Genomic DNA, 137,338 nt, shown 5'->3' on the forward strand with positions numbered 1-137,338 from the left:
GTAAGCGAACGACATAGCCTCAAGAGTGAAGAACTGTTCCTGGGCCATGAAAAAATAGAAGTAAATCGTTTAGTAGCAAACAGCAAGCATTCGTTAAGTTAACACATTACTAGGTGTTTTTCTGAATAGGTTCTTTAAATGAAAAACGAAAAAACATTTACATTTGCTTTCATATTTTAATGCCATTATAATATATCTTATTAATATAGTTATTTCACAATATGAACACGAACAGCTATAGTATTTCCTTCAGCGTGTGTTTTATGAAACATGTTAATAATATAATACTCGAGAATAGATTATTGGAATAATATAAAACCTGTTAGAAAGAAACACAAGTACTCATTATATTCCTCTAGATTAGATGAAGTGCTCCAAGATCCGATTAAAGCTTCAGCATCTCTCTTACATTTTCACTTCACTGAGTGAAGTGTAAAAAGTATTAAAACACTGAATAGTTTCATTGTTTTTAACACTGTATTATTTGCGTGTATTATTAATTAATTTATAAATACTTTATACTAGAATGACGTCTTACAATTTTAAATATTTATAAACAATCTCCCACATGACTCCTTTCTGTATTAACAAAGTTAACTACGGGTATATTGTACTTAGTAACTACAGAACTGAGCAGACATTTATATCTATAAATTATTAGATTATTCCATTAAATACTGTTGGTAAATTCTTCAGGATACATAACTACGTAGTTGTAGGATAACTATGGATCATCAACGAATTGAGAAAATCTGAAGCTTGGCATGTAGTGGTTAAGGTATTAAAGATTTTAGTATTTCGAACCTACACTATGGTAATACCTTAGTTTTAGGAGAAAATTTCATTGGAAAGCACAAACAGTTATTAATACGATGAATTTATTTATAAAGTGGGTATCATACTGAAATTTTCTGCTACAGCAGTCTGGAGAATAACTAATGGAAAAAAAGAGAACAAATACTTTATAGATCAAAACACTTTTATTATTACTATTAACATCTTCTACCAATCTGCTACAGTTAAAAATGTATGTAACAAAATATTTTTGTATGTAATTAATGTTTCCTACTTATTACTTCTTGGCTTTTTTCACTTTTATCTCCCATATCAGAAGGTGTGTAAGAACTAATTGTATTCTAAACGGTAAAACAGTGAGTGAGATTTTATGTGGTCAGCTATGTACTCATAAAGTATTGAATTATAATAATAATAAAAAATATTTGTTACCTAAGATACATATACATGGATCAATACACCCCCAAAAGAACAATTCAATATATTTACTTAATTCCATCTTATGTGAATAAATGGATCCCCCTAAGAAAATTCACGAGAGGATTTCCTACAAGTTTTGATTATTATTAAGACAAAAAAAACAAAATAATTTTTAAAATTATAATAAAATAATGACAATAAATATAGATAATAACAATAAGTTGTATAACAGACAAAGTATAAACAACAAATTTTTTTTTAATGCTAGTATCAGATTATTTTCTAAAGTTAACGCTTAACAATAAAAATACTTTTAACACATATTGTAAAAATTTAGCCTGATGAATATTAGTACGACAATGAAATACAAAATGTAACAGATGAAAATAAATATTCTGTGGTACTTTCCAAACCAATTTAGACATTAATCGCACATACACACAAATAGTATAGACAAATACACATGACATGTGTATATTTAATGTCTAGGCATATTAAAGTAAGAGTTTAAAATGAAAATAAATCCTTAATATTCTCAATTTCAAATAAAGTACCCATTTTTAGGTAATAAGTTTTTCGTTACACATCACACATTTATTTACAATTATTATAAAGACGTGGTGCATTGTTTACATTGCATTGTGCAAGTGTATAATTGTTTACTCATTGTTAAATGTGGTCTTCGAGCAGGACTATAAAAAGTATTGCGTAATTTAAATGGTTCGCAACACTTCTGAGAATAATATTTTTAACACTTTATAAACATCAAGGTTTTGAATGCCCGAGATTTCATAATTAGCGGAGTAAAAGGCTCCAATCTAGGGTTTTTCATAATACTGTAATTCTCATGACAAATGGCATAAGCCTCTCATAAATTGATATAAGCATCTTTTTAAGTCTAATTTCACGAATAAATCAAACTTTTGACTACAGATATGTATTTAATTATATTGTTCGAACTTGCCCTTTCCATGATAAATTGGATTATAGTATATTAAGACTTAACTATTGATCTATTTATCAATTCCCATGCATTTATTAGGTAGTGATTGTGTTGTACACCCACACCGGTGGTAAAAAGCTTTTCGTATAAGTTTGCTTCCCTTTATAAATAAGATCTCATATATTTGGTTTTTTTCACTTAAGGTGAAAAATCATGTTTTAATATTAATATATTATTGAGGTCTTCTTGTATTTTACAGATTTAACTAATGTTAAACACGAATAGCTAAGAGTGGTATCGCCTGCAAAAGCCGTGACTGAAACCTTTACCCTCACATAAGTCATTAATTTAAATAAAAAAATATTGGTCCTAAGGACAGATTCTTGTGATATATCATGCGTGATTGATTACCTTCTTCACTGAAACACTCACCAACTTTGACTTTTTGGACTCTATGTCCGACAGTAACTATAAAGCCAGGACAGTATAATTCTATCCAAAATCTTTTCTAATAACAATTTGTGATAAACAGAATCAAATGCTTTCGTTATATCATTCGATATGCTCCGAATACCCTACTTTCATTTACACCTTCGTGTACTTTTCCTATAAAGGCAAGTTATGCGTTTTCCGTAGATAAATGTTCTGTGACCCCAAATTACTTATTGCTTACAAAATTATTTAGTTTATGAAACACGCTAAATGCATTTTAATTACCTTTTTCAAAATCTTTATAGTAAAAAATAATAATAAATAAAAATATAAATCAGACAAGATACAGATTTGTAATTTCTATATTCTTGTTTAGACAAAGGCCGTCTTGAACACAGAGGAAGGGTGCGCTGATAAAGACTAGAATTATTGAAATAGGTCAGGGTATCTAATATATGGTCTAAAATATTTTTATGTGCAAATTTTGTCGCGCTGTCGCAGCCAGGAGCCTTTAAATTTGTTAAGGTTATCACCATACTTCTTACTTCATTAAGCGTTACAAGTATTATAAAAATAACCTACATATATATCATTTGGTATATACATGTTCATAATCAGTGGTTTTAAAACTTTAATTTACTAATGCATCAAGACACCACACAATCAACTAAGCGCATATCAGTAATGTTAAGACCACAATCGATTTTTCAGTGGACCGATAACAGTGGCGTGCATACACTGCTACTCCACCTGACCGGTAACTATTGTTACAATTACTATATTGAACCAGAAATTGGAATCAGAAAATATTTTTAATTTGTAAGAATTGATGCAATATTAATCATAGAGATCTATTGCACATAATGCAATTCCGTTTGCATGCAACTAAACCAATACTTCTGCCAACACATTCGCTCTCGACCCAAGTAGCTAAGTTTCAACCACAAAAGACTTAAAATTACATTTAAATATTAAAATTAAATCACTTATGAAAATGTTTCAATATAAATTCATACATTCCTAATTTTAAATCATACAATAACTATATTAAATGTCCTAAGGAACATACCAATTCATACACATACAATATGCTTATACACGAGATAAATATAATGAAACTCACAATACACACGTGTGTGTGTGTGAGTGTGCATAGTAGTATAACTTTGTTTATATTCTTATTATATGGAAAATCCATATATGTTACCAAATCAACGTAGCCACTTCAACATTCAATATGAAACATTAAATGACTATCCATTGAGTCAATAACAATGACTGTTACGATCATTTTTACGACCTATAATTCTTCCACCTCGAAGCCAAATGTACTTGTATCCTTTCGAACGTCTTTCCACTCGAGCGGTATCGAAGTCACCCCCTGGTGACAAACTCTCCTTCACTTACTCTGCAGTATCCGATTCCATGCCTAGGTGTCTCGTTGACAGGTCTTTCTTTTTACTTCTCTTTTGTAAATTTTATGGGTGTCCAGTCTACTAACTAACTTAACTATAAGCTCCTGGAACCTTCTCCACAATGGATTTGGTTTGAATCAATGACATGCATCTATAATTGTAACCTCAATCGGTACCCCAATGATGTATCGACAGTTTTTACAATGCTGAGCACGTTTTCATTGTTGTGATTGGGAACTCCATTGAATTTCTGTGAGTAGTTTCTAAATCTTCAATATAATTTTCCAGCTTCTTAGCTACTGTACACACATAATATAAAACACAGTATTCTCCAAAAAAGATTTTCAATGGCGGTATTTCATTACTTTGCTTATAGAATGTTTCATTAGCCTCGTACAACTGCATATGATGTCAAGTAATTTGCCCAAATTCCTTTTGTCCTCTTTAAAACCTGTTAAGCTCATCGAACAATTTAAGTTCGAGTGTGTCAAAGTTAACATTTCGAGCCGATTCTAGCTTCATGCTATTTTTTCGAGTAGATTGACACGGCGTGTATCGCCTGACTCGATCCAGGTCGCCCAGAGTTTGGATATCCTCAGTATTCATATTAACACACATTTACTGTGAAGAGATACATTCATTCACTACATACATGCTATTTTTGTTTTATTTTAAATATATTTTAGGAATTTACCATCCCCTCAGGGCATTATTCCAACAAAGTTAATAATGAAAGTAAGGTTATGTTGAGGTTAGGTTTACTATTATATAGCACTTATGGACGTATATTTGTTTTTTTAGAACGAATGATTTCTTGATGGAATGATATGACTTTAAACTAATATAACTTTAAAAATTAACAACTTACTGTTATAACACAAGTATTTAACACACAATTAAACACAAGGAGAGTAGCCTGAGCACATCTGTCTTATCCGGTGTCACCCCCATTACTCTACCTTATTTCAGTATTCGTCTTTTAATATCTCTTTAATATTTAATTTTATCTCTACACTTACAAAATAATCTATTCGTGTTAGTTAATTTCTTATCAGTGAGAAGAAGTCACTAGTACACGTCCTACATATGATAACTATTACAACCAGTCTTATCCTTTGATAATAGTTCTTTAACTATTATGTAACAATAAGATAACAGAATACTTGGTAGTAAATAAGTAAGAAGTATCTCTAAGAAACCATCCAGGACAAAATCACTGACTGGATTTGTGAATGGTAATATTGCGTTGTACAAGTAATTTAATCTTTATATAAAATTTGTTAACATTTATAGTGTGTAAGTCCTCCAAAGAGTAACCTATAGTTTTCACGCCATTTTTGTATTTCAGCTATTAGGTAAGTAATCATTTACCTTAGAAAATGACGTACGACATAAGATAGTAAGAATTTTTTTCGAAGAAAACCTTTGAAACATTCGGCAGGAACTATGTTAGATGGAAGTTCACTGGACTGCTTTTTTGAACTTATTAAAAATTCCAGCACAAAATGTATGAAAAATATTAATCAGTTTATAAAGAAATAAACATTTAAAATAGTTTCATTTTTAATATTTTTCACTGTACATGTTAAGCATATATAAATTATTTTTCATTTTGTTATAATACTCGTAGTTAAAAAAAATTGCATTTCTTAACCTAAGTGGTGAGCAGAAAAGTATATTTATAGTGTATTAATACTTCCATTTACATACTAATATATTTTAGATGATATATATTCTATGTGAACTTAAAGTGTTAAATGTTAAGTTAAAGTACAATTAAAATACCAATACTCTAGAGTACGGTCAGCTTTGCATTTATTAAACCCATAAATTAATTTTATTCCGTTCTTAATGGTCATGAGAACAATGGAGCAATTGAAAATTAAAAAGGTTAAAATATTTCCATCGTTAATTGTTACAATAAGTTATTCATTTTTATAACATAACATAATTAAGCATGCCCAAAGTTTTATTGTACATTTACATTCTAGTTAATTGTTTATCCTTTCAAATTCACTTGGATACTTGTAAGGTTAAAAGAAAAACTATACTAGTAAGATGGCTTTACTCTTTAGAGTAACCAATGAATAGTCGAGGGTATTCGATATTAATATACGTTTCATATCGCTCTAAATAACGTAGTAGTTGTAAGACAAAGGAACTATTACAGCCTTATATCGTCTTTTGCAAGACAAAAATATGATTTTAAACAACACGAAACTCATGAATAAAACAGTTTTAGCAGAATACACGCTTGAGAAAATAATATTCACTCCATCGTTCTACCGAAGTAAATTAATCCATCTGCAGATTACCTTCCTCCGCTTGATGCTTGGATAATTAAAAGAATTTGACACTGGTAATGAAACTCTTCTTTCTGTAAATAAAATGGATTATTAATATCTACCCCGGGCTTGCTTTATATAGGCGATTTGACATAGTTAATTATGTATCTTCCTAAAAGTTTTAAAATTGAAACAAATAAACTAAACAGTACTCAATTTTCTTTATATTGTTTAAAATACTACTGGACATTTAACTTTCTGATTAGTAATAAATAATACTGGAATTTAAAGAAAATTATGTTTTCGACACGCAAAATAATGAAACCTAAAGGAGTAAAAATGCGCTTAAAAAGACTCAAATTATTATATATATATAATTATATATATATATATATATATAGATTTAACAGTGTGTTATTAACTTATAGTACTTAAATAACTGATCTGTGTAAATTAATTATATATAGTTATATCAATATAACCTAATGAAATTATGTAAGAAACGTAAACATGTTGCATGAAAAAAACCTAAAATAAGGTCTGTTACGCAACAGTGTGGCGCACTCCTACCATTTCATTTTTGGTTGAATTACCGTGACCTGTGTTTGTTTATACTCGGTTGTGTCATTATTTGTTTGATAAAATACTTATTTTTCCTTAAACAAAGTTTTACAGACCTCTAAACAACTTTTCATGTAACTCCTGGACAGGAAAAAAATTGCAATATCGTATTCAAACATTCAAAAACTAAATTGATAAGATTGTATAACACCTTCTATTGTGTTTTTATTTTATATTTTAAAATTGATAACAGGTTGTTCTAATAATTTTTAATTCGGTACATAGCTTTATAACCCAAAGATCCAAGGTGAGAAAAAAAATATAATTTCTTACAAGCTTTAAAAATGGCCGTTTCTTAAAACATTTAAGCATAAATATCTTAAAAAGGACACCTCTTGAGTAAGATTCATTTTGAGATTTTATTTAAAAAAAAATTACAATTCCAACGATACGTATTAGTACTAAACAATACATATATACGAGTACTAACAAATATGAACTGTAGTTATATGACAACACTGCCTGTAAACCACATTCCTTAGCTTTTATAAATTATAGCTTCTATTTTAGCTGATATTAAATTATTATATTGCATTAAAAATACAAAATGCCCTTAACAATTGCAGGATTTAGGTTTCTTTTCATCGCAACTGGTTGACAGTCTACAAAAAATACAACTTTATTTACGTAGGTTTCCGAATAAGTTTGCTTGAGTTTCTTTATTAAAACAGTGTACAAAATCTAACTATGAAATGCTCGTGTAACAGGAGCATGGTTAACATCACTGCACTGCACAGTCAACATCTCTTGGTCAGTTCCTAATTGCATTTTGCATCGGACATTTCTATATAAAATGATGCCACCGCTGTTGATCTTCCCAATATATGTCTGATTTATTTCAATTCTGTAGTACCAAACGATTTCAATGTGTACTTGAATAGTGATAAATCACTAGGCAATTACTAAGGTAATTACGTTATTGGAAGTATTATCGTTTTTACTCCATATCCCATCTCTCATAATAGATACCGAAAACTCGGGATCTCCAATCAAGGCATAATAAGATACTGTTACTTGAAAGGGTAAAATGTATCATTGTTTCCATAAGGTAAGTATCGAAAGGTTTATTTCACGGACCCACCTCTTTTAATTACAATACGTATGTAATTTATAACTGGATTTCCTTTCGGAATTTTGAAATCACAAAAGGTGTTTCAAGGAAAGCTATACTTTGGATAAATAGCACAGCTCTTGTTTCAGTGTCAATATATAATAGTTCTCTGAGCGTTAGTAAAAACTTTAACTCGAGGAGCTGACAAAGCTCATTTCTTATTGTGTGCCTGTTTCTCTGTCTGTATGCTGTCCGTCCATATGATATCTTGAACACGAATAGAGATATAGACGTAAAGTTTCCATGCAATCTTAATGATGCCTGTTGCGCGATACTTGATACTAACTTCCCCTACCATGTTTTATTTAGGAGTGTATGCTAAGTTTTTCAGTTATATCTATTCAGTATAAGTCACTAAGACTAACACAACAAACACAAACAATATAACAAAATACACACGCAAACCCACGAATATCATGGGCGTTACATGTTATTTGCATGAAACATATTTTAAACTCTCGCCTTTTATTATGCATAATTTCTAAATAAAAGTAATAATCTGATATGATAACGTGATACTTTAATTTTATTTGTTTTTTTTACAATAATTAGTTTTGCATCTATTCAGTACAATTTAAAAGGACATCGCATAGACAATGTTGTGCATAACATCCCTTGGTTAGACGCCAGCAACAGCCAAACATTACATCACTCCCAAATCGATTCTCGCCATAAACGTTTGTTCTGAATAGCACGTTTTAGCTTCAATTCCGAGAGTCAACCTCAAAAACCGTTGTGAAATAACACAAGTTTATGTTTCATAAATGACTAAGTAACATGTGCTGTACTCGATTGCCATTGTGTATTTATGTGTTTTGGTTTCGTGACGATGTAGATTGAGAACATGAATAACATAAAATTTGTGAACATAATATTTTCATTGATTTATCATAGTTAAATGAAGCAATGAACAATGAAACTTCCTTTTTAGAGAAATTATATTTTCCAAAAAGCATTGTTCTAAATCTGTAATACGATATCTACTTCAGGTGGGTAATCCTACCATATAAAATACAAAGCAATAATTATAATTGAGTCCATTTTAATTTGAAATTAGACATTGAAAGATATTATATTAGCATCATCGAGTTCGATAGTGGTATATAGTAGCCCTTGGGATTTGGCTGAGCGATAGTGAACATTTTTAATTTGTCTTAGGAGTAACCATGACAACAATTAAAGTCCTGAGTAAATAAATTTGTAAGGAAACTGAGTATAGTAATACGGAATTTAAACATAGTAACGCATGTAGCCTAATGAAACTATGTAGGAAAAGTAAAAATGTTACATGAAGCCTCAGATAAATCTTTTACGCAACAGTGTGGCGCACTCCTACTATTTCATGTTCGGTTGAAGTCCCGTGAACTGTGAATAGTTTTATAGTATGATAAAATCCGTGTTTGTTTAGTTTCAAAGTGTGTTATCTTCCTATATAGAATTTGGTAAGAACATTTATTTATCCTTATAGCTTATAATAAATTCAATATGGTTTATCGAATAAATGCTGAAGGACAAGAATGTAACTAAAAGACACATGGTTTAAGTTGCTTCTTAAACACAATATTCATTAAGTAGGTTCGTAGCTCATGAACTCAACACAATTGTTTATTACTTAGTAGAAGATTTGTTTCAACATGGTTTCAATTCAACATTTGAGCTTATATATTTAGATTTTCTATTTAAACACTAAAATAAGTCATAATTAAATTTTCATTTAAATGGACTTCATTTTAATGAAGATTACTGTAAAAGTCAATAGAAGTAGCGATCAAAGAATAAAACCACTGATTTTTAAAATAACTAAGATATGTTTTGTGAAATCGGAAAATATCTTACACAATAACTCAGATCTTTTTATTTCCGATTCTTTCTTGATGACAGACAAGTTTCAAAGTTAGGCCACATAATTATTCATCGCTAGCTTTTCTCCTTACTCTATTACTTTACTTTAGACTACACTGCTCAGGCTCAGCTAGCAAAGAAAATGCAAGACTAAATCAGTTTGTAAGTTATATCTGGTCAAAGTTCTAGATTCCAGTAATCTTGATATATTTATTTTTCTACAATAATACATAAGTATTATGTATGTGTGTATGCGTATAGCAATTGTTATTTATATTTAGTTTATTTTGAGGACATTAATAAGCTTTATTTAAAAAATTCACTCTAGTTAGTCTATTGGTACCACAGGGTAAAACTCAACTAGCTGAAGCTGTTTATACTCCAAAGTGTGAAAATCTGACTAAGTTGTCTTCTTAATATGGAATCACTGCATATTGTCTTTAGGATCCTTGTTATTTTTATTTTATTTTTATTTTATTTTATTTACATGCTATAAAGCAGGATTTACCCTAATAACATTATAGCAGTTCAAGAAAAATTACAAAACAGACATCAGTGGTTTGAGTTATAGCTCAGTCCATAGCACAATTCTTCACGTTTGGCTTTACTTTACTTTTCTTACAGTAACTAGTGTAATATCATAAATATACTATAATAACAATGTAATAAATATAATATAATAACAGTGCAATAAATATAATATAATAACAATGTAATAAATATAATGTAATAACAATGCAATAAATATAATATAATAACAATGCAATAAATATAATATAATAGTAATAAATAAATAACTAAACACCAACCGACATAGAGAACAAAACAGCCCGGGGAGAAACCTATGGAGAACGTTGACCTACGGATCTCATGACAACAATGGCTTAATCTTTTTTTTGAAAACATTCAAGCTGTCATGGTGAATGTCAATGTCGGACCCACCCAAGAGTATTGTATTATAAGACCTCATCATCCTCAACAGAGGAAAGAATGCACGCGTCGCAGTGCGTGAATAGGGCAAATGAAACAAACATTTGTTCCTGCTGTTGAAGTTTGGCACTCGACAACTGAGGACTCCCAAACAATTCGCGTCGTCCACCCGACCCCGGACCAGGCCCCAGAGATACACCTGCGCCAGGACCCGTCTCCTCCGACTCAGACTCTCCAGCCCAAACATTTCTAATAACTCAATGTATGGCACTAAATATGTATATATATTAAAGCATTTAAAATATAAATATCTCAAAAATCTTTTTTGAACTTGTTCAATCAGTTCTTCGTGAATTAAATGCATTGGATTCCATACAATGACGGCGTTCTCAAGTCTTGACCTGACTAAAGATGTGTAAAATGTGATAAAAGACCCGATGTTTTTAAAATTGACCCCCTGTCTTATTATAAACCCCAACATACGACTAGCTGAATTGACACAATTTTCTATGTGACTGGAAAATGATAAATCACTACTAATTACAACACCTAAATCTTTTATTGAATCAACTCTTGCAATTACTTCGCCATTTAAGTTATAATTTTTTATTATACAGTTTTTTGACCTGGTAAATGACATCACATGACATTTAGAGACATTAAATCTCAATTTATTAAGAACGCTCCAGTTATTAACATTATCTAGGTCAGATTGTAATATTTCCGTATCATTTACTGAGGATATATGATAAAACAGTTTCAAATCGTCCGCAAATAACAGAGCATTTACAGATTTTACAAAGTCACACAGATCATTGATCATTATTGTAAATAAACATGGGCCTAAATTTGACCCTTGTGGTACCCCAGATTGTACTAGAAAAGTGGAAGACAAATAACCTTTATAATAGACAAACTGTTTTCGATTTATTAAATAGGTATGAAAAAACTTAATTAGATTATTCGATAAACCATAAAAATGCAATTTTTTTAATAAAATCAAATGATCCACCTTATCAAAAGCCTTAGCCAGGTCAAGATATATTGCATCAGTCTGAACCGATGAGTCCAACCGTGAAGAGACATAGTTTGTAAAATTTAATAAGTTAGTGTTAATAGAGCGGCCAGGCAAAAACCCATATTGACCAGGTGATAATATTGATTTAAAATAGTTATACAAATATTTGTGAACTATACTTTCAAATATCTTAGCTGGTGCCGATAACACTGCTACTGGTCGGTGGTTCACAATCTGTGATTCCTTCCCGCTCTTAAAAATTGGAGTTATTTTTGTCAACTTCCATTGATCAGGAAATGTATTAGATTTCAAAACTAAATTGTATAAATAAATCAGTGGTTGAGTAAAAACATCTGCACACCCTTTAAATATATACTGAGGCAACAGATCAGGACCCGCAGTGCTCTTAGATTTCAACTTTTCAATAGCTAAAGTGACATCTTGCTCTGTAACCCGGTCCAGAGCTAAATGGCCCGCACCCACCATGGTCGCCCCTTCCATTGCCAACTCTACTGTAGGCTCTACTGTATATTTATTATAAACAGAACTAAAATAATCTTTAAAGCCATTAGATATCAAATTACCATTATTAAGTTGCAAACCATTATACTCCATTACTAGCAAATTTTTTCTTGCCGATTTTTTATTGTTTACAAACTTCCAAAATTGTTTATTGTCCGCAACTATGTTATTTTCAGCCTCCATAGCGAAATTTTAGTAGGCAACTTTAATATCTTTTTTAATTTTTGACCTTAAATTTGAAAATCTAACATAATAATCCTGCCTACCAGAGCGTTTATACTTTTTTCGAAACTTTTCTTTTAATTTTAGATCTAAAATAATTTCCTTAGTAAACCAAACAGGAAACTTACACACTTTTGATTTTTTACGAGGACAAGTGTTATTAATAACCTTATATACTTCTTTGTAAAAATAATCTAGAGCAACATTAACATCATATAACAGATACAACTGAGACCAGTCAATTGTTGCCAAACCACGATACAACTCAAGGAAATCTGCCCGGCGATAACAATAGCCTGGCTCGTCAATCGACCTTGACCCACACGTTTGTTGTACCGCGATAACACACTCCACCTCTATCGCAGGATGATAAGGATCCTCCACCACCAGCGGGTCCAAACATCGACTCACCTCGGTATTCTCTATGTTTGAAATAACTAAATCTAAGGTTTTATTTTGAAAGTTCAAAATGTTATTTTTCAATTGTAAATTATGAGTATTTAGAAATATTAATAGTTCTCTACATAATCTATCCCCCATTGTTAAGTTATAATGTCTTCCAAATATCGGTAAATTAAAATCTCCTAATATTTTTACACACGAATTATTAATGATATTGTTATTCTGTAATCTATCATAAAAAGTTTGGTATGTTAGTACAGACGCTCTAGGCCTTATATAAACAACACATAAATATATTGATTTTCCTGCAATACTTGACAACTTTATCCATATATTTTCACAGTCTGGTAAGTCGACTTCAAGGCTATAAATTCTTTTACAAATGAAATTAGCTTTTACTGCTATTAAAACACCCCCTCCACTTGACATATAATTGATATAATTGTTATATAATTGTGATATATAATGTGATATAATTGTTATAATTGATATGTAATTCCTCTTTCGTGTTTCATTGTTCTCCTTTTCTTTCGATGTCCATAATTTCCATGTTCTTTCCATTATTTGTACAGTTATGCAAATAAATCTTCAGCGAAATTTTATATTATTGTAGACATGTTATTTGTTTCCTAAACTTTTATATGTTCTTTATTTACCTTTTACCTTTTATCAAAATGTCTGCCAGTTTGTCCAGTATAATAGCTGTTACAGTCACTAAATTTAATTTTGAGTACTCGAGATTGTTTGTATAGTTCTTGTTTGTCATCTTTTTGGTTTAGTTTTTTTTTTTGAAAGGTTTTTCCAACAGCTTTGTTTATATTAGTATTGAAATTTAAACGTATATATTTCTGAATTTAATTATTATTAGGATTTGGTTGTGTTACGCTTGTTTTATTGACTTTTCTTATTTTATTCTTAATCTTTTTGTCTACAATATGGTTGACATCCACTTTTGACAGTTAGATATTTTATGAGTCTCATTTACTCATTATACGAGTATTCTCATCACTCATGGGTATATTTATCATTCTGTTAATCGTTGAGTGAAATGATGTTAATTTGTGTTTCCATGGATGGTTAGAGGATGATGGTATTTGAAGATATTGTTCTAGCATTATCTACTTTATAAAAAAACTTAGTTTCTTAAATGTTATCGTACCAATGAGATAGATCATTCATATACTTTGTTTACGTTATATTAACTTATTCGGGAATATAAGCTATATAATCTTTTAAGTGGTGCATCTCTAGGGATCTTCCATTATTTATGCAAGCTTAAGGGAAACTCCTTGTAAACCGATTACGTTCATGAGGTGGCAGAGATTGCTTTTGTTTAGTTTCCCTGAAATTTCAATGTATAACACACGTGTTGTCTATTATATAACTTTTCATTTGCCCTTACAATTAACTTTACAGAACAAGGTATTTTAAATGGATGTTTTATAGTATGCAAAAAAAAAAATACTGTTGAAAGAAAACATTATAAATGTTATTTAATGATAAATTTAATGTTATTTTGAATGCTTAAAAATGAAAAAGTCTTATTTATCTTTTGGAAAAAAATATTTGAACGCTACTTTTTCATTTAATTTTACAATATGGATATATAATACAATTTAATCAGCGTAGTCATTATATATGTGTGTATGAAATGAAACTAGTCACATATTTACAGAGTTTATGTCAGAAAAAGTACCTTTAGATTTAAGAATAAATATTAAAACAATGTCAATAAAAATTGATTTAATATTTTAATGCTGAAATTTACAATCATTTATGTTTATTTTCGGCTGTTGTGATAGGTTGTGGAATTCGTATTTTATTGTTCCCAGGCGCTTTAGAGTTTCCATAAAATATGGGCAGCTCTCGACCCAAGGGAATGTCGGTAAATGTGTAAGCATTTGTCTGCTCATGCCCAGGTGGGGTGGATATTATATTAGGTTCACGACGATGGATTAGTTCGCACATTTCTCTCCGAGCCTTCAGTTTCGTTACCCGTTTATTAAACCTTGGGACATTTTTCTTATCTAATTAAACTCACATTTCATTGAAATAAATATAACATTTCCTTGTATAACACAAGCGAACAAAATTTTATATTACAAATTACGATTAACATAAATAAATTTGAGGTATATTTTTCACGAGAAAAAAAATATTTCTAAAAATAAATAAACTAATTCAAGTTAATGAAAGAAACTTGGACATAAAAAAAAATGTTTTTGAGGAGAGCCAGACCATAAAAAAGAATCTGTAAAAGATACACAAGGGATGTTGGTATGGCATTAAAATTACTAGGAAAAGGTACTAAATAAGTATGCTTAAGAGTAGAAACTCCATAAAACTGTACTGATTCTAAAATATGATTACGATTTTCTAATATCGAGGATCCCCACAAAAATTCAGAATCATTTAAGAATCATTAATCAATCCAGAATTGTCCAAAAGGCTATATAGAAATGTATGAATTGTTATATGGAATTGAATTATATGTGATATGACTGCATAATCATCCTTTGACAAAATGGGATTGATTGCCAGTAAACAGACCTAGATCCTCCACCATAACCCCTATATAAGTATTTTGCCTTTCTCATAACTCACCACCTGGTTACCTCTTTCACAATTCTGCGTGTTTTCTACACATCTCCTTGAAACCATGCCTATTCCATATGGCATTGTGCTACAAGATTTAGTCAACAAACCATGAAAACCAATGAACATCAGTATTTAGCCACCTGCAGTCTATTCCTATTATCCCATTTACCCTTAAAAATTATTATAAATTGTACATATATCGGATACATTCAAGGATGGCACAGTTAATTCATCGAATTATCACTTTTTTAAACGAAGTTGTGTTACTTTTGTGAATGAAAATCTTATTTAAATTCATTAAAAAATAATTATACAAAATGATAAAAAGTTTTATTTAACAATTTTTATATCCAAGGTGAGCTTAAATAAATAAATTACGTACACTAAAGTAAAAAATACAAATTCTGGTGTTAGAGCACAAATTTCATAGAATTTAATTTAAATATTGTAAACTTCCATTCTCAAACCAGTATTGATAAATTAAATATCAAAGCTGTGTGCAATTAAGCAAAATAGATTTACTTAATAAATGGATGTTGTTTATCAAATATCCATTATAAACAAACTACATATACAGAGATAAATACGTGGATTTAGTCAATCGGCAATCATCAACATATCTCTGATTGATTCCAAAGCTTATTAGCGACTCTATTGCTCAGTTAACAGTCATGAATTTTATCATTTAGAAGACACACTTGAAGAATAGAAATTTCAAAAATAAAAGAACTCTTCATAGCTATAACTTCCCATCACACCAATCATAGCTGCAACACGTGTAAACATATCTAATTCTGTCAAAAGTATCATCATTATATTTATTACTTCACTTGTACGCGGCCCTGTTCGTGATTTCGCACTGACAAAGATATAAATTACAAACATGTAATTTTTTAACTTGCTTATACCATATATCCTGAATTATTTTAAGCTAGAGTAGATGAGTAAAATTCCAGGAGCAGTATCTTACTGAAAGGACTTATTGTGTAATATGATTCAGCCCAATAACAATTTTTAACAAGCATTTCTCATTTGAATGAATCATATTTGGCCTAGAGTTTACCTTGTTGCCAATATATATAGTATATATATACGTACTCGGCCTAAGAAGCCTACTTCAGTAAAAAAATTTATGAACCCATATAATAATATTTTCTTGTGTTGTCGCACTGTAGTGGTACATAAAATTTAATTTAATTATTTATAATAGCTTAAAACAATTAATACTCAGTTTGTAACTATACCCATGAAGACTTTGCCAGATTTTCAAGATCTGATAACGTCCAGATTGTTTATAAAAACTTGTACCATTATTTATATTATTGTATGGTTGGTATGATATTTTACCATACTTAATGAATCGGACTTTCTTTGATTTAGCTGAAAAAATTTCTACTAACTAATTTCCATGACATTTTGGCAATATTTATTATTTCACATTTAGTATGATGTTGAAAGATAATACCGCTTACACGAAACGTGCCAAACTATTTTTTTTTTAAATTTTACACAAGAATATATTTTTCACATGATTGTTTAGTAATTTTCTGTTACTAAATATATAAATTGGGAACTACCTTTTTGTTGTTTTTGTTGTATAAGGAGTTTTAGGACCATTAATAATCCCTGAATAATGTCATAGGCCTATAAGGCGACAATTAGTTATGTACGTCACTGCTTGCTTGACTTACGTGGTGTTCTACCAGACTGCGAATATCGATTGTTAGGGGAATTGCTGCATTTCTTTATTTCAGTACCAATGTTTCAGTATCAAATTTTTTCCCTAATACTTCACGCAAAGTAAAATATTGTAATGGCCCATAGATTAAAATATTTAAGCTAACTATATCAGAAAGTTCAATTTCAGACTGTTATTGAGAAAATCAATTCCACTAATTTCTCATGAATAAAGCTAAATTGCCTATTACGTATGTATATATATATATATATATATACATGACATAATATAATATAAGGTAAGGGGGAATATATATATATATATATGTGTGTGTGTGTGTGTGTGTGTGTGTTTTTCGCTTTCTGAATTTTAAGACTTCTTATTGTCACTGAACATTTTATAAAAAAACACTATATCGATTTTATATAAATGCTCGCCCAGTTACATACAAAATATTGTATAGTGTGCATTCATTAGTCAATAACAACTTTCATATAAAATTTACTCTTTTACTTATGATTAACATAATAATTATAAACTTAAGAGATATATTACTGTTCTTAATATTTTCACAAGGTTTTTATTTATTTTCACATTAAATTTTTGAATGTATAGAAGTAAATATTTTTATATTTCATGAAAATTTAAAACATGAAAACCTGGAATCCATAAAATTTTATGAGAGAATCAAGTGACAAAGCCGAGATTTAGAGAGGACCTAGGGATATATTCTCTTGACCTACCCTATCCCTACTCGCTGTGTATTGTGTATACTTGTAGTCTAAACATAATGAAGTTATCTACATGATTGATAGAGAACACTAAAGATTCTCTAGACTTGCTATAATCTTAAACGCTGTTTCAATACTTTTTATACTTACATACATTCACTAAAGATAACACTAAAGGGAGCACTAAAGATAAATTCTCTGAATTTTGCCTACCTTTAATCGCTGCATCTATACTGTATAAACTTGTTCAAACATACTGGATTGAATACACGATTGAGAGGGAACACTATGTACAGATCCTCTGGGACTATCCAACCTTTAATTGCTGCATCAATACTGTGTAAACTTGTTTAAACATACTGGATTGAATACAAGATTGAGAGGGAACACTATGTACAGATCCTCTGGGACTATCCAACCTTTAATTGCTGTGTCTATAGAGTGTACACATGTAGTCTAAACATACTGAGACTGATTGCATGATGAAAAGCTAGACACATTTAATATATACAATTTTAATTCAGTTTTTTCGCTTGTCTGAACGCCAGCAAACACTATAACACGAGTTATTACAGTGATTTTATGTATTTGTATGTGAAGAACAAACTTACGTATAGAATTGTTCACAGGACTTAAATTTATTACACGAAGTATTGAGTTCGATAGTGACGCTGTCACTCCATAGGATTTGGCAAGCGTTAACGTAATAAAAAAATATTCTTATGGTAACCATGATAGCAACCACAAAATCTCTAAATAAATAAATTTACAGAATAAAAACTAAATATCATCAAATTTGTAACACATAACCGAGTAATCTATCTCCATCTTCTATAAAGATTTTATCTGCAGACTTTAGCACGAAACTACATACACTACATACATACAACTACATACACAAGAATCTGTTGAAAATAGTGCATGTCCTTACTTGGGATTTGGCTGAGCGTCATTGAGACGCTCGTAACTCAATATATAGTTATAGTTCTGTAACTCAATACTCAGGGTAAATTTTCTCTTTTCTCTGGCGATGATTTTATGTCCTTCTTGTATGTATGGTCTTGGGTTACAGATCTATAATGAAAAGATCTTAAGGCATTTTGGCGTGTGATATGGCGTAGTCTACTATGAAATAACATAACAAAACTGTATTTGTAATCTCTTAACACGATGCGTGTTCCTTTCAAAATTCATCCTTGCAAAGTACTTCTCATATTGGAAACTAGCAGTTACACGCAGCTTAACACACAATTTCATAGATTTCCACATACATGAGCAAGTCTGGTTCGAGTGAATTATGTTTCCGATGCCAATGCTGAGTCTATTGCTACGACCAAGAAAATGTGTCAAAAAGTGTAGATTTATGACCTTTGTAATTTTCTTCGGTCTTTTATAGTTAATTTGATCTAACTTCTCCGATCATGAACCGTATATTTATACATACACAGGTCTGAGAAGGCTATTTCAATGAAAATACAACTAAGAAGGTTTTATAACAGTCTTCACAACTATAGTAACAATTAGATATCAACTTTTTCTGTTATATCTGAATTACAGTACCGACCAAACAGTATAATAGCTGCTCAGATGTAAAGTTAAAAGTATGTTTTTTCTAAAACTTTCGATTTCCTTTTCTGGATATTTTTTTCCAACAGCGGTTGCAAACAATGTTGCAACAAGAAGCGTTCCTACTACCAAGCTTAGTCTATGCAGTACTATACATGTAAACAGATTTTAAATAGTGGTTACATTATTTAAACATAAGGTTTTACTGCCATAAAATTATGTTTAGGCAGAAGATTTGATTACATTATTTGCTATAAGGCCGTGACCCACTAAAAATTAAATTTCCATATAAATGTTTAGAAAGTTGATACTTATTGTAACAACTTTTGTAATAATGTCTATGGTAGTATCCTTGAACAGCGAGCTAGACGGGCAGGCAGGACAAGATTCAATCTTACGTATTTGCAAGTATTTACCAGCACGGGTATTAGCAAATTACTGAATTTACGAAACAAACAACAGTATTCCCCTATTTACTCCGTATATAGCTCCATAGAAATAGTCCCTAACCTGCTATGGTCAGTTTGTAATAAGGTTTCTCCTGTCTATATAGGATTATTATTTTTTGGTACTTAATCTTCCAAAAACTTTCTAAAATTGGTAGTTTTGTTTATTTCTTTCATCCCGTACAGATTATCATTAACTATTAATAAATTCATAAGCATAAATAATACATTATTAGAGGAAGCACCAACATAGGAGGAAGAGTTTTGGTAAGTAAATTCAGTTTTGATTACAAATATAATCTACTTCAAATTTGGTTTGGTTTAATCTTAAAATAATGCTACAACTTCAGTATAATCTAATTTTAAAATGTCAAACCTCTGCGTTTTATTTCACCAGAACACAAATCTGTTTATTTCTCGTATTTGTTTTCTTGATATTCCACGGGATTTTGCGTAGGAAGTATACCATTCTTATATTACTGTTCTATAAATTATCATCACTTTTAAAGAGATATATATCTATAAAGAGATTAGAGATTCTATTAAAGAGCAAGAAAACAAAACTATAACTAGACTAGTTTGTCTACGTGTAGCTGAAACATGATAAACTCTAAAGTTTATTGAGCATATATAAAGGGTCGCTGTGAGCATAGTGTACAATTTTGTACTTGCTTAAGAAGGGTTTCCAAAATATTTGTTCATATTCCTCAGTCGTACTTTACAATACGAGATCAACTGTTTGAACAAAATGTGTTAAATTTATAAACGTTTATTTGTAAAGTGAATAAAATCAATTGTTCAACTTAAAATCTGTTAAATAAAATTAAATACTAACGTTTTTCGAATTAATTTGAGGCTAAAACCCACAACTAGCTAATTCCATAAAATATAATTTTAATGTTTTACTATAAAGTTATGTTTAAGGAAAAATACGTAGTATAACTCAAATGCTGTATTTTACATAGCTTAATTCATTTACGAGAAAAGTACTTATCAGATTTCAGCTTAAAAAAGCAATTTATTTAGTTTGTTATCACGAGGCAATAACTAGAGTGGTTGGTTATTCAATAGCCAAATCTGGCAAACAATCCTTTTGAATACAACAACGTTCAAAATCTCTCAGACCGGAATTACAATTACCACAATAACCTTATGGGTTTAATAATGACTCTCTTACACTTGTTGGTCTGTATTATATTGAAGTTTCCGGTTAGTGGTATTTCTAATATACATTTCTTTCTCATTGGCTAAGCGTGTGCAAGCCTTTACTTGAAGGGATTAGAAATATCTGTTATAAATTCATCTCCGTATACCCGAGTCTATATATGAAAACTTTTTTCTACTTTCATTGCGAGGTGGATGAAAGGAGAAATGCTATTAATCCAAAATGATTAAATAATTACAATCCAATCAAAGTAATCGGTCAATTTTGTGTCGCCATGACGATAAACAACAAAGGTATCCACATGAGCTAAAGCCAATTACTCATGTTGTTTAAACTCCTTCAAAACATATTGGCAAAAATAGGAGACGGTGAATAAAGCATTACCATTAAGTCGCCTAGACGGCAAATTTGGTACTCTAACTTAAAATCATTACATAAAATCATATAGTTCTACAGAAAAAGGATATAGGAATTACACTTAGCTGAAATTTAAGAACATTTCTGGGTGTGGATGTGAAAATTGGTAACGGCTGTTAAAATAATAATAACTGTAATCATAATCCTAAAATAAATATATAACGTAATTACTTGCGAGTGTTTGGTCTTTCCATTCAAGGTAATCTGTAGACTTTCAGTTTTGCAAGAAGCTTCATTTATATAATACAATATACATATTAATCGTCGTGTATGTCACTGTACGAGATTTAGTAGGCCATTAGCGAACATTTCTACATTCGTGTTATGTGTATCCATGCTGGAAACGAGATAATGGCTAAATATATTAATTTATAAACAAACTAAGAACAATTCTGTCATTTTAATATGTGACATAATAATACAAGTATTCTACATAAAAGAGCAAAAGTTTTGAAATTAATCATGGGTACCTTAGCGATGCCTTTTAGTGCTACCATACTCATATCTTTTGTATAGTATAGAAAGTTTGGACTATTTAAATTCGCTTGGTCCAATACAAAAAATAATGTATAACATTACAATCAATATAATATATTATACTCTGTATTCCAGATCTAATTTTCAAGTTATTAACCATTATATGCAGTGTTATTGTGTTTATTATTTTTCATATTATATAGCCCTGGACTGTGGTTTGACTTATAACAATAACACGTACCTTCTTTAAATAGTTAAAACAGTAGTCATAACACTACTATGGTTTTTAATTCCATTAATTCATCTTATGGAGTCTGTGTTAATAAATACTTAAAGCGAGTATTATCCTTCTGTAGATGTCATAGTCAAAGATTCACGAACACAGCAAAATAAAACACCGAACATGAATTAATGATGAACAACACAACATTAGATAGAACTATCACTCACCAATACTAAAATGATATAACATTGCGGCCAGCAGAAGACATGAAAACTGACACTAAGTGTTTCCAGTTCCGGGTGCATCGACGATAAATATGGGAGCTGAATTGTAGCTCCTCAATTTAACATGAGTTCTTTTAATGGATTCCTTTTAAAGAGTTTTGAATTTCGTGTTCTTCAAGCGTGTTTAGTTTGTTGTCGTTGCATCATTAATGTAAAACTTCCATGTTGTCTTTAACTCTATTTCTTGTGTGGTTCTCATCCATCAAATTTAAGCGAACGATGAAGTCGGTTTTTTTAATTTACGTTTCGGGCTATACTCTTTAAAACTTCGGCTAAACGACCTGATTGCACATCCGATGGAAAAACTATGACATTCGAAAAAAGTTGTGTATAAATACCGGTTTGAGCTTTTTTTCAGTTCCAATATTTACATCCAAGGGTAGATCTACTCCAAGGGATGTAAGGCCTTTTTAGTCCAACGCTGTTCTGTTGGGCTATACTAAACGCATATGTACTTCTTTTTCACTTTCCATTTCATTACAAAGTAATATTTTGATCTCCTTTTTCTTTAAGATTTTTCCACCATAATGCTGTTATAACTATTAGCTTTGGCAATGTATTTTCATGGCATAAGATGACTTACTAGAAGACAAAACTATGTTAATGTTATGACTACAGTTTAAACTTTTTGACGAAGGTCGTATTATTGTTATTAGATACAATTAAGTGAACCAGGTAGAATTTAAAAGTAGTTTTCAAAAACTTTTTAAACTAGAATTTAAAAAGTTCTAATATTTACAACAATTAAAAAAACCCGTTTTTCTCAAGCATTAAAACTGTATTCTAAGTATAAACTCTGGTAATTTAAATACATAAATATTTATAATTGCCTACACACTTACAAGAAATAAGAATTTTGGTTAACCAAAACTTTATTTTCTTTATAAATGTTTTGTGACCACTTTCTTTGAGGTTTTACGGCAAAAGATTGTGTCCGTAGGGTGCACAATAGGAAAAAGTCTTACCAACTCAAGCCTCACTTGTAGCAACTGAAGCAAGCTATCCTGTCGTAACCTGCGCTCTCTTACATGCTTTCTATGAATTAGCTTACTATTTAAATAATATGGCCTTTGCGTCAAGAATACTGTCTGCAATCGAAACAGACTAAATAAGGCAACATTCCTTCATGGACAGAACTTGAACAATTGCGTGATATTTAGTGATGAGGTCAAATTTTTAAAGAGTATAAACGAATATTATAGCACTTTTATTCAGTCGTGTAAGAGTATTTCTATTTTATAGACTTAAATCTTACAAAAAAACATGTAGAACAATGGATTGATAGAAAAATAACGTATCAGAATAATTCCAATTTACCACCTTCAGGTAAGGCCTGTTTTCAACTTCTAGGCCTAAATAGATTTCAACTTGATAACAAAGCCTCGCCACATGTGTCCCATTTAAGATGAAAAATCAAGTTTACAATCAAAATCGACTAATAACATTCTAACACTAAAGCACCTTAAGAGGTTAACTGCCTAGTAACACTGAATTATCAGCATCAATGATTTCTACTTCCGTACAAGAAACCGAATTGCTAAGTGTTAAAACAGAGTATTAGCTGGGCCATTATAATCTGACTATCTTTCAACAGCCTCCAAAATCAGTGTTTATTTGTTAATTGCTGATGGAAAAAATTTGCAAGTAGATAAGATAACACCAGTTGCGAGTCCCAGCATATGAATGGAGAGAGCAATGCTTCTACCGCTCTCAGATATCAGCGGTGTATATAATACATAGCACCTGTCCCAGACAACTGGCTTCAGGGATTCTAACAAATCTAGAGAGGACGAAGGAACAAATTATCAGACTCCAAGATAAAAGTCGTTTGCTCAACTACAACCTTTGCCGTGAGAATGGATATTGGACGACACTGGAATAATTTAATAGAAGAGAGGATTCAGGTAGTCGTATGTTACCACAGACCGGTAACATTTACTAGGGACACAGCCCAGAAATCAATGATGTATTGACAAGGTGGGTGATAGCATCCACACAGTAGGGCCTAGAAACTTTACCATCTGAATAGACAAATCTTCTACACCCATATTAGTGGTAGATATACCATTCATCAGCTCCATAATCTTCCTTTCATTGACAAGTGGTTTATAAATTTTTATTGGTGATAAGCATCCATCTAGATACCATAGACCATAGATGCATTACCAGACAGGGTAGGCAATCAGCAATGCGGGGAAAACATGTATTATTATATTGACGTTTTTATAATATACTTAAAAATATAAAGCTGTTACAAGACAGGATTTATTTATTTTCTTCATTTAAAATTTATTTTTAAAACCCCAGATATTAAATTACAGAACGCACACCAATCCTGTATTATGAATTTTATACTTGAATGTTAGCACAATATAATTTAACACTATAAATAAAAAGAAAACTTAATAATACTTTAAATAACTAGGTAAAATAAACCGAGTTGGGAACCAGAAAGTTACACAATAGTTAACTAACCACTAGTGAAATTTTAGAGGACCTTCACATTCTTGGCATAGTAGGGTGTATATAATAGTATTAGTGTTAATATAATACTAGAAATTAGTACTATATTCTTTATTACATTTAATTACAGTCATTTTATGAAACATTGCATAGATTTTATCAAAATAAATAATGAAACGTAACGTTTTTATTTAATGTTGTATTTTTAACTATCATACGATTTGTTTCAATAATCAATAAGAGACTTACTGTTAGTGCTAATCTGCAGAAATTCTAGATTACTGTGAGAATACTAGATTAAATTTTCTTTTTGTATATAATTCAAGCTAAAACTAACAGTCTGTCTCACAGTCTTTTCACTTAAAAACGAAACAAGCTGAATAAATCATGATTTTTAATACGAAATTGCTAATGAGGGATTGTATAATTCACGTAGTAAGTAAAATTAATTTGTTTTCTGTGACAGGAAATACATTTTATTATATATTTCCTTGTCTGTTTTGTAAAAGGGTCGACTTTAATTTTTCACAAATGATAATATTTCAACATCTCTGAAATCAAAATAAAAAGTTAGAGTAACAATGTTCTTCAATATAATTTTCAAAAACCACATTTGATAATAGAAGGATCAAGATTTTTTTAAACATTTACAATTCTTTAGTGCTACAAGAAATCAATTGTCAGTAGTTAGTTATTAAGTTCTGACCTATTGTGACCTGCATTTTTTATTTTATTTTATTTCTTTAAATTTAAATAATTAGTATTTGTTTCTATTTGATATTGTTTTAGATATAGCGCACGTGGATTTGACACATAACATTTTTATTGTGAGTCTTGACTTTCGCGTGTAAAAATAATATGGTATAATTCATTTATTTGTTGACTTTGCACGCCTTAGTGAGTAGTATACTTCGTATGACTTTAAGTAGGGATCCGCAGTAAATGTATTAAATTAATTGTCTGGACTAAATGCTCAAAACACATTAGGATAACATAGTGAGTCACCGTCTTCGGACCTATGAAATACACGTAATAAAGTAAGGCGAGCAGTGTAGGCCCGTGGTGAGATAAGGTTATTTTAAATATAATAAAATACGAGTATATCAGCTTTTAAACATCATAATAATATTATAAACATGAAAGTGCCTATGTTTCTTTTTTTGTTTTTACGTATACACTATTCAACCAATTGCCCTGAAATTTTAAATAGGCGTTCCCAGGGACCTTAGGAAGAACTATTTGTATTTCGTAAACCATTCTGGACTGTTTTAAAGCAGAAGAAAATCCTATCTTGAGCTCTAACATTGTGTAATGTGAATTCAAAGAGCCAGTTAAATGTATTTAACTGTTATGTGTAAAGATTGTATTATTACAGTATGATCATATGTTTAATTATTTTAACCCATATTTTCAATTTGTTTACATTTATAGAGTTAAAATATAACAAAATTAACAACACTACCAATTACAACAATGTGGTAAAAATTAAAACCAATTTATTTATTCTAGGCCACGAAGCAAAACACGAGACACTGCAATTTATATGGCAGAAAATCCTTAAGGTCACATCGCATCCATTTCTCATTGACATGGTATACGATACTGATTAAGTATATAAATATTGATATCATGCCTATAATAGACTAAGGGAATACTGATATAGCGAAAATGAATTAGGAAGCAAGTACTTTAATATATATATTATTTATTATGTTTAATAGGGATGGCAACTTTAATAATATAAGTATTGAAATGTGTTAGTATTATTAATGTTGATTTTAGTTTTTAAGTTTGAATAACAAGGCATATATAACAACATTGTGTGTGTTTATATACATGTGTAATGTTTATATATATATATATATATATATATATATATATATATATATATATATATAGGTTCTACTATATATAGGTTTGATTGATAAAAATATAGTTGGTGAATCATAACTATACTGTTATGAGTCAAACTTCATTGAAAATTATGTATAGGCTATTGAAATGGATACCTGATGCATGAATATAACTAATTCTACTTTGGAAATATTATAAGGCCCTATCCTATTACATCACAAGTTCTTTCACTACGAAAACTATGAACTTCCACTATGCAGTTCCTATACATTTTATCTAAAATAGTTCAAGTATTACTGAAATCGTGGGAGCTATTATACACGAAATTTTGCATACAAATTTTGGCAAAGCCGCGGGGTTATGAGCTATTACTATGATGAATAAAATGTAAGGAAAGAAAGATGTTCATATCAAAAGTTAAAATACTTTTGTATGCCATAATATAAGCAATATTTTACGTTACTAGCGTTGGATTCTCTTAGAAACCCTCTCTTTAAAATATAAATTTGTTAGTAGAAAGGATATCAGTATTTAGTGTGGCAACAGGATGAGGCTTACCTTATCAAAACCTGCCGAGCCTCTAATCCGCAATCTTGTGCAGGATCAGTTTACAGGGTGTGATGAAAGTAAGCTCACAAGACATTCGGAGTTACTGTGTCAACCAAATTTTAATGGGTACATACATTGCTTTTTATTTGTTTCCTGTTTGGCTTTTTATAGGTTAACGGGTCAAACACGTGTTTCCATGGCTTTTTAAATCGCAATGTTGAAGTTCGACTCGGTGATCGGTAGCTCTGTATTCAACTCCACTTTTGTATTTAAGTTTCCTCGAGCCGTAAGCGTCAGTTCGAAAGACTGCTTTCAAAGTTGGGGAAGGGTGACTCGGCTAATCTATCACCGAACAGTGAAATACTTTTAACGGCATTTTGGAATACTTTTGTATTTCATAACCTCAACCACCACGTGCGCTATTCCGATAATACTCCCTCAAACTGTCGTAAGCCGTAGCAAACAAGATTTAGGTAACATTATACACTCGCGCTATACGGAGTGATCACGACCTATATACGGTAATTAACATAAATTAATATAACGTCAATACATTATAAATATTGGACCAAATATGAATTGAAGCCATACAAATTTTAACATTTTAACTTCCTGTGTATTTTGTACTATTTAACACAGATCAAAAAAAGTATTGGTTAGAGCATTCTTATGCAAGGGCTATTACGTATTGGAACTCGAACTACACCTCCTTATTGGTGATAAGGCTAGACCAATGTGCAAAACTGTCGCAAAGATATAATTAGTCGTACTTCATAATCACTATTGTAAAGAATAGCTACAGATGTAATAAAATTCGTAAATTGTGTACTTGAGTACAGAAAGAGAATTATAATTATGATACCCTTGTAGAAAATATAGTATGATTTTCTTTTTTATTGGAATGAATGGAAAATTCGTTGAAAAATCAGTAACAAGCATATTCTTAACTACATAGTTTTTGTATATTTGATCCGGTTATTTTTCGCGAAACTTTTAATCTAAATGATTGGAAAAGGATAGCCGCTATTCGTAAGTCGGCTTTTCAAGCCATTTTTTGTTTGGTGTGTGTTATTTAAGCCGTAACTCTAATATGTATATTTCTTGGATTCATAGAGCTATTTGATATATTCATATCTAAGATAATTTACTATAAATTTAAAACTTGGGAGCTTTAGGGTAAAATGATTCTCAGAACAATTTTCAGTATACTACGTAATATTATGTATTTATTTTACTATATGTAAATAAGAGTAAGGTTTATTTGTTTTCTCGAATCATAGAAACTAAGGATATTGCATTACGCCCCCTAATTTTCATATTCAGATAAGAGGATATTCATCAAAGATTTAAAAAATGTAAACATTTGATAATTTTTAAAGTGCCTGATGATGGAATCTTTGATTCAGAAAGGCCTTGTACAAAATAAAAAATTATATTGGAAAATGTTGTATTCCTTTATACTAGTGATACTACAATAAACCTCTTTCCAATGCTCCAAGATTCTACAAGAGGGTAACAGTTTAAAAAATAAGATGTATTACCTTATGAAGTTATTAAGTATCACAACTAGTTGTATCTACGAAATTGTTACAAGCAAAAGAAACACGTGGACGGCCTAGTTTAGAGAAGGTAAATGTATTTAAAAGTTACAAGAAGAAATAACAGTGTGAATGCGAGAATTCTCCAGAAAAGGGATTTCGGTCCCAGCACTTTTATTTAACAAGTTTCCATAGTCCTCCATTACTAAGTAACTAAATGAAATATAAAATTGACGAAGAATAAGCTGATGTGATTGTTAATTTGTGTTGACAATGTAATTAGAACTCACTGTATCTTACTGATTTATTTTATGTGCTGTTTTAAACTATTTGTAGTTACTAATTATAATTGTAATTTGCATTACATGGAAATGGTATAAACATGTGTTTTAATATTTTCAAACGAGTAAATAGCAATAATTTTTTAGTTTAGGTTTAATATCATAATAATTATTAAAAAATAAAATGTTACAAGACACTGTATTATTTTCCGGATTTTTAATACTATAATTAACACAAACTAAAACCGTAAATCGAACAAATGAACGACAAATTTTATCTTGAGCAAACGTATAATGAATATCAAAATAATATACTGTGCATTATATATAACTATGCAGAATTTTACATACATCACACACTTTAATGTGATGGGCTGTAGTATGAATAGTGTGGGGAAATGTACATGAAATTTCATTCGTAACCGTCCTCAGCTTTTTATTTTAAAGTGCTGGTTTATTTGGATATCAAATAGTAGCAGTAAACCGATACAACGAGATAATTGACAAGCTACAGTTTGACAGACTTAGGGAGCAAAGTTTAGGCCCGATACAACTCCCCTAAAGCTCCCTTAGGCTCCCTAGCAGACATGAGTTACGTGATCTGTGAGCGAAACATCGCTGTGTAGCAACAATCCAAAGAGTTTCACTAAATCAGTGATTATAAAGTACTCGCTCACATGTCTCCTCTATGCCTGATATTTTGAATATTTGAGGTGTTGCTACATGCACCTTAAACCTCAGCTAAAATTAAATCTTAACTGTTAAACATATTTGTTAAGTATTATTTTGTTAGGTAATAATAATCTTTTATTAACCATAAAATATTTTATGGTTAATAAACATATAATGGACATAGGAACTCACGTAGACTATAGACTTAAACTTAATGCGTACAACATTATGATGGACTTAACTGATAATTATTGTTATCTAAATATAATTCCAATGGTACAGTACATATTTGAAATCTCTCTCTCTCTCTCTCTCTCTCTCTCTCTCTCTCTCTCTCTCTCTCTCTCTCTCTCCTCTCTCTCTCTCTCTCTCTCTCTCTCTCTCTCTCTCTCTCTCCTCTCTCTCTCTCTTCTCTCTCTCTCTCTCTCTCTCCTCTCTCTCTCTCTCTCTCTCTCTCTCTCTCTCTCTCTCTCTCTCTCTCTCTCTCTCTCTCTCTCTCTCTCTCTCTCTCTCTCTCTCTCTGTTCCCGCTACAGGACGGCAGCGGGTGCAGATGGGAGGCCGGGAGGCATCGTGGTCCGTTTCGTCCGTAAGCTGGACCTTGAACAATTTATACAGAAGAGGAAAGATAAGAGAAATCTCAATACCAGGGACATCGGGTTCATGGAGGGACAGTCAAATCCGATTTATGTCAACAACAGTCTCACCCAGGCGAACAGGAAGCTACTCAACAAAGCGCGAGAGGTCAAGCGGGAGAAACAGTACACGTATCTTTGGGTCAGAAATGGAAGGATCTTTTTTGTGATTGAGCTTTGTGGTGATTGAATCAATGGAAGTGTTAAGTAAGTTGTGAAAATTATTACGCTACAATGTATTGATTTGTTACTTGATAAAAATGTGTATTTGCTATAGTTTGTTTACAATGCTATCTGATCTATTTGAGGATCTTTCAGTTGGTATTAACAGTTTCAAATGTGTTTGTTTTAATGTGTTTATTTTTCTTGGGTTTTTTTATTTAGGATTTTACAAAGGGATCTATATTTTAATGTATTCTCAATTACAAATAAATTTTAATGAGCGTTAGTGTAAATAATCAGGGACCATTTGTTTCATTAAAAGATAAATTTATAAAGTCTAAAAATTGCTTAAAGATAGGTTATACCAATGTAGAGAATTTGATGGTCAGAAGAGAAACTGTCTTTAGTCTGTTTAACGAAAATGTTTTTGATGTTATTGTGTTATCTGAAACATTTTTAAAGCCTATTATACCTTCTACTCCATATCTTGTGGATAACTATGAATTGATACGTCATGATAGGGAGGGGAAGGAGGGAGGGGGTTTAGCCGTCTATTTGAGGAAGTGTTTCAGTTATCGGGTGATAGCATCTTCACAGGCAATGTATTGTATGAAACCTGAATTCTTACTCATAGAACTATCGCATTGTAATTGGAAGTTATTGTTGTGTGCAGTATATCGACCTCCTAAACTAGGGTATATTTCAGAATTTTTAGATGTTTTAGCCAATTTACTTCCAGTGTATAAATATGTCTTAGTAATAGGAGACTTTAACATAAATTTAAGTACTGATCGTGTGTTTTTCGAAAAAACGTATTTATTGGATACTGTTAAAAATTTGAATATGTCTATATTACCATTAAACCCAACATACCACAGACCAGAATCTGAAACTTGGCTAGATATCATGTTTACAAACGATTTGAGTAGAGTGAACGATTATGGGCAGATTTCTATATCTGGGCTTTCTTATCATGATTTCATTTATACAGAGATAAATTTAAAAACTAAATTGTATGTAAATAAAAATATAAGTGTAGTCAGAGATTTTAAGAATGTCCATGTTGATGAACTTAAACAGGAGTGTGTTGGGTTATTATGGGATAATTTGTATACCTGTAATACTATTGATGATAAGGTAAAAGTTCTGTCAGAGACATTGTCAAGTCTGTATAACAAATATATTCATCTAAGAAATGTAAGTAATAAAAGAAATGTATGTCCGTGGGTCAATGAAGATATCAAAAAATTAATTGTAAATAGAGATAAGTTGTATAAATGTTACGTTAGATCCAAAGATAGAGAAATATGGGAAGAATATATATTAATAAGAAATAGAGTTAAGAGAATTATTAGGGACGAGAGGAATAAATATTTTAAAAATTATTTAAGTGAGGAGAGATTAAGTCGAGATATGTGGAAACTCATTAGAGATCAGGGAGCTGGTAAACAATCGAAACAGCTAGGTGATCCGGTTGTTCAGTTGGATTGTCTCAATGATTATTTCTGTGGCATAAATAATGAAATAGACAGGGATTTGATTGAATATTATAAAAATAAGAGATGTTTGGAAGCAAATAATTTTAACTTCACTCAAATAACTGTTGAAGCTGTTTACAATGCAATTATGGATATATCATCTAACGCTGTGGGTAATGACGATATACATATAAAGTTTATTAGATTGATTTTTCAAGAAATACGAGATGTGTTGTTACACGTTTTTAATTTTTCTTTGTTATATAGTAGCTATCCAAGTCAATGGAAAAAATGCATTAATTCTTCCGTTACCTAAAGTTAAGAGTCCTATAGAAACTAAAGATTATAGACCTATTAATATATTGTGTGTTTTGGGTAAAATAATGGATAAGTTGGTGTATCAACAATTATCTATATATGTTAATGAGTGTAATATTTTATGTAAATACCAATCTGGATATATACCAATGTATAGTACTCAGACGGCTCTGATTAGGATTACGGACGATATAAGGTTGTCAATGGATAAAAGGGAAATAGTAGTCTTAACACTTCTAGATTTCAGTCGTGCTTACGACTGTGTAAATCATGAGTTGTTATTAGCAGTTTTGGAGTCTTATAATATTAGTGACAATGTAGTTCAATGGTTCAGATCATATCTATTGAATAGAAATCAACGAGTAAAAAACTAGTGGTGGAATGTTATCCAATTGGAAGATTAATCCAGTAGGAGTTCCCCTGGGATCAACATTGTCTGCCTTACTTTTCTCACTTTATATAAATAGAATATACGAAATTATTATGTTTAGCAAATTTATGTGTTATGCTGATGATATGCAGCTGTACATAAGTTGTAATATAAATAAGGTAAATGAAGCTGTTGATGCAATGAACGCCGATTTATGTAATATTTCTAGCTGGTGTAAAAGTCATGGGTTAAATTTGAATGCTTTAAAATGTAAGTCTATGATATTGGGAACCTCCCGAACCTTAGCAAATATAGATTATGAAAATGTATTACCGATCGTGATTGAAGGAACAGTACTGAAATATGAAAATAGTTTTGTAAATTTAGGTCTTAGTATGTCAAACACTTTATCTTGGGCCGAGCAGGTGGATAGTATAGTTAAGAAAGTTTATCAATGTTTATACCAGTTTAAAAGACTTAGTTTTAATCCATCAGTACATGTAAAGAAACTAATGATTCAGACATTGGTGTTCCCATTTTTTGATTACGCTCAAGCAGCATATTGTGATTTAAATAACTTACTAATGAATAAATTACAGGTAGCACAGAATGCGTGTATAAGATATATTTATAACCTAAAACTTGATGATCATGTAACTATTTATTATTGGAATTTAAGATGGTTACAAATTAGAGAAAGATTAGAATATTCTGTGTTAACAATGTTGTTTAAGATATTGAAATATGAAAAACCAGATTATCTGTTTGAGCGTTACGTTAGTATGTATAATGTTCATCAAAGAAACACTCGTTTTGGAAGCACAACTTTGCGTTTTCCTATTCACAGAACGGTGATTTATACAAATTCTTTTAATGTAAAATCTATTAGACTAATGAGTGTTTTAGACAATAATATAAAAAAATGTTCCCTCAGAACAAACTTTTAAAAAATTATTGAAGGACAAGTTAGTAAAAAGATATGAGTAATGTGTTAATGTACGTCATCCGTAAGCAGGAAAAATTAATTCTTATCTTGTGATGTATGATTTTATTGTAATACACGTTTTATTTGAGAATCGATTTGTTAGCTTTAAAAGATAGTCTAAAGTTGAAAATTTAAGCATTGTAGGATAAACTGATTAAAATCATATAGATTTATATTAATTGTCTAGAGTAACTCCACTTATGTTTGTTGTTGTTAATTTGATTAAGTAATAGTTTATTATATTTAAAACAGTAAAAATGTGTTTTTATGTGTGCAATATAAAAAGTAGAAACATTTGCGCATTTAAGTTTAAGTAAATAAATTAAATAGATTAATATAAATTGTGTAAACTTTTTCCGTAGAAAATAATTGTAGCTAGTGTTTTCTAAATCTACCAAAATTAGAAAGTAAAATAATTTTAGTCAAATAATATATTATAATTAAAAATGCAATTTAAAGTTTAGATAAAGTAAAGTAAGATTATTATGATTTAAATAATAGTCAATGTTTCATGTGTGTTAGTATAAAATTGTGTGCCACCACTCTGTAAAAAAAAAACAATTGTAATTGTACAAATTTGAGCCTGTCTCGGTGTAAGAGTGGACCTCTGGTCCAAACCGGGGCAGGGTAAATAAAGAAAGTATCAAAGTATCTCTCTCTCTCTCTCTCTCTCTCTCTCTCTCTCTCTCTCTCTCTCTCTCTCTCTCTCTCTCTCTCATTCTCAAATAGAATAATTATACATACAATAGTAAACAATATTACTATATTATATTACTTATGAAACTCCATACATTTTTATTTAATTCTTTTACTTAGGAGGATACTTGGTTATCATAGTAAATAACCCAGTGATTTATAAAGACACGTTAATAGGATTAGAATGTTAACTAGGACAGTGTAACCAGGACTGGAGTATTCGGCCCGGGTATTAGTGGCCACTGTGGAAAGAGAGCCGGCCCACTCGTGTACTAGGCAAATTGTCCGGCCACCGGTAAACAAGATTAACAACAAGTAGGTCTACCCAAACAAATTAAACAACACGGTTTGTACATAGAGTTAGTTTGTTTTAGTTTAAACACATAATCTTATTGCATCCTGATACAATCAGGTTTTTATGTTGGTCAAACTAAAACTTGATTATAATTAAAAACACAAAATTTATGTTTACATGTTTATATCACAAATAGAGCTCTAGAGGCCCTCATTGACGCACTGATTTTGCCACATAAATTGTCACTCACACCTTAAAAAAATTTAAAAACGGGAGTGTTTATTATCCGATGAAAATTAAAATGTATCCTTTATGTGAACTAGCAAAGCAAGGGCCATATACCCTATAAAATTAACTTGCACTGAAAATCATGATCTTAAACCACTAGACAAATTTTCTAAAACCAACGTTTTATAATAACTACAATTGAAGAAAATGTTATTTTGTCTGTTTGTAAGACTATTACCACAAAGGAAGTGCAAAATATCTATATATTTCTCAATAAAACCGTATCTTCTAATTTAAAATTTTAATTAACATCTTTCAGGCATTGAGGTTAAAATAGGCCATGTATGATACTAACCTATTTAAGCCAATATTTTAATGTGTTATTAAATTATATATGTTTCGTGAATATAATATGGCAGGGAAATCCAAAATATGTAATTACCACAGCTATAAATACATAAATTCCATAACAGAAATATCTACATGCATTAAAGCTTATTCATATTATGTATCCCATGAATACCTGTAATTTATTTGCATCGGGGAGATCAGGCTTATATTTAAAAAAATATGGCCTGATGCTGAACCAATAAACAGGAAATTAAGAAATTAATCATTTCGTATTAATCAAATATAATTTTATTAGCATTTCCCTTCATTTTGCTTCGTTTTCTTGTACTCCAAGGCATAAGAAGGTTTTCAATGAAAACATGAGACATAGTTTTTAATTTTCTATACACTTCACTATTATTAATTTCAAATTTTACATAATCTACATCCAGATGTGCTGTAAAATCTACATTTAATTAAAATGAAGAAGAGAATAAAATATATACTATGAAAATTAAGATTCTACAGCACTATACTCTGTCGTATGATAATTCGAGAACGAACTGATTTTTGGAAATGTTTATTATTTTCTATATAGCCAACATCGCTTTTTACATTGGTTGTTAATACTGCATGGGATGTTTCTGAGTGTTAGTCATATGATGGCAAAGAAAAAATCTCACTATAAATGAAATTGTAAAAAAGCCTGTGTACAATCATGTGGTATTTTAACATATGACATAGTTACACGTGTAGCCTAAATATCCGAAAGGGTCTTGAGGAAGATTTGATCCTTAGACATTAAATGTTGCATTGAACTATGATGAGCATGTCCATTCAGGGGATTTGCCTGATCTTCTATGAAACTTATGGAGGTTACTCAACTTCTCTTTTGCCTGTCTGGTGGTTGTAAAAACTTTTTTGCTGTATGATTTGCTGTTTGCCGCCGAACAAGTCAAGAATTACATTAGCTATAACTTGAAATTTTAATTCTAATCTCAGGGAATATTTCTATACGAACGTTGACAAGGCATAACAAGTCTTTAAGTTATTAATATCTCAAGAATAATCTTAAAGTAGAATTTTTATATCTTTTAAAACATTGTTAAGGATACGTATTTATCAGTAAAAACCAAATGTGTGAACAATACTAAATCATAGTTATAATTCATGAGAAAATATCTTTTCTAAATCCCCATAATTAGTCCTTACTAAATTGAAGAACTGTAGTAATGTTTCTGTCAGTTCAATAATATTAAATAAATGGGAACATAAAGTTTACGTCGATGGATATGTAACATATCGTCGAGACAAATATTATTCAATTTGTTCTCCATTCAAATGCTCCTCATACACAGACGTTCTTGAGAACAACGAGTGATCTTGTTAAAATTGTTTGTGAAAGCAGCGTGGAGGTTTGGCGTATATCCATCAAAAGTCAAGGGGTTGTTTATTTTTCTCTGTATTACATGGTCAAAGTAAACGCTCTATCTGCTGGTGGCTAGTTTCTTTTACGGCGATAATTCAGTTGTTTTCGCTATTTAATATTTACTATAGATTACTTTCATTCACCTTAGAAATAGGTTAAGTCTTTGTTTATTTAAATTGGTTATAACTTATCGAACCGATTCTGTATAGAAAGCTATTGCATAGAATATATAATCATAAACATATTTTTGGACATTATTAAAAATGTTGTTCAGCCAATTCAAAAAAATCTAATTAATATATTTTCCTTTATAATACCAATAACTGATATAAATGATTTGGTTTTGGCAATCTGACTGTTGTATATGACCTGACTCTTATATAGGAAGGGGGGTTGTCAAATTTACTGAATATACTGTGTTCAACTGTCATCAACACTAATATACCTTTTATTCGTTGTAGATCTCATTTCGAAATCTCTTTTATTAATGAAAATAATCTGTATTTAGAGCATTGAATCAAAATATTACAAATCACAATTTAAGGTACGTACAGAATACAATATGTTATGTTTAGTAGTACCGTAGAATAATATAACGTATTCTCTAGTTGTACTCACAAAAAACAGTCAAACACTTTTAGGAGTAAACATACTGAATTGTGGTGTCTAATGAATAGAATCAACTATCACATTTTTTTTAATAAATATTCTGAAGAGTATTATAATCTTAAGATGACTGTTACAAATCTCAACACACTATTTCAAAATCATTAGATTTAATAATGATAAAATGGCAAAATTCTAAGTAAAAACAGCATTAATATTGTTTTTTTGAAATGCTTCTTTAGTTCTTCGGGTAACTTAATGGGAGTTATTACTACTATATTGCAACAAGGAATGTTACCACAAGAGTGAAGAACTGATCCTGTGTGATGCAACCCTTGGCACTTGATTAATAATTTGTGATGTTAGAAACGAATAGATGTTTTGTAATAATCTAACTGGATATGTGTTATTATAGGTTTACAGCTAAAGCAGTGAATTTACGTGCAATAATTGATATAGTCTGTAAAATATAACTCTCATATCAAGTATGTGGTTAAAAAGGCATTTTGTTTGGCTCGTTAGTTAAGGACTTAAGTTTTTAGTCTTATTTTAACCAAGAATAAATTGCTCTTTCAGTTGTATAATTTTAAGAAATTTCACGTTTGGTATGAATGTAAATTTTTACGGGTCTATTTAACTAAAACTATATAGTTTTACGCCCATTTTTCAATACCAGGAGTGATTAAAGATCATATAAACGACATTGACATAGATAATCATGGGAGGTCTGGCTATCCTAGCATTACTTTACATCTAGATGTATTTGCTACATTAAAATGAAATATTCCATAGATTTACCTTATTGCTACTTATAATTTTTTTTAATATGGACTCTTTTCGTTACGTAAATAACAACTTGGTTAACGAAAAATGTTTAATTTTCTGGAAAAAACTTCACAATTTTAATTATCGGCAAAAGTCTGCACTCGGAAATCGTAAAAAAGTCGGAAATCGTTTGAATATAAAAAAAATGTTTCTGTAATAAGGTAAATACAGACAAACCGACTGAAAACAAATAAATTGTAATCGTCCATTCTTTGATACTCAAAATACCGTTCACAGACGAATTTTTAAATTTGTTTACTTATCTTTTGATTTTGGTTCTCTAGACCAATTTATATATATATATATATATATATATATATATATATATATATTTAATGATATATATATCATTTGTTATGGGACACTTATGATAAAGACACAAAAAACATTTTATGTGTAAGTTATTGACTTTACGGTTTAGTCAACATGATATATATTTTTCGGATCACAATGTTTCAAAACATTGCTCACATAGTTAAAATCTCAAATATTTAGCACTATATATTATATTATTTTCTGTGAATATAGAGAGCTATTTTCACCGAAAATTTCTGTATTAGGCATCTATCTCTACAGAAGAGTTGAACTGTATGCTTGTTGGTTTTTTAAGTGTTCTATTTAAATAAAATAATTATTTTGGTTTAGAATACGTAAGAAGCTATGTTAAAAAGGTATGCAAGAAAGAGAAGAAATTTCATTAAAGAAACTCCCGCTGTGACAAAATAAAGCTAAATCGTCCAGTATCAAACAGCGGGCCTTCATTAAATTATCACATTAGGAACTTTTTTGCTGAACATGTTCTTCACTTTGAAATACGATAGAATACCTACATTTTATTTCTTCCAATAACTTCCAATAGTGTCATAATTGTATAATTGTCATAACGTATAATTTATAAATAAAATTATTTCACAATATGAACCCGAATTCGTATAGTATTTCCCTATGTTGATAGTATAAGACATGAGAATATAATATATTTTGGAAAGTAAGTAGTTTTTACATGGAAGGTTTATAAGTATTATATCAGATATTTTTAATACAGTATCTTTCTTTCCGAATGATATCTTGCTTTTCACCTTCTTTAGAATTACATGATATACATCTAATGGTATTGGTTGTTATTCCAACTTTTTTTTAATTTACAACCACGCAAAACAATAAGCTTAAAAGACTATTGTGCAGTCTATCTCCATATTTGCCTCATTTATCGCAAGCCTTTGTTTCCATTCATCGAATACAGGGCACACACGTGTCGGTTTCCATGACGTTTTACAAATTGCATATGTTCTTAATGGTTTTATAATTAGATTGTCGACTTGTATAATTCATAAATCAAAACACTTTCCCGTTATTATTTTAAAATTATTTTTCCATTCCCTTACAATTTTAATTAAAAATTTATGAAAAAAATATTTTCTCATGCAACTTAAGTTTCGTACTTTATTATTTGTTTAGTTTATATCTCTCTCCCTCATCAGTGTGCGTTGAATAACTAGTTTATATTCTTAACGTTAAAATAGTGAGGGAGAAGTTTAATTTATACAGTTGTCATCTACGTAAGGTACTTAATTATTATACCTCATTTAAGTATTCGTCTTTTTAGTGTTTCTTAAGTATTTAATTTTAATTTCCCACTTAAAAAAGTTTACTTATGTTGGTACTCTTCTTATTAGTTAACAAGAACTCGTTCTAGCACATCCACCTATCATAAACCTCTAATAACTGTTATAACCGTTCTTATCAAGGGAATATTAAGAAAGATTAATAGCAGGAAACTTGGTATTGAATACTTATGGAGACTCTCAAAACAACCAGCCAGGGATACCAAGGACCAAACGCCGACTGGATGTGTGAATGGTGCAGCCTCCAGCCGATGTGGGCTCGGTGTCTGTAAAGCCGAGAACCGAATGCTGTTCTGCAAGGCTTCCTGGAATGTCAGTTAAGAAACAGGGGAGTTACTAGATATTATCCCTGAATAGATACAAAACCATCCAACGTTGGCTTAATAACATTCTCAACCCAATGTTTGTCACCCATTCTGTTAAAGTCCATCCTAGATTCCATCCGGTAGAAACGGATATTCCACTATCTTACAATCAATACGAATTCTTAAAATTTATCTTATGTGCTTTAATTTTTTACTTAAATATATAGTACGTTTTTACCATTCAAATTATTATAATCAGTATATTCCTGTGGGAATATGTACATTCCTATTTCTTATCAGCCTTGAAGTTTGGTAGGCAGATATTGTGTAAATCATGAATTAATGATATGCTAGTTTGAAAAATATGCAGTTTTTAAGATTCTACTGAAAGAATTTCCAATAATTAAGTGCCTTTTCTCCACGATTTTATCTCAAGCATTTGTAAAACAAGCAATTCCACCGCATCTCGTACTATAAAATGTTTGGAATGTGTATGTTTTATAACAATCGACCGGATATTCATACAAATTAAAGTTTCATAGGCATTATGCTACTTCATTTGACCCTCAATATACATTGCTATCATGCAATATAAAGTAATGTCCTTATTATCATACTTATTCCATCATCATACTTATTAACTTCGTTTTATAGAACATAATATTTATTTTAATAAATGGGCAATTTAGTTTAGGTTCCCATTCCTAATTTATTAATTTAACCTGCAAAGTATATTTATATTACAATACACTTCATGTCTACTAACCATAGCCACTTAGCAGACTGGTGCAAAAGTAACAAAACGTGGTTGTAAAACTATATTGACTTTTGTTTCATTTTGTCTCTAGATGTTATACAGGAAAAATAATAAATTAAGAACACGAAGAATTAAATAACGTAAGAAACTTACCATTAAGTTATAATTCCCAGAAGCATTACTACAGAAATATGTAAGCACACTATATCCTTGATAGTTAAATAATTTTGCTCTCTATAAATTGTTTCTGTAAGGGATGTTGCTTCAATTTGATGAGGTATATTCTTTATAAATCCATAGTTGAGCAGTGTTTTACAACCTGCTTCGTTGAGATACGTGGTTTATAGGTCCGTATATTTTGTGCCAATATTGTACAGGGTTATAAACCACCGGATCCTCATTCCATAATTTTACATCAAATAATTTATTGCTGATTCATGTCGCGTTGGCAATAGTGTTGTTATAGTTATGTAAATCTTTATACCTTGCTCTCGTGTCGTGCTTTCTATTGTACTAAATGTTGTAAAGTGAATTAAAACCAAAAGTCATATAATATACATGTAATGGGGTTCACCAATACATTGCAATATTTTAATACAATCTTGATTCCAATAATTTATAAAAATATTAAAAGTACATACAATATTTATAGGTTTTCAGAAAGAATGCTTAAAAATGGTTCCATAGAAAAGTTTCAGATACTATATACAGGTATATTAAAAGACATACATGTCAAAGACACCATAGAATAACTCAATTTTTTGTCATTATCACTCCACCATTTATGTAAATGTTATATGATGTATAAATTTATATTTTAGTTTCATAGGTTGTATCTCTTTTTTTAACATGTCCAATTAATTTTAATTTAATTAACTCTATGTGTTTTTTAAATTAAAATCAGCACAAATATTCACAGTTGCGGAGAATAACAAAATACCGAACTCGATGGCAATATTTCCTATTGTTCTCTTTAGAGCAACGCCAGTACAATATTTGCGTCATTTATCACTGTTTCGGATATAGAAATTTATACACAATTGTTATACACATAGTTGTAATGATAACTGATATTTCACTGTCCTTTATTTAACTTTATAATTCTTTAAATCTTAATCATCAATCATATTTTTACTACCATTGCTAATTCACCCATAAAGGCATTGTTCTCGGACTCAACTGTTTCACTCCCAATGTAATAGGCATTTCCTTGTTATATAAATTGCAATTATGCGTAAAGTAACTTTCACACAAACTTTTGGTTATTTAGGAAAATGATTTCTCTTACATCGCACAATAAAAGTATACCTATCTATAAACAAGGTAAGAATACACCTCACTACGTGTCGTGTAATAGGTTCGTTCAGTTTCAATGCAAAATTGCAGGTATATAACTAATTTCATATTTGTCAGATGGAACAAAACACAATCATATGGAAAAGACATTTTTACATCCGCTGGCAAACTAAGAGAGATTTCTTCAGGCTACCGAGTCTTTAATAACTCTCAGCCATATTCAGTGATTGATCAAGAAACTACGTACGCTTATAGTTTCTTGATCAATCCAAAAGCTACTACGGCACTTAAATGACCTTAACCCTTAACCTTAAGATCATACTAGTGTTTATTCTGAAGTATACGAAAATTTTAAATTTCATTGATTCAACCGTCAAATGTTTTCATTATGTTATGTTTTGAGGCTATATGCTGATTTTTGTAACAGGGGTACGGTTTCTAGGTCATGGAACTGCGTTCAGGGTTATTTCATTATATATCTGGTTAAAAGTGTGTGTACGTATATTCTTTGAATGTTGTTCTTATATCTGTAACTTAATTTCTAAAATACGTGTTATTTATCCCAAGGTATGATGTTTTAGTCTCACTTGACATTAAGGATTGTATTAAATTTCAACTTCTTTTTGAAGGATTCGTAATCTGTGATATTGTTTTTAATAGTTTTAAGGTAAACAAAGTTGGTTCCTGTGGCAGCTCAAATCTTTAGCTTCTGCGCGAAATCCTAGCTGAAGAGGTGAATTGAAGACGAAACAGGGTGTATCGCATCAAGATTAAAATAAAAAATTATCCAACAACATACATGTTCAGAACACGTTTTTGTTTCTTACCAAAATTTTTGTATTTGTTTTCTGGGACGTTTTTGCTGATCAAACACAACATATTTGTAGATAACATTTATTTCAATATTGTGTTTTGACCAGCAATGTACATTCCTTAGGATAGGATGTGAATGAGAGAACACCTTTACCTAAAACCAAGTACCATATGGTAAAGGTGGGTAAAACCACCTTTACCATATTATCCAAGTATCTTTAGACTTTTTCTTTTGAGTGCATTGCAATATTTAAACTTCATTTCCCTGGTAGTCATATAGGCTATAACCATCTTTTATTTTGTGGGCATTCAGTACCCTTTGAGAATCCAGGTATATTGTAGGGTAAATTAATAAGACCAGGATAATGAATCTCTGATTCCTCAGAATTAAAGCATTGTAATTGGAAAAAAATCAAATAGTCAAAGCTTACTCGAATAGTTCTACACTACAGTGTAGTGGAATGCTTTTTCTTCACATTCTTCACTCCTCACATTCTCTTCCATTTTTTTATGAATTACAAAGTCCCAAATAGATTAAAATTATATTTTAGAATTATTAAATATACAAAGAAAGAAACAATCACTCGCATTATGTACTTTCTACCTTTTACAATGAACCACCTTTAGTAAGTTGATTTAAAAGTTTTATACTCAGCTGAAAATATCTTATAAACAGTAGTGTAAGCGTACAAGAAGCTAACCTAAATTTCAGTTCGCTTAGTTTATGTTTTTGGACGATAACACAATGTAGCTACTACTATTGTATTCAACGCTGACATAGATGTATTCAACATGCGGCGATGTATGGTACTGCTTTATAACAAATGGCCATACAGTCCCTCGGTGTTGTTAAGAGCATAGCAACTATAACTTAACCCTTAACCCTCCTTCTTCGAGATACTAGCTCAACTACGATTTATATGTTGATGCAGTGCAGCTCCTCATTGTAGTCGGAGACAAAGGAGCACAGTACTTGTTCTAGAGAGCTGTTAAAATTATAGCATTGTTTACGGTTTCATGGTAAACAAACCCCTTGCAGCTGATTTAGTATGATTTAAGTACAGTATATCATACTAAATCATGGTTTGAGTTACGACTAAACTTTTTTCATAAGTTTAAAATAAACAATTAATTAAAAATACATTAAAATTAAGTAATAATTTCTACGGGCTTCTGATATAATTTGTTATACTTTACTCTAGTGTAATCTAACAATTTTATATTAATATGAATGATCATACTATACGTTTTATATACATACATGTGTGTGTGTGTGTGTGTGTGTGCGCGCGCGCGCGCGCAAAGTTGTAGCGTGAATACTGAATTTTAATATGAATATAAGCTATATTAATCATAAATAATCAATTAGTAATAATAAGTTCTACATTTAAAATTTTTAATTATCAAATTTTGTGTAAATAATGACCTTTTAGAGTATAAATAACCAATTCTATTTAACTACGAATATAAGAGTATGATTTCATCATTCGATATCAAGTCTTATTATTTGAAAAATGATAAAAGATGTTTTTTATTCATACATTTAAAAATAGGAAAAACATGCTCAACACAAAGACTTACTAAAATAACGAAAATACCTTACATTTACTCTAGTTAAATAACACTGTTTGCCATTTGCAATTAAGCTATTATACCTTTATTTCATATTTCTTTGCTAAAAGTTTGTTATTGATGATAGATTATTTGCAATAATAGGATGCCATATAGCACCATGCCATTCAGGTCCAAGACTAAACATAAGACTGAAGGCGGCTCCCCTTTATCACTTCCCTCCTGATCATTACCTTATGATTCTCCTTGTTCCAAATGATGCGCCACGATACCACAGTAAATAACGACATAGCTTTCCTAGTCAGTATTCATCATCGCTGGTGCGTTTAACTCGTCCTTGAACTGATTCTCTCCAGATTGGTCTTCATGATTGGTCTTGGTTGCGGTGTATCATGCTGGTATTACATCATGTTAGAGTGTCATTCAGCTGTCAGACTTTTTAGCTTTTACAATTTTGTAGATTTGTAAATATTAAAGTTTTCTTGCTTCTGAAGAAAATTTTTTATTTTAATCCTTTCAACATACTAGTAACGATAGTTCAAAATTTTTGATCAACCGATTACAATGTTTAAATATTAAAGGTACATTAAAGGTGAATAAGACATAAAACGACGTACAAATTAAATACTTTACTAAACAAATTTACAATGCACCTAAATATACTTTACAACAAATGTAACAGCTAACTTATCGAGTGGTAAAAATTTGGTTACATTCCTGTGGCAGTGCTTTTTCCCCTCACTTTAAATTCTATTCACGAATATTTTATAAATCCTTAATCTAAGCTGAAACTAATTTACCTAAACTCTATCATAATTATCACTCAAATAATAACATCTTAACCAATTATAAAATACTACATATTTATAATTCAATTCTTAATCTAAAACTTACGATTAACTAACAGAGGTAATAAAACATTAAATGTTGTGTCTTTGTAAAAATTGTTTTTGTTATTATCGATAAATAACAAGTTAAACAATAAAAACGTGAAATTTAAAACTCTGTAAAGGTATTTAATATAATGTCAGTTCAGGTAATATAAATTTAATATTACAAACACATCTCGTATGTATTTTATGTTATAGTGTAGTTATTTTTATGTTTTAAATTTAAGTTCATGCTTATTTTAGTCAATAATTAGGCCAGAACAAAGTATAACTTATATATATTTCCATTACATCAAAAGGAAAAATAGTTCATATATGTGTGATATTTTATGAAATATACTAGCATATCGTTAAAAATTGCCATTTACAAAAAGTTCCATTACTTTCACTACTTAATCCACAAAGAAAATATTGTTTTAAGCTGATTTAAACATTAGGCTGTGGTCTAAAATTCATTGTATGAATATAAATCCAATATTTTCTTTTTGTTTGTATTAAATAATTTTGTTTCCTAATAGTTTGAAATGTTAGTAATTATGAACAGTGCAATAACAATATTATAAGAATTAGTATGTCATTTAAAATAAAGAACGTACAGTGTAAATAATTGACAATCTCATTTAATTACACTTGAGTCCTCTTAAAACTACTCAGAGAATGTTTAGGTAATAAACACAAATTGAAACCGAAAGTAATAAAATATTAATTAATATAAAATATATGATGGTAAATATCATTCCACTTACCTCTATTTTATGTGTTACTTATGCCATTCTTTAAGATATGTCTCTTCATATTGCTTGCTAGGCACTTTGTCTTACAATACAGCTAAGCCTAAGGAATGTACTCTATACTTAGCTCAACAATTAATAACAAAATAACAATCGTGTAAGCAACATATTGAAATGTATAGCAACATAACAAAATACTTATAACACCATAGCATAAAGCTTATATGTAAAACATTTTCTAATCCCTACAAACTATTAAACCTACACACAGTAATATGCTACCCGTGACAATAAAGAATTCACAAAATATATTAATAGCAATTATTAATAAATAAATATTAGCAACATTTTTCTAGTAACTCTTAACAGACAACCTTATTTTAGGCCAATTGCAAAGGTCATCAATGTAGGTCGCAATTTTCCATATCTATAATAACATACTAAAGTGTACCATTTATACTAGCGCTATATATCCCACAGTTCGATGCATGGTAGGTAAGTGATTACTTTGTGAGTAACCTTTGAGTGTGCACCATGAGGAAGTCTGTAAAATGGAACTGTTCATTTTGATAGATGCACACTAAGGAAATTAATATAATTTATAAGATATTATTTTCTACATCCAATGATAATATCAAACGTAATCTACTTCTTGAAATGTGTGCTGTGATCTATATATATATATATAATATATATATATATACACACACTCTAGTTATATTCCATACTGTTAGAGTGTTTGTGTGTTTTATCAAGCTGGTTTTAATAAACGTGTTTTAAAAGTGTTTTATTGTATATTTTTTTAAAGAGACCAAAATTAAAAGGGTGTTTACTAATTCAGTTAATATTTTGTATTAGATTAATAAATAATATGGCATAATTATAATCCATACTTGAAAAGTTGTAGTATGTCAAGGTGCTTGTCTCAACACCACTACATTTATTTCTCTTCAAATATTTAAGTACGGTGGCTTTTTGCATTCGACTCAAATCATCTCATCAGCTGCACAGCATACGCGAAAGGTATAACGTCAATAGAAACTGAGAGGAATTTTAAACAGCTTTAAGGCTTGCATATTTTCTCATATGTATTAGTACACCGGCCATCCTAAGTAGCGAAAGGGAATTGTAATATTTTAATTATTTTAGAAATTCAAAGCCGTTTTTAAATGTTCTGCAATCATCATTTGCAGCTTTTTCATATGCCTTTTTGATCTTGAAAGGTTACAAGAAAGAATTCGTATATAACAAACATCAAATAGTATAATGGCCATACGATTCAATGCGATAACTTACCCAAATATCAATCTGATGCAATAACCGTAGCATAAAAATACCCTCATTCAAAAACGTTGTAGGATGAGGATGTCAAATAAATGTTAAAAATAACATATCACTTGCATGTCATCACAGACTCAACATACCGTCAACTTTAATAAATTAATCTTTAAAATATTAATACGTATTTAATATGGAAAGTTCCAAATGTTCACCACACATGACGTATTCTTTGTCGCCACTATGCAAAAGGTGTTATTTGTCTTTCATCACTCTTTTGACTTTATACAGTAAACCGTGAATTATTTATCACGTAAACTTTTATTGAAAAACTTTTTATTCTGGTTATCAATCTGACTTCTTTAAAAATGGGACTTGATTTTATTTTCATTGATGACTACACAAGTACAAGTAACAATGTATGTGCATAATAATCTGTTAAGAGGCAACATTAATGCTGCACAAAAATTAACTGCCAATACTATTACAATTATCATTCGTCTCATGAATAGACACTGGTTGTGTGTATGTTGCAACCCTCAATTAAACAACTATTTGCCATTCGAATAATAGTATTACAATCAAAAGGTACACTAATACTTAAATTGAGAAATCAATCATGAGATTACAGCTACATACAGAACTTTAAGAGAGATAATAATCAGTACAAAATAATGTATTGGGTTATTCTATAAGCCCTGTATACCCATTGTCAATAAATGATAGTTACATGATCTAAAACACAGACGCACTCTGAATAAAAGAAAAGTTTTCCCTACTGAATTCGTACACTGCTTGCTATTGTATGTAAATCTATATACAATATGTAAAAAGTCATAGATACTTATTGTAAAATTCCGAAAAGCGGTACCTGAGTATAGGCAGTAAAGTTATGCAACCATGTTATTGTTATTGGTTTTCTATGGAACAACGAGACTGCAAGTAGAACAGGGTATAGCAATGTAACTAGTGAGGCTAAAAACGTTATATTTTTTACAATTACTACAATTATTGTAGCCTGAGTTTAAATTTTAACTTGATAGTATTGAAAAAATTAATAACTACTTAATGAAAATTCTCCAAAGGTATACAGATTTTCTGACTCTATATTGTATTTCTTAGACAAGTATTATTATTACGGCTCAAGTTATTATTTTTTAAGTATTTCAGCTTTTTGGAACTTATATATTTAACTTGGATTATAACAATTTCGTATTAAACTATTTGTCAACCAAATTGTAATAATATTAACCTAAATATGAAATTTGTATTCTTTTATAAATTTTCTAATAATTGACTGTTGTGACTTTTTATGCTAGCAATATTAAATGTAACAATTTTGTTCTAATTAAAAGTGGAAGTAATTTTTTAAAAAAATATAGCCTTAATGTAGGATTTATTAACGTGTTGTATACATATGTGTTTAAGTAAGCTAATTATAAAGTTAAAAATAATGAATTCTTGACTACTAATTAATACAAACATTATTTATTGATTGTTAAGACTGGAATGTTATAGATGAGTCATCAAAAAATGTAACCAAAACTTATCTTTAAACTATATGAAATATAATTTTTATTATCTTAACTACATTTTTAAATTGTGGTTATGCTATACAATCTAAACAATTTGACGTTGAAATACCTTAATAATAAATTATTATCAAAAAAGTCTTTTACTTTGCTATATTTTCTTCCTTCCAAATTGATGAAACCCTTATGAAAAATAAGTAATAGAAAACAGTATACTATTTCTATATTCCATTATTCAAACCAGAGAATAACGTATTACTATGCTTAACATGTTATAAAACGGTAAAAGACTCTAAGGTTACAAAACACGAATGAGCACCTTTAAATCACATTAAGACATTATACTATGTATATCTAGGATTAACATTAACATTTACCTTCCAATTATGTATTTATTTTAAATACTCTTTACATTACACGTACTTATAACACATAATGTTGTGGTATGTCATTGTTAAGAAACAATAATTTACATCGAAAAGATTGCAACAAAAACATGATTATACAATAAAATTGACCAATTACGACAGCATTTCCAAAATCATGGGTCTAATAAAAGAATCTCTATTTTTTATTACTTTACAAATATTGACGCAAACAGAATTTTTAGATCCACAGTAGATCTAATATGGATTGGTTAACTGATAAGATTAAAAAATATAAATAATTTTGGAACAACACGATAAAAATATACTTAACAAATCGGAACCACACGATCGGCGACAGTATGTCCAATATTACATCATATGTAGTCGCTGCTATACGACAATACGCTTCCAATAATTGAGTATTTCAGTACATTAGCTGCATATCAGCTCGGTAAAGCAGACTTTTGGTACAAATGGTAGAAAACTTAGACGAAAATTGTTCTGCCACAATGGCCTTAGGGCTTACCATGAGTGGCGCCACTATGGTCATTGTGTCTCCGACGTCATGCCCTCTGGGAAGTGCTTCTGGGGTTCACCGGAGGCTGGTTTTGGGACTCCCCGCTTCGACACATCAGTAAGTTCTTGTAGGCTTGACGATATTCAGAGCTCATCACCACGTAGATTATCGGATTGATGCATGTAGTCAGATAGATCAAGATGTACCCGGAGATATTCAACTCGCGGAAGTCAAAACAGTCCCTGAATGTCTTTGAAACTGTTATCGGAAGATAACATGTCACGAACGCGGCGAAAATCACAAGAATCATTTTCAAAAGCTTTTTGTCTTTTGGGGTCATTTTCCCAGGAACTGCTGGGATCATTGAGCTAATGCGTCGAGGACTTATGTTATGTTTGATGTGACTTCCTTTCCGAAACACCGAGGCGACTTGGGCTAGAACAGCAGAGGGCAGTCTTTCTTTCCGTTTTTTCCGCTTGACATTACGGAAGTTATGGGGAGAATGAGGCATTGAGCTACAGACCGATGTGGGGGTCACACTTCTAGAGGTCGCCTCTTCCTCCTCGTCAAATGCATTCCCCTCGACTCCTGATGAGGAAGAAGGTTCTGCAGATATTTTCAGGAAGCGCACAGGTGACGATGCAGGTGGAGATAGAAGATTATGCGGAGTCTGAAGCGTTACCATTTTAACTGTCATGTTATCGGACATTTCTGAAGACATCCCGTTGTCCAAAATTGACGAGGACTTCTCCGTAGAGTATGACGGACCTGTACTAACAGACCCAACTGCCGAGTCATCAGTTGAGGAAAGATTAGACTTCTTCAGTATTCGAACTCGGCCAGAAGAGTAATAGGAGGATGTTTTGGATATGCCGGCAGTAGTCGCGCTGGTTGTAGTTGTTATCGTACTGTTTCGAGCTGTAAGCCTTGATTTCATAGCAGTCTTTCTGACAATGTAGAATATCCTGGCGTAGCACACAACGATAGCAATACAGGGAATGACGAAAGCTACAAGAAAGAGGAAGACTTTGGGAGAATGGCCGTGGTGGTCAGGTAAGATGGAACAGGAGCCAATTTCAGGATCCAGACCAAATCTTCCCCACTTCCCGAACCACGTAGCCACGAGTGCCCCAATCCCACCTAGCCAGGTGCTTGCAACCATCAACCCCAGATATTGTCTCCGATATAATCTGGAACACAAAAAAGTCATGTCTTTAAGTAAATTCAATGTAATACCAAACTAGTTGTTATTTAGTGCTGTTTTAAAACATAACAGCTTTAGAAGTACTGATAGTTTGAAAATACAATGAAGGGAAAATAACAATAGCTGTCACTCTTATATTATATCATAACAGTCAGAGATTATAAGAACTCATTTACAATGTGAAGTTAATCGATGAACGAGTTTTCACTAAGAAAGAATCGATCGTCAGTTGCACTAGTTTTAGTTGGTGGCAGAAATAGAAGAGTATTGGAAGATTTAAATATATCATACGAATTTTTTTTGTTTTTCATATTTTATGTTTAGTTATAACGTGTGTAAAGCGTATAACTCAGAGGAGTTAGGAAATATTTCACTTCTGTCTGCATGTCTGTCCGGACGATTTCTTGAGAACGAATTGATGTGCAGACTTGAAATTCTACTAACCATTAGAGGAATTCTAATACATACATTATGGCTTTCAATGAAGGTTCATGTTCCTCAATGGAATTCTTTAGCACAATTGAAACCTAACTTTAAGGGATATCTCGAGAACAGATTGACCAAAATACTAACAAAGATAAAGTTGGTGCATGTGATTTGACTGAGTGTTTGTGAAGCGTGTAACTCACGGAGCAGTTATTTAACATAACTCACAGAATAATAAATTAATTACATTATTGAATTTTTGCGTATATCTGAATTTGTATATGTGTAACACTGAGTTTGATGATACTGCATGTCCCTCCGTGTGATTTGAATGGACGTCGTTGATGACTATCAGTTATGAAACATTCCTTTCGGTCTGTCTCTGGTTAGCAATAATTTATTTTCTGATTGCCGTCATACCTTGTAGTTACGTCAGCTTCAGCCAACGAGTAGCAGAGATTAAATAGTATTGGCAGTTTCCAACCTAATTCTCAGTCTTTACCTTATTAGCAAAAGATGATTAAACTTGTATTTAAGTAACTCACGGTTAGTTTAAAGTTTGATACTTAAATAAAAACATATGAACTGTGGAAATATTTGTGATTTAATACCTTAATCATTTGAATGTCTTTCCATTTCGACTCCACCAAAATTAACCAGGGCGATATTCATATAATTTATTGGCTATATTCTCTGTTAATTTTATTATATACGTTAAGTTTTGAAATAATATAATTTCGCACACGGGCTACCAACTATTCTTTCTGAGAGCATTTTACAAAATTCAATATACTTATATGGGTATTCTCTACTTACACTACAGACCGCATATTTAACCAAAAGTCTGAAAAGTCATCAGCTAGAAAGATGTTTCCATAATAAATGGATTTTTAGAGATTTATTTTCGAACATTCAATTATTGGAAAACTGTTTTACTCATTTAAAAAGGAAAAGCAATGTTTGATTTACAGAATCATCTATATAGGATAAGGGGGTTCGGTATGCCCTATCCTTCCCATGTTAATTTGGCCAATTTTATGTACCTTTTTCTCAGAAACCTTTAAAGCTATCATCATAAAACTTTAGGACACTACTATTTAGACCTTTGTTAACATTTAGAGCGGAACAAAGTTAAAAAAAAGAAGTTTTTATTTAATTTGTTGTAAATAAAAAATGTATTAATTTTTTGTAAAATAATTTAAAATTATAATTTTTTTAATAAAAATTTAAAATAGATTTTTATAATGTCTTCCGCTCTAAATGTTAAAAAAGGTTTAAATAGTAGTGTCCTAAAGTTTGATGATGATAACTTTAAAGGTTTCTGAGAAAAAGGTACATAAAATTGGCCAAATTAACATGGGAAGGATAGGGCATACCGAACCCCCTTTAATAAGTTCTTAAAAGTATAAAACTTAATTTAAAACTTGCATATAGAATTTTAGACTCATGCTTTCGTAACCTGTATGAATTAGCATAATTAAAAACAAATGTAAAGGTAAGGAATTGTTGGCAGTATATTTTGAGTTAGTAATAAGTTACTAATCGTAGTAACTGAAGGATCAGATAAATTATATACGTATGATTTCAGAAATCCGATTTAACCCCATTAACTTTTCATAAGTGAGCCAATCAGTTTCACGAAGTAGAACAATAAACACATTGGCTGAATTGACCCGTAGGATGACCTTTTATATTTACTAGTCCCAGGTCAGCATTAGTGAAAGTCCAACAGCCTCGCTTGTGACATGACATTCACGGAACATAAAACATGAGTGCACCCAGCAAGCTTCACCTTATGAAAAACTGTCACAGATTATGGCTATGTTTGCCGCAGAAACATGAAGCGCAACGAATTAAGAGATGGCCTTTTGCAAACTCTAAGAATTTTAGAATAGTTGCAGATTCTGAAGCAATGTATCCAATTAACTAACTTGAGAAATTAGTTTTCTAAAGATAGGATACAATGGAAAGCAATAATAAAGAACGAAAACATTACACCATATATTTTTAAGTTTTTTTCGAATTGTAAAGAAGTATAGCTCTACCAAGGGTTTTTACCACTTAAAAAAAAATGGTATTCCGAGTTATTCTAAATGTAGTTAAAGTAATATGTATTTATTTAGTAAACTACATTCTGTAAAAGTGGTAGGTTATAGGAGAAAGGTCGAATTTATTTACTTCATACAATGTATTTTTGTTGTTTATTCGTAATTTAAAATGTGAAAAATACCACTTAAACATGATAACCTGTTAAACTAGTCAAGTTTTTACAATGCTATAGGATTAAAATAATTGACAAAAATGTATTTACATTAACTCATGATATATTCATCTGTTTATTAGTTATGTGGCAATAAAGCAATTTGAATTAATGTACTTGATATAAAAATTTGTTAGGAAGGAAGTGATAGGAATTTTAAGGAACTATTAGATGTATAGGTGCTTATGGAAATTAATAATTGTTTTACCATATGAAATAAATAAAAGTTTGCCAATAATTATTCAGTGTTTGGAAATAAATATCTGAAAATCTATTTACTATAGCAAAATTATAATAAGATGATGGCTTCGTCTAAGGTAATTCAGAGATATCACTGGCCAGATTTTCAGACATGTGTTTAAGTATGTGGCCCGTAGTGTGGGTAGAACATACGCATATAATTATAATATATTTTTCAATCCACTCACAAAGAATAGTTGGTAGACTGAACGCCATATTATATTCCTTACAAACATAACGTATATTTCTGAAATTAACAGAAAATAGCTAGTAAATTAATTGGTCGACGGCCAGGATACTTTTGTTATTACAACATATTATAACGGATTACAACACATTAGTCTTTTAATATCTTTAAAGTTTCAGTTTGTTCTAATATAAAGTAATATTATTGCACGTGTTGGTTGAAAATCAAACCAAGATGTAAATTGATTTGGAAATTTCAATTAAAAATTTCTATTTAGGTATATATATTTCGGTATTTATAAATATATGAATTCATTACAATAAGTAATTACTTATAACATTTTTTATATATATATATATATAAGTGATTATCTCTCTTCAGTTAAAAGTTTTATAATAATTCTAAATAAATATTTTTTTTTTTTTTTTTTACTTATTTAATTGGGATGATTGCTCTCAACTGGTACAATTTGAAATTAAAAACTTAATTCCATTGACTTGAAATTTTGCCAGAAATCGAAAAAAAAACGTCCCACAATAAAGATCTTTTTAAATTTTAACTTTAGAAAATTTAAATGGAATAGTTTCAATTACGCATAATAATGATTTTATTCATGATTTACCAAGGTGATAGGTGTAAACAAATTTAAATTGATTTCTTTTCTTTAAACTACAAAAATATTAAAAATGTTGTTAATTAGTTGGAATAATATTGTAAATAAGAATAGATTCACAGAAATTGATATAAAACTGATTTAAATTTCATCGTTTTAACTAGAGTTAAGCTTTATTTTTACTTTCACAAAACGTTTAGGGATTTCAATTTTTATTTATTACGGTTTTTATTATGATCATCCTAATCTCATATTTGAATACGCACCATCATAGGACACACGATACATGAAAAATGTACATGTAGAAATGAAGTTTCATGCGAAAGTTAAAATCTACGAATAAAATTGTACTTTCTATATTTTGTAACATAATACATTCAAATTTATGTTTATTAAGTTAGGTTTTATGAGTGATAAAATAAGTACTGACCAACACCAGTGTTCAAATAATAAAAGTTTCAGCGAACTTTGGGGGAAACGCGTACTCAACACAAAAATGCTCTGAAATCAAATCTTGTTATTGACTTTTAGAATTCAAATTTTAATCTATTCTTTTATATTTGTATTATTTTATCTATATTCATTCTTTTATTCATTCGCAGAAATAAGTAACAAGGACACAATGTTAAATCTCATATGATCACACCCAGTTTGCTTAAAACTTTCTTTATTTTATGATCACCCAAATGCCATTAGATGTACAGTCATCAAACTCAGTGTTGCTTATAGAAAAATAAAACTTAAAACAAAAATTAAAGGTTATTTTATTTTCAAGATATTGTGTGAATAGTTAGATAGACAGACATATAATTCCAACCTTTCGAGTAGTAGGCTTAGCTAAAACTCAGCCCCCAATCATTGACAAAAATTTAACTAAATTGAAATATACAACCTGTGAATACTAGATAAATGTTCAGTTTATTCTTTAGTTACATATAATAAATTTATTTAGAAATATAAATTAATGTAAATATGTATCCAGAGAGTCGTAACTCTTTAAATACTAAATGGGACACTGCATTTGCGTTACTTATGAGACCCATTTATTTCATTTTACCTTCTTGTATAATGTTAAAACAAAGCATTTCCTGAAACTTCCACGTACAGTTCATTGTATTACTGTCAGTATAAGTAATAACCGTAGTTATCAGGTAAGTTATACAACGTTGTGTACGTAAAGAAGACAATTAATTCAAATATATTATGAATAAAACTGAATTTATAATAATACGATCATATAAACTCGTGTTAACAAAAATTTGGATTTATTACATCATTATATCTTATTGCAGAGAACATGTTAAGACACGTATTGAAACGACTTTTATATTTAATCTGTAAGAAACAAAATTGACCAGTTATCGTGCTAGCCTAGTTAAACCAGGTCTTGTGCTATCTAGTTTAACTCTTTACCTGGCAATGCATACAGTACATAGTGTAAAACGATAGAGCATAATCATGCTCAGGATAATGAATACATGATGCGTAAAATGTTGACCATTTATTGTATTAGCCATTTTAAACTTAACAACTTAACTAAACAACTGAAGACAAATAAAATTTCTTTGTTAACTCATTGAATGATTAAAAACACTAAAAAGGTTTGTTGGTATTTATTACTTTAATATTTAAAATGAGACACATTCCACAGTTCTACGACTAATACGAGTATTAACGTTGTTAACTGTTTTTAAGTTCAAATTGTTCTTAAGGAGCAAGACTCAAGACGACCGCCAGTATATCAGGCTCTTAGTATAATTATGGTTTTTTGTGAGCACTAAAATAAGCTATCCTAGGTTATGAAATACTTTTTTATATACAGCAGCTAGTTATCTTAAAAGTGCAAAAGTGCTTAAAAGACTTTACATTTTTTAGGTTTAATATGAGGATTATTTTTTTAAACTGTCATATTTGTGGCTACTTTAAATTATTTATTTATTTAAGAACCACTGTTATTAAAATATGCATTGCATTGTTTATTTATCGTGAATATTTACTTTATTTTGTAAATATGAATAAAACTCGAATAGTCAGTGCCAATGCGACATTTTAAGAGGCCGCGGGAGTTTTAGCAAAGCCTGAATAATATTTACTCAACCTCTGTATTATTTACACTGTGTGCTGCCTTGTATTATTGTACGATCAGGAATGCAAATATGTTGAAGGTGCATTGCTATATAAACAATACATTTTAAATTTATATAACCATACATTTGCCCAATCATTCTGTACTTCCATAAGTTAAGTCAAGCAGAAGAAGATAAATCTTGTAGGATTATAATTGTTTAATTTTTAACACTATATGCAAACTCATCTATTACGAAAATATTTTAGTACAATTTAAACTGGAGGAACAGTATTCAAAAGGGTTATACAATCCACCAAACTACCATGTACGGAGCTGTCTTGTAAAATCAATATTAAAATTTAACTGTAATCTGTAGGGATCAATTTTTGTTCGAAGGATACAAGAATAGAACAAAAGGCCATCGGTGTTCGTATAAATTATAAATCGATGGCTAAGCCTAGTGAACCATAAAATACAGATGACATTAATAGTTTTAAATTTAACGATTACAAATGCAATATTATAGTTTAGTATCCAAGAGTCAAGTTACATTGTACAAACACAGAACCTAGTTGTTTTTTAAGAACCGAAAGTAGAATTTTCCCAGAAAAGAATTTCATTATCAGCTACGCAAGTTTTGGCAAGGTCAAATGGGAGAGGATCGAAAGGTTAAATTTAAAATCAATAATTTTGTTCGGAGATAACATATTTTTAGTTTTATATACTTAAAATCAACCGTCAGATACGTTAATAATAGTTGTATCTGCTTATAAAGACAGTTAAGACCTTCAGTCAAAAGATCTTTGTTGGGTTCACTAAGGTTGTTGAAGATATAATTTTCATGTTCATTTTAAGTGTATCAACCTGTGAATATTGAATTTAACTCCAGTTCAACTTCCTCTTAGTGTGTCGTTTAGAATCTGACACTGTGACAGACTTCACATCTTGAGTCATGTTCGTCTAAAAGAGACCCAAAAACCTTCGGCGACGAAAAAGCTCAGAATAACTCTTTAAATCGATTCAACATCAGAGAAACGTAGACTACAAAATATAGTGTAATCTAGATAAAGAGCTATTCTCATCTCAATTATACAGCTGTGGTTGACGTAACTGACTATTGATTTCTTTGTTCTTCAAACCACTAGGTTGTGTGCTTTAACAACTACAGTGTTATTAATGACCAAAATCTTGTTACTTATACTTACTTCGGGTAGACGGTGGGATGGCCGATCATGACGTAGCGGTTGATGGTGATTGCGAGCACAGTGAAGAGCGAGACGGCGAGGAGGCCGTACCTGAGGAGAGGGAAGAGATGACAGAGCAGGCGGCCGTGGCGCCAGGCTCGCTGCCAGAAGGTAGAGGCGGCAAGCGGGAGGTTGAAGCAACACGACAGCAGGTCCGAAACACTCAGGTTGATTATGAACACGGCAGTGGCATTGCGCACCTGCAAAAAATATATCATGTTACAGAATGTTAACTGTTATAATTCTAACATGAACTTGAAGGTGTCCTGTGATGTAAGAAGCATAAGGATTAATACTAGGAAATGGTAAGATTACGCAGTGTGGTGAGTAATAGGATTCGTTAGACCATGCGATTCGTAATAGGCTTAGCTAAGCTTCGAAGCTACGGACATTAATAAACAACATCCAGATATGATGCAATTCATGCTACTCTCACTGTCCGAAAAGCTGCCTCATCTGAACTATAGCCAAAATTACTAATAGTTATCTGTAATCATGCCATAAGTTCTTTCCCCTCAGACCTCCCTCCCTACCGCTATTTGACGGCAATATGACACAATTACTGCATGCTTTCTGCCTTTGAGGTCCAAGAAAACCTAAAAATACTTGATCCAAACAAAGGGGCTGGCCCATATGGCATTCCTCCGGCAGTCCTGAAGTATTGTGCTCCTGTTCATGCCCCACACCTTAATGTGTATTTCATAGAACTTCTTTCCGCGGGGATTTTCCCTCACGTCCTCAGAGTTTTTTTTTTAGACCATTTTTAAGAGTGGTGCTAGATGTGACGTGAGAATCTACCGACCCATTGCCATCCAGTCAGTCTTATCCAAGGTCTATGAGAGTCTCATCCTTGACCATTTATTCTTTCAACTGCAAAATCGTATCTCCCCTGAACAACACGACTTTCTTCGTGGACGATCTTCGGCCACAAACCTATTAGTTTTTCAGTAGTTTGTGATGGCAGCGTTCAGGGACTCTTCACAGGTGTAGACAGTATTTTTCTCGACTTCAGCAAGGCCTTCGATAGCGTTAACCATCGTTTGCTGATTGCAAAGCTTGAGGGTCATGGTGTTTGTTGATCGCTGTTTCAGTGGCTTAAAAGCTACTTGAGCGATCGTCTTCTCATTGTGAGTTGCGATGGAGGTAACTTGTGCCCTTTTCCTGTGTACTGTCCGGTGTTCCTCAGGGCTCTCACCTAGAACCATTACTATTCAACATCTTCATAAACAACATCACCAGTGTGGTAGCCTCTAGTTTCCTTCTCTTTGCGGACGATAACAAAGTCACTTCTTCATTTGATCAAGATAAACTCCAGCTTTCCATTGATAGTATATGCAAGTGGTGTGAGGTGAATGCAATAGATCTGAATCCACAAAAGTGCAACGTGATGCACTTCAGCCGCAGTGTAGTGGTTTCCTCTTATGGCTACGCAATCAATGGGAACAAGCTGAAGTCGGTTGATGAGGTGAGTGATCTAGGTGTCATCACTGCTACTTACTTATCTCCAACACATTTCCTCAAAAGCTTCTTCCCCTCTTGGTTTTGTCTGCCGCTCTACTAAAGAACTCAGATCTCCCCATACTCTTGTTATTCTTTATAAAACCATAGTTCGTCCTTTTCTGAAGAACTGCTGTCTTCTTTGGTTACCTCATCAAGCCTTTCACATTGAAATTCTCAACATAGTGCTTTATCAGAGCTCTGGGAACAAGACTTGATGAGACTCAGTACATGGAGACCCCAATCCACACCGTGGAGGAACTTTTCGACATCCAACCACTTTTTTTGCGGCTGGCTTATCAAGACCTCAATTTTCTGCGATGGCTGGTCAACGGCGATATAGACTGTCTGACCTGCTGGGAGCTGTGACTTTAACTGTGCCGAGAGGGACTCGCTCGAAGTCAGTTTTTAGTAGGCGTTTCCAGCCAACTAATTATACTCAAAACCACGGCATATCTAGACTATTGAGGACTAGCGAAGCGGCTTCTTCCTTCGTCAGTTTCTTCGGGAATTCTTCTTTCCGGACAGATGTTATTGGTTTCCTGAGGGACTGGAAGTGATGCGTTGTGCACGAGCTACGTAGTGTCTGTTTTACAATTAGTTCCTATTTGATAAAATACCTCGATATTGTTTTGTTTGTTTTTTGTTTTGTTTTATTGTATACTTATCATCTATTGTTGGTTTCATTCAGATGTAATAGTAATATTTGTAAAATTGGTGTTGTACCGTTGAAATAAATAAATAGGCACATCCTTGACTGAATCCTGGTTAGAGGAGAGACATCCACTAAAAGGACATGAAAAACCACTAAACTCAACTATTCATATTTAGAATTTAAGTTTAATCTGAATTTGAAGCTTAAAGGGCAATTCGACCTCGGGATAGTTCACTCTAAAATAGGCTTCACTATCGCTCAGCCAAATTCTATATACGGATATACATCCTCATTAAACTCGATCTTGGCGATTTAGAAGTGAATGTTCATGCACAATTTCAAGCCTGTATCAGAATTCTTTTTAGAGATATCCTTTGCTAACACCCAGCCAAATACCATGAATGGGTATGTTACACTATAAACTCGCTATTGTTTATGTATGAATGCAGTTGTTAAAAAGTATACATACTTCAAGTATACAAGTCTATGACACACTTGGTTCTCGAGATATTCTACAGAAGACTAACAGGCAGAAGAATACATTTTTCCGACTATTTAGTTGTTAGCAAATTGTGGAATATTCGAAGTTTATACCTCAATCGTTATTCAAGGTAAACTGTGCAACGTTCAGCTAAACCCCATAAAGGAACATTTACCATAATTCATTTCGATATTACTTATATAGGCTATATATAGACAGACAGCATAATAGAAGCTTGCCTAGCCCCCAGAGTGATATGCATCTCTAATGCTCAGCCAACTACACGTGTACATCATCGAGTGGCCAATAAATCTATACCTTCCATATATTTTTTGGGCAAAATGTATTAAAAATAACTCTGAATGTAATTTAAAAATAAGAATAATTATTCTTACATTTATAGAACTTATTCGCTTCTAAAACTTCGAAATATAATGTTAAAATCTAAATGTTCCTTTATTTTTACAGCAAATATAAAATCCGAAGATAGTAAACATATGTCTATAACTTAGATAATTACATCCACTACCCATAAAACTTTACCCTTCACCTTATATCAGCAGTGCATAACCGAGAGGCTGACAAATTTAATTTTCATCATCTGTTCGTACGACATACTGAAAACGAACAAACCTGTAGACTACAAATTTTGTACTTCATTTCTATACAAGAAACATTGATTTGTATGATAATTTCTTGTCATCAAAGGGAATTTAGGATCCGTGTCCCTCGTGAGATTTGGTTGAGTGTTAGCAAACATTTTTACATTGGTCTTACGGGTAGCTATCGTGGTAAATGTAAAATAGCATAATAAACATGTTTCTAAACAGACTGAGCTCAATCATATGGTAGATTAACAAGTGATGTTTACTGGACTGGTCAATAAGACATTTGTTTCATTCCATGGGAGTAACGAATTCTGAATTGAGTTATGAACATTTACATTTAACGTCGTTTCCGACATAGGAAATACTGAGTTTGATAATGGGCTTGTAGCTGATGATTTAAATGGCCTAACCATCCACAGGATGTCTCACCAACAATTTCATCTGAAAACTTAAAATTTTGTATGTAACTTAATTTTTACTTGACAAGAATTAGTTCGATTAAACCACATTATCCAACTGTTACATCCCTAGGACATCCTAATATAGTGTAGTAACAGTCTTTAGTGATCAGGATGACATTATCCTCTGGCAGATGTGAGTTATGGTGCATATATATATATATATATATATATATATATATATATATATATATATATATATATATATATATATATACACGTGATTTGACTCACCATTATTGAAGGTGTCTATCACTTAGTAAACTGATAAATTTCTCTTCTGTCCGCCTGGGGTCTATAAAGATATCTTTTCAGTCTGATTGCTTCTTCAATAGTTTATCCACACAACGTCTCGGGAGTTATATTAGATATATAAATTTTGTGTTATAACATTTTCAAGACTTGAATTAAATTCTTTATTGAATATTATTATTCCAATAATTACGGCATTATTTACAATAATTGTAAAGTTGAAATGCTCTAAAGAATATATGCTTAAAACCATTTTAGTGTTAAGCAATATTATGGTTCTCTCTATTATTGTCCCTTACACGATTGGAGTAATGGACAGGAGGGAGGTGCCAATGAACTTATCATTATATCTTTCCAAACGAACAATAAAAGCTAAACAGTACCACACAAAAGCGTTGAGAAAGATGAGAATAACACTGACCTTACACTCGAAAACACTACAAATAAAACTGAAATCCCTCTTCTCTTCAATCTTGATACAAGGAAAAATTACTCGAAGCTTGTTGGCAGAGGTTGGTGGTCCCATCTGTTAAACGTCCTGACAATTTATTTCCACTATCTCGCCGAAGTTGAATTGAAGTTTCAACTTGACAGCACATGTATTGGTTGCCCCAAAAGTGCCTAAGTTTTCACTAACCTCGTCGGCGACTACAGTATATAACGCGACGTATCTAGTAACCAACTTTTTCCATCAACGTTTCTGATAATAAACATAATGTAGTTGTCTTGGATGTTATATGATAAGACTTTAGTTTTATTTCTTGTTCTGTGGAAATAATAATATATTTTACAGTTTAAACCAGTATAGTATACGAAAAACATCTAACATTAGCTTACGATATTATCTTGCTAATGTATATCTTGGAGGGGCGATATCTTGTGAAAAAGTGCGCGTCACAATGGGATCTCAGTATTTTGTTATATATTATTTTTTTCCATGTCTAATTTTAACAATTACACAGATTTCATTAAAATAGATATTTACAATCATTTGATTATGCGAGGAGTATTCTTGTGAAAGTCCGATTGTCATGTAATGGAAGAATGGGCTCGGAAAAAATAATAGTATAAGCACATTTTATAATTGTTATAATATGTTATAATTGATAAGTATGTGTATTTTACCTCAAGAAGGATGGTTATGAGTTCATGTTTTAGTTCAGTGACACTAAACTAAAACTAAACTATAAAAACCTCAAAATTCAGTTATAATTTACAAGTATCTAGATGAAAAAGAAAATGTTTTTCATTTGCAATATAAAAGAATATTAATACAAAATAAATAAATTTAGTCTTTTAAATCATAAAAGAAGAAATCTTTGTTCAAAGATCTTCTAGAAACATAATCTATACCATGCCAAAAATATATATCAGTGCCGGGGTGAGAGAAATAAATGATGATATGGATACTGTTGTCGATGGACAAGACACGTGTGAAAATGTGGCATAACTCTCGTTCTGTTTGAAGTTTTTGACTGCGGGATTTGTAAAAACACTGAGGCGCAAATTAAATTCACATGTTATAAGTAGTCTGACCCAGATCGCTGATCTCAGAAACATTATTTAACATGACATCTCAAGGATCTATCCTTAGGCCAGTCTTGTTTCTAATATATGTAAACTACCTAAAATCCTCAGTCCAAAATGGAGAAGTAATCCAGTATGCCGATGGCACATCTCTATATTTTCTAAAAACATTTCAAAGTTTGGAAATTAAATCTTTTTTAGATCTGGACTCTTGCGCTCAGTTCTTTTCTGAGGTAAATTTGAAAACAATGAAATAGATTCAAATGCCATTACATTCTCTCTTAGTCAGCGTGGAAGCTTTGTACATTTGTGGATGATGTACTTTGGAATTCACCTTTACCAATATCTGGACAGGAATGTCTATATTGACACAGTGTGCTTTAAGGTATCGTCAGATAGCGTACACAAGATAGCGTAATCTTTCAAAAATATCTAATTATGAAGTCATAATAATATCTAATGTTGGTCTTATTAACCCTCATTAACCTTTACTTTTTCATACGGAATTTACCTTTGGGGAATCTGATCCCAACAACAGTTATTCGGACCGTTAAGACTTCGAAAGAAAGCCATTAGAGTCATTTCAAAACTAAATATAAGTCGTGTGAAATCCTTTGAGGGAACTCGGGTTGCTGACTTTACCTACCCTCTACAGCCTAGAAGTGATTCTAGTGAGCAGTATGAAAATTCAAAATTGCGAGACAAGAGGTAGGAGCAACTATCGAGTATGACAACATAGAACAACAGCTTATGCACAGCTCAAAAACAACACGGGGTCAGACTAATCAACGGGGTTCCTGAAACTATTACAAACATTAAAAACTTCATTAAATTTAAAGCATGTTTAAAAACACCTTTTGTTTTCAGGAGTGTTTTATTATGTTGATAAATTATTTACGCGCCTTTAGATCAAATATAATTTCAAATAAAAATCCAAGCACAATCTGGATCCGATAATAATGGAGAGGAATGGTATTTTGTATTCCTGAATTTGTTAGGGATTGTTTATTTTTATGCATTGTAAAACTGTCTATCTGATATTTTATATACGAGACGCATATTACAATGACGCTTACAATACAATGTATTGCCTGATACAGTAAAGAGTTATTATTATTATTTAATAATAATTTATGTTATAATTATTATTAAATAATATTTATAATAATTATTAACATTTATGTTAATAATTTATATGTTATATTCAGTAAATAAAATAAAATACATAAAATGAAATTTTTTCATGCTTTCTAAAGAGATGTTATATTAAGTTAAGAGAAATTCTAGTTGTTAAGATCCTGATTATTTCCTATCAAGATAAATACTTTATTTTTAATATTATTTGCAGATTTAGTTCTTTAAACTTATTTATTTAAATAATCAATTAAAATTAAACTTAAGTAATCTGATCTATCATATATTAAAATAACAGTAGTAAATTATCATTTCAGAGGAAGCGTTGGAACAGATTGGTTTCCCAGCTGTTTATACCAGATTTTAAAACGTATTATTTGCTCATTAGATTTATTTTCTTATATTTAAACCGTGTGTTTCTTTATTTGAAGACAGCCATACAATATTGTAAATTTTCCTTAGTGGTAAGGTTTTGAAACAATGTTTTTACCCCTTACGAAACTAGCTCTGATCAAACAATATTAAAAAGTGATAACATTCCTGAACTTATCTACATTATGCTCGTAGTAATACTCGTATGATCGTTCATTTATAAATATACAAAACTCTTCATATTTCCAACTTAAAGCAAGGCGAGTTTCAAAGAATGTTGAGCGGTCTCATTTGAATAACACAGAGCAACAACTTTTTCAAATAACAATATTTGACTAAGATTATAACTGACTAGATTGTTTTTATTTAACAGAAAACTTTCATGACTTTAAAGTTTTCAAATTATATATTAGAAAGCTAAAAATACAAAGGAAATAAATGTAATATAAATGGTTATTCACACATATTACAGTAATTAAAGTAATGAAATAATAAAGTTTTGTCAACACTTCCTTATATCAGTGGTAAGACTATGGCTCTGTAACTAGACTCTTCAATTGTGGTGAGATCCGGAAGATTCTTTAAGTTAGTTCCTAGGTCCGACTGTGCTGTGCTAAATAACTTAGATTTTCACTGGTCAAATATGTACTACCTGAATTCTCACTCTGCACCAGGTATTCCGATCGTAATTGAGTTCAAAAGCGGGAGGTGAAATGGAGCTAAACTCAAAATTTGAACATAGAATAACCCTTCTCACATTATCTACATCATGTGAAGAAAACTAGGTTGCTCCGCTGTGCTCAGAAATCGCATCACAATCATCGTAGTTAACCAATTGTGCACGTAATGGGACAATGTGAATACTCCTTCATTTAGATTACACTTTCATTTGTAGTCTAAGTATCTTTGATATCGAAACGATGCAAAGTGTTCCTTTTGATTATTTAGTTGCCGACTTTTTGGGTATCTTAAGATAAACATGAGTTTCAGATTTCAGGGGCAGATTTTGTAGCAGTGTCATATTTCAGACCCGGAGAGAAATTTAAAATGGCGCTGAAGTCAACATTCACAAAGATTCAAGCATAGCCACCGCAGGTACGATATGTGATTTTTGTCATTGGTAGGGTGAAGAACTAGGTCTCTACGAAGACTATGAACTACTTATGTGCTAAAGACTTATCATCATTCGATGCGGTTTTAAATTATTGTTCAGATTGACAAAGTCGTACAAGAATCAAAAGCTGCCACTGTTTATGCAGACTATCATGTAATATATTTGACTTTCATGACAGATGTCATACATACAAATTAATGTCATATGAACGAATATATTTTAATCATTATTTTAATAGGAAACGCACATTTAAGAATGTGAGATATCCTATTGAAACAGTGGAAAGTTCCAAGGTGGGGTGTATGTCCTGCCGGAGCTCTGGAAATGAGGGTGGAACTCATTGATGTGGAAATACCACATTGAAGGGGATTTTCCAGCTTTGAAGTTTAAGTTGCGTAAATCTGTTTCTATATTAACTCTATAACGGTTGGCATATCAGTAAATACGTTATCTTGAAACCTTACAATATTTCTGGTAGTCATAAGCACATAACATTTAAAAAAAAATAATAATTAAAAAACTTAATTATTTCTATGTTCTAACCTGTATTAAAGTATTTATTTTAAACAAATATGATCACCAAATAAACCCAATTGCTTAATCTACCGGTTTGCAAAATAACGAGAACATTTTATAAAATAGTTATACAAATTTTCTAAATTAAAACTTATGGTTATAACCTGATAACGTGATGAACAATGAAAACGTGTTTAGACAGGTATTATGCAATCGTGCATGTATGGATAGCAATCAGCAACAAATTATGGTAAATATAGTATTAACTAGTTTTGCTAGTGTGTTATAACACATGCTTCATAAACTATTTACGTCCATCATATTGACACCTTAAATCACTTTTCAAAGTACTTCTAAAAGTCTAAAAAAAAGGTTTAATGAGTTTTTTTTATCTAAATTAAAAGCATCATGGTGGGAACTTAAAACAACAAGGCATACAATTAAATAAATAATGAAAAGTAATAAAAACTTTCAAATTATTTAATTTTATGCATCCATAAAATGTAACATTAAAGTTCTAAAACAGCCATCATTATTTAGTTAGAGGGCTATTACAAATAATACAAAATCAGAGGTTACGTTTCAGTATCTTTTTGGCTTAAGATATGTTTGAACATTCACTGTATTTAAATACCAAACATATTTATACAGACAGGCAAAAAAACTTTTTACTCAGTTTATTACAATATTTTATGTATTTCTCCAACAAATAATCGTATAAAATTTCCCCATTTTTTATAAAATACCTTCTACATAATTTGAGTGTAGCATTGAACATTGTGGCATTCTTGTTAATATTAATATAGGTTCAAAATTATGATAATGATTAAATTCAATTGCTAATAGTTGAAAAATTTCAAATTGAAAAGTTAAACTGAATATTTATAGGAGGCAACTGAGAAATGTAGCTTTGCGCATTTTGGTTGTGTATTTGGAAGGAAAAGTCACCAGCAAATGATGAATACAACTAATCAGTTTTCAACTTAGCCTTGACAAAATACAGCAAAAACAGAGTAATTAGGCCACCCAGTTGGGGTGGAAGAGCTACATTATGGGAGAAAAACAACGGTCGTTGAGCGCGTTAGCGGGCAAGGGGGGGATTGGCGCAGCTGCGACAGATAACCGAGGGCAAACGTTTAACGGAGGCAAGAGAGGCGTCGCGGAGCGTTTGGTGGCCGACTCTGGCTTGGAATTTTATTAGAGAAAAAAACGCAGAGAAATCTCATTTACATTTATAAGAAAACAACACATACATTTCAAAATAGTGTTTAATTCTCTTGGAGAATATAAGCCTCCGTGCTGAAAGCGACACAGTAAATGTTATCGGACAGGTTTGCTGTGGTTATTTTAATGTAATATTTGATAAGAGATAAGCTTTGTATTTTAATTACTATCTTATAGAATATATTTTTTAATGGAAATTAAGATACATTCAGCACGAATTATAAAACAATATTTCTAAATGTTAAACTATTTATTTCAATGTTTTCCTTGAAGAAACAAAAGTTTCAGTCACTATCGAACATAGTTAAAAACAAAAGTGGAAATTGATTTCTAATCAGCTTAATAATGTATATCTATTGCCCCCTAAACGTCTGGTGACCTTAAAATTCTGGTTGAAAAAGATTAGAACGAAAATATCTTAATATATGTATCAATTACTTTTTGTAATGTATTCCTGTTTTGTAATGATGTTTGTATAATGTTTGTAATGTAATGTGTCTGGCGTTGCTTCATTGCGAGTTTTGAACACAGCATGTCAATATAATACTACGTGCTATTTTCTCTGGTCATTACATGGTGCAAAGTAATCGTAGGGCCATATTATTGTTCTTGTTCAATTCTTCTTAGATGATTTGGCAAACTCTGTAGAGTCAGTTTATTGGCTTGATTAAGCATACATACTCAATCAGCAGAGGACTTCAACGGGGAAATAGTACACCAAAACGTAATTTGGACTACGCATCATGCTTCTGAACTTCTTAATCTGGTAAGGCAGTTTCTATGAATACCTTGAATGCCATCGACCAGTGCTACTTGACACTATCTGGATATTCCTCACAGTTTACACGAGCCAATGGCACTGTAATGGTGAACTAGCCCAGCTGGATGTGGAGGTCACACATCATTGCATTGAGAAAGAACTCCTAGCTTTTAAAAACACTTTTAAGGTACTGGCTATGTCGGCTATTCTGGGTCAAAAGACTGTCATATCAAAATAGGAACTCCTCAGGATTTGAACACTACTGAATTAGTAATATAGATTTTTTTGCAAAGAGGGCTACCGTATATTCCTTCCGTATCGGTTCTTGACATAAACAATATTACATTCGACCTGCCTTGCGTGGAAGCCATAACCACTGATTGCTATTTGGAGACTTAATTTCAAATTCGGTTTTTGTAAAAATTAAAAATTTAAACTATGCTTATTATTTTATACTCGGCCTTTTAATCTCATAAAATAAAATAACTAAATAATCGGAACGATATAATCAGGCTAATATTTTATCATATGGCGGATAAAAAATCGAGTTTAAATTAATTTAAGTTTTCCCTACTCATCGTAGAACGTTACGTTAAGTAGTGATATTTTTTTTAATCCAGGTAAATGTTTTTACAAAGACGTGTTTATTAATTTAATTGGAATCTGGTTTTACTTACGCTGAATCAATAATTGCATATGCAATTGTAATTGCATTGCTTAAGAACAATTAGTCACATACTAAAGTATGTAACATAACGCTTATTACTTGTTAAATAGGGTATTCTTAGAAAGTAAAACAGCAAAATAATATAAAGTTTATTGTCTTATATTCATACTTAACACCTTAAAAGTTCGTTAACACCACTTGTAGTTTGATCAAGCATTAGGACCTGCTCTTTCACTTAATAGATTTGTGTGTTTCATCTGTTGCACAATAATGTTTCCGCCATATTAAGAGTTAGCTGTAAGAATTAGAATTGATAAAAATATTTATCATTAAACTATAATTATGAAACAAATACTAAACATTGCTACATGTGTATTATTTGTAGAAATACAAGATATGTCTATGTGTTTGTGTGTGTGTGTGTGTGTGTGTGTGTGTGTGTGTGTGTGTGTGTGTGTGTGTGTGTGTGTGTGTGTGTGTGTGTGTGTGTGTGTGTGTGTGTGTGTGTGTGTGTGTGTGTGTGTGTGTGTGTGTGTGTGTGTGTGTGTGTGTGTGTGTGTGTGTGTGTGTGTGTGTGTGTGTGTGTGTGTGTGTGTGTGTGTGTGTGTGTGTGTGTGTGTGTGTGAAAATGCATCTAACTCTTTTGAATTTTACTTTTAATTACATAAAATAAAGATCATCAAAAAGTTATCACTTTTTTGAGTAATTCAAATTGCTAAAAGTCTCATTTTTTTATGGGTATGGGCGGAATGATTTAGTCAGGGTTTTAAGGTTTTATTGTGTTTAGTATATTAAATATCATATTGCCTTCTTATGTTGGGATAAACTTTTATTTATTACTTTAAATAGGCAGGTTATATATCATCATAATTATTTCAATATTAAGTTACTCATTTTTACATAATTTAAGCAGAAAGATTGTACTATTTAAATTATAAAGTTCGCTTCAAAAGCAACACGGGATATAATTGCTTTAATTTTAGAATTTTTAAGAAAAGCACACACCAAGATTAACCTGAATGTTAATGCTCGCGTTAAGTAGTTTCCATAGCGATTTGATTTTTACAAATAATTTCCTATAATGCCATTGCCAAAGGTGACGAACTCACTATAGGGGTAACAGCTGTCTAATACAAGTGTTTATTGCTTTTGCAGCACACTCGAGCTTATTAGTTCTTTACAGTACAATGGCTTTCAAACATTTGTGTTGATTACTTGCTTTCTTACCATTTACTTTTATTTTTATACCCTCTGCAATAATTTATAAATAACTTGTAATAATTTATAAATACAAATCAATGTCTTGATATGTATATAGTATGTATATTTCTCAAACTGAAGAAGTGTTTAAAGCAAACGCATAAATTTTCATGTTACAAAACATTTTTATGTAAAAACTCAAGGATAGTATAGAACTCACTTCAACATTGGTTGACATAGCGCTGTTCCAGATCGAAAAAAAATTCATAACTGGGCAAGTTTATTTAGAAGTGCGGCATCTAGCCTAAATAATTGGAGTAAGAAGCTATTCGCACACCAAACAGTTTGGAAAGAGTGAGTTTCATTTACTCGCAGTCCAAAGCGGTCGACCAGGAAGCAATCGTTGGTAATTGGGCTTTCAAACAGATCACTGGTGAGGATTTTGCACCAGTACCTTGATTGTCATCCTTACAAAATTCAAATCGTACAAGAGCCAGACTATGGCAGAATAGTTGTGTTATGTGACGAATTACTGACATTAAACATTAGTTGCCTAATTTTTCTAACCTCTCTATTATTTCTTATGAAGCACATTTTTATCTTTTGGCCATCTTACTAAATAAAACATGCGTTACTGGAGTGCCCATAACCCAAAGAGCTTCCACCCAAGCCTTAACATAGCTCTAGACTCTCAGAATGATCTGCAGTTACGACAGACAGAATTTTTGGACCTTACACCTTTGCGATAACGGGAAAAGCACAGTTACTGTGAACTCAGCGCGGTATATTGTATTGTTGAATACATTTTATTCCATTTCTAGAGGAGTTCAGTATTGATATTCATTATCTGTACTTTCAGCAAGAGGGGAACACTGTACACACTGCATACCTATCCATGTCTGTTCTCAGGAGTTTTTTTAACGGTAATTTCATCTCAAGATTTGGTGACACACACACGCCATCTGGATCACCGATTTAACTTTTTTTAACTTTTCCAATAGAGCTACTTGAAGTTCAAGGATTTTTAGACTCTTCCAAGATATTTCCATGTACTGAATCAAAGGACTACAAAGTAAGTTCAGGCAGTTCCTCAAGAAATGCTGGAAAAAGTATTCGGTGGCTTTTTTAGCCTAATGATCACCTGATATTTGTACATATATATATATATATATATATATATATATATTGTTAAACATCTGATCGTAAAATGTTACAAGTTCGTGAACGCTATAATTTTTGTAATCAAAAGATCCCTCTCATTAAATAATTAATGGGTAATTTTGTAACAGCTGATCCCAACAATAAGTGCAGTGCAATATCAGGTGATAAGGCAGATTTATGAACATCCAACTAATAAAATAGATCTTCAAACGATCATACAAAAACGAGGTTTTATTATTTATATGATGAAGACCACAAGAGAATTACCACATACATGGTATTTGAAAATGTAGAAAGTAAAAAATCTAATGTCTTTCGATTCAGTAAAAAGAAAAGGGTCAATGCGTTTAAAACAATTCACTCACACCCTACACCACGTGCTTGTGGCTCTTAATATGTGTTTCATTATAATATTTTTAAATTAGAAGAAATTTAATATTTCATGTAAAAAGCGTTAAATTACAAGTACTAATAAGAGAACTGTGACAGTTTGACGATTTTCAAGAAAACCCTTTTTTTGAGCGCAGCGAGTAAACGATGCAACTAATAATTAACTTAATAAAATTAAATTGTTGTACTTGTTATTACGCACAAATTTTTCCAATTAATCTTTCCTGTACTTCTTATGATGTTCAAGATTCCTTTAGTGTGTATAAAATTTGGAACACACTGTATATAATATACACGGTGAGAGTGGGAGAGCGATAATAGAATACGAGGGATGATGCAAATGTGTCTACCACGAACTAAATGTATTGACGCTTGTTTTGTATTCAACAAATTTCAAACCTGATATTCATTACAATTTTCCGTCATTTATGGAATATTTGATCACGTAATATTCAACTTTTTAAATTGAAGTTTCAATTATACTGCATTGCATTATCATTTTGTCACGCATCATCAGAGCTATCATTTTGCTTTATTTACTGAATGTTATATGTTTTCCACGAAACTGAAATAAACAGTTACTTCTCTATCGATGAATCCAATGTACAATTTTAATAAAGAGTAATTAAAATGTTTATTAATACATTTTTATTAACTGTCTAACGAAATTACATTGTTTTAAACCTTGACTAAATTAGCTATATTACTACGTGGAGATGCAGTCATAATGTGTGTACACATCAAACACATCAAGTTAAGAGATAAAGATAAATATCTCAAGTGTTTCAATAAATTAGTATTGAATGGAAAGTAATATAGTGGAGTGCTAATGATATAGTGAAATTCGTGTTTCAGTTAGTTTTTAAGACAATTATGGAAAGCATAAAACCAAAAAAAAATGTTTAAGTATTACGGAAATACAATCCCAAACTACTAGAAATAATGCAAGTAAGTTTTACTTGTAACTATTTAAGTTTATATACTGCAATTATCTTATATATATTAACAATATGTATCTGTAATTTATGTTGTCGGAGTAAAACATTTGAAAACCAAACGCAAAAAAGTTTTTTTTTATATTTAAACTATACAATAGCTTAACATGTTGTGAACACTTTTTATACATTTATTTATTTGTAAATATTCATAACGAGGTATACGATGAATATATAGATATTACTATCACTAAATATGTAGATACCTTACAAAACACTGTGAAACACAGTTTTCTGCGAAGTTATAACATAGTTTTGCAAACTAAATACTGTAAAAATCTGTAACGATTACACAAAACACTTTTAAGTTTTGTTATTTTAAAATGTTAAACTTACTTTGATATTACTTAAGTAATCGTAATCATTTGACATTAAATAAAAGTAAATAAATAATGTTAAGGGGATTCACCACTGAAAACATACTTTTTTTTAAATACACAATAAAAATAGCATAACCATTTTTTTTTCTAGTGTGTAGTAGGCTAACAAAAAATACAAAAATATAAAACAGCCAAATAGTTGTCACATACAGCCTAAAGTGAATAAAAACGGGGATTTTTCGCGTTTTTCAGACCATATTTCAAATTGATATATCTAAGAAACTATCCAACATATTGCACTACTCATGGTCTAATTTTGAAGATATGGATCTAATCTAAATATTTAGGTAGATTTATCATGGTAGCATTAGTCGTTTTAATTAAATAATTTAGTAAACTTTAGACTTAAAAAAAAAAACATGCATATATATAAAATTATGTTTCTATTCATCATATATACCTAAAAATCTAATTCTACCTAAATATTTAAAAAAAGATCTACTTAATATGTGGTAAAAATATGAACTTTCTATCTCAATTAGTTCCCAAGATATATCGATTTTTGTCTGAAAATTTATCGAAATTCAAACTTTCGGAAAACTGCGATAGAAAGTAAACGTAGGTTCAACACTAATATATCACGTATATTTTTTTAGTTTATGGTTCTGAAATAAATTTACACAATATATTAGGTCAAAAGGTTGTATTATACATTAATATTAGGTCATATTATTATGTCAGTGTTCAATAAAATATACATATATATATATACATTGTAAAATAAAACAGAGTTCGGTCGGTGACGTTCAAAAGTCACCGGCACCATATGTTTTCCCCTCCGCTTCTATTTTCCTGGTTTCTTCCTCAAGCTGTGCATGTCTCAACTTCCTTCTGTACTCTGTGAATTTCATCTTTTTGCGTTTCTGTGCCAGTGCTAGTCTTTTATTGTCGAAGCGCTTGGCAATCTTGGCAGCGTTTTTTCCTATTACTACTTCTTCTTCTTCTTCAGCATAGAGTAATGAAAATAAAACAGTACAATGATTGATATGCGTATTAAACTAGATTTAAATATCTGGTTTACAATGAAATATATAAAAGAAATTATGATGTTTTTAGTACAAAATAAGGTATCTAGTAAAAATGTGAAATTTTGGACATTGACGCGCTTTCAAAAAACGTTATTTTTTCATACTTAGGGTTAAAATATAGGTCTTAGGATACTATGTTTTTGTTCAGTAGGTTCCAAATGACAAAATATGACAAAAAAACTTTTTTTGAAAATTTCATAATTTTTCATATTTTCAGTGGTGAATCCCCTTAATGATTAAATACAAGAGAGTGGAAGCTGACAAAATGTGAAAGTATCTTTGAAAACATCGTCATTCCACAGTCACCTAGCGCTACCTCCTGTTGTGCCGGGAAAGATTTATAGACTATATAAAATACAATGGCGAAGACACACAGCCAGACTTACAGGCGGGCTTTTGTTGTATATAATGATAACTAACGATTTCAAGATAAACAGGACTACCAACCCATATTTTCCTTTTGCATGAATCATTTTTAGTAATAAACTTGTAATACTTTTTTCTATTAATCCTATTTATGTTTTTACCAGATCCTAGGTTGCAAACTGGTCTTATGAATATTTTATATTATAAGGTTTCCATTCCAAGGTTTCAATTTAGCACCTTTTAAATAATGATACCTCTTGAAAAAAGAAATAAATAAGTTTATATATCTTTCAGAAATTTTACAATCAGGTAAATGCTGAAAAGATAGACTGAAGTTTTAGTGAAGGTTTCACTTATCAGTATACACTGCTAATCAAGCGTAAGTCTAAGTTTGACCATACTCCTTCCAAAATGTTACTTTTGAAAATTTGGGCTATTAAAAATACTTAGCGTTCAATAAATACATATTAATCCAGTTTCTGTTATACTTGCTGAGCCCTTAATACATTTTAATAGTTTCCAAGTATTCGAAATAATGCTACCTTGCTATACTAAAATATATCATAATTTAAGTTTGTGCACTATTTTTGAGATTTAGGAAGTTCACGACAGTTTTTAAAAACGATTTTACGAAAAGCCCAACATTAAATCAGCTATTTAGAAATGTTAACAAAGACGTGGTTTATGTTCTTTTACACTATTACTATTGTTTTACGCTAATATATTTAAATTATAATAATAAAACTATAACCATTAGAAAAATATTGTTGGAAAAGAAAACATATTGCTGATGGATAAAACTGTTACTAATGGATTTATAAGTATGCCATGTTTCTTACACCAGATGTTTCCAATTAATAAATGACCTCCACTGTAACAATTACATTGTTGATATGTGGGATATCTTTGCAGTATCAATTCTAATCGAAACCAAATTGTTTGGGAAATGTCCGTAAATTATTTGTTTACCTGATGTTGGTATAGTTTGCTAATTATATAATGGACGACAGTAAATATTTCAAATCCAATCTAAATAAAGTATTATATTAAATTTTTTGCTGCTTTTTATTTATAATTATATATAATAATTCATAAACAAGATGTTTTTCGCATTCAATTAGAAAATTCAATTCTGAGGTTGTTAAATATACTTTATATTAATTGTGACTATACGCTCTTCGTTGTTCCACAATTATCGCTGAGTATATTTAACTATATCATTAAAAATGTAGGAATTTTAGGTTAGTGCAACCCTTTTCTACACTTTTTGAGCATTTAGGGCAGGTTAGTTATATAATTCGAAGAATTAAAAATTTTTATAATAAACTTACTTTTTAATTTTGAATTACTATTCGTATTTTGATTTGTTGTAAGGTTTTCAAATGATAGAATATAAAACACCGTATGATAAATAAACATGCCGTAAGAGTCATAATCTCGTAAATGAATTCAAAACTATTTATTCATTATACGTCCTTTATCACCATTATATATATTTTTCTTCCAGCTGTGGTGGGTGTGGTAACATACTCTACAATAGGTTCCAACGTATGCTATAAATATACAAAATTAACAATATAACATTTAGAATACCACTTAGCGGTAAACAGAACAGTAAGTAATAACCAAAGTTTCGAAAGAATATTTATATAAAACGAGGGAAAATGTATGTGAGAGTCCGGACCCAAAGTTGTGGGACAGTGAAAGACAGCTGACGTCGTAAAAACTCCAGTCCAGCCTTACTGAACATTCTTCCTTGAGATGAAGCGCTGAGTGACCGGTCATCAAATAAAATTGCGGTTTCCATGTAAGGAGCATACAAATGTATGAAATACCTGTTTCAATATTTCCACAATATTAAATTAATATAAAATAATAGTTTTCCATTGTGTTTTAAAGGCTTTTCGTTCACATTGTAGATATTTACTTAACTTTAAATTGAATTTGTGACATCGTCAGTCCAAAACTTATTTACTACTTGATACTGCTAGCTAAAACGTTATTCGTTTATCATTATCTCACTAGAAATATAAAACTGTGTCTTCACATGTTTAAAAAAAATGCATTTTAGGTTATGTTGGTGTATTACGATTTAGTTGAATCATAAATAACAAATAGTTCTCAACTTTTGTAAAGTTAATCATTTCAATTGCCAGCAAAACACGAGTAAATAAAGTTTAACAAAGTTTGTTCTCTTTCCCAGTGCATGCGAATGACATTGCTAAAAATTGACAAGTAGATCTGATTCAGCTTTGAACTGATTTAATCACAGCTAACTTCATTTTTAAAATGAAGCACAATTTCTAATTAAACTATTGAGTTTACTTACACTCTTAAATTATTAATAATACTATTAAACCTTTTGTTTTTTTCTGAAACAGGAAAAAGTTACTATTATTTTAAATGGTACCAACAATTTATTATATTTCTATTTACCAATATATACAGATCATTTATAAAGAATTTTATTTTTGTAAATGAAATTTAAATGGAAATATTTAATTTATATTATTTAATTTATTTTATAGTTGGTTAGTTTTAATCAGGTATAGTATTTATTAAAGCATTAGAGAAAGATTGGTACAGTAATTTTAAAAAATTTACCACATTTCTGTTTTGTAATACACAATGAAAAGGTCGGTTGTGAGTAAGCCAGTTGCTGTTAAAATACCTATAATGTTCTGTGAAGTAAAAATAATGAGTTATCAGTTTATTTTTTAACTCAGCTATAAGATTGAAAGGAGTTCCAAAACGTAGCCTAATAAACGGAGGTTTGTGAGGTTTTTAATGACGAAATAATGTTGAAAATGTAATATGTTAAATCATTATCTTCTGCAACAACTTTTTCTGTCTTCTATAAAAAACAGATAACGATCAGTTTAACAGCACGGAGTCATTCAATTCATTTCTTTAATTCTCTTTCCTTTTTCTGAAAAAAAAAAAATAATCAAAGAAGAATGACTTAATCGTTAAAAAGTTTTTGATTGCCATATGTTCTTGTGTAAGGTATCAGGAATAAGTTCTTCTAACAGGTACAGAACACCTCGAGGACGTACACGAGAGGAATTTCTTTAATACAGCTTAGCCTGTACATCTGTACAACAGTAAGCTACCACCTCCCACGTACCAAGCTTCGTTGAGGTTGCATGCAAAAGTCTATTACTCATAACATTAAGCTACACGTGTTACTCTGCCACTTGTTAAGATACACGCATACGATTGTACTCAATTTTTTATTCTGGGATTTTCTCGTTGCCACCATGTTTACCTATAAGACCAATATATATATATATATTTTCGCTGAGCCCTCAGCCAAATTCTATGGAGTATCATGGACCATCATCGAACTCGATGTTCTCTATACATAAAAATTAAGCTTCATGCAATGTTTCAAGTATGAAGTGAGTTCTTTCTCGAGATACCGTTCGGATAAACGTTATAGACAACTAGACTGACTCTAAAGATCTATATATAATTATAAAACATTAATTAAATAATGTCTGAATTCGAGACAAGTAGAAATGTACCCACAACTCTTAATGCTGTCTGATGGACATTCCTTTTATACCTTAGGCGATCAAAAGGGTGAATTCCCTCCATAGCCAAGATATGACATACAAACTTACTAAGAACTATACTTTCTTGTGCGAGCAGATTCCTTCCCAAGTGATTGTACAAGACGAACAGATAATGATATGAACGTCTATAGTGTAATATTGTGATTAATTTTAGACGATTTTCTGTTCAGGTAGTCGGGTTTCTTAAGCACGACAGATTATAAAGACGATAACTTCCTCCAAGGGAGATGATACGGAAGCTTTAAAAGAGTTTAAGAAAATAATATTAGCCAAACTTCGTAACAAGAGTGTAAACCCCTTTTTTATATTCAATGTCCATACTCTACTATTGTTTGGCAGAATTAATTGGTGGTCTTTTTAATGGATTAAACCTGCATTGTTGGATATGATTTAAGAGCTTTAAAAGAGTTGAAGAAGATAATATTAGCCAAGCTTTGTAACAAGAGTGTCTTCCCTTTTTTTATTCAATGGCCATACTCTACTGTTGTGTGACAGAATTAATTGGTGAAATCTTTTCAATGTATTAAAACTGCATTGTAGGTGAGAACCATTAAATCGGTCAGCTTTTTACTCGAAACGCAAACTTATAAACTTTGTTGGAAGTTGTGTTAAGTTTCGGTTACGCAAACTTTTCTTATCAAGAAAGACTAGGTATTCAAATCGTCGTATTTTAATGGACGCTTATATTTTGATCCAAAGACTTTAAGACTTTCTCTACTTATGAGTGGACATTTGCAACTTAAACTGATGATGTTATAACGCTAATGTGCTGATGAAAAAGAGCTACGAGAAAAAACAATGACGTCTTGGAAGAAAGAAAAATCCATCACAAACTCGGCATGATTGATATTCAACGAGGGCCGACTGAGCGGTCTCCAGTAGGAGTGATATTGACAACACAGACTGATCTAACTGTCTCGATAACCTTTCACTTTGCTGCTTACATTGGCACCTTTCCAAATGTTTTTCACTGATCCAACGCTATTCATTTTGACTAATCAACAAAAACAATCGTTGAATTTAAACTACTTAAAGTTGAATGGAATTTATACTTACAGTTATTTAGGTCTATGACTACTTGAACTCACAATAACCCGTGATAAAATAGTGATACTCAGTAGCATAAAGAAATTCATAAATAAACAGACTTGCGGATTATCGAAGTACTACACAAAGTGTATGAAAGGAACGAAGTTAGTCTATTATCACATAGACAGACGACCGGTCTTCTACTGGCCCTAAAATCGATACAAATATTTCTTGAGTCAACAGAAAACTATATACCCGCTTTAAACTATATATAACTGTATTACTCAGACGGAGGGACTGCCCTTTGGCGAGTTGAGTAAAAAATAAATAAGATTATTCCTTAAACGAAGAGATTTCTAAACTTTTTACTAAGTTTAAAGTTCCTAGAACATTTTATTTTGTTTCCAAAATCAATACTGATCTTCGTGAACCAATACGGTTCTATGTGCCAAAATTCCAAGTTTATAGCACCTTTCTGTCCAGAGTTATCGCATTTATGGAGGACTTTCAAGGACACGAATTCAAGAAGGCCTTGTTGTGTCCTTACTAAGTTGAAGATTTAAACAACACGCGCATTTATTTTATCATTCCATATTCAAAAATTAGCCTATAAATAAACAAGCTGTAGCTAAAAAGCCAAGATTAGACCTTATTGATACATATAAATATAGTTATTAGAATTCACAATGACGCCCACATAAGGTAAAACACTCTTCTCACCTTTTTCACTCAACAACTACAGATTGAAATACATCCCTACATGTATGGTCTAACTTGTCGTTTTATAGGTAGTTATGGCTTACCAGTGGATGGATAGCAACTACTTATAAAACCTCAAGTAATACTTAATGATTAAAATCCTTTTTTTTACTAAACGAATGGCCTCTTGGTAACTTTTTTGGAAAGAAATTTATTTTAACGCAAAGAAAAGTATTTATCTCCTTGTCTCCACTTAATGAAGTTGGTTTTATTGTTATAAACTGTGAAAATATTAATATCTATAGAAAAGCAACCATAATTTTTATCTGTTTACAATAGATAGTTTGCCATAAAATGATCAAAATTTTGTTATGATAGAGAGATACGTACCCAATAAATATGTCTTATTAAGCAACTTTAAAATAATTTTGCTACAATAACATAACCTGTAAGATTATTCCATTCTCGTTACCCTTGATTTAATTTTGAAATAAAGAGTTGTTGGCTACTTGGTCCTTAGAACGGAAAGCGTTAAATATTAGTGCTCAAGTTCTTCATTAATTCAAGCGAAATTGGACGATTGGATTTAAATATGTTTAGTTTGTTTCCATTTCAATATTTAAATTTGTAAAGCGTCCTATTGCACACATGCAGCATTTCGTTAGATTTACGTCACTACATTGTTAAGAAAATGTTGGAAATCGACATACTTTCGTGACGCCGTAAACCCAAAATAAACTGCATTAGAAAAATGATGTGTGTGTGTGTGTGTGTGTGTGTGTGTGTGTGTGTGTGTTCTCGTTGGCTATAACGCGTCTTCTAAACACGATAACTCCAAAAATAATCGACCGATTTGGATGGAACTCAATGCAGACTTTCGACATAAACATACCTTGGGCATGGTTGTAAACCAGATTCTTGCCTTGAAAGTTAAAAATAGCACTTGCAAAATAACAGAGGGTGTGACTATATGGACTGTATTTTATATTAGCAATCAGTGTGGGGGAGATTAATGTATGCCGAGTTTAAAGAATTAGAGATAAGAGAAGAAAGGTCGTAAATGGAAACTGTCTATGTGCCAGCTCACTGAATCAATGGCGACAACATAAGTACTGGAAATCAACCTCTCGTTACATTATGCTGAAATAAATACTTTATGTCAAAACTAAAAATATCACCATTAAATGTGTTATATTTTTAGTTTTCGGTATGTTACCTCACGTGTCGCGTAACAGGCTTCGCGTACGTTGCTTTCAAAAGTTAAAACCTATAGCACATTTTATTCTTGAAATGTTATGTGGACAGAAAGAGATACACACAGAAAAGAACATTTTGCAACTCCCGGCAGGCAAAAGATACATTGTGTCAACCTCCTGAGTGATATGCTTCACATATACTCAGCCAAATTCTATGGTATACCATAGCAATCATTATTGTCTATGTTTTAATAATCTTTCATGCAAAATTAAAAGTTTACAGAAAAAATCTTTCTCGAGAAATCTTTTTACTTGATGTACGAGTATTAAAATTTTAGGTACATTTCATACAATTCAGCTTATTCCAATCACCCTCATGACGGATTTTCCGGGATATTTACAATGGTAAATTCAGACTACCCGTAGTACAGAGAGAGTATTTACTCATAGATTGGTTGAGTCCGTTAACTAAAGTAACTAATTAAACTTTTCAAGATGACAGTCGTTCGCATTTGGGTTAAGACTTAAGACCTTCGCATTAAGTTTTTGAACTTAATTAATTCTCAACACAGACTAACAATCCGTTTTTAGAATATTATGTAATAATAAACTACTTGTATTCTTAAAAATTTCAATATCTTCAACTGATTCAAGATTTTGGTTGTTTAAATTTACAAAAGTATACAACTGAACTGTTATAAGTAAACATGTTCACAAACATAATTTCAGATTGAATGTGACTAAATCGAGTTTACATCTTTATAAAAGAAATTTCTTTCCTTATGAAAATGTTTATATTTTTGAGGTTTCAAGTTTATTGAGTTTCTAAATGTTTAAAATTTATGCGATTGTATTAAGACAATATTTAAACAAATATCGCACCTACAGTTTTCCATTTGGAGATTAGGGTGATATGTGCTCTCTTCCGTCTGAGCCGAAAAATATATTTATTCATGAAGTTAGGTGTCACAGCAGTGTAAATAATAAAAGTTTCAGTGAAATAGGTACGCTACTACAACCCAAGAGTGTGCTGACATCAAATCTTTACACTGATTTATAACAAGACTTTCAGCTCTATTATTTATTCTTTCAACTCTATAAAGTTTGTTAGCAAATTTATTTATTCTGCTATTTTCTCATTTCCAATCATGGTTACCCATAACACCAATGTACAAATAATCGCTATCACTCAGCCAAATTCTTTGGAGTTGACATACACCATCATCGAACTCGGTGTTTTTCGTATAAAAATGAAACTTTATGCAAAATTTAAAAAATTCTGCCACCTTTTTTATAGATATCATGCGGACTTTCAGTCAGAGAGGCGGACATACAGAGATAAACTAAACTCTTTCAGCGAAATTTTCGAATGAAAGTCTTTGCTAACGCTCAGCCCATGAAGTGCTAAAATTAATTTATTTGACAAGAAACTGCTATGCATTATCTTTTAAATAACAAAATATAAGAAAACTCTAAACTCTTGAAGATTAAAGTAAAGAGGATTTCATTACACGACAGGTAAATTGCTACATAATACGTGATATATTTAAGGATTGTGTGTGGGAGTTGCAAATTTATCACAGTTAACATTACTTTGATAATAGGAAGTCGTATAAGACAAAGTGTAAAAGTGAATTCTTACAAATGATTTCTCTTCAAAGGCTTCTACGTTTAATTTCTTGTTCTACCTCGACGCGTAAACGGCACAAGTTTGTTCGATAAAACCAAGAACCAGCACTTATTACTTTGTTCTTCTTTTTGTTGCCTTATATCATAATGCTCTAGAACTAGGAGATACGCTAACAAAGTTTATTCGCTTAAATTAAACGAGATTAGCTTTTAGTTCACTCAAGTACTGTATAATTCATACAATAATGTTGCCATATGCATAATTGTAAACCAACAAAAATGGTTATGGAACATAAACTGCTAACAATTTCAAATAAGCCGTTACGATCGGAAACGGTATAAATTGAAACCATATTTCTTCTTGATATATTTATACAGCAGTTTTCCCCGATATTGCACGCGATTTAGTAATGAATAACAGCTAAGTTATAGACATATCCTTTTTTTAATTACACAATATACACCCCAAAAAATTGGTGATTGGGTACTGGAAGATATTCATGTCCTGATCAGTTTAAGAATAATTTTACTTTTGGTTAGAGCGATGTTTTAAGGTCCTGAAGTCGAAGATTAAACAGTTTCTTATGAATACTAATGAAACTCTATTATTTCTGCAATATTCTTTCATATTGTAATAGCTGTAACAATTTCAATAACAACTGAATCGTTTATGGGCCGGTGTTGTGATGTAATGTTGGAGCACTGTTATAATTTAGATCGGAATTAGATGTATTTATCGTCTATATTATTTTAGTGTTCAGAGGTTCACTATACAATATTGCCATTGGCTCTTATTTCAGGTTTTGTTCATTTAAGAATACTTTTGGTAATAAACTTTGCAACGAGGAATAAGAAAACCAACATCAGTTACAATGAGTCTACTGGTCTAAGGTATTTTTGTGACTTAGCTGTTTTTATATTGATCCGATAAAGAAAGTATACACAATAGGATATGGGAATCCTGCATCGGTAAAAAATAAAATACTTCCTGCCCTGTAATCTACTTCCGATGTAAGGTACTGTATTTCCGCGGACTTACCTTAAGTGGAATTCGCTTTACTGGTCCGATTAATAAGGTATGAACATACTTTGATCTGAAATGTCATTGAAAAAGTTACTAATTCAAGTCTATGGTATATGCAGTTCCATATAGCGTCTTTATAGTGACCCTGATCAGAATAATATATATATATATATTTCATTTATAAGTTTTCTAGAAAATCTTTAGCCTACCTGAGAGAAAGCTTCTAATTACGGCCATTGTCATCTACTTGGTGTCTAAGGTATTTTTGTTGTAGTATAAGTGCTGTTTCCATTGTTTTCCCGTTCAATAAAATATATACATATACATACACACACACACACACACACACACACACACACATATATATATATATATATATATATATATATATATATATATATATATATGTATACTTTTTTTGTGTCTACATCGGTCATAAAGTGATTACTTCCGATCATTATAATTTACTTCAGGCCTGATGTATTTCCTTTGCTTGTAGTCTGTTGAGATTGCAATGGACATTTTTATTGAATTTTACCTTTATAGCACATAGTTAATATAAAAATCAAAAATATAGTTCTTTCTAGTGGTTTAAACCCATTAAAACCCCCATTAAACCCATATATCGTTATATTCAAAAAATATTTATCTTCAAAAAAATATTATTCTTGAAGGGGCCGGAACTCAATGTTTACCTCTATAGACATTTTCATCTATATGAAAATCTTTAAGTTTTTCTGTTTAATAAATCAGTAATATTTGAGCCAAATGTAAACTGTTTGGGACAATGGGAATTTGGAAAATTAGTGATAGTTCAATGAGTGAGGGTTTCCGTTTTATTTATAGAGATTAAGTCGGAAATAGTTTTCGATAGATACCTCTCTTGGATTTTAAAGTTTAAATTGTCCTATCCCAAGATGCGATGTTAGTAAAGTTCGATAAAACCATCGATATTTATGTACGGCCATTCATTTGAGTTCGGAGACCGTCATTAGTGTTGAGGCAGGATCTGAACTGCTGGGATGGTGCCAATAAAACCCCTTACAGGAGGAAGGTTATCGATACATCAAATCGATCATAGTTGTCGATACCAGTCTTTGAGGGAAGCGCTGTGAAAGGTAAACATTACGACTGACATTTTACCACTACCAAGCTTCTTTTCCTTCTTCCCAGTAACTTTTTACATCCCAAAAATCTATTTTGCGTCAGACAATTTATCTTACGAAATGGATTATTACATGTCAACAGTTGTATACATATCAGATAAATATTGAAACACATTTACAAATCATATGTATTTTGTATACTACCAAAATATTTAATCTAGTGCATTAAAGGTTTATATAATGACCATTTGTTTATTTCTTCTTTTTAATAATTCCATTACAAAATATCTCAATGTTGATAAATTATTAAATAGCAACAGTCTTATAAACAATTAAAATGTATACAGTTTCGATAAGAAAGTGTGAATGTTTTACTTTTTATACTTACTGAAGTTTTTTTATGTTTGAACCAATTTTAAACACCCCGAGGGTTCCTGTTCGTCCAATAGCGGACAAAATCTTATCCAAGAAAGCAATTTCCGTTGTACTGACATTTTCAATAGAAAAAAGGTGGAGGTTTATACAACATTTCAACCTTTCAAGGTAACTCATTCAAAAAACGTGAGACACCAACCCACAAAAAAAGATCTGTTTTCGCCATCAAATGGTGGAAAAGACTGTGCTAAACGCATAGCCGATTAAATCTCACTACTGCAATTATAATTTCAAATGAACAAATACGTTTAAAGAGCATAAACTAAAGTCTTACATTAAATACAATTAAAATATATTGTACAGTTTCCTTATTGTTTTTCCGTAAATAAGTAGACACAAAAGAGTTCCCTTGTATTGGATAATTGCATTTTCCAATACAAATATCTATTTATTTTCAGTTGGCCGAAGGTATTACTTTTTTAAAGATCACTATGTAAACCAGTAGATTGTGTATTATCGCACTCTTAGCCAGTTCTGAGTTCCAAATTTCAAGACAGTATTCGCAAAGTTAGTTAAGAACCGATAAAAATATTTTTAATTAGCTAAGACAGGAATACAATTCAGTTAATAGATACTAACCGGCCATACATGTCCCATATGTGCTTCATTTTTCGTCAGTAATTAGTCTCAGTATACACGTTATTATGCTTTGTTATCGTTGCCAAAATGGTTACCCATAACACAAACGTAGCCAGTCACTTTTTGATAGACAAAAATAAAGAATTGAATTACAAGAAAAAACATAATTACATGAAAAACTTTTTCAGACACTTTTGTGATGTGTCTGAAGATGATAGCCTTGCTATTGAAAGGCCTCAAAAAACAAATAAAAGTTTTAAATATTGGTTTTATGTTTTTCATGTAATTTAACAGTGACCAATATAAGCTCCATCTACAGCAAAAATAAAGAATCCCAATGGATAGATATTTAACACTCTCATTAAATGTGCAGTGGTAGTAGAGACAATGTCACACCAAATTTCAACTCTCTAGCTCAACTCGTTCCACAATAAAGCTGATTTCGTTAATCAGCAACTAACAGGAAATGCTTCGCTCAACGCTCATCCAATGAACTGTTATTTTTTTCTGTCCTAAATGATGCAGAAAACGTACGTTTTTTCCACCCAAGATACGAGAGGAATGATATTATGGAATATTTAATAAATTTTAACCTTTCGGCACTTCCTGTTTTATATATTACTGTAAAACGTTTCACATATAATTCACAGAGCAATGTTGAAATTTATGGATAAAAGTTTTTCAATTTCCTCAAAGTTAATAATGAACAGAACAAGTGGGTGGGTTGCCATTGATTCACAGTTAATTGAGTTCTAAAAAAGTCATTGAATTGCATTTTTAATTACCTTTTTAATAAAAACAAATGAATTTTAATGGGTGGGATGTGACAAATCTTGTTCATCATTCTGTTCACGGTATTCGTTACTGATATATTGTTTGTTTTGTGCTATCTTTTTAAAGAAAGAAAATTAATGAAGAGACAGTTTTAATTGTAAAAGTCCTTAAAATACTTTTTAATTACTTAATTCAATAAACATAAATGAGAGTAGGTGGCATGTGACAAAGCTTGTTCATCAGTCTGCTCATTATCTTTATTCATATTTTTTGCCTTATTATATTACTTTTTGAAGTAGCATATTCGTTTTAGTTATTGTATAGCAAAACAAACCTATTGTATGTGTAAATCTGTATACCTTATAATAAGTACCTACTGTAATTGCAACCCAATATAAAAATGCGTATTGAAATGAGAATTATTTAAAATAAAATTTGGCGAATTTGTAATAGTTCTATCATGCCACCATTTTGAATACTAATGAATGTCTACTATCATAGACAAGAAAACGTAAGGTGTTATTAAATATTTGTTTTAAATACTATTTGTAAACATATGCGTATATTTGTTGGATTTTCTGTTATTTTAAATCTAAAAACATACATTAATTTCTAAAATATCATCCTTTAATTAGAAAACATGTACCAAAGATTAATAAATTGATAAACAAAAGGAAGTTGTTATTATTTTGTGTAGCCTTGTTTATACACGTATTTTTCCAAGAAACATTACTAACGGTACATAAAACACAAGGAAACAACACATTGCCAGGCTTACAACCTGTGCCTTCGTGATATATTGTTAACTGCCCTCTGGGAAAATCTTTGGCTTTTATATAATACGTTAATACATCTAAAACACACATTGGTTACAAGTAATATTTTTTCAACAATTTGTTACTTTGTGATGTTTGCTTTGTAGTAAAGAATATATATGTATAAATTAATTCTAATTTAGTATTAGTTACAGAAAAAACTACATTTGTAAACCTTTTACTGAGATGAAGCGTAATCTTAGGTTACGATGTGCTATATAGATGACAAAAATGTTTGATAAATAGATTAAGGTGCACTGAGTGTGCTAAAGTACGTAGTAATAATTTCATTAAATATTAATGAATTACTTTAGATGGTGAATTAAACTGAAAGGCCCATATAGCAATACCAAATAGTAAAATTACTTCAAAAACTTATTCGTTTTGTTTCCTGTTTAAAATGTTACTCGTTCTGAAATGCAAGCAATTACACTTTGAATTTTTACATAGTAAGTTGTAGTATTAAATATTCCGCTACGGGGATGTTACAAAAACAACTATTATCAAAAAGTTTTTCATTGCAATGATAATAAGAACGAATGACTAATCCTTCCAACAGTGGTTTTCTCATCTGAATATATTTCTAAGATATTTATCAAGTTCCTAAAACTTTTATGATAGAAACAAATATTTGTATAATTTGAATAGTACCTATAGAAATATTTTCCGTAAAATCGAAATAATACGTTTTATACGAGACATTTAATTTTGCTGCTGCTAGAATGTGAATAGTTTACCAAACAATAGTAATATATATGAAAGTTTAAAATTATTTTTTAAATATTCGAAACAGTGACTTTTTAACTCTACAGATATAGAAGTTAATGAGAGTGAGTGAGTCTAGTGTTTTGATGGTTAACTTGTTAGCGCTTCATTTTTGTTTTGTGTTTCATTTTGTAAAAATATATATAAATCTATTTTTATGAAATTACAAGTCTGTAATGTTTTATCTTTGAAATGATAACATTTTGCTAGGATCGTACTATAATTACCACTTTGAGGACAGGCAATAAATTTACACGATTTTGTTACGAGTAGCTTTTTGGTTTTCTTACTGAGTAAGTAACACGTTTTTGTGTTACCATCTTCGCCTAAACCCTATTTTATTTTGTTTAAAGGAGTAATATGGTACTCAAAAACTAGACAAACTTCCTTGGTGCCCTATTTTTTGGACAATACTATGATTATCTACACTGTACGTGTTTGTATTGATATTGTATCTATATGTACGTATGATATATGTGCATTAAAAAAAAATTAATTAGCATAGAAAATTGATTCATTTTTTCACAATGATCGGTCTGGCATGATATTTTAATATAAGTAGAGTAATGTTATAATACGTAACGTCAAAAAGAAAATACATTTTTTAAGATTATCCTTTTGAGTGCGGTTCTATTTATTAACACCTTTAAAATGGCATGCACATCAAACTATGCATGAATTTAAGTTTTTCCACTGACTTCTTAAGGGCCATCCCGCAGGTGTTGAAGAACTACTGATTACAAAAGTTCAATTTTATACAATATGTCACTATACAAAGCACATGTTTTGTATATTTACGAGTGCATAAGATATTATACCGTTTCAAGACATTTTAGCACCCCAGTATATATAATACAAGATGTTCAGTAATTATTGACCGAAACTTTACCAAGGTATATTACAGGTGAAAACAAACAAATGATATTATATATGCTATTATATATAGTCCTATCTTTATTAGTTGTTTTTATCTGGCTATATGTGTTTTTATAAAAATAATTTGTACCTATAAAATGGTTAAGTTAAAATTTTGTAAGTTTAATAATCTTATTTGTGTACATCTTAGATAAAGGTTTTAAATTAATGCCATTTACATAAACAAAATGGCGGCCATATACATTTTTAAAGCCCAATAACTTTAAGACGGGTGATTTTATTAAAAATTAACAAGATTGATAAAAATAGCCCTTTAAAACACAAACATTTTAGTACCGTTTTCAATGTTCTACGATACTTAGTTGATAAATAATAAAACAATTTCAAATAGAGGTTTTTTTAAATATATATTGCAATGTATTTTCTAATAATAAAGTTAAGGAACTCGTGTAACAAGAAGCAACAATTTACAATAATACCTGAATTGTGGGAAATAAGATTTAGTTTTTTGTTATAATATTATTACAATGGATTTTCTAATAATAAAGATGAAGAATTAGTCTCATAACAAGCAAAGATTTACAATGACACCTGAACTACAAATCAAATAGGAAATAAAATAAACAACGAGCAACGATACCTCATAACGATTTCTTAGTAAATGCTTAACATGGCCTTCTCTCTTCTGGTTGCACAGTGTAAGTCGCTGTAAAGCTGATCTCCGGATATTTTCAAAAGGATTCAGCTCCTGAATCACTGCAGCCCCCTCAACAATGCGATCAATAATTATGTCCATGGCGTCCGGAACAGGAGTAGAATCACTAATTGTTTCATTTGTAACCAAACATAAAGATCTAATAGTAATATATCAGGGGATCTGGAGGGCCAAGAGACAGAATCACCACGTCCGATCCATTGAGTGTCGAGTGTTGGAACCACATTTGTTCCCTAACGTCAAAAGGAAAATTTTCGATAAGCTCGGGTAGAAAAACTTGGAGAAAACTCAAATACTTTCCATTTAACCTATTCGAAACAAATCGTAGGGCCCAATTAAAGTTTCACTGAATATGCCAGCCGTCACGTTTACTAAAAACCTCTTTTGATGATGGTGTTTAATTGATGCGTATGGGTTTTCTTGGACCCATATATGATTATTACATTTTTAAACGTATTAAATTTATTAATCCTTCACGCTAAAAAGTGATTTTGTCACTGAAAGAACATTATTTAGGTAATGTGGAGAATCTACTTCTTTGTACAACACTCAACAACAAAAATGTTACTTTTGCGCATAGTTTCCAGGTTGTAGTTTCTGAACTTTTTGAAATTTAAAGGGATAAACAATTTTTTATGAAGTATTTTCCACACAGAACTTTTGCTAGCATCCATGTCATTTGCTATGGCCCTTGTAATTGCCTATAGATGTACGAGTTGCAAGACAGCTTCTTCGGAAGCAAGTGACCGAGCAGTTTTAGGCCGGCCTGCTATTTACGAGTTCTTTTCAATACTTTCGCTCTCATTAATTAAAACGATTGTGAAATGAAGTAAAGACCTTATGATCCGATTGATATTAATTATTTTCACTAAACTTGCATTAACATGAGCAAATCCATAGACATAGTCAATATCAGTGTATTCGGCTACTGAATAATGTAATTCCATTTTCAGTGTAAACTAATAATTACAGCACAACTAAACACACAAAACTAATATTTTAGATATGCAACTTGTGGATGATAAGAAGTTAGAATCAATATTTGTTTCAATATAGTATTTATTAAATAGATCATTACAACAATTAGCTATCCCTTAATTTCCTTACCTAATTAATTAATGTTGGCTGCTTGATTTATTATCAGCTTTTAAATAAAATCAGCTGTTTTACTATGCCTTATGAACCTGATAAGGATACATTCCTAATACTGTACGTTTACATATTAGTTGTTTAGTATTTACTTAAACCTTTATTAGAAAAATCTTAATTATTTCTTTAACTAATTATCGTAGAATATTCAAAAAATACCACAACGTTTGTATTGATAAGGGCCATTTTTATCATCCTAATTATTTGATAGTAAAATCACTCATCTTAATGTGATTAGGCTTTGAAAATATTAAGAGGCCGCCATTTTGTTTCTGTTAATTATATTACTATACAAATTTTTCCTAAGATGTAAACACTAACAGTAAATAATATGTATGTGTATACGGAATGGACGAAACACATAGGATTGGATACCGCTGAGGTCGTTGTAATGAATACTCGATTTTCAAGGTTTACTTATATGTTTAATTGTGGCAAATAAACATAAAGCGCTACTTCTAGATGTTAAACATAAAATAATGTACTGCCACGTTGCTGCCAAATACAGTGATAATGAACTAAATAATATCATAGGGGTGGGCCTAATGGTTCCAATGGTCTATAAGAATTTTGCATACGAACTTAATAATTGTCAAACTTTAAAATTGACTTCCATTCACGTTGATGTCGACTCACATGCGCGGGCGTCAGCAGCTTGGCGCGACATAGCAGCTGTGGTCGGAAAAATATTCACGATAACGTGGTCTCGTCAGTAGGATATCACCACAATATTATCAATATTAATCTGCCAAATAAAACATCAACCAAGGTAAGTTACTTAACTATTTACAACTTTACTTTATATTACATTCAAAATTTGATGTCTCGCATGAAAGGGCTAATTTATAATACGAAAATATAAATTTTACTTACGGACAAGGCGCGAGATGTTGCTCGGCAGTAAGACGGTCAGCTACAAAGTTCACGAGAGAAATAAAATTAATACGCGTGCCAATTAGTTTATTAATCCGCCTTGAATTTAGTTCCAAGAACATCGGATGTAACTTATATTAACCAGTAACGACTAACAGGGTTGCGAAAATATGTATTATATAAAATACAGCTAAATAACGGTACGTGTTCTTACTACTCGTCTCTCCAAATCCTTGAGTACAAATTTTTTTGTCAATATTTAGGTTTCGTACTCTCAGACAATAAATACTCACCGAAATAATTAATGTACGTTTTAGCTGAATTTTAAAGCTGTACAAAATACGGTTGTATATTAATTTTGTTAAGTTTTCTTGTGATCTTCGAACAAGTAGAATAGAGAATATCAGATAGAGAATATCAAAACTACGTTAGATGTTTGGTAACGTAAGATTTATAAATAACCACCTTACGCAACTCCGAGCGTTAGAAAGAGAATTAAAAATAACACAGAACAACTCAATGCGTTGGCCTTCATCGTAAAATGTCTTGAAACACTGTTACACATCCGAGCGCCTTCCCACAATACCGGACATTTTATGGAAAATGTCATAATAATTTACGAACAAGCGCGTTCCTAAGCAATCGAACATGATATTACGTTGTTCAACCAACATCAAATTCTTACTCAATCGCAATATACATACCAAAAGAATTTGAGTTAGAAATTAAAAGGGATTACTACTAAAAGTTATGACAAGGTATCAATATGCCACAGCACGTGGCTCTACACTATTGTATGCAAAATAGCAAATCTATACAGCTAAACCTACGAACATTTAGACAGTCATACAATCATACAGAAAAGAAATGTTTATATCCTCCAGGTATACAAAAGAGACATTGCGTTAGTCTACTGAGTTACACCCATCAATGTTGCTCAGCCTAATTCCATGATTGGACACGCACCATCATACGACTCTTTGTTGCCTTTGTAGAAAATAACTTTCATGAACGTTTCTAATTTTACAGAAGAAATCTTTCTAAAGATTATCTAGAGAGAAATCTCTTGCTACATTATTCATTCATATGTTTGTTTATTAGGTTCAAAAACAGTGTTTTAATAAAAGTTCCGGTAAGCTAGCGAAGGTATTACAATATAAAAGTGCACTAAAGTCAAATATTGTTACAGACTTAAAACATTAACTCAAGTGTATTATATTTTCTTTTTAATCTATGAATGAAGGTTTCACTTTTTAAAATATAATATTTTTGTACAATTTGATTTAAATTTTCTTTGTTCAGTTATTTTTTCGTTGCCATCATAATTACCCATAAGACCAATGTAAAAATATTTTCTAACGGTTAGCCTAACCCCACATTTCAATTATTTGATTGAAATGTCTGTGTATTATAATCGCTGTGTTTATGTAAGAATATTATAAATAACTATTTCATATCTTCATAACTAAACAAATCGTAAACGTATTAGTAAATATATAGTGTTGGGATTAAAACAAAATTAACACTACCACATTTTTATAATCGATACTATATCAATTTATTTACTAGTAAATAAATAGTGTTGGGATTAAAACAAAATTAACACTACCACATTTTTATAATCGGTACTATATCAATTTATTTACTAGTAATAATAGACGTTGTATTGGCAGTTATGTTGTGATCAAGTAACAAAAAAAAATCAGAAATGGTAGAATTAAAATCTCTTTAAAATTGTGTTATAATTTAATACAAATGCGAAAATCTCGTATAAACAGTACTCTGGTAAAGCAAAATTATTATACAGACTTATTGTAGCACGGCAACGAAATCGTAAATATCTACATACGCGGTCTTGCAAAAGCAATTGGAAGGGAATAAACTTTTGCTGTAAGCGAGAAACTTAAATCAATTCGGCTTTTGTAGGAAATGCGAACAATCTGCTCTGAACTTGGCTCTGAATTATGTTGAACTGGAGTCTGACAAAGTTAGCTTACTAGGAAGAGGAACGACTTCAAACCATTTGAACCCTCACAACAACAACTGAACCCGCTTGATCCGAATTTACATATTCCATCTACAACCCTGCAGTTTTTGTTTTGTTGTCTATACCAGCGTCAGCTACATTTCAAATGGTTAAGGGAACATAATAAAAGTGTTTTACAGAATAAACTTTTGACGTGACAACGTCTTAAATTAGGTTGCGGCTCGGAGTCACTCATGAAAAAGTGTAACGCCCGGTAACGTTACGATGCCCGTCCAGTGGGTCCGCCGCACGGGATCCGCACGGGATAAAGCAGATAACTGTGGGTCCGCCGCACGGGATAAAGCAGATAACTATGTTTATTCGTGAAAATGTGGAGTGCTTAGATTCGTCATTTACAACACCTACAACAATAAAGGTAAATAATTGTACACTGATATTTCATTATCGTAAATTATGATTGATTGATTAATTGTTAGATTGACACAAAAGTTGAGAAACTGAGTTTATAGGTTATGTCATTACTATTGACAAATGTTGATAGTGTTAAGTAAATTATTAGTTTAAATCACTCTGCAATCAATCGTAATTCAGTCGATTGAGAAGAAACAGCGCGTATTGCTAGTCAAACATTTAAAATAACAAATTATAACCTCTAACCTGTCATAACAGTGCGACCAAACAAACGAAATAAACCGACCAATCACCACGCGCGGAGTTAGAATTTAATTGTGTTTAGCAAGAATTTCAATTTCCAATTTTAGTAAATTTTTTATTCAACTTTACCATTTACAATAACAAATTTTAATTAATTTCAAATTATGTACAATGTTTTAGTAAACAAAATATATTTCTATAGTTAAAATTTGTGCAATTCTTATTTTCATTCAATTCCTTGTTCCTATTGTGCAATTTAATAATATTCATATCAATAAATATTCTACCGAGAAAAAGACGTTGTCACGTAAAATCTTCGCCCGTAAAACCGCCTTTACAGGCAACCATAATGTTTTTTTAACTATCTCAAAATCGACTTTGATACAAGCTCTATTGTATGTTTAGAGCTTTTTTACTGAGAGTTATTGCCACTAATACTTTAGGGGCCAAAAACACTAATTTCTGTATGTATATCTGTCCGCAAATGATCTCGAGGATTAACTCACCTAGAAATTTCAACATTGCATAAAACTTTGTTTTTATGTACCCAACAGCTACTTCAATGATGACACATTTCATTCCATTGGGTTTGGTTGAGCCTTAGCGAACTTACGGGGAACAATGATGCAACGATAAAAATGTACATTAAATAGGTTTTGACATAGTAACATGTTCGGCTGTCCGCAAGATATTTTGAGAAAGATCTCATCTATAGACTTTAACATTTGCATGACACTTCATTTCCACATACACAAGAATGAGTTCCCTGATAATGCAACTCCATCGAAAGAAATGAGCTTCCGTCATTCACTGTCACTCATTAGAGTAGCTCACTCAATATCTATTTTGTTTGACGTAGGATGAATTGATTGACTATTTTAAATCGCCAATGTTTCAGACTTTTATTCAAAGGACTATTAATACATCAATACGTTTAAAAAACCACAACATAGGTCTGCTGTTAAATACTTATAAACACCACAAACAGCATTATCTTTGTTTATAGAAGGAGAGGTTTTATTTTTGGAACATTAAATACAATTCGTATTAATATGTTTATACTTATTATAGAAAGCACTATACCAGTGTCAAAAAAAACAAACAAACAAAATAAAAAAGATCAGGCACGCTGATCTGAAATTGGTTTTGGTAATTTATATGCTCGAAAGAGATGACGATTCAAAAAGTATTCATGACGATGACTTTGATTGAGGGAGACATATCAAAAATAGCTCAAAGCTGCGAACGTGTTTGACTGATTGGAGGAGGCGGTGGACTCACCGATGCGTGCTATTGACAGATAAGATCGATCTAACTGTCTCGATAACCTTTCGCTTTGGTATTGACGTTGGCACCTTCCCAACTGGTTCTACATAAATCAGGACTACCAACTGTCTGTGCTCTATCGTGGCTTGAGCTTAAAAACTCCAATTAAGCGAAATTTAAAGAGAATAAAGTAATGTTAGTGACAGTAACAAGCGTATTCCTGGCACCCAAAAACAATAATGTGAAAGAAAATCTAAATGTATTTTTAATAAAAATATATATCATTCATTAAACTATGTTCCATTTCTAAGTTACTATCTATATTTATAATTCGGAATATCCGCGAAGTATAACGAAGTATATTATATGATAATCGCAAGATATATGATACATGTTTTAAAGTAAGTAAAGCTTTAATAGTAGGCTGCGATTGAAACTCGACGAACGCGCGTTGTATATCGTTATCTGACGGAATCCTCACAGCCAAAATATTATTTAGATTTTATGATAATTAACTCTGGAAATGTTAATTCTAAGTATTATGATACTCTGGTTTAAAAACAGATTTAGAATTAAATTGTATCTGAAGGCAAATAATTTCCCAATTTAAAGTTTACAAACTTTCTCATAGTATATGGATCCTATTTCTAATTCAGAACTCCATTATGACAGTACGGCACTGTTAAAGAAATAACAAAAAAATAAAACCTAATATATCCTATTGTAACGATCAAATGCCTAATTTAGTGCACACCAGAGTCATATCTCAGAACAAATTACAGGTTTGAGACGTATCGCTTGCTGCCGTTTTGTGTGTCATTGTTATCAAAATTATGGCTTTACTTTTTCAAGATAATATTCATCTAATAATTAACCAGTACACTATAATGTTACAAGTTATAATTTACCTTGTAGCACTCATGTATCTTATGTAAATATACTTTCTTGTTTGTTATTTTAATTACATCTCTCAAGATATATTTTTCTTTATAAATAGAAGTAGCGTAATAGATTTAATATCAAACAAAAAACAATCGTCTTCAACAAATTTTAATCATTCAAAGAAAATTATAACATATTTTTTAGTGTATGTCCAAAAAATGCAGTATAATATAAACAAACTCAAATAATGTTACAAGTTATCTTACCTTGTAGCACACATGTATCTTATGTACATACACTTTCTTGTTTGTTATTTTAATTACATGTCTCAAGATATATTTTTCTTTTTAAATAGAATTAGCCTAATATATGTATTATCAAACAACAAACAATCGTCTTCAACAAAGTTTAATCAATTTTAAAGAAAACTATAACATATTTTGTAGTTTATGTCCAAAAAGATGCAGTATAATCTAAACAAACTCAAATTCCTGAATATTATGGAAAAGTTTTGTTGTTATATCGAACTTCTAAATACAACTAATATGAATAATGAAGGGAAGCGGGAGATGTGAGGAGCTCGCAATTTGTTAGTTCTCCGAAAAGGATGAAAACACTCGGCCCTTACAGGGTAGAGTGACAAAAAGGACTCTCCACCAGACTGAGGTCAGGACGTTGGCCTTCAATGCTTTGATGCTCACGAAGAGAATCAAGTGTTCCTTTATCCATATACGTATTTTGAAATGATCAAAGAGCCGCTACTGAGAATTCCTCTTACCTGTATCATATCTCAGAAGAACGATCGGGTTGGAAATGTGTCGCATACTGCCGTCCTTTGTCCATATCGTGATATCAATTAATCCAGCAACATCATATTATATAGTGAAAAAATGTTGACAGTCATATGATATTCCCATAAATACGTTGAACATTATTAGCATTGGTTCTTAATAGACAGTGCATTTATTTCGAGTTAAGATACTGTTTAAACTTAGAAAGCACAAGTTTAGTCAGGTACTTGATTTAACTTTTACTGTAAAATTAAGTAGAAGCAGTTTCTTGGCCACAAAGTAAAGAAAGCGCCAGGAACGTTGGACCTGGCTCAACCTCCCCGCGCAGTTAAGACAGCTTCAAGTTTATGTGACAGCCGCTATCGTACCTCTTGCCTTCCTTTTAGCTTACCAAATGTTTTTGTCCTCCTACAGTTCTCACACTCTAAAATTAGTAATATTTTCAACGTTTTCTTGAATTTAGCAAATGTCTGCTTCGTTGTATATATGAAAATTGCTTAGTTGTAATTACATCCTACTCGTTGTTTGAAATATTTGTCGAAACAGTGCTTTACAGTTTGGTTATTGATCAAGACTTAACGTTTATTTCAGTATATCACAGAATGATTTACACGGGGTTACGTTACAACGGTTTATTAATTTTGTGCTTAAACTAAAATGTATTTATATCATTGAGTGCTGAATAAATTATGCACTAATGAAATTTATGCATTTTTTACCAAAAGCTACATATAGTTATAGCTTCATTATTTTTATATAAAGTTTTGTTGCTTTCATTAAAAAAATAAGGCGACATTTCCACCTCAAAATACTTATCAATTTCCCTCACTTAAATCTCATAAATATTCAGCTCCTTCCCTGAATACCTCATCCACAGTTTAAGATCACGTCACTTCTACCTAAACAGAAATTGTGTATTCACTTCCTGTTCAGATGGGCACCATGTTTCCAATCTGGTTGGAAAAAAACATTGACGTCAGTTTAGTGGTGTCTTTTATGTACCCACATCATATCTTTCTATGCACGCAGTTTTTCCAATTATTGCATGACTGGCTGAGTTTTAGGGAAACCTATCACTCAAAAGGTTGGAAAACTTTAATTTCTGTCTGTCTGTCCGTACATTATCTTGAAAGCAAATTGACCTATAGATTTTAAAGTTTTCACTAAGCTTTATTTTTAAATGGAAAGCACTGAGTTCGATGATGGGACATTTCAATCTATGAGAACAAGTCTCATGGGTTACTACGATGGCACCAAGAATTTAGCAGGATAAATCGTAATTATCCTATTTACCTTAATTATCCCAACACATACAACAATCTTTTTTGGTGAATGGTCATGAAGACTTTTATTATTTTAAACACTGATATGAAACGCAATGTAATCACCATAAATTTGAATGTATTATGTGGATATCTAGAGACAAATTTCATCTGTAGAGTGAAAATTTGGAATGTACTTTCATTTCTAAGAACTACACTTTATATAACATTTTTACTTATTTTGACCTGACAAATCAAATGGTGGTTTTGAATCGTGTGGAATAAAGTTTAAGTACTGGAATAGACAACAAGGGTTTTTAAATGAACACATTTTAAATGGGTAACAGATGTAAGGGTAAGGGTAAGGAGATGTTCACGTGGGAATACTTCTCGGCGACTCTCCCGGCTCCTGAGACAAATCAGCCTCACATCAGTCTAAAAACTCGGTTGAAAGAGAATAAAAATGAATTTTCCCAGAATAGAATACCATACGATACCAGTGGAAAAATTACCTCATCATCCCATTGTAAGAATATACTTAATAAAAATAAAAGAGATAAATATGATATTTAAGAAAATATGCAACTGTTTAATTTTTCACAAGCTGACCAATGAGATTTTTCCCATTAAGGTCACGATACATGTTCATCCCAAAGATACGGAACAAATTAGATTTTTAACCCACAGCAACATTATATACAGTGGTAAAGTGTAGTATCTCAGTTGAAGTTATAAGTGGTCGAAAATAGAGCATGCTTGTTATATCTACGTTTAGATTCAAACTGCCTGTAGCACAGTCACAAGTAATGGAGTAGACTTTGCTAGCACAAAAAACTTGTATCATCGGCGTAGTTCACCGAGTAATCCTTAAGTGTGATTAGTTTTGAAATAATTTCCATATAGCAGAAACAGATTAAGGCCTACAAAAGAGTCTACTAGAACGCTAAAGGTTATAGGAAGAAACCTACAGCAGGATTTCCTCAAGGAATTTATCCCCTTGACACTTTGTTTTTTACTAGAGAGGTAGGAGTCAAACGCTTGTGAAACTCCTCTATACACCGTAGTTCTCCATTTATTGTAGAATAAGTTGATGGTCCACACTATCAAAAGCTCCATTCAGATCGCAAAGATCCCAGTCGTGCATTCCTCCTGATCCAGAGCTGTGGGTGCAGCAACAAAGATGCCTTTCATGGCATCGGTAGCAGATACATTCCTTAAAAATCCGAGTTGAGTTGTGATCTAAGCTTAATATGTTTCTCAATAAAATCAAACCGTCAGTCATAAATAATGGGTTCATAGGTTCATAAATTCTATTTAATATTGAAACAATAAATATCGATCAACAATTTTCTAGAAAGTCTTCTTCTAAGATTCCTTCTTAAATACAGGTATAACTTTGTAAAGTCCCATACACGAGGGAACTTTAGTCTGGGATAATAAATGATTAAGTAAGGCAGTAAATGGCAATTCTAAGGGTGCCGGTTCTTGTTTTTCTATCGCCGGATACATATCATAAATATCAATGTCATAGCTCGACTTTGATATTAAATAAACAGTTTAAATGTCTGAGACTGGTGTAAAGAAGACAGAATAACTGCGTTGAAGAAAAGTAGTTACTTATATTTTGAGAAACTTTGGAAACAATTAAAAAATGTCTGTTAAGAACATTAAGAAATGTTGTGTGGCTGGGTTAAATATTTATTAATCTTCAATCACTGAATTTTGTTGCATCTCCCAGAATAGTTAAATACATCCTGCCAAACAGTTTTATTACTGACATTTGTATGACTTTCAGCCGACGTTGATGTAGCCTTGTGATAACTTTTTTATAACCTACCTTTTTTGTTTATAAATATCCCAAAGAATGTTAACTGGGTAATCAACCTGGAGTATAAGAGTCTCTTAGGTCTTCTCTAACTTGTAATACTTAACGTTTCAGCCCTTAGAGGTTACGTTTTTGTATGTTTAATGATAAAACTAATGAGAATCCACTATTAAACGAGGCCATTAGGATTGCCATAAATGAAGAAAATTTTACATCAATGCTCTCTTCTATGAAGATGAGTTGCCAACCAGTAGCCAAGACTAGGTCACAGAATCTCTCAGGATTAGCTTTCAAAAAACTCTGAAAGGGAAAGAACCAATCGCTTCTGATTTGTAGAGGTGAAATGTTTGTAATTATGTTATCAATACATCAGGGTAAAGAACGTGTTATTTTATTTATAGCAATTCGAAAACAAAAAGAATCGGTTATGCTTTATTTGCATTCCATTAAGAAATAGATTAGTTCCTTATCAACGAAGGTTAATTGCAAAACTTTATGTAATGTTCTATAAAAGTGTTTATACTCTTCCGTTTTTATTTTGGTTGTGACAAAATTGGTAATTTTGCTCTCCTCATAACAATTCTTAATACTTTCTAACACATATTCTATATGAAGGTAACTCTTAAGGATATAAAATATGATCTCCTCTTTACTTCTCAAGTTTTAATTTCAATAGAATAATCACTTATAAGAAACGTAAAGTAGTCCCTCTTTAGTTCGGCCCTGCGCCAGTCCAGTCCCCCATTAATCCGGCCAGTAGAAAAAGGCAGGGTGTCATCAAAGCTGTCAATACATTCCCAGCTCATAAGTATAGTGTATTTAAATTAATTGTTTCCCCGTTTTGAATATTATAATAGAGAAATTTTGTAAAATATGTTGTTGATAATTGTATGCTTATGCTTATTGTGATGTTCGTAATTTATTGTGGTTAGTATTTGTATTGTATTAAGTGAATACATTTTGTACTGTATAGTTAGTGATTGTGACAAAAAGAGGTTTTAATGTACTGTGACTTTATTTGTGATTTGAAATATTACCTGCTATTGGAGTCAGCATTTTATTTCTATTTTTGTATGAATCAACAGTTGAGCCTTGTAAACAAAGGTTTCTAAAAGTTGTCAGTGATTTCAATCTTGGTCACCAGATGTATAATGCCTACAAAAGTGGACATTTTGGAAGCTTTTACCGAAAAACATTTGTGCATAAGTTATCGCTTCAGCCCTAAATGTTTCAGAGAAAGAATAACATTCCTGCCATATGCTAACTTTTTTATTTAAAGACTCTACAGTACATATTATTTATGGTAATAAGTGGCTTTTTAAGTAAAAAATACATTATATTATGTAATTTAAACGTATTTTTCAAATAAACTCTGGAAATCTAATACATCTCTGGTCTGAATTGTTTGTAAATATTATTAAGAGGCTACTCTAGTTTGTTTTTTATATGAGTAGTACTGTGAGAGTAGATGAACAATTCAAACATACCTGCATCTTCATATATAAAATTTTGGCTAGTTTAAAATGTATACTTCAAACTAATGACATTAATCTTAAATAAAATACTTAAAATGTCAGCATTTATCCAATATACTAAAAATATTATAAATTTAGAACATTTCACATTATATTAACCTTCTAAAAGTCATTTTTGAAGTGAATACTTCTTTTGGGGGGATACGGATGTATGTTTTGCAAGAGGAAAAAACTTTCTTTCGCGTCAGGTAATGAAGCCTCACGCTTGCTCGCTCTGTAGCCGCTAGGGATAGGACTATTGCAGCCATTTCATGTCATGCAGGGCCTTTCTCCGTTTAGAGCTAACCAGGTGTGCTAGTGAGAGGTTTACTGTCGCTACTTATTGAAGTGACATTCTTTTGGGCGACTATGGATTGGATTGAATAAATCTACGATACTACTAATGCATTTATATATCTTATTTAATTTTATTTTTGGAACATAATGACAATTAAAACGAAGTAATTACTTCTGAAATACGAGATTGTATTGAAAATGATAAATACTTAATTATTGAAATTAATACAAACGATAATAAAGAAAATGTATACATATTTATTACTTTAATATTTAGAAGTCAGTGATCATTGTAACATATGAAATGTACAACATGTTACAAAACTATGTATAAATTTATAGAAAATATAAATCTTTTTGGATAAAGAATTGATATAGTAGTTACTTCTACCGGTCAGTTCCGCATAACACAATAAATAAGTAACTTCGGAAATGATAAAATGTGCGTTGCGTGAGGATATTCAAACAAAACCCTCACTAACAATATTTAAATGTTTAAAGTAAATAAATAAATGTTCAGCATATACTGATGTAACATTTAAAATATATTTATGATGGCTGGATTCCCTTGCTACATCAACATCAACGTATCCTCATTTATCTTTTAAGCTTAGAAGTGGTTGATTGATTACTTTTCAATGAAAGAGTAAACACCGATTTTCTATCAAAGGACTGTTTAAAGCTTTATAGGCATTCAGTAGGACAAACCTGGTACCAGCAGTTCAGTACATTAAACGTCATGTGCTGAATATATTGTTTGAGGAAGTCTGTACTGAAACCTAACTCATAGCTTTTGGCCCCAATTACTCTTATATATTTCATAGAGTTTATTATATATTTTATTATAAACTCAATATATTGTTGTATTGAATAAACGTATGTCCTGATTTGTTTTAAACGCTACTTGGTTCTTATATGTTCAGTGTTGTCTTATTAAAAAAATACACTTTCCAATTTGAACTATTAGTAAGTTAATATGATAGTTTGATACTTTATTCAAAACTTGTTGCACTCATACGTTTTTAAATAGTATTCTTATATTTAATATATATTTTTAATTGAATACTCATTTTTTATTGATGATACGTCTTGTAAAAATTTCCTACGATTCTATCAAACTAATTATATTTCAGATTTAAATCAGAGTAGCAAACAAGTTTTAATAATAAAAAAAATAGTAAAATCAATACATCAATTAAGTATTTTTATTTTTATCTACTAAATGTGAGGAATAATAGTTATATTATTTAATACGTTATTTTGTTACGTGCCATTTATTGCTTGAAAACATGAATTGTTTATTAGATGTAAGTTATTACGAAAGAACCTTTTATATACCTTTTTTAGAGATTCGTATCAACAAAAACAAATGAAAATATATTTTACAACTTACAATGTAAGCCGAGTAGCTATTGGTAAAAAAATAATACATACTGGCTATTCATCAAGTTTTGACTACTATGTTATAACCAAACTTACATTCTCTCTCATGTATTTTTTGACTTCGGAAGAATTGTGACGGAATATGTTTGGATATTTACCATCGCTCAGTAAAACTAAATTTTGTAATCAGTAGCAGTACGTTTCTTGATCTTCAATCCGATCTTCTCCTGGAGTGCATAACTAATCTGCCACATAAACACATATAATATCATTATTTTAACCTGTTACCTGTTTTTTTTTTTTTTTTTTTTTTTTTTTTTTTTTTAATTAGTTATGAACTTCGATTTTTGAAACCGGTGTGCTATTTCAAAGATTTATTTTTAGTTTTGAACTGAAACTGTGATACACAAATATTTATATACGTATAATAGTACAAGTTATGGAGGAAATAATGTAAAGCAAACTAATGCATTATAATATAATACTGCAAGTAATTATGGTGCTACAGCACATATGACTATGATTTTCGTAGTAACAGATTACCTTTTTGCACCTGAAGAGCGCGATGATCGTGATGAGATTGCCTGGGATGCCGACCAGCATGAAGAGCACACAGCATGCGGAGGCGAACCTGAGCAGTGCTGTGGAGTATCCGTGGAACAGTTCGATGTTCAGGTCGTCCAGATCAGGGGCAAGTGGGTCCGTCAGGTTGGCAGAACTGTTGTCCGTGGGGGTGGCCGCAGGGTAGTCCGCCATGGTCGTAGTAAGATCGGCCTGCAGCTGTAAGTCCTCGTCCTCCATGACTGTGACTGTGTCGATATTGTCACTACAGCATGTCAGTTGACCGATTGGGTTGGGGTACGGGTCTGGAATAATAAAAGTATGTGATAATATTAAAGTGCATTAGTATTATAATTATATTACATTATAGGTAACTGTAGCACAGTCTTAAATATTGGAATAAGAGTAGTGACAAAATGTACAAACTTTTACAAGAAATTAACATCTTTTTATCGTTTCAATATTGATTGACAACCCTAGAAAGTGTAGTCCAGCCCTGTTACGTTGTTTGAATCAACATAGCCTCAATACTATAAATGAAGTAGTTTGATCAAAATTGCTAGAACATATCATAGTGCTAATTAGATCAAAGCATATTTTTTAATTAAAACTTGTTACACATTTAACATTTTTGAAAAGAACAATAAGCTAGTAGGGTTTACTGCAAGATGATCATGAATTAAACTTCTTACATTGAGTTCAACCCAAACAAACCAATCCGTTTGGTCTCTATCTTTGAATAAATATCGTTTTCTCAGAAGTCAAACTGTATCTATTACAGCTTTTGAACCTAATCCTCTAATTAAAGTTCTTTATGTAGAATTAAGTTAAAAATCTAACGAACGGGTTGTGCCTACAGTTTTATAAGAAAGGATTCTGGCCCTTAACCATCTATTAAACTACTGGAAAATAACTAAGACATCTCGCTACAGTAAAACTTTTAATTAATTTATTGTAATAAATAAAAACTGGAATACTTATAGTAATAGACTCGTAGTTAATCATTTTACCAAAGAGTTAAATGATAATTAGTTAGATAAAAGACAATATTTTAGGCATTAATTAAGCTGAATGTAATTTCAAATAATTACAAATCATATGCTAATAAAAATGCCTAACAACAGATTGATTTTGTTGGAGAAATGTGTATGTCTGAACTTTGTTTATAGCATAAACTGAAAAGAACACGGCTACGATTATTTAAAAATGTGGAATTTTCGATTCTCGTATAAATGGAAACCTAAAGCATACTGTGCAATAATATTTCGAATAAGATGTATAATAAACATTACATACCCTAACAACGCTCTTTTCCTTATTATTTAAAGTGAAAAGGAATAAAAGATCTCTTTAAAAATACAATATCAACCGTTTTTTTTTTATTATTGTCATATTTTAAAAACTAGAGCAAATTATTTGAATGAGATTGAGATTACAGTAAGTTGATAAATATATATCTATATACCTTTACACTTTAATAAACATTTAAAGTATAAAGTAAGTATAAAGTAGAATATAAAACAAACTACTTGGCTGAAATGCATTCAGATTGCTTTAATTTGTGTCTAAAGTAAATAATATATTGGGGCATAAATAATATGAAAACCAAAAGTAAGAATAAAAGTTGTTTGATAAATATGTATAACAATTCTAGCTTTTAAAACGTCAAAGGAAAAAAGATTATTTGTAACAGAGCTGACGGACTGGTAGGATCTTGTAATAAGTGAGGCGTGTAACAGTGATTTATCAGTGTGAGGCCAAGCGGAAGGAAACATTTTAGCCTAATTGAGGATTGACGGCTTACTGAGTGATCCACCCTTCTACCCACGGCTTTATCAAATCATCCTCGTTCCATTGAAACATCGAACACGGAATCTAGAATACTGGTAGGATATTGAAACAAGGAGGAAAACGTAACTGTTATTTATCAGTGTGAAGCGAAGCGGAAAGAAGCGTTTTAGGCTAATTGAGGATTGACGGCTTATTGAGTGATCCAGTCTCCTACCCACGGCTTTATCATACCATCCTCGCTCCATTGAAACTTCGAGCACGGAATCTAGAATACTGCTAGAATATTGAAAGAAGGAGGAAAACGTAACTGTTATTTATCAGTGTTGAGGCGAAGCGGAAAGGAAGCGTTTTAGCCTAATTGGGGATTGACGGCCTTACTGAGTGATCCAACCTTCTACCTAAGACTTTATCATACCATCCTCGCTCCATTGAAACTTCGAAGCACGGAATCTAGAATACTGCTAGGATATTGAAACAAGGAGGAAAATGTAGGTAACTGTTATTTATCAGTGTTGAGGCGAAGCGGAAGGAAGCGTTTAGCCTAATTGGGGATTGACGGCTTACTGAGTGATCCACCCTTTTACCCACAGCTGTATAAAATCAAACTCGCTCTATTAAAACATAGAACACGGAATCTAGAATACTGGTAGGCTATTGAAAAAATGAGAACAATGTAACTGTCATTTATCAGAGTGAGATAGGTCGATGGAAAATTGTGATCTTATTGAGGATTAAAGTCTTACTGAGTAAATGAGTCTTCTGCCTAAATCATAACCTTGAAATAACCTTGTCAGATCAGGTTGATTTCATTGAAAAATTGAACATGCCAAATTGAATAATGATGGAATATTTATATCAGGAAATTGTTTATGAGGTAGCACTTTGAGTTATTTAAAGTTGACAGCTTATTCAGTTATGCACATTTCCCAAGGATATATACAAATATTCAGATTTCATTGAATTTGGAACAGTAGTACGATATTGAAACAGAGAAAAATGCTTGTGAAGTATATGTATGGTATGGAATGGGATGAATTTCTTATTCCGAACAAAATGTTCCTTCCGGCTCAGTTGGAAGAAAGGTTTTACATGTGGCTGTCATATATAAAGTCAAATTTTAGATAAATTATTACTTTAGATGTTTAATTTGCACAATATGGATGGTACAACAAGCCTCAATACTGTGAATGTTAGAGTTTTGCTCCAGTTGACCTTCCCATCAATACAATGTCTGGAGTGTGATGCTGTTACAAACTTGACTCCCGAAATCCGGAGTAACATTTCAATCTTAACAGATCCAAAAAAAAGTCGGCGACGAAGAAGTTCAAATCAAACTCTTTACACCGTTTCGAAATCGAAGACAAGTGAAATCCAGGTGAAGAGGTATAATTTAGGCCAAATATATGTTCCCAATGTACGACGGAGCAATCGAGTTTTCTACACGAAACGTAACTATGGTGGAGAATCGATTCTATGTGAATGTTGAGTTTAGTCCTAACTAATCCTAATCAGTTCAACTATTCACCTCAACATTCACATTATATATATATATAAATTTTAGAATTATATAGCTTCAGATTTTGGAAGTCATGAACGGAGAAAATTCAAAATATCTTTGGGATAGTCTGTCATGAGACCTATTGCAATTGGCATACTTCTACGAAGTATATCTAATAAAATGATGGCTAGCATAATATTAGCTTAGAACAAGTGAACTCTAGCTGTGGTTTATTTTTTTGATATGGGATGGAGGGAAAGTGATAGCCTAATTGAGAGGATTGATAACTTATAGAATAATTTAATATTCTATCTACCTTATCAAGTCATTTTCATTTAATTGAAATAGTAAATGTTGCAGTTAGTATACCCATATAATCCTGGAAGAAGAAAAACGTGTAACAGTGACCTATCTGTTAGAGAATGGAATGGAAACTTTGGCCTAATTGAGGACCAACGGTTTACTGAATAATTAAGTCTACTGCCCAAGACCTCATCAAACCATCTTCATTCCTTTCAAAAATTTAACATAGCAACTAGAATACTTATGAGATATTGATACAAGGAAAGCGTATAGCTCTGAATTTTCTCTTTAAGGTGGGAAAGAAATAAACACTTTAACCTGATTTAGGATCGAGAGCTGATTAGGCAATCCACGCTTCTACCCAAGACTTTATCCAATCATACATACATTGTTGAATCATTGAATACTATGGAATGTGGACTGCTGCGATCTTGAAGTACAAGATGGTTAGAACTATTATTCATTTGCGTGAGTTGAAAGAAACTTAAAACTGTGTAATTCTCCGTTATACGTACTAGTACCTTGATCACATTGTATACAACTGTCACTGAAGTATTAAAAATAACTAATACTATACGAGTGAGATTCCGGAAATGGATGACAGTGTATCTACAATGGAGTTGAAATGGTATGAGATAGTTTAACCTAATATAGTTCATTCGTTATTTTGTGGTCTATATTTACATACCAAATTATTATTTATTATTTCTGCATTGCCACACTAGGGAAATTAAGAAATAGTTCAGCACAATTTGAAATTGACGCTTATTGAAGATTCTACTAAAACTATAACAGCCACAGTTATTGCACTGGTGAGATCTGGAATAAGGGAACATACAATTTGCGTAATAGGTAACGGAAGAGGATACTTTACAACAATCGAGGGTTAACTGCTTACTGTGTAATCCATTTAAGAATCCACTAGGTGTTACTCATGTAACTCTTCAATTTGTATTGAAAGTCACAACTATAGGATTGGTGTAACCGCTTAGCAAGTAAAAAGCACAACAGTTATTAATATAGCTGGAACGGTAGGGGCCATTTTAGACTAACTAAGGATTGATGGTTTACAGTGTAATCTTTCCTTTTTCAGGACTTACCTGGTTATCTTCAATGGGAAATAACAGATTGATTCATTCCCTCTAACCAAGCCTTAGTACAATTGCCATTGCTATATTAGTACATTGAAATTTCACGTAATGGATTGCAGGGATCTTGTATGGATTAAAAAGCCAACTGCGATTTATCAGTGTGAGGTGGAACAAATAAAACATGACTATTTGAACGAGAATTGACGTCTTCGTTGATCCCTCTACCACCCCTTTGTATAAGCCAATGAATCTTGTTCTAATAAAATCTCACTTACAGAACAGGTAAGATTTTGTAGCATGTAGCATGTGATGGGTCAGACTGCGATTTACGAATGAACGTGTAAGAGGTTCAAGGTATTTATTTTATCGAGATGAAAAACAATTAAGAAACCTATTGTTAAAATATTTAAATTGCAACTAGTAATTGGTTATGGAGAAATAATTTTGAGAGTGCGAAACTGAGTAGGTGGAACTCTATAACCAAACTGAGAATTGAGACACTGTTCAATATATTTTTATCTTTATTTCAAGGGCTTAAATGTCAATCTAGCCTAGTAGGATATTGCAACAAGTGATCAGTGATCTGTGATTTATCAGAATGGTACAAAGCTGATGGAAACACTTTGGCCTAATTGAGGATTGTCAGATTACTGTGTGATCCACAATTATACCCAGAACCTAAACTAATCATCATTGTTGCATTGAGCCATTGAACATCCCAGTTTTGGAATGATGGGTGTAATCTTGTAAAAAATGACACTTTGATTCACCTCTACGTTACTGAGGGATATGAAATATTTGGAGCTAACGTAGGCTCCACTGTTTAATCCAACATTTTATCTACATTTTTTCCATTCATGATCGCTAAGTGGAATAAATATTAAAAATAAATAAACACATAACAATGCCTTGTATTTAGAGCGTCTCTGAGTACAAACTGCTTTATTTATTTATTAACGGCAATATACCATTTTACATATAAGGATATTAAGATAACAATATATATTATAGAAAAAATACAAAAGTATAAATAAGGAACAATACAATAACATGTTGCAAACACGCCAACCAACATGTGTAGCTATAAGCCAAATCAATAAGCAAACTTAGTACTGAAACAGTGGTTCAATAAATAGTGTTAATACTAGGAAAATCATTTATATAACAATAACAGTATTAACAATAATAGCAAACATAACTGTAACAATGAAACAACGCTAACGTACATTAACATAAAGCAACCAGTAAACTCGTGGTAATAAATAACATTAATAGACTATATAAGGTAATCGAATCTAATAATAATAACAAAATATAGAAGATAAGGTATACAACACTATAAACAATAATATAATATAACGACTTAGAAAGTAAATTGATTAGACTCAGATGGAAGCGAGAGGGCTTGCCTCCTGAAAGTCTGGTGGGTCATTCCAAAGAACTCCAGTTGAGATCCATTTCTCAAGCGCATAAGACGAGGGACTGTGCTGTAGTAGGCATACACAGTGTGATAGTGATGTCTGCTAAAAGTCTGTGTCAGGCGAGTTTTCTGTGGAATATGGATGTCGATCAGCTGATGGAGCTCGGGGCTGTTAAGTAAGTCTTCATTCGTGTGTGTCCGTTCATTCTGATAGGTAGTCAACGTACTGTTAAAGAACTTCTTTGCAGCCTCGTGAGATTAGCGTCCATCCCTTGTTTGTCAAGAAAGAAGAGAGAAGGCCTGCCGGCGAACCTGGTGAAGTCCATCGAAGAACAGGTCACACCCAGACGCAACCTGATTTCCCAGGCGACTTTACAGAGCAACTCAAGTCAAACTTAACATTAAGAACTTATACTAAGGTTGGCTATTCTAATTCAATCCATTAATAATCTAAAGCTAAATTGGTGAGGATAAAATACGCAACGGTCACTTACAAGTAGTTAACATAAAATCCTTTAATTTAGATCTAAAACTAGACAGTGAATTTGTACTCTTCAAGCTACCGGGTAGGTCATTGTACAATTTGGGGTCGAAGTAGAAAAAGCTCCTCCTACCGACTTCCAGCCTCACTCTAGGGAAGTGAAGCTGGTTGTCCTGGCGACTGCTACGTTGGGAGACCTCCATACACAAAATATTGGCCGCATCTCGATGAGAGGACACATGGTCAAACCTTTTTAGACAGAATACAAAACGGACGGCTGAGTTTTGCATTTTTTGAATCCTTCCAATGTCCTCCCTCGAGATACTGTTTCCATAGGCAGGATAGCAGTAGTCAAAAACAGAGAAAATCACAGACCGCATGAGCTGTAGCTTCGCAGACTCCGGTAGTAAATTAATAAATCTATACAGGCTCCTCAACCTGCCCAAAGCACGTTGGATAGTGTCAGTGACATGATCAGAGAATGTGAGGTCGCTATCAAGAACGATGCCGAGGGTTTTCACCTTGTCGCTCACAGCCAAGCCCTCACCACTGATTCTGACCACCGCATCTCTGTCACTGAGGGCCTGCACCATATTGTGTCGGTCTACATGAATGACAGAGCACTTGCCTATGTTCAACTGGAGACCATTGTTTACTGAACATATACAAATGTTTGAAAGGTCAGAACTGATGTTTGCTATGGCCTCTTCAGCAGAGCCAGATTGAGATATGCAGCTTTGTACACAACTGGGGAAGTCAGATGTGTACAGGTTGAACAGCAAGGGTCCAAGACAACTACCCTGAGGTACACCCCGCGTTTTGATCAGAGGTATAGATGTCACACTCGCTAGCCTTGTGATCTGATCTCTGTTTTACATACGGTATCGCCCATTTGATTGCCTCTTCGCCAAATCCGTAGAAGTGCATCTTAGTCATCAGCATTGAATAATCAATGGAGTCAAATGCTTAGGAGAAGTCTAGCATTACCAGCATGCTAAAGTTCCCTTTATCGTTTGCGTCTAATAGATCACTGAAAAGATTTACCAGGGCAGTACAAGCACTGTGGTTTTTTCGGAAACCTGATTGCATTTCTGGCAAGATGTTCTCTTCCTTCAGAAAATTTTCTATTTGGCGTGTGATGATTTTTTTAAGTCTTTGAAGCTGCTGGCTATATCGAGATGGGCCTTAATTGATGGACACTTTTCGGGGCAGCGACCTTTGGGATAGGGCGAACTATACTTGTTTTCCAGCCTTGGGGAAATACTCCGCTAGCAAGAGATTCATTAATGAGATGTCTAATAGCTCCCAGGGCGTACGGACTCACAGCTTTTATCATTTGAATTGATATTTGATCACTGCCTACTGCTCTTGACTTTATGTCATTCATTGCTTATTTTACATCTTCTATTGTTACAGCTGAGAAACAGAACTTACTTATTGAATGGTTTTTTCCATCTTTTTGAAAGAATGTACAGCGGCTTGACTAGCTCTGTTATGACTACCCATTTCAACAAAGTATTTATTGATCTCATGTAAACTTAAACGGCTTGGTAAGAAGTCATTAGCTTTGTTCTTAACCATATCAAACTGATTCAAACAGTTCACACTGATTCAAGAAATCTTTAGGGTCTTTACTGGAAGTCAGTTTATGATCTTTCTTTGCCCTCCACACCATACAGTTCAGTTCATTTCGTATTCTCTTGTAATTCACCCAATCGGTACTAGCCCTGGTTTTCCAGTATTGTCCTCGCAATTTATTTTTTGTCTTTATCAATCTATCTATACTTTCATTTCCCTAAGGGGCTTTCTTCTGGGGCACAAATCACAGCTGCATAGCTCGTGGGCTTTTGCAATCAATGGGACGCTATTAGAATTTATTATTGTAAGATGCAGTGTCATTGCAACGTACACAATGCGAGAAAATCAGGCATAAGACCACGCTGTATTGGTTGTATAAATAATTAGTAACAATACTTACGCATTAGACTGCATGTTACTGTATAGGAGGTCAGAAGGAAGTATGAAAATTAAGTTTTATGTCAAGAAATAATGTGTTAAGAAGGATAATTTTCATTGAATTAATGAGCAGATCTCGTGAATTTAGAGCAAACAGACGGACAGTCAGGTTGTAGAATTGGTCTGCTGTGCGGGCCCGAGGTAGATTATTGACACAGAACAGTGGATTCGGATGTCTGTGCTTTGTGGAAACACTATTTGTCACATGTAACTCACTTCTGTCTTCTGGTTGTGTCCTACCCACCTCCCTCCCTCATCGTAAGTGCCTTTTTATTAATTTTATGTCGAAATGAGTGCAGTTGCCAAATATAATTATGTTATAGTGAGCAGATCTTGTCTCTAAAACCTTAAGTTTATCATATAGGATAATAGGCGCTAAATAAAATGCTACAATAAATATAATGTATTGAAATATATAAGGTACGTCATTTATGAATAACAGTGTTATAGGTAATTTTGGGGATTTAATGGATTTACAATTTGTCTTTTCGATCTCGTAAAATATATGCAGTGTCACTTTCAGGTGAAAACTTTAATTACCTAACCAAAGTACATATATTGAAACCTGTGATACATTTAACTTTAAACCATCATTCAAAAAAAAAAAATCTAACATATAACATATCTCTGCGGCTAAACGTCATACAATCCATTCTCTAAAAACAAAGAGAACAGAACATGAATGAAAATGTAATTAAAATTGGTAATGCTATAAATATAAAAAACCGATCATATACATTTTTAAAATGTTAATAGTATACATGATTATACCAATTTTATTGGTTGCTATCTGTAACAATACAGATTAAGTATATGGAAATAAATGAAAATTTGTTTGGGCTTATCTTGAAAGTAGTATAAAATGTGTAAGCAATAACTTTCTCGTGAATTTTTGTCTAAAAAATATCTCCGATGGAAGATAAATATAGATTGTAGATAGAATAAAACATTAAATAAATAATTTTGCAATAAACTTGACAATTTTATTATAATTCTTGATACCATCAAACAAGTTAATGGCTGTTTTAATAGATTTGACAACCTGAGATTTATCACAGTGATTTACCTGTATAAAAACGTGGCTTAGACCAGCTTAGCCTAATTTAGAATTGACTAGTTGGGTCATGTAACATGTGAGGCTTGTACTGTAACTTACTAGTTTGGGGCTAAGCGGTATGGAACCTTTGGCCTAGTTGAAAATTAACTGTTAATTTAGGAGTACTTCCTGTCACAATGGTCCTAACTAGATCTGTCTATTTTTGCAGAGCTGAAAATCGTAGCTGGATAGGTACGGGGATGTTGTGTTGAATTATAGTTGGGAGAAATTTTAATTTGATTTACCAGTTTGAAGTAGAACGGTATGGGTTCTTTTGACTATTAAAGATTGAGAACTTGTGTAATACTTTATGCTATCCCACGCTTAACTCAATCAATCATACTACTTTCAAACACAATGAATAGTGTGTCTAAATTTATGCGCTTACTATGATCCACGTCTCACTGACCTCAGCCCTTTTATTCAATGTCCAAACTTATTGAAGACGTCAGATAAAGGAATACTGGGAATCGATACAGTGTTAGAACTTAAAAGTCATGTCGGGTCAGGTAAGAGGCTTGAATTAGTTCTTTTTCTAAGTCAGTAAAGGTAATATTTCTAAGATATTTACAGTGTACAAGTTCATCACTGGAGGAGATCCGTTTACTTCTGCAGAATAGAGTTAACTACAGTTACACCGAATGGTCGTACTGAGGTAGAAATGGCGGGCGCAATCATTCACCAGTTCACCTCTAGAATATGATGGTCACGTAGTAAAACGCGTACTATGTTAAACATTAACCGTTTTTTGATAGTAATTTAGTTGTTTACTATTTAAGCAAATTTCACGAAATTAAGATCACCTGAACACGCTGAAAATTCTCAGTTACACGCCTCTTCCTTGGCTACTACTAGATGTGCTATTTGGCTATCAGAAACCTAGTTTGCAGAGAGGCTGCAAATCTTGTATTTAAACTATACTTTCTGTTCAACGGTGGAATAAATGGATCGAAAAGTACAATGCTTAGGCTACTGCTGAATTATATGATGGTTGGACTATGGTACAAAATCAGATTTTTAACATTGATAAAGGGCGTAATCCTCATCTAGTTAGGAAAGTGCGAAGGCTTATCTTATTTACACTTATGTCATAATGAAAACACAGTTTAGTAGTTCTGATACTGTGGATTTATTTTTAAAGTTCATATTTAAAAAATAACTACAGATTGCCCTATAAAAAGCCATCGTGATGAAGGTAAGAATATATTCTAGCAACACTTGTTAGTTGCACTCCACATCGGTCTTGATTGGTTTTGTTAAAGATCTAATATGTCAGCTGTTTGATAAAATCAAAAATCAACACTGCTTTTCCGGGTTATCCTTATGAACCATATACTGAAACACAATTTTTGCAATGCATAACCCTTACCCATGTGGGTCATATAAAAATGTGTGTGTATTGTGCATAACCTTTCATTTCTGTTGTTGATGACTTACTTTTTTCACTCGTAAATTCAGAAGTAAAAAAGAGACAAAAAGGGTACAAAACACGGTAATGGAAGATTAACGGCCGAGTGTGTAACCTGTCCTTTCACTCTGTGTTGAACTCGATCATCTCTGCTACATTAAACAGTAAAGGCTCTAAAGTTTCTTTCCTTAATTCTTCTACCTATCCCCTCTATAAATAAATGGAATAACAAACCCATGTAAGCATTCAAGCAAACTTGGTATTTACTGTCTTTTAAGTAAGATTTTTAATTCTTTCCCATGAGTGAAAACTACCAATTGTATTCATAGTCCTTCCTAACTAAAGGCTGAACCCACAGTTATTCAATTATAACATTATTTTCCTTGTTAACATATTTCAAGGTCAATACATAAAAGCATAACTGTATGCACCCTCAATGTTAGAGGAGAATAGTTATGATTTCTAATATACATATTATGTTATTGTACATGGTTGTATATGCTTGATGTTAAAGAAAAATATTAGTCCGGTATTTTTTTATTAAATGTAATAATAAAGCTATAAACAATTATATGTTTGTTTAATGAAATTTACTTATGGCCAATCTTAAAATCTTCTGATTTATATTTGACAGTATACGAGAGTTTATGTATATTTTACAAGACTAAAATGTTCTGATAAGGATTTGGTAATTTATTATTTAGAGTAACAGATAAAACCAACTCCTTTGAGATAGAATTATTAAAGGGTTCGTTGGAATACATTTAAGAAAGGACTTTTTTCTTTTAAATGTAGTTGGAATTAAGTTAATTGTTAGACAATAGAAATAAAACCCTAAAAACGAAGCCGATCGCTACACGACTAGTCTATACGGTCTATAAATAAATGGATTTGTTTTATTTCAGCATAAAATTTCTATGAAATACTTGTAAACTGGATAATTAGTATTTTTGAAGTAAAGAATTCCTAATGATCCATGCATTTAACCCAACATTAGTATAGGCATTTTTTAGGATAGTTGGTTAACAAGACTTTACGTTCACTTTGAGCTAATTAGACCATGCTCACGGACCATACACGTTTTCCACACAACTATATACGCCATTTTATGATGTTTCATAATCAGTGTGGACGTTGTTTACATAGGTTTTTTTTTACAGAGGGCCAGGTTTACTAGGACTGGTAGTTGCCTCTCAGCCATCCGGCTTATTGTGCACCCTCTCCCAGGTTTAAGCTGTATCAAATCCCAGGCCTTTACAAAACCATGAGATCTTCTGAACAATGCTTTCCTGTTCCAAACCCTCTTCCGTATGCATAAGAACACCTAGGGATCTTGAGCGTTTGCTCTGTAATGCCGGACATTCAAATATGACGTGCTTGGCTGTTTCGTCAGACTCGCCACATTTCCTGCACAGTGTTTCCTGAACTGGAATACCTATTCTGTTCAGGTGACTTCGGAATATCCAATGACCTGTAATAAAACCAGTCACCTTTCTGATCTCCGTTCTACTCATTCTAAGGCCATCTGCTGCAATGTTCCTTGATGGTCCCTTGAGCATCCGCTTTGCTTGTACATTCCCCTCAGTATTTCTCCAATGTTGTAGGTGTTTGTTAGCCATCCACTTGGTAACTGATCTACGTGCTAAGTTATATGAGACCCCACACGTTGGTTCAGGACCGGTAAGAGGACAGTTGGCTCCCAAGTTAGCGCAACTGTCTGCCTCTTCATTTCCTGTGATTCCTCTATGTCCAGGCACCCAAGTTAGAATAACTTTATTAGGTTTCGCCAGCAATTCCAAGACCTTATGGCATTCCCAGACTGTCTTCGAATTACAGTCATGATTGGCCAAGGCCTGCAGAGCAGCCCTGCTGTCCGAGTTAATGTAGATGTTTTTGCCTTTGTAGCCCCTTTCCACATTAACTCTTGCACATTCTGCAAGGGCTGTAACTTCAGCCTGAAAGACAGTTGCCAGTTTACATAGGCTAAAGCTTAAGTTAACCCTAGGTCTGGCTCCCCAGACCCCTGCCCCAGTACCCTTCAGAGTCTTTGACCCGTCCGTGTTAGAGCCTTCACATAGGTTGAACAAAATGTTGTTTCAAAATATTCTAAATCCATATAATTCTATATAAATTAGTGTCAAGTCGTATAGGAAAAAATGTAATCAGGAGTTGGAGCCTTAAATTCAGGTATTTTTTATGGACTTTTAAAGTTTAAATAGGCATGATTGTTTTATAAACTAAATTTTAACAAAATATCTTTACCGAGTAGTTACATAGCTAAAAAGATATATAACTCCAGTTTTGTAACCATTATTAAATCAACTAATAAACACACATAAAAAATGCAAAACAGAGAAATATTTCCATTGGTGTAAGTCTCCTACTTTCTAAACTAAAGTTCCTAGAGGGCATAAAAAACTGTTTAACAATAACTTTTTAAAGGCTGCAGTCCGTCTGAATAACTTCATGAGGTTAATAACACTTAGAAACCAAAAGGATTGGTTTTCATAAATAAATGTTTTACAAGATCATTCTCAGCCAATATTAAACATACCTTGTAAATTAAGACAGTTACAAGGAACAGATTTAACTTATTAATTTAAATTACTTTTTAAAGATAAAAAAAACTTGCTTTAATATCCGTATGTTTTTTAACACATAGTTTTCACGTACTACTTATTCATTCGTTACATTAAGAAAACTCCGAATATACCTAATTTATTGCCTAATTGTAGGGACGACTTGTATACGACGATAATCTATGTCAATCTACTTTAATATCCGTATGTGTTTAACACATAGTTTTCACGTACTACTTATTCATTCGTTACATTAAGAAAACTCCGAATATACCTAATTTATTGCCTAATTGTAGGGACGACTTGTATACGACGATAATCTATGTCAATCTACTTTACTATCCGTATGTGTTTAACACATAGTTTTCACGTACTACTTATTCATTCGTTACATTAAGAAAACTCCGAATATACCTCATTTATTGCCTAATTGTAGGGACGACTTGTATACGACTAATTGTAGGGACGACTTGTATACGACGATAATCTATGTCAAGTTACCGTACCAAGTCCCAAATACTACAAGTCTATTGTTAAACTAGGACTTATTGACTGAAATATACAGAAAAACGCAATTTGATATGAAATGCCTGAATCGTCTGAGTGACCAGGTGAAGAATTTACTATAAGATAATGAAAATTTATTGGCAGTAGGAAAGTAAATTAAGTGAATTGGGAATGGTTCAGTTGAATGGAAAATGAAGCTGTTTATCCTAGGTAAACTCTCAAATGTTATATTACTTTCTAGAAGAGTGATAGTACTATTATCATTTAAATGGAACTCGTCTAATGAACTAAGAGTTGAGAAGTCGTTTCTTTTACTCATAAAACTTTTTTGCTATCAACATAATGAGGCATTTCAACACCATTTAAGCGGCTAGGAATGTTTCTAAAGCACCTCATTACCTATTACGTGACAGCAAGGTTGTATGGGCAGAAAGATAAGAAAATAATAATAGATGCACTTGTGCACGCGCATTGTGTGTACAAAGTATCGAGACTTGCTGTTGTGCTGACTAAAAGCATGTTATGGCGCGCTGCGAAATCTTCGCAACTCATAGAAATACCAAGACAGACACGTTAATTAAGAATGATAAAAAAAATCAATAGAATAAATTTTCTTTATGATATATGATAAGTGAACATTCAGCGTGGATATATTTTGTGAACAAACACACTGCTTGGTAAATTATTTAAATTTGAGTACAAGAATAGGCTACATCTGAATAGTAACATTAAAAACACCCAATTTTTAGTATGGAAGTTATTAATTACTTTAACTTATACTTCTTCAAATAATGGTTGGCATTTAATTTTCATGTTATTTTATAAATTAAATGTCTTTACCTCTGCACGGTAACTCGTTTCAGAAAAAGTGTTAAATGAAGAAGACCTTGGAATAAATGAAATTATTCCTGACATTGTCACAGTGTTGAGTGTTTGGCAGCACTTGAAGGAAGTAACTTCGTTACTTCAAAGGACGTTGTCAGTAGATGTAAATTTAGTTTTTCTCTTTTCTCATTTTAACTTAATAACAGTTTTGTACATGTTTAAAGAAAACATGTTATGGTAAATGTTTTTATACACCGATGTTTAGGTTCTATCCATATTATGGCTGAAATTTAACGCTATGGTGCTATTGTTTAGCCATACTAAGCTTAAACAGAGGAAAATCGTATACTGTTTGTTATTTGTTTACCACCAGCCTTTCCCCTACGTTGCTCTTAACAGGTTTCCATGACACAAACCAACGTAAACAAAACTCTATAAACACACTTTTAAAGTGTTATTATAGGTGTTCGTTTGGAGGAGATATCATCAAAGGGTGGTTTGCTGAAAAAAGTTATCATTAAATTATAAAGAACAAAAAAATACTCATTTTGAACTAAGGATCAACCCAAAATGTACGTGATGCTACAAAGTAATATTCTTGTGTAAAAATAAAGCAACACAGTAAATAAGTGTTTGTGTCAAATTATAAAAATTAAAACTATATTGGAGGCAAAAAATCATTTAAATACATGTGTTTGAACATTTTCAGCATTAAGATTAAACCGATCTTAACTAGGCAATTTATCAGAACATTAAACGGGTAGGTTACCATAGGCGGACCCGGTTTTTTATATCGCAATTGGCAAACGATATTACTTAATAATAACCATCGGTATAATCATTCGACACTCATTAATTATTTTGAAAAATTAAGTTAAATAATCTATATCAACAGCTGGAAACACTTTCAAGTAATACACATAATGTAATATTTCTATTTTACCTAAGTAACATTTGATTATTAAAAATTACAGTCAATTTTAGAAGACTACACGACATTGCTTTGAAAGATAAGACATGTTTTCCGTGGCCTTCAACACGTTGGACTCGTACCGAAAAACCCATTATGTGAAATTTGTGGGAAAGAAACAACTGTAACTGTGAGAGGAGCATATATAGTCGTCTTTCCGTTTTCCTAATTTTGGTTATAATAATTTGTTTGATCACTGTAAATATTAGATTCATATTTTAATTTAAACCATATGATTGTTGTTGAGGACTTATAGATACTTTTATATCGATTAATAGTCTAGGATTTGAGATACGAATATTAGGCATCGATGATTACTTTCTTCGATATGAAAAACCGGGTCCGCTTATCGTACCCTCATTAAACTGTGATAATACATTTTTTATATAGACTTAGTATCAATGTATCTCCTGAAAAAAACAAATCTGCTTTAATACAATGGTACTACTTTCCCTTAAACAATTAGTAAACTTTATCATTTTTACACTGCGAATAACTTAACAATCTACAGACATTCTTACGAATGAAACGTATAAAAATGTAGACGTCCAAGGTTGAAACTTACTACAGCATGATAACATTGAAAATATGATGAATATTAATTGTAGTACTTCCGTGAACAATCAGGCATTAGATATGGTCCTACTCAAAAGTGACATTTGACTGTCGCATATGTGTGTTATTTAAAGTATATAAATTGGAATATATGTTCAATTTACAACTTGTACGACTTATAGAATAATCGAATGCCCTCAAAAACAAATATTTTAAAGAACAATAAACTAGGCAAATTAATACATAAATTATTTTAAAACTAAATTAGTATGTAAATAAAATTGTTTGCATTATAATTCCTCAGACATCTATTGCATATATATTTTGATTCTTAACGAAGTATTTAAGAAATCTAGTAACGCCTCAACAATCAAGAAAATTGATCAGGAGTAACTAAGACGGTGTAACAGAGACGTGGCATTTTGAGCAGACCCTCGAGTCTTCTCTTGCAAAGTTAATTGGATTTAAAACCATTCCTATCACGTTTTGCTTTATTAAAAGGGTTCTGATGTTTATCACGTAATCAACATAAACCTTGGGGCTAGATTTCTTATTTTAAAGATAATAGATGATTTACTTTTAATCAGCCAATATTTGTATCGGATATATAGAGTATAAGCAAGTGTTTTTTCTTGTTTTCAATATTGTTTTTCCTTTTATCTCTAGGGTGGTTAAATTTTTCAATACTTATATAAAGTTTAGGAGAGTTAAAAGAATGTGAATGGGTTTCTACTGAATAACTAAAGAGTGTCCTGAGTATTGTTGTTGCTGGTTAAGCTTTAGTTTAGTTCAAAAAGTGACATTAGTACACATGACACGGAAAGCAAGATATCTAGACATCAACGGTCAATTTCCAGGTAGTACTTTGAAGCTTATCACCAGCCTCAATCTGTAGAATCTCACTATGATTAACTCAAAAATATAAATCCAAAAAGCCTGATATGGACTAAAGAAGTGGTAACAAGTAGTTGACAATGGCACTCGAATGGAAAGAGGAAATTGCAGGTTTTTCCAGATGTGATACAAAACCAGTAACACTAGATTTTAAGAAATTTAATCTGATTTTCTCTTTCAGGTAAAATTATTATCATTATTTCTTATAAGCCTTATTCTGCCCGTCCTCACGTGGCAATAGCCTCTGCTAGGATTTTATGAAACAAAATATGGAGAAGAGTCTATACATTACAAGATCGATGGTACTGATAAAACGTACAGACAGGATTTGAACCTCCGCTGTCTCTAGCTTAGACTCAAAGTTCTACTTCTTCCATCGGTTCTCCTAATAGATAAATAAGTTATGTTTTAACTTATATATTCGTTAAGATACTTACCTAACGATTATATTTGACTGCAAATCTCTAAACGTAGTGTTCCTGATTGTTTCTATCGCTGAACAATGGTAAATGTACGAGACAATCTCTGTCACAATCTCAAAACCTAACTTCGTCAATTTCGGTCACCATTCAAAAATCTTGCTTTGTCAATAACCTTCCTCGTCCTTGTAAATGAGTTTCTGAGTTGAATTATATTTAGCAACTTGTTGCAATTGGTACCAATTATTGATTCTGACTGTCTCAAAATAAAATATTGGAACCAATATTAATTTCTTCTTATCATTCGTGATCACTTAGCAATGGATTCGGTGTCTATAGAGATTGGACCTAATATACCACCTACTTAGATAAATCTCCACTAGGAATCACAGAGGTAGCCACGTGAACTTCGGTGAGTGGAAGAAAATCGCCACCAGTGAAGCGAGGTGTAAACTCAGGTAATCCGTCCTCCTCTCACACATGTGGCATTTGGGTGAATTAAACATGAGGCCGTGTTGTGGCCTCTAGCACACATTCTCTCATTCCTTTTCTATCCTACTTTCATACTCTCGTTTCTTTTTGCGTAACTGTCAGTGACAACATTGACACCGTATGGCTAACAACCCAGCTATAAGTCTAACTGTATAAGTTATTGACGTTCTGCAATCGGCCTTATGATCCGAATGACAGTTGTTTCTCTTGAAATTAGGGCACGTTCTTGAGGTATATAACTGTCGAGAGGGAGGGACAATGTCATCTGTGCCGTTTTTCGTAGTGAGCATCAAGCGTAATGTTTTGCCCTTGTAGATTTTTGCATTACAGTCAGGAGTTATAATTCTGTGATATAGAGCATGTGCAGTGTTGAGCATTCATTAAGCCGAAAATAGCTATTAATAATACGTTGTTAGGTTATATCTGTAGTAATATTAAATATTCCAACTTAGTGTACCAACTGACACTGAGTATTCTTACAAAAGAGCAGCCCACTAGTGAGCCAAGGATAATACTATTAAGATTGCTTTTATATTTTTATTATATGATATTTATTACTTATTGTATTTCTATAATTGTTAAATAGGGTCCGCCGATAAGTTTGTACCTTAATATTGTATAATACTGGAAATACATAAACTATATGAATCATAATTAGCTCAACATCTGCTTAGTTCAACCCTAAAGTGTCTAAAATGTCATCCAGTACAGCACACATAAAGTAAAACACATTAAATCCACTGAAAAAGACCATCCATCACTGCTAAGTAACGATTATACGACAGCTATTTAATACATTATTTTAATTTAACTTATTGCAATCAAAACAATTACCAGATATAGTGTTCCTGTGCGCGCGATCATATTGGAGAATCAGTTTGAAAGCCCATCCAAATATTTTTCAATGCGCTATAAATATGTTTTAAGTAGAACAAACTTTATTTATTAGTATAATAAGTAACGAAGTACAGGAGTTAAAACCATGTTCAAACAAATGTTTACTAACATTTAAAACTACATTCCAAAAGGTTTAAAGCTACTTTTATTATATGCAGCGACATGTAATACATATTTATTTGCCATGTGGTTTGTGTTATGTTACCTAAAAATATTTTTAACATATTTCTGTTTTGAATATAGCGAGCCATACTTAATACACGTCAAATTTCTACAATTCCATGACCAATTCTATGCAGTTAAGTATCTTTTATATAATTTGCATCAATATACAGGGTGTCCCGTAACTCTCTGGACAAAGTTATATCACGTTATTGCTTAGGTCCAAATAAACATATTTCACCATGTGAACATGGGTCTGCGATGCTTAGTTTCCCATCTGTCTGTTTGCATGAGTTTTTTTTTTTTTTTATTAAAAAATATATCTAAAAAAAACAATAAATTAAACTATGCCAAATTTGGCTCAAATGTTTATGATAACAAGGCCAGTTACCGAAATAATATCATGAAATTATCTGTAGTACTTTCAAAATGGCGACCATAACAACTTTTAAAATTTGAATATCTCAAACACTAGCAGTTTTTCTCAAGAACTACAATAATAAAAGATTTTAGAGGATATTATCACAAATCTAAAAGCACCAAAATTATTTAAATCGAATAATAAATAATTGATTTAAAGCATATTTACTGTAACAAGACATGGCCCGCATAGAGAGCTGCCGTTTATACAGTTTTTGTATTGTTGGCTATTCGCTGAGAACCTCAATGTAGGCCATGTCTTGTCACAGTAAATTTAACCTACATTCTTGAGAAAAACTGCTGGTTTTTATGATATTCAAAATTTTAAACTTTAAAAGCCGCCATTTAGAAAACACCAAATTTTTTAAGATTTATTTTTTTCTAAAACACACGTATAGGCAGACAGATTGGAAACTAAGCATCAGAGACCCATTTTCACATGGTGAAATATGTTTGTCTTGGCCTGAGCAATAACGTGGTAACCTTTGTTCAGGGAGTTACGGGATGTCCTATATTGGTCGAATTGCAGGTAACTCTAAATATACTCGTACAAAGTATTTATCAATGCAGATATTTCTTGGACAATAATTATAGTACCAACCATGCCATAAGCACAAATGTGCATGAGGCCACAAAATATAATGAGTGTAAACAGCAACCGAGTGCAACACCTGCTTATCATTCAGCTGGTAATGCTGCAGTGTTGCGAGAAAGTTTGAGCGAAAGTTGTCTTGCTCGAAATGTATACGTGACTCAGAGCAGTCGAAACACTCACTGTGAATAGTATACCCAACGTTGCCATAAAAGCCTTAATTTTAACCACTGACATATTTGTAATATCGGAAATGTGCTCAAATAGAATCATCTATAGGGTAATCGTAAGGGACTGAATATCATTAGACCTCATGTTCTCTGATATTGAAACTCCGATATGTAGACCCTATAAAGATTGCGATGAGTGGATTCTAAAACCTAATTATTTATTTCAAATATTATAAAATAATTACTGAGTATGAAACCTTGATTTTGTCAGATGATTTTTACACTTTTAAAGTGATAAAACTGGTTACAAAATAAGGCACGAGAACTTAGCTTTCAATTGCTACGCTCTACTTGCACCAAAGAATTACTAAGATAGGTTATAGAGGAGAATTTACTTTAAATTTACTTTGAGCTAAAAAAACTAATTAAATTTACCAAAAAGTTGACTATGCTGTGTTTTTACCGGAAGGTGTTTTAAGAATGTTTATAGATTCCTGGAATTGGTAAATTTATATTTATCAAAGAAACTGAATTCAGCGTGATGCAGGCTGTAAAAAAACTTTAATACTAATAACATATTTGGTGTATTCTAAATAATGAATGTACCTTCAAAATACATATATGAAATTAATTAATAAGGAATGACATAGTATGAATGTAGATTATCCTTCTATAGCAAAATAGTCAAACTCCTTTACCTTTGATTTTCACCTACGTATATCATAGATTCAAATTTCAGCATGGGTGTGATAACATAACCGTTCACAACATTCCTTATTCACCCGTTTGATAAAATTTTAAAAGGATGAAAGGAGAGAGCTTTCACCTTCTTAAAAAAAGACAGGGGAGAAAATAACTTGAAATATGCAACCATCTAATGACTATGAGATATATAAGAAACTAAGAAGTAGAAACAGTACTATTGGTTTAAAAACTTTTCTATATATTTATTTCAAATTTTAAAACGATTTAATTGGAAGTTATGACCCTTTTTCTTAAGCTTGCAATATGGTGACTATTATTTTGATTTTTCGGTGCACGCCATGTCGCTACAATGCTGACACAACATCTTAAGACACTTATACCGCAATGTCGAGAGCCATTTTCAGTCAACTTAAATCAAAACTATCAGAATTGGTTCATATCACTCGTGAGTGAAGGTGGCGGAGTCAAATAAAATTATGATTGGAATAAGTTCGGCGCCAAACCCTAATCAATCTGACAAATCAGCAACTAATAGGCCTACGGCTTCTTTATTAGAGAATGCAAGTATTTCGATAATTTCTTGCTTTCCTCTTATTTTAAGTAATTTCTCTTTTTGAGTATTTATTTTTAGATTTATCATATAAACCTCATATAATAGAAAAACATATTTGCAATGTTTTAGAACTTCTAAATTTGGATCAGGTTTGTTTTAGCTATGTTATTACTATGCTATGTTGGCTGGTTTTCTCGTATAAAAAATATAAAAAGTGTTGTATCTCATAAAAAACGATAAAGACAACTACATGGAACTATGTAGACTCCATGAGTATATAGTGGAATCCTCTCATTCGCTGGTATCAAATATATTTTAACCTGACACCTTAAATAAAGTTTTAAATTGTTTCTCCTTAACATACAATGTATCTCAAAATGCGTTCCTTGAATTTGAGGAATAGAAACATATTTAAAAATAGACATTTACTTTATTATTTATATCTAATTGTGGAAACGTTGATCCAAACTTTCGTAACCACTTGTTCAATGTTTTATATATCCCTGTTTTATTGTAACCTCCTTCCATGTCTTGTAATATATTTTTTGGACAAAATAACTTATTGAACATAGATCATTGTGTTGTATGAGGCATGAGATAAAAATAACCAAAGTGTAGAATATATAATATTATACAATAACACCTATAAATAGCATTAACATTAACATTATTTTTTAGATAGTTTGAGCTATTTTAAATAACTTTTATATTTTAAAATTTAATATATATCTTACGGTTTCAAGTTTCCGGACTTCTAAAAATAGGAAATGAATACTAGTTATACCTCGGCTAAAAGACACTGCAGAAAAAGTGCTAATTTTCTTCAGAATTATCATGTAACTTCAACAAATTTGGTTCTAAAATACGTTTTTTATCTTGCGTGTCTTCCTTTATCAAAACTTTTTCGGTGTTTGTGAAATCAATAAAATAGTTGAAATAATACAAGATTATACGGTTATAATGTAATTTTTATCTAATTGCAACAAACCAGATGCAACGTTTTAGAACCACTTATCTCCTTGCAACTATTTCCAAGGATTATAAAGTTTTTCAAAACATTACACTAACATGTTAAACAATCAATATTAGTTATCCCATAATAGTATAAGATAATATTCTATGATAATAACGTATCTTAGTACTTAAACGATAGCCATTTACATTTCTTACTACTTAGCTGCATATAATATTTATATTTACTTCAATATTCTCATAAACATATTTTAATGTTAATATCAAATCATTTTTAATCTTTTAATATCCGTATATTGTACATAAAAAATTAGGCAATAATGCACAGATTATACTAGATTTAAATAGTTTTAAAGATATTGATAGATAAAACAATTTTTAGCTTATCCCTAACCCAATAAATGATTAATACACCAAACCTGCACGAGTAAAAGTTTTTTTTCAACTACAATGTAGATCCAAATGAAGTCGAGACCTACACTTTGTAGAGCTGTTGCGTTTTGGAAATATAGGCGGTCGCGTTAGTCCGAACCCACACAGTAATCCAAACGCTACGCTACTCTGAACAAATTTCAGACGACGTCGGTCGCTATTTTCAGTTTTTCTTGTTAAAACCTGAAAGCCTCACACTCACACTGCCACTGGACACTGTTTTGATTGGTTTTGTATTGCATTGGTAACCAGAACCTATTTAATCAAACAAACATTTTCATTAACGCGGCCCGCTTGTAGTGAAATACAAAGTCTTATCATTTTAAGTAGTTTCTTATTTTGGTACTATTTTATATTAAGTTTCATGAAAAAGAGTACAAGAAAATCGTCTAAACTCTTCAAGGAGATCCGGTTTAACTTGAGTAAGATGTGTTTGCGGCGCTGGAAATGAGGGATAACCTACTTCAAGCCCAACTTACCTCCCCCCTCACTCCTACAACCAGACAACTGTGGCGGTAAATCAACTTGTCCCCTTGTTATTTCAACTCTCTTAACTTCCACATCCGGTATTTGGGGTCACCTTTTAGTCAAATTGGTCTAGCAAATCAAAAATTCAGTAACCCTCTTACAGGTATTACATTTGCATATAAATAGCCTGATCTCAAAATAGCATCTGATATTTTGGATACTACAAATGTTAACGTTTTATTACACAATGAAAACTACTTAACTTCAAAGAAAAGTACTCTCTTCAATCTTTTGAAACGAATAAATAGTTAAATAAAATAACAACTGCCACTTTTTGGTAACACAATCAGATTAAGAACGGTTAGTTCTAAATTGTAGGATTATTATGAAATAATATTTTTACTCTATACGGGACACAATATTTATGTATATTGGTATCCTAGTCTAGTCAAGTTACTAAATTAAAATTTAATATAAATGTGTATTCGGTTAACCTTTAAAATGTTATGTAAATAAACTAGAAGCTAGCTTTAACAATAATAAGAATACAACTGTTGCCTTGATACGGTACTTGTATTTAAACAGGGCTTGCAGCGTTACTTAGAAATAATAAATTAATAACTATAATCTAAATGTTTGAATGTATCTCAGCATGTGGTACTTAATTATATATATATATATATATATATATATATATATATATATATATATGTATATTTAATTTAAGAAAACCTTATATGTAAGTTAAAAATGTAAAATTTTATTTTTCTTTAACTTATTTATTAATATACAGATCGGAGAATAAAATGCTCAGAAATCTAAAGACAGAAAATGGACTTAATAAGAATAATAAGAAAATTAAAAATATAATTTCCTGAATACTCGTACTTGAAGATCAAGACCCTTCGTACCTTACTTACCCTTATCCGTACAGAAGAGAAAGGGCATTTTCTCCCGTTATAAAACCTTAAAATACTAATGAACAAATTACAAATTCATGATAAAACTAGTTGTATATCAATTACACAGTAATCAGTGCAAATATGCAATAGATGCAATAATATTCACCTCTGGTTGAAGTGAAATTAGTATGTAAGTTATAATAAATTATTGATATTGTTTTGTTATACATATAATTACGTGATATAAAAGTTCTAAATGTTCAATTCTGAAGTTTAAAACTCCTAATAGTTTGAATGTTTCTATACTTTTTTTTCCACTCGTGTATATATATATATATATATATATATATATATATATATATATATATATATATGTATATATATATGTATGTATTTATTTATTTGTTTATATTTATATATATGAGGAGCCAGTACTTTTTGTCATCCAATATTTATAGAAATTATATACGTATTCGAGTCATATATTCCAGAGAGATCTATATCAAGATATGGGTAACGGGATACATTACCATCTTCGTAGTTTACACAACACTCAATGCAGTAAGACTACTCTCTACAGACGGTTAACAATACACAGGTCTTAGCCTCTTTTGCAGATCGGATCGTGCTTACTGCGTCCCTCTTCTCCTCTTCTGTGTTGATACTGGCTGAGTGCTCACGTACTGCAGTCCAGCTAACATCCGATATAACTGCCACCACCTTTCCGCATACAAGGTGGTACGACGTTTATGAGGCGGTGGACATCTCAATGCCGTCTTGTCCTTGCTAATTTGTACCCTTGCGGCTACACACTTCGAACATGAACAAATTAATTGTAATTCAGATCATATGTTAAGAGAGCAGAGTTCTTCTAGACATTTGATTTCATTTATCAATTAATTGTTAATTTATATCCAGTTCTAAAAGGTCATCCTAAGACAGTAATAGTAGGCTACTACTCAGGACACACAATTATTTCGTACATCGTGTTCCACAATGACATTTGGTACCCCAATACAATCACTCACGGGGCTGGGCAAATGTCTCTTGTGTCCGTCTGTCTGTAGGTACACACGATCTCTAAAACGAGATTTTGAATGAAGCTTTATTTCTATATTGGCAAAATTTATTATAATGGTGAGTCATACCCACATTTAATTTAGAGAGACTTTACAACAGGATATCTCGAAAAGAAATTTGAAAATTTGAAACAACAAAATTACTTGGTATATTTTACTCACTCAGAAAAATGGAAAATTCGTTTTCTGTTTATTTGTCTCTATGTTTGTCTGTTTTTAGAGGACATATCTAAACGTAAAAGATCTATAGGCCTGAAATTTCAAATTAAACTTTATTTCGTAGACAATAGTGGGTTCGATGAGGCATGATTGTGTCAATAGAATTTAGGTAAGCGCCAGTGAAGTATAATTTTCCATAGGATATATATTTAACGATTGTGCTTTATGTTTAAAGCTTCGCATAAAAGATAATATCTAAATAGACAACACCCTGTTTAACGATAATGCATGACTCTAAATAGGATACTACTGTGCGCCAACGAAGCAGAATATAACATCATTTTTCATAGAATAAACATCAGCCACTCCCTCAATTTCTATAACTCATAGGAATGGCAATATTTCTTTTCTGTCTGTTTGTATGTATATTTTTGGGGGCTGGCAAAGTTTCTCCCCTATTTGTTTGGATATATCTCCCCAGGACTTAAAGAGCATAGACTTGACATTTTTCATGAAATTTCAGTAAGGCTCTTATGCGCGACAGGCTATTTGACTAATCATAACTTGTAAATAAAAGAATGTACTGAATTTTTAGAATTTTACAACCTTCTTTTCAATATTTATTGTGTGTTCTGCATATTTGTAAAACCATCAATCTTTATAATTGTAATAACATAAAAGTTATTGTTATTTATTCATGAGTGCAGCGAAATCACTTAAAGTTTAATTATTCTCAACAGAACAATACGTAAAATAAAACTAATGCATGTTTGAGGGGAATCATTTTATTTTCAATGTAGACTGTCCTAACGTGAATTTCATGACCAGTCGACATAATAAGTGTTTGGTTTTGATAAACGACACAGCCGTGGCCTGACTGGTAGTGAGGAACAATGCGAGCTTCACCTTAATAAATGGCACGTTACACGAAGATAAAGGTGAATTAACCGATATTTGAACCCATTCCTACAATTTACTGTCCGAATGTTTACGCAGTTTGTATGATAAGGATAGGTTTTGATAAATTGAGTTCTCATTGCTCATTGAAAACCATTAACACTATAGTATCTTTTCCCGTAAAAATTTACTTTTTGTGTATTCAATTTTAAATATCGTTTCAAACAAGAGTTTTCATAAAATATATTTACTTGATTTACTAAAAACTGACACATACAATAATACCATAACATGTTTTATATAACTGTATTCTTCCTCTAAAAGGAAAACACTAAAGGTTCTAAGGTTCAATAAAGGTTCACAACATACAATATCGATGAAAGTTGACTAAATTCATATAACTTATATGCATTTTGGCTATAACTTATAAGATGAATTATGATTATAATTATGTATGCATAACTACCCAGGAACCATCTTGGTATATCATGTTTAATCAAAGACCAAAATAGTAAATAGTTTTGAATCAAGATATATATTTATATATTATGTATATATGAGATGCTGTTCAATTAGAATAAGATCAAGAGAGCTGTACGGTTCAAAACATCTTCAGGCCAACTAGGAGGCTAACTCTTCAATAGAGTGAATACAGCGTCTGGGAAATCTAGTGACACCTTCTCTCGACTTCTTTTCTAGAACATCACTTTTTAAAGGGAAATTGCTGAGAAACGCTTCTACTGCCATTGAGGAATTGTAGCTGCCACTATGATGATAAGTCCTTAAATCCACCATTGCCATTATCTTAAATGTTTGTTTGTCGTTACTTATTTATTGTATGTATTACATTCATTTACTATATTGTTATTGAATTTCCAAACTGATAATTGCTGCAATTTAGTTTTGCTGATCTTGTTATACAATTCCAAGTTATTTAATTTTAAAGTGCTTGTTTCGTTAATTAATTAATCTAGATGAAAGTTATTATACCCATCAATACTACATGATAGCTAGAATTGTAGAAATGGTTCTTCGTTAAAATAAATAAATAAATTTGTAAGGTATCATAAATTATAATTAAAAAATTGGCTAATTCCATTAAAAAGTTAAATAGATGCTAAAAACAATCACACTGCTTTATTTATGTTAAACGCATGATATAGAATGAGTACAAATTTCAATATATTATGTTTGGCAAATCGCTCCAATCGTACTGTGGTACATATTATAATAAAGAAATCCTTTAAGTCCTTAAATCGATATAAATACTATTTAAATCCAATCATTTACATTTTGTTTTATAACTTAATTGTTATATTGGCATTCTCTTGAAGGTTATGCTAAAGCATGCAGTGCACACTGCCACGATATTTGCTCAAGTTTGAAATTTCTCTCTCGTAAGGAACTAAGTATGAGACCACCGCACCACGTGTCACGTAACAGGCCTCGCTGAGTTTGTTTGCCAGATTGTAAGGCTATAGCTACATGTGTTAAAAGTGCCTCAAGTTAAAATGCTAAATTATTATAACCAGTTTGTTTACAAATTAATTTATTATGTTGTTTTTTTAACTACCATAATGTTTACTCATAAGATTAAACTAAACAGTCCTACGAACTAGTATGCACCATCATCGAACTAAATTTTCTTGTATATAAATAAAATGGTATGCAAAATTTCAGTGAAAGGACCAAACCAGTAATTGCGGAACTGTAAAACTATATGCACTCACTGTAATGATTTAAAGTTAGATAGTCAAATTTACCATCAAGATGATAATAGAGCAACGGATTTTCCACTCTCTCGTATTGTTGCCAGTACATATATGGAGGTTTTAAGCAAAAAGCCTTGGTTATAGTTCAGTTAATCGAAGAATTGGTGGGGATATGTGGATGACAGCTTTGTTGTTTCTCCGTTGGTTTAATGATGTCTTGGATTACAATTATAACATTTCTCCTTCCATGCACCCCACAAAGTGTTAAAAATAACATGTTACATAGGATTCCAAAATCTTTGTTTACAGTATTTAATGTAGTTTGTATAGGAAATGTATCAGCGAGACAAAAGGACTATTGAACTATAGGATAAAATAGCACAAAGAAAACACTAGAAAAAAGGCCAGTAGAAAAATAAACAATTGTATACTATTATGTCAATCATACGTCAAAATTAGACTGCTTTGGTTGCCAGAAATTCTTAAAAGTAATCAACAAGAAATCCTAAAGAATCAGACATATTACAGATTTCTAACAATCCAATACAGAATCACAATATGGTTTTGAGAAGTTTATCTACAATGAAGCATTAGTAATAAATATCTACTCTCGGTGTATTTTTAGACGCATCTTGTTTTCGGACACCGTGATTGTCTTGTACTATTCGCTTCTGATCAGTTCTCTGTGGTTGGTTGATCATACCTATTGTGACCTGTAATCTTTAGTTCAGTTATCATAATTAGAGTATTGTTTTTATTCAGTGCTAGTTTTTGAAATAGTGTGCATGTAGTTAACACACAACGAGGTTGTTGTGATTCCTGAATTATACGTGTAACAACACTCTGGTATGATTTGTTTATTTTAATCTGTATTGTAGTTATGTCTGAGGTTAGGTATTAACCTGAGAACGAGATCAGATTTCAGATTTCGAAACGTAGTTTTTCTGATGTTTTATATCGCAAATGTCCAGGAAAATCATGTTGCCTTCACAGTTCTGCCATCGCCAACGTCAAACTTTAAACAAAGAATATATGTTTCGGTTTGTTTTAAATATATAGTGCATGTAGACAGACAGATATAAATAAAATTGTTCCAGCTACCCGAGTGACTGGCTTCACTAACTTTCATTTAATTACAGTCAACCGTTTTTTAATAACGATTCACTACCATTAGTTTTGACCATTCTGTGTATTTTCTATTGAATGTTGTGGTTACGTCTAAAATATCGTAGACTACGGATTAAGTGTAGATAGCTTATGAGCTACATGATCAGATATCTTTATAAAAGATCGAGCAATCTGGAATGATTTAACCGTGTTTACGGTTGAGGTTTCAGCCAATCATAGCCAATTAAGGCACTGTACTAAGTTACCACGTAATAATGTACCATATGATCATGGTAATACATAGACAGAATTATCATAGATAGTGATCATTTACCTCGATACACTGTGCTATTACGAATTAATAATGATGAGTTAATACTACTACGCAATCATAGAACATTATCTGGAACCAATAAGCTTTAAAATAACTTTGCATTCATACTGCAATTTATGTTTAAAATCTATCTGCATAGTTTAAGGATTGAAGAAAGTTTGTTAAAATATGTACTTAACCTGTGTTTAAACTGTGGTTCTATGAGGTTTAAAAAACGTACTTAAATTACCTGCACTTCTTTGAAATTCTTAAAGTAATAATAGTTTATGAAAATTTCTATAAAACTATAGGATGTCTTTTCCTTTGAGTGAAGCTTATTTACCAATAACCTAACAGAGTTAATGGAAAAACTTTCGTTTGATAAAAGCAAACACTTTGTCCTTCACTACAAATCGTATCTTGTAAATTTAACGGATAACTAAGTCTCAATTAAATTAAGTAAATAAACCGAAGTAAATAGAAACATATATTACAGAAAATTACAACTTTGTATGAATATACTATAAGCAAATGAATCGTAAACCCTATCTTAAAAATTCTATATTTGTAATTGTAGGTAAATCGCTGTTAAAAATAATAAAATAAAACTTGTATTTACTTAGCTTCTCCGAGTATTAACATGATCGATTAAAAGTAGGCCACAAAATTATTATTTACATTTGCGTGCAGCTTTTTGGGAACAAATTAAAATTGGTTAAATGTCTAAAAGGGGAATTAAGTGTTATAAAATATTAATGTTGAAGATTTTTTTATAAAACATTTGGTTGGTACATTGCGCTTTCATAACAAAGATAAATCCATTTTCATTATTCAACATAGAGGGAAATACATACATTTTGACACTCAATATTGAATATTTATACTCTAACTGTAGACATTCATGAATATTTTTATTGTACCCTTTATTTTTATTTATTTGTTATACTAATAGTTATCTTTTGTTATCTTTACACATGGAAACTGTGTTGTATACTACTTCTTAAAAACATACCAGAGTAATAATTTACGCTGCAGCGTTTTAGACTATTTGACAGATCATAAAGTACCGATATGACATGACATGTACGTGAGCACATTCCGATAGTTAAAACTTTGGAATTTCCTATATCTAAGAATTATTAAAATAAAAAATATTTTTGGCTGGTATCAAACTAAAAGAAACCGAAATCCCCATCTGAAAATTTGAACATATTAATATTTGAAATGCACAACTGCATTCAAACCTGATTTACATTTCCATTTTTCGCACCACTTCATTGTAAAAACATGACTCTGCGTAAATTGATTTGTGCCTCGACAACAAGTAATTTAATCACATTTTTATTCAATGTCTTATCATTTTATCAAACAAATTCCATTATTAGAAAGTTATATTTTGTCAAAATACAACATCATTTGACATAAATAAACAATAAATATTTGAGTCTCTAATTTAATATGTTCATGTGGAGTTTGGTACGGAATCAAATGAATGGTAAAACTGCAGTGAATACTTGGGAAAAAATAGCTACTTTCTGTCACTATGTTAGAAAATTAACTTATAAATCCCGATTGATGAAACAAATTTTTTTAAATGGTTATATTTCACCAAATACGTTGAAATATGTTGTACTTCACTCATTCATAGATGTCGTATTACGCATCTGTCATGAGTCCTTGCTAGTGTGACGTCGTATTTTCATACAAAGCTGTAAACAGCTGGTACAAACTACATATTATTTAGCATTTCATACAATACAAGTAATTAAATTAATTTTAAATACAATTAATTACTTTCAAGGAATTATTAAAAACAAACTGTTTTATTAAACGTAATATTTTCAAACACAGAAACTGTGGCACGATATTATAAATAATCACTCTAAATGTCTAGTGGAAAAATCTATTACGTTTTGGTGCTAATTGGGTTTATTACAAAGCAAACCATACAATACTCATTGAAGTATCCAAAATTAGTCAGGTAATGTCTACACCTCGTATGAATTATGGTTAAAATAAAGTATGTTTGCAAATTTTCAACCGATTTTCAATAGTAAAATTGGTTACATCGTACAACTTGAATGTTACTGTACTTTATAATCACTTCGCCGGCAAGTAAACAGCCAGAATGAGACGACAGAAAATCACTTACTTAGAGAGATTTTATTGTCAACAGCGTGAGTGTACAGGAATTCACACACGAGCGGAGGCACGCCACGCACGTGTACTGGAGAACTAGACGCGACTGAGAGGCGGCGCGAGGCGGCGTGACTGAGAGTCGAACGTCACGACGCTACTGGCGTCGCCGCCGCCCCCACTGGGCTTATACCGGCCCCCACCCCCACCGTGGGAACTCTGAACAGGTGCGCCTACAGTTCTCAACCTAGATTGTTACATCTAACTACACTCGACTTGATTCCGAAGCATATTAAATTTCGCAGAATCCGTGAAAATGCAATTTAAATACGTAGATGGGAACCGCACTCAAGGTTCATTTGAGGTCATCAACCTGAAAATTACATATTCTAGCATGGAAATAGTTTTTTCAGGGTCTATGTAGAAATGTGATTCTAGAAAGATCTGAAATGCTAAATAGATTCAATGTATTAGAGAAAATATAGACTGTTTCTTCGCTATTAGATGAAACAAACTTTTTGTATGACATTAAAAAATGTAGTAAAACAAAGTAACTGTAATAGGACGCGATTTCAATTCAAACTACTGAATTTTATTTTTTAATATTTTCTATTAATATGAGATTAGTAATTAGGCCTACTAAATGTATTAGTATATATTATGAAATAAATAATTTAATATGATCA

At 31.4% G+C, this 137,338-nt stretch overlaps 1 protein-coding gene across 1 annotated transcript; it reads right to left on the bottom strand.

Moving 5' to 3' along the window:
• Positions 1–48,793: 48,793 nt before the first annotated feature.
• LOC124357072 (G-protein coupled receptor moody) lies at positions 48,794–104,930 on the bottom strand. The gene is made up of 3 exons (XM_046808483.1): positions 104,614–104,930; positions 58,144–58,382; positions 48,794–51,130 (listed from the first exon to the last, which is right to left on the bottom strand). Exons 1-3 carry the CDS (start codon positions 104,869–104,871, stop codon positions 49,987–49,989), a joined length of 1,641 nt encoding a protein of 546 aa, XP_046664439.1. The 5' UTR covers positions 104,872–104,930; the 3' UTR covers positions 48,794–49,986.
• Between the last annotated feature and the right edge of the window lie 32,408 nt (positions 104,931–137,338).

Source organism: Homalodisca vitripennis, chromosome 3, assembly GCF_021130785.1.
Source record: "Homalodisca vitripennis isolate AUS2020 chromosome 3, UT_GWSS_2.1, whole genome shotgun sequence".
NCBI classification, from domain to species: domain Eukaryota; kingdom Metazoa; phylum Arthropoda; class Insecta; order Hemiptera; family Cicadellidae; genus Homalodisca; species Homalodisca vitripennis.

Excerpts from the sequence above, each read along its gene's own strand:
- LOC124357072 (XM_046808483.1), bottom strand. The coding sequence starts at position 104,871 with ATGGAGGACGAGGACTTACAGCTGCAGGCCGATCTTACTACGACCATG. Across the intron at positions 58,383-104,613 it reads CGCTCTTCAGGTGCAAAAAG|GTGCGCAATGCCACTGCCGT; the intron begins GTAATCTGTTAC and ends TATTTTTTGCAG. Across the intron at positions 51,131-58,143 it reads CATCCCACCGTCTACCCGAA|ATTATATCGGAGACAATATC; the intron begins GTAAGTATAAGT and ends TTTGTGTTCCAG.